Below are 144,179 nucleotides of genomic sequence, written 5' to 3' on the forward strand. Positions count from 1 at the left end.
TCTGGTGCAGCCCTGGGCACCGTTCATCACTTTCGGTGTGATGTCTGAAAGTTCGTGGAGACGATCACTCAATCTGAACGAAACGTAGCCCGGATATTAACAATACAAAATGGTACAACAATAAAGAAAAAAAAAATCGTTCCCCACCTGCAGCGTAGCTGCGCAAAGTGTGTTTTTTTTCACAAGATATTATTTCATTTCTACGGAATCGTATAAAACTCGTATAATAATCGTAGAAATCACTATTAAAATTAAAACTTGGGCGCGTTTCATCAATCATCATTCAAAAAACACTTCTTAAAATCTTAGCAAAATCGCCCACCATTTATTTTACGAAGTGATGTATGAAAGACTTATTTTTTACTTTTTAGTACACTTTTTAACTTAATATAAGCGTGGTTTTTAAAAAGCATTTTATATGTTTTTTTTTCAATTACACCTTTAGAGTTGGCGCAGTGGTAGTAGCGCTGCTGCCTCGCAATAAGGAAACAACTGGCGACAGTTATCGTGGCGCCGGTTAATCGGATGCTTTTCTGTGTACAATATTCGGGGATTTAATTTCCTGTGCCAAAGGCTAATATTATTGTCGGGCAGTGCGTTGTACCAGTTAAGGCTTGGGACTTCAAACCCTGAGGTTGTGGGTTCAAAGCCCACTAATGACACCACTCTGTGACTGTGAGCAAATCACTTCACCCTTGAGCTCTGCCCAGTAATCTGCCCAACTCTACTGGTTACTGGTGCTACCCGTGTGACCCCTTCAATCACTTTTGCTGCATCCTTCATTTGCATAAAGCACTGAAAACATATGTATATGTATAACCGACTTGTGTTTTCTTTGTTGAAGTTTATTAACAATCTTTCCACGTATAGGGTGGTCCAGATCTAATAATGCAATTTTCATTACGCTATAACTTATTAAGTTTATTACATAGAGAATTCACAGCACCTGCCCTGCACATAGAGATTTCACTTAAAATTCTTTTTGTTGCCGATAGATGGCAGCACCTGCCCTGCATTTTAAAATGGCCGGGAGACGGTTGTCAGTCGAACAGTTGCATAATTAGATCTGGACCACCATGGAAAGATTATTAATACACTTCAACAAATAAAACACAAGTCGGTTATTTTTCTTAATTTCAGTCATGTCGACATGTCGTTTCTTATCTATTGACCTAGATGTCCATTCTACCAAATGTCAGCTTTTTAATCAAATGGAAAATAGTGTTTTTGTTGACGAGATGTGTGAATAAATGAGCAAGTCAACTTTGCATTTTATATACTGATCATGTCACGCATGCGCGTCACAGAGTCACCGTCCCAGGTATGTTGTTCACCCAGGGACTCAGAGCAGGGACGTGCGGTCAGGGGATTTATGTTATCATTATTAGTTTTTTTTACTTTTGCCTCACGTCCACTGGTTTGTGCTATGAATTTGTTTTCTGTATGGTTCCAATAATTTTGATAATTTTTATAGTCAAAATTGTGGAATGGCGCATTTCCTGTTCAAATACAGAGGAGAAACACGAAGTGTGGCAGCGACGATCCTCACCTCCTCTCGGACTGCGCTCCCTCACACACTGACAGGGTTGATGTGTGTAATTGTTGTGTGCCTGTTGCTGTCTCTCTGTATGTCGCTAATATAATGTTTGCAGACACGTTTATTATACACCCTGCCTTTACACAGTTGGCTAATATCTTTAATGAATTTGTGTGACAATATTTAGTGACTAAATTTTAGGTCTTGCTGATCGGACATAAACCGCAGTGAAAAGCACAAGGTGAGTTGAGGCAGATAACAACAACAACAACATTTATTTATATAGCACAGTTTCATACAAAAAGTAGCTCAAAGTGCTTTACATAATGAAGAGAAGAAAAATAAAAGACAAAATAAATTAAAATAAGACAACATTAGTTAACATAGAAAAGGAGTAAGGTCCGATGGCCAGGGTGGACGGAAAAAAAAAAAAAAAACTCCAGAAGGCTGGAGAAAAAAATAAAATCTGTAGGGGTTCAGAGGCCACGGACCACCCAGTCCCCTTTGGGCATTCTACCTAACATAAGTGAAATAGTCCTCTTTGTAGTTCGGGTTTTTCACGGAGTCACTTGATGCCGATGGTCATACAGACTTCTGGCTTTTAATCCATCCATCATTGTTGGAACATCATGGTGCTTTGGGTAGATGGTGGTGGCGCACGCCACCACCAACAGGACACCGGAAAAGGAAACAGAAGAGAGAGTAGGGGTTAGTACAGATTTTGAATGAATAGTTATTATAATGAATTGGATATACAGAGTATCAGGAATAAATTACAGTGAAGTTATGAGAAGGCCATGTTAAAATGTGTTTTCAGTAGTTTTTTAAAGTGCTCCACTGTATTAGATAGTACCTTGCCGCCCTGAAGGGGGCGCTTGTGAGCCCAACAGGTGCTCGGTGCTGCTGTTCTTCTACGCAGAGGCGTCAATAAGTTAGCGATATCAGAAAGTCATGGGGATGCACAAACCAGTGTTTTTCTTCGTGCCGGTCCCAATCGCCCGGATAATGGGGAGAGTTACGTCAGGAAGGGCATCCAGTGTAAAATTTTGCCAAATCAACATGCGGACAACAATACAAATTTCCATACCGGATCGGTTGAGCCACCCGGTTTAACAACGACTGCCACCTGTACTGTTAGTCAACAGGGTGCTGGCGGAAATTGGGCTACTGTTGGCCAAAGAAGAAGAAAAGGGGGGAGACGTGTCCGGAGGCAGAAGGAGAGGACAAAGGGAAAGAGTGGAATTGAGGGTAGGAATTTGAATGTTGGCAGTACGACTGGTAAGGGGAGAGAGTTAGCAGATATGATGGAGAGAAGGAAGGTTGATATATTGTGCATGCAAGAATCTAAATGGTAGGGGAGTAAGGCAAGGTGGATCAGAGGGGGATTCAAATTGTTCTATCATGGTGTGGATGGGAGGAGAAATGGAGTAGGAGTTATTCTGAAGGAACAGTATGTCAAGAGTGTTTTGGAGGTGAAAAGAGTGTCAGGCAGAGTAATGATTATGAAGCTGGAAATTGGAGGTGTGATGATGAATGTTGTTAGTGCATATGCACCGCAAGTTGGGTGTGCAATGGGTGAGAAAGAAGATGTTTGGAGGGAGTTGGATGAAGTGATGAACAGTGTACCCAAGGGACAGAAAGTGGTGATTGGAGCAGATTTCAATGGACATGTTGGTGAAGGAAACAGAGGAGATGAGGAGGTGATGGGTAGGTATGGTGTCAAGGAGAGGAATGAAGAAGGTCAGAGGATAGTGGATTTTTCCAAAAGGATGGACATGGCTGTGGTGAATACGTATTTTAAGAAGAGGGAGGAACATAGGGTTACATACAAGAGTGGAGTGAAGATGCACATGGGCAGATTACATCCTATGCAGAACAGTTGATCTGAAAGAGATTGAAGACTGCAAAGTGGTGGCAGGGGAAAGTGTAGTTAGACAGCACAGGATGATGGTCTGTAGGATGATGTTGGAAATCAAGAAGAGGAGGAGAGTGAGGGCAGAGCCAAGGATCAAATGGTGGAAGTTGAAAAAGGAAGACTGCAGCAGATGTAGTAAGGGTGACAGCAAGAAGGGTGCCAGGGTGCTTGGTGTGACAACTGGACAGAGGAAGGAGAAAAAGGAAACATGATGGTGGAATGGGGAAGTACAGGAGAGTATACAGAGAAAGAGGATGGCAAAGAAGAAGTGGGATAGTCAGAGAGATGCAGAAAGTAGACAAGAGTACAAGGAGATAAGGCACAAGGTGAAGAGAGAGGTGGCGAAGGCTAAAGAAAAGACGTATGATGAGTTGTATGAGAGATTGGACACTAAGGGAGAAAAGGACCTGTGGGCTAGACAGTGGGACCGAGCTGGGAAAGACATGCAGCAGGTTAGGGTGATAAAGGATAAAGATGGAAACGTACTCACAAGCAAGGAGAGTGTGTTGAGCAGATGGAAAGAGTACTTTGAGAGGCTGATGAATGAAGAGAATGAGAGAGAGAAGAGGTTGGATGATGTGGAGATAGAGAACCAGGAAGTGCAACGGATTAGCAAGGAGGAAGTAAGGACAGCTATGAAGAGGATGAAAAATGGAAAAGCCGTTGGTCCAGATGACATACCTGTGGAAGCATGGAGTTGTTTAGGAGAGATGGCAGTGGAGTTTTTAACCAGATTGTTTAATGGAATCTTAGAAAGTGAGAGGATGCCTGAGGAGTGGAGATATTGGTGCCGATATTTAAGAATAAGGGGGATGTGCAGGACTAGTAACTACAGGGGGATAAAATTGAAGAGCCACAGCATGAAGTTATGGGAAAGAGCAATGGAATCTCGGTTAAGAAGTGAGGTGATGATTAGTGAGCAGCAGTATGGTTTCATGCCAAGAAAGAGCACCACAGATGTGATGTGTGCCCTGAGGATGTTGATGGAGAAGTTTAGAGAAGGCCAGGAGGAGTTGCATTGCGTCTTTGTGGACCTGGAGAAAGCATATCACAGGGTGCCTTGAGAGGAATTGTGGTATTGTATGAGGAGATCGGGAGTGAGAGAGAAGAATGTAAGAGTTGTACAGGATATGTACCAGGGAAGTGTGACAGTGGTGAGGTCTGCGATAGAAGCGACGGAGGTGGGATTACATCAGGGATCGGCTCTGACCCCTTTCTTATTTGCAATGGTGATGGACAGGGTGACAGACGAGATTAGACAGGAGTCCCCGTGGACTATGATGTTTGCTGATGACATTGTGATCTGTAGCGATAGTAGGGAGCAGGTTGAGGAGACCCTGGAGAGGTGGAGATATGCTCTAGAGAGGAGATGAATGAAGGTCAGTAGGAACAAGACAGAATACGTGTGTGTGTGAATGAGAGGGAGGTCAGTGGAATGATGAGGATGCAGGGAGTAGAGTTGGCGAAGGTGGATGAGTTTGAATACTTGGGATCAACAGTACAGAGTAATGGGGATTGTGGAAGAGAAGTGAAGAAGAGAGTGCTGGCAGGGTGGAATGGGTGGAGAAGATTGTCAGGAGTGATTTGTGACAGATGGGTATCAGCAAGCGTGAAAGGGAAAGTCTGCAGGATGGTGGTGAGACCAGCTATGTTCTATGAGTTGGAGATTGTCTCCTGCTTTCTGGTCAGTGCCACCGAGCTGGAGGTGGCAGAGTTCAAGATGCTAAGATTTGCACTGGGTGTGACAAGGATGGATAGAATTAGAATGAGTACATTAGAGGGTCAGCTCAGGTGGGACGGTTTGGGAGACAAAGTCAGAGAGGTGAGATTACGTTGGTTTTGGACATGTGCAGAGGAGAGATGATGGTATATTGGGAGAAGGATGCTAAGGATAGAGCTGTCAGGGAAGAGGAAAAGAGGAAGGCCTAAGAGAAAGGTTTTTGGATGTGGTGAAAGAGGGACATGCAGGTGATGGGTGGTAACAGAGCAAGATGCAGAGGACAGAAAGATATGGAAGAAGATGATCCGCTGTGACAACCCCTAACGGGAGCAGCCGAAAGAAGATCAGAAAGTTAAGTGCACTTCAGCCATCAGTTTATTTGTATTTTTTGTTTCGGCTGACTGCCAAAATGGAAGATTAGGATTTTTAAAACTAAAGGAAAGTAAGGAGAACTTTTAAAAGAAAGTGACAAGAGATTTTCGTGGAGAAGGACAGGCACATGGATTTCATTTACAAATAAAGGTAAGATAATAAACGGTTTTCAATTTTATGAAGAAAATGGGATCAGACGAAGATAAAAACAATCCAATATTTACAAACTAAATTTTGACCTTAAATAAAATATTTTGTTTTTCTTGTTATCCTTTGCTTGAACAGTCTGTATTAAAATTGATTAAAGCATCATAATCAAAAGCTTTTAAAACCTAAATACTTCAAAAATGAAATTTTTTTTTGTACACCACTCTATACTTTCATTTGTATTGAATGAGTATGAATTGTGGAATTGCAGCAGCAAATTAAAAACACATGGAGGGTGAGAAGCAAATGCGCCCGGGACTAAAGGACACATCCTATTATGACAGGCCGGGACTAAAGGACATGTCATATTATAACAGGCTCAGAGAGTTAAACCTGCTTAGCTTCGAGCAGAGGAGATTGTATGGGGGTCTAATCCAGGTCTTTTAACATTCTCAAAGTAGACCTAGCCAAGTCTTTCAACTAAATGGCAACTCACATACACAATTACACCAGTAGAAATTAAGGGAAATTGCATTTAATACTGAAAGAGAAATAGAACTTAGTTACTCAAAAAGTTATGGGAATGTGGAATAAAAATAATACTCAAGACATGTAATTGAACCAGAAACTTCAACAAGCTTTAATACGTATCTGGATGAGATATCAGGACTGCTTAGCTTTTATATAAATGAGTACACCTTGTCAAATTTATTTTCTTTAGCCAACTTGTTCAATTTCAGATGCCCGGAAAGAACCAATCCATCACTCATTTTAGAAACAATAAGTTATAAATAAGATGTAGGAACTATAAAATGAGTAGGTTAATGAAAAAAAAGGCTGTCAGCCGAGTGCAAGAGGAGCTTATGGTTCTTATTCAGGACCGTCGATCATTAGGCCTACCCAAGAGGTGAGAGAAAAAGACAAATAATTAGGATGGAAAATGTAAAGAGTAATTGAATTTTAATCAAGAAAAAACCCAAACAAGGCATTTGTAGAAAACCTTTATTTTTTTTTTAAGTTTGTTTTAAATTACAACTTGAAATGGTAGTTTAATCCCTGTATGTGCCATTCTTATACATATATGACCATTTACACTATAATACAAGGGTGAGAAATGATATGAACAGGATACTCCTCATGCCAGTGACACTGCACATCAACACTGACTGAAAGAACTTTTACAAATGAAAAACGACGTAAGGCAACACTCAAGAAGCCTGACCCTTTAATAGGCCCTCGGACCCAGGCACATGGCGGAGTGAGAGTAGATTGGGTGTTTGATAATTGAGTAAAAGGAGAGCCTGCGAAAGCAGCCTAGACTATTAGTACAAAAAGCACTCTGCTTCCATAATACAGGTTAACGTCAACACAAAATCAGTATTCACGGCTGCAAGCTGCTATACATTAAATATAGTAACAAAAGTCTGCCTTGTCAAGTCCGCCCAGTGTGTTAACCTTTATTCAAATGAGGGCCACATTCTTTCCAAAAAGGGCTGGGAATCATTTATGGCCCATGCAAGCTGTTTTAAGTCAACTGTGTACCCCCATCACTTATTGGAAACATTGCCAGACCTTGCATGGCTGTCTAAATAATTGGGAAACCACTGGAGCAATGTCACACTAGTGAGCGAGTGGGCAGCAAGGACATCAGACAGAGCTGGAGTTAATGGTACAGACACCGGTAGGCATAGATAAGCACTGCATATGCACTCCAGGCTGTCATTCTGATGTTAATGGACAGGGGAACAACACTCTCAAAATTAGAAATGTGTTGGCACAAATGGAAATTTTGCTTATTAAAAAAAGTGACAAAAGCTGCAAGGTTGTGTTGACATCGACATAAAAAAAAAATCTGTTGAAAATCATGCAAGTTTTGAAATCTGAGGACTTTTGCTGTATATTATCAGTGTATACTGCAGGTATGTACACATACACTTGTATGCCGATTTACATTAATTTACAATGGCAGGTATAAAAGTGCATGCTAAGAGGTGTGTCTGCATATGTACAGTATGTGGTGCTCCAGACATAATTATTTCTATATTCATTTTCTAACAATATTTGAAATTCATCGGTATCAAGTATACTGCTTTTCCAAAGGTATTACACCCTCAGATTAGTTTGCCCCTAAAGTTCCAAACACAAGGTGACACTTTTTTTTTTTTTATATAAAGAGTCACCCAAAAAGTTCAGCACAGGACCCTGAGTAAATCTGCAAAGAAAAGAATTTAATGAATACAAGATAAAAAAAAAACAAAAAAACTGTAGGGTATGATGTTTGCATGTAGGGTATGTGGTCTTCTGGGTCCTGCTTAGCACAGTATGACAACAGGCTACATAAAGCATCTGCGATGCTCCTTACTATCACACAGTGACATTCTAAGATTTCAGCTTCCTGCCAACAAGGATGAGAATCCAACAAATGACTGGGGACAATCAGCAGGTTCCATAACACTGTCAGCATCAATCAGTGATGCCCTAATTATCGAGTTCCCTTCTCCACTCCTCCCTTATTTTCCAGTACAGTATCTGCACTACTTAGGGGGCCTGAACCCTTTTTCTGAAATGCAGTACAATGAGAGATACCGAAAAAGGACAAGAGGGAGCAAATAACTGCCTTGGCACCATTTTTAGATACTTTAAAGCTGTATCGCAATACAAAATCACAGGTTACAGACTTTTCCCAACTTTAAAACACTGTCTTATTTCCATAATACCCACAGAGGAAGAAAAAGAAAAAAAAGTATTCTTGAACATGTCCGCAAAGGAATAAGGAATCATTAGGAAAAAGCTAGACACTCCAGTATACCCGATCGAAAGGAGCTTCACCCCACCCTGCCGCTTGCTTCATATAACAAAGAACCCACAAATTTTTACTCTCCCTAATCTAAAGACAAGCCGAAGAAACATCTAAAAAAAAAAATAAATAAAAATGATTACAGCCCTGCACAGGAAAATATTATCTGAAGAAGTCTTTAAAAAGAATTGAAACCATTTATTCCTCAAATGGATCCCTTCTTGCATCTTTTGTGCACAGTGGTGTCAAACTAAGATGGGCACGGTAACATTTTATTTTGGCGAAACATGAAGTACAATGTCACAGCTTGAAGAACCAAGCAGAATACATAAAGCCACTTCACCTTTTGAAAGACGAAGGCTGTTCTGGCTGTAAGCTCTCCTAGTCCACCCCGACAGGGTGCATGACCATTTTCTTTGGTTTTGTTTCAATTATTCACTTCATCCCTGATGACAAAATTTTCACTGTTACAGAAAGCCAAAAACATTTTCTGCTCCTGTAGTCAAAGGTGCAGCCATTAAAAAAAATGTTCCATGCCTTAATTTCCACTGCATACTCATTCTTAGCATAAACAAGAAAGGCCTCTAAAGGATCGAGATTACGAAACCTTGGTATAAAACTGAGACACAGTATATCTGGGGGAGAAAATTACTGATGCCAAGTAACATACACAAAGATCCTTCTTCATTGTGCTATGCACCAGCACTGCCTCTTGACAACAGCGGTCACCTAGTTATTGCATACAATATCCTGAGAGGGCCACACCAGTCCAGCTTTCTAATACTGGTGTGCAAAGAAAAAAAAATTTCATTAACCCAGAAAGCACACACTTTGACAAGACAAAATGACTATGGGTGCAGATTGAGCTCTGTGCCAGCAAAGCAACTAAGACACACCCAACAATAAACAGTAGCGAGCAGTGTGTCTAAATAGCACCATTTGAGGTGATCCAAAAACGAAGCAGTGAGATGCAGTAGAGCAATCAAAGTAGGGCAATGCATTTGAAGTGGATAAACCTATCCATCACAGCTTTGAATGAACTCATTGTAAATATTACATTTGATTCATCTCTACCAAGTTAGTTTGCAAAAACAATGGAGTAGATGCCCAATAAGGCTGTGTTCTTAGACCATACTGTGATCTCTCCAAGACAGACACAAAAACCGCCAAGTATATTAACTTTAAATTAACAAGTAGGATGGCAGTGATTTTTTTATGCTTTGTTAAATGTTTCTCTGCATTTTGTTAAAGCTATGATGTGTGACATTGAAACAAAAGACCATCTTGGCCCTATACCCCCAGATACAAAGGTAGCAGCAGAACTGAAAATAGTGTTTCTGGATTTCAGAATTTGAGGATACAATCCATGCAGTTCATCTGTCAGATTTTGGTTTCAGCAGGTTGTTGATTTTTTTTTTTGAAGACAATTGTCAGGAGAGCTTCAGAGAAAAGGGAAAAAGAAAAGCATAAAATGGTGGTGCTCTTCTGTGTTGCAGGCAACCTCTAAAGGAATTACCACTTGTCTCATTTTCAATTTGAAGTTTTCCCAGAAGCAGAACGATGCTTAATCGTGATTATACCTCCGCTTACCCCCAAACATGAAAACTTCTTCAAGCATTAATAGTTTAAAAAAAAAAAAAAAGTACAACAAAAATGCTTTGTTAAATACAGTGAGAGAGACTATCGGTATTTACACAACACAATGGAACACATTCGCCATCACACCTCTGGGAATTAGTGTGGTCGACTGCTTGACTCTGATGGCTGTCGTTTTCGGGGTGTGCTGTATCCATTTAGGCAGCCATTCTGTCTTTTTGTCAGTCCTCCATTTAAAATGTCCTGGATGTGCTGCACAATCAAGTTGATGGCAACTGATTGAAAGATTGAGGGGAAAAAAAGAGAGAAAACACATTCAATTTTATTTATTCCTATAACATGCAATATTTACAATTATATTACTCCATTTACTATGTAACAGGCTTATTAATAATAATAATTCTTTGGATTTATATAGCGCTTTTCTCACTACTCAAGGCGCTTAGCAATTGCAGGTTAAGGGCCTTGCTCAAGGGCCCAACAGAGCAGAGTCCCTATTGGCATTTTACAGGATTCGAACCGGCAACCATCCGTTTGCCAGTGCAGATCCCTAGCCTCAGAGCTGCCACCACTCCACCTTTATCCCTATATTGTAGGGATAAATGAACTGGACCTAGAGCATGTCCTAGCAGCACTGGATCCAAACCAGAAACAATTCCTTGACTGGGTGCCAGTCCATTGCAGGGCCCTTATATCCAATGCAGAACAATTCAATGCACTCAAGTTTGGAATGTGGGGCGACAAACCCACACAAACCTTGGGAGAAGTTTCAAACTCCATACTATGGCAGTGGTGAGACCCTGGATCCATGATGCAGCAGCAGCATTAATCATTGTGTTACTCTGTTGCATCATTAATACTATAACACAATGACACAAGGAAAATGAAACAAATTATTCCATGCAGCTAAATATAATGTTGAGCACAAATACAAGGCCATATACAAGTTCAAATCCTTGAATCTTGGATACAGTGTAATCAATGTGTCAAGCATATATATGGAGACAGTTGTGATGCCCTACACTCCTCCTTGCTTACTCAGGTACGCTAATGCCATCACTCCTTGGCATCAAAACTCTTATCCACATTGTTTTCACGTGTAGCTCCTAACTTGAAGAATGACTTCACTGGAAATTGAAACTCCCTCAATGTGCTTAAGCATTTGAAGAATCTCCTGTCTGGTGAATTTCTGTATAACTGAAATCTGCTTTGTTAGGTTATGTAATCTAGGAATCGTAATTCACTTGTATTTTATTCCGAGCTCTATACTTATGTTGATCAATTTTGAAACCTCATCCTGTAATACTTGTTCCTAAACAGAGGTTTACTCTATTATATTGACCTTTTTTTAAGTAGCTTTATCTAAAAGCATCTGCTCATCAAATACATGTAAAATGTAAAGCATTTAAGTTTACAGCCAGCCAATCAGCACAAAGTCTCTCTCTATAAGCTTTACATATCCGGAAGACGGGTTACATACAAGAGTGGAGTGAAGATGCATACAGGTAGATTACATCCTATGCAGAACAGTTGATCTGAAGGAGATTGAAGACTGCAAAGTGATGGCAGGGGAAAGTGTAGTTAAGCAGCATAGGATGGTGGTCTGTAGGATGACGTTGGAGATCAAGAAGAGGAAGAGAGTGAGGGCAGAGCCAAGGATCAAATGGTGGAAGTTGAAAAATGAAGACTGCAAGGTTGAGTTTAGGGAGGAGGGGAGACAGGCACTGGGTGGCAGTGAAGAATTACCAGACAGCTGGGAAACTACAGCGGATGTAGTAAGGGTGACAGCAAGAAGGGTGCTTGGCGTGGCATCTGGAAACAGGAAGGAGGAAAAGGAAACCTGGTGGTGGAATGAGGAAATACAGAAAAGTATACAGAGGAAGAGGATGGCACCTGGAAACAGGAAGGAGGAAAAGGAAACCTGGTGGTGGAATGAGGAAATACAGAAAAGTATACAGAGGAAGAGGATGGCACAGTAAGAAGTGGGATAGTCAGAGAGATGTAGAAAGTAGACAAGAGTACAAGGAGATACGGTGCAAGGTGAAGAGAGAGGTGGCGAAGGCTAAAGAAAAGGCGTATGGTGAGTTGTATGAGAGATTGGACACTAAGGGAGAAAAGGACCTGTGGGCTAGACAGTGGGACCGAGCTGGGAAAGACATGCAGCAGGTTAGGGTGATAAAGGATAAAGATGGAAACGTACTCACAAGCGAGGAGAGTGTGTTGAGCAGATGGAAAGAGTACTTTGAGAGGCTGATGAATGAAGAGAACAAGAGAGAAAAGAGGTTGGATGATGTGGAGATAGTGAATCAGGAAGTGCAACAGATTAGCAAGGAGGAAGTAAGGACAGCTACCCTGTATGAAGAGGATAAAGAATGGAAAAGCCGTTGGTCCAGATGACATACCTATGGAAGCATGGTGGTGTTTAGGAGAGATGGCAGTGGAGTTTTTAACCAGATTGTTTAATGGAATCTTGGAAAGTGAGAGGATGCATGAGGAGTGGAGAAGAAGTGTACTGGTGCCGATATTTAAGAATAAGGGGGATGTGTAGGACTGTAGTAACTACAGGGGGATAAAATTGATGAGCCACAGCATGAAGTTATGGGAAAGAGTAGTGGAAGCTAGGTTAAGAAGTGAGGTGATGATTAGTGAGCAGCAGTATCGTTTCATGCCAAGAGCGAGCACCACAGATGCAATGTTTGCTCTGAGGATGTTGATGGAGAAGTTTAGAGAAGGCCAGAAAGGAGTTGCACTGCGTCTTTGTGGACCTGGAGAAAGCATATGACAGGGTGCCTCAAGAGGAGCTGTGGTATTGTATGAGGAAGTTGTGAGTGGCAGGTAAGTATGTAAGAATTACTACAATATGTACGAGTGAAGTGTAAGAGTGACAGTGGTGAGGTCTGCGGTAGGAGTGATGCATTCAAGTTGGAGGTGGGATTACATCAGAGATCGGCTCTGAGCCCTTTCTTATTTGCAATGGTGATGGACAGGTTGACAGACAAGATTAGACAGGAGTCCCCGTGGACTATGATGTTTGCTGATGACACTGATCTGTAGCGATAGCAGGGAGCAGGTTGAGGAGACCCTGGAGAGGTGGAGATATGCTCTAGAGAGGAGAGGAATGAAGGTCAGTAGGAACAAGACAGAATACATGTGTGTAAATGAGAGGGAGGTCAGTGGAATGGTGAGGATGCAGGGAGTAGAGTTGGCGAAGGTGGATGAGTTTAAATACTTGGGATCAACAGTACAGAGTAATTGGGATTGTGGAAGAGAGGTGAAGAAGAGAGTGCAGGCAGGGTGGAATGGGTGGAGAAGAGTGTCAGGAGTAATTTGTGACAGACGGGTATCAGCAAGAGTGAAAAGGAAGGTCTATAAGACAGTAGTGAGACCAGCTATGTTATATGGGTTGGAGACGGTGACACTGACCAGAAAGCAGGAGACTGAGCTGGAGGAGGCAGAGTTAAAGATGTTGAGATTTGCACTGGGTGTGACAAGGATGGATAGGATTAGAAATTAGTACATTAGAGGGTCAGCTCAAGTTGGACGGTTGGAAGACAAAGTCAGAGAGGTGAGATTACGTTGGTTTGGACATGTGCAGAGAAGAAATGTTAGGTATATTGGGAGAAGGATGCTAAGGATAGAGCTGCCAGGGAAGAGGAAAAGAGGAAGGCCTAAGACAGGGGTGTCAAACTCCAGGCATGTTGGGTCGCAGTGGCTGCAGGTTTTCATTCTAACCCTTTTCCTAATCAGTGACCCATTTTCACTCCTAATTAACTCCTTTTCCCTTCATTTTAATAGCCCTGTTTATAAGGATTCAGTGCTCTGAATTGATTCTTTTCTTCATTAAATGACAGCCAAACAGAAATGAGACTGAAATGAGCTGACAGATGACCAACTAAATTGGGGCTTCAAACTCCATTGCAATTTCATTACAACCAATCTTTTAATGAGAAACCAATTCTTGCTGTTAATTAAAGTCGTTATTTAATTCCGTGCCTTGTTGCTGCTCTCATTCTGCCACAGCAGACATTTCCAAAACTGCTGATTTTTCTGTTTTTACTAAGAACACCATCACAATTTTTTGGTGACCTGAGAGATCAGTCTTAGTAAGGCCTTCACCTTTCTTTATTTTCAGATATTGTGTGATGGGTACAGGTGAGCAGCTTGTTTTGTGTCTCACTATTATTTGGCTGCTAATTAACGAAAAAAAAACAAAGGGGCCTGAGTCAAGTTAATTAAAATTAAAGCAAAAGATGTTAATTAGCAGCAAAAACTGGTCACTAATTAAGAAGATGGTTAGAATGAAAACCTGCAGCCACTGGGGCCCTCCAGAACCGGAGTTTGACACCCGTGACTTAAGCAATGGTTTATGGATGTGGTAAGAGAGGACATGCAGGTGATGGGTGTAACAGAGCAAGATGCAGAGAACAGAAAGATATGGAAGAAGATGATCCGCTGTGGCAACCTCTAACGGGAGCAGCCAAAAGAAGAAGAAGAAAGAAGAAGATTGTTTTTCATGTTCTGCAACAAATTCTCCTTGGATTGAGATCTGGACTATGACTTGGCCACTGCAGGATATTCACTTTGTTGTTGTCAAGCTATTCATCCATAGGTCTGGCTTTATTCTTATGGTGATTGTCTTGATGAAAAACACATCTCTTTTTAAGTCACAAAATTCATACATACTGCATCAGGGTCTTTTTCATGATTTTCCCATATTTTGTTACATTCATTTTCCCCTCACATGCCTTCAAAGGTCTGCTGCAGTGAAGCATCTCCACAGCATGACTTTGCCACCACATTTCGCCTTGGGGATGGTAAGTTTCAGATAATGTACGTTGTGCAATCATGGCATTTGGTTTGATGGCCAAAAAGGTCAAATTTGGTCTCTTCAGACCACATATCATTCTTCCAGCTGACTTCAGATTCTCCCATGTGCCTTCTGGAAAACTCTAGCCAAGATGTCCTGTGGTTACTTTTTTCTCTATCATTCTTCGATGTAACATTGCAACTGTTGAAACACCTGGGTACAGATGATGTCTGCAATCTTTCCTATGTAAGCCACTGGTAGCTTGTAACTCATTCAGAGTTGTTAGAGGTCTCTTGGTGACCTCCCTCACTAGTCATCTCACAGTCACTCAGCTTCTGTAGAATGCCTTCCTTAAGTACATTTAGAGCTGTGCCATACTCTATTTTTTATATAATTTATTTAACTGGACTAAAAGTAATATTTAGTGACTTGGGTATATTTTTTCATTCCCTGACTTGTGCTTCTCATAGAGTTGCTTGGTGTGTTCTTTTGTCTTCATTGTGTAGTTTAGCCCACCATGCTGACCCACCACAAATTGGCTCTTCCACATGAAGGTGTATTTATACTACAATCAACTGATACACCAAGCAGGTGAACTCCATTGAACAAGTTACTGTATGTGTCTTCTAAAACGAATTATCTGCACCAGGGGTGTCAAAAGGCAGTGACTAATTATGCAGTCAGCTGTTTTGTGTTTTATATTTGTAATTAATGCTGACAACTTTTCAGAAATCTGTTTACATTTAGACATTAAAGAAGTATTTTTCAGTTGATCAGTATCAAAAAAGCCAAATTAAACCATCTGTGGTTCAATGATGTACAGCTATAAAATGTGAAAACTTCTAAGGGGGTGAATACTTTTTGAGGGCACTGCAAGGACTGCATTTGTATGTGCAATGCTTTACAATTCAGAGAGAAGCTGCATACTAACCTGTCTTTTTTTCCTCTTTCTTCATCATGTAAAGCACTTTGAGCTACATTATTTGTATGAAAATGTTCTATGTTGTTGTTATAATAAATTATTATTAATTTAAGAAAGAAATATACCCTGCATTTCCCTGGTAGACTGCTCAAATGCAAAGCACATCAGTTTAGAGAAAAGCACTATTACATGAGAGAGACTGATTTGATGAGCAGTGGTCTAACACTGGGAGTTACACTACAGAAAAAGTTGCACACTTAATAAATTCTCAGAAATTCTAATGCACAATACTCAAGGTCAAAGAGTAAGTCTCACTTTAAGAGAAAAGGGTACTCCATGTAAATGTGCCACTCAAAATGAAGGTCCTATCATTCTCAAGGAACATGTCTTGATGCTTAAATAAAATAAACTTGGTTACATTTCCCGAATGTCAAATGTTAAGTGACTTCAAAGGTGGTGAAGTTTGCTTACAAGCAGAGAGACAGATGTGGCCCACAGGGTGACTTGAGGAACAGCATTTCTCTGCAAAAGGGAGACTCACATGGAGCAACACTTAATAGGTAAACTCTTTTTTTTTCCCCCAAAAAGGTTTTAAACATTTCTTATGTATCTATAATTTTTTGTTTAATTAAAATAAAATATTTTAGATATTTGTGAATTTATAGCTATTGCAGTTACTGTAACTCAAACATGTCATAAATTAAATAAGAGCTCAACACAACGTTTAAGAAACTGATTCACTGACCCTCTCAAGCAGGAAATTGATAAACTGTCCATGTAAAACTTAAGTATGAGCGATATGAATGAAAAAAGTAACAAGATTCAAACAGAAAGTGAATGTGTTTACAAGAACACCAACTACAGTACAGAATCTCAACAATCTGCTGCTTTAGCATTTTGTGGAAAGAAGGGACTTGGTTGCAGTAGGCACCCTTCAAACCAATCACAACAGGTAGCACTGCTATGTTATGGATCCAGTGTCCTGGGTTTGAAACCTAAGCCCGGTTGCTTCCACATAGAGTTTACACATTTTTCTTGTGTCTCCAGTTTTTTTGTGTTAGGTTGTCTGCCAATTCTAAATGGCATGTGAGCTTATGTGTTCCAAGTAATAAACTGGCACCAGACCTGGACAGTTTTCTGCTTTGCACCCAGTTCTCCTAGTACAATCTCTGGCACACAAAATCCTAAACTGAATTACTGGGAATGTTATGTTACAAAGTGCAGGAGTGTTTTTTTTTCCCAGTTTTGTATTTAGAATTCAAAGCACACTTCGCCACCTAACACATTTAAGGCAATCAGAGGCAGGCATTTACGAGTTAAACCTTGCCTAAATTTCACTTGTGTTTATTTGCTCAAAAATTGACAAGCACAGATCTAATACTGTTGTTCCCAATCTAAACCTTTAGCTGTTTCCAGCACTGCTGGCATCTTTTTGTGTGAAATTTTGGGGCATTTTTCAAATGCTGAATCTGATAATGTTTCACTTTGCTAATCAGTCCCCATACTGATCAAGAGGTATTTCATACAATTGAAAGCAGGTATACCAAACTCACAGTGAGTTGTTATAGACACCAAAATCTTAGATTACGCCTTTTAGTGACACGTGACTGACAGCTAGTGATCCTTCTCTATGGTTTCATGAGCAATTTGTAATTTTAAAGTTGCCAGAATTGTTTCATGGATGTATTTAAAGAAAAGCTTCCATTATGTTTTACTTATAATTTTGCTCATATTTTATAATTGATTTCTTAAAATATTTGATTCAGGAATAATAGAAATTACAAGGTAAACTCTGCAGAAAACAGACAGATTTAACCATAATCTACCCATTTCTGGAAAATGTTATGAACCAATAAACTGTTTCAGGATGTCAGCTATTAATAATAATACACAAATATTTTATAGAATGGTGTCCGCTAAAAAACACCACTCACTGATAATTGTTAAAATTGTATTTGGCATGAATTTACTTTAAACACAATATGCACACACATTCTACCAATCTAAGAATGCTGCCAGATAATGGAGTTTTTTAATCCATTAATTTGAAAGCAATTTTTCTCAATTATCAATGCATATTGTTGGATTAATATGCACACAAATATAATGGCAGTGGGCCTGCCCACAACCTTTATAAAATAGTCTTCTTTGTCACCTTCATTTCTAAATTTATCACTGAAGGCAGCATTAAACGTCAAGGATCCTTGAGCAAATAAACATGTAATTTTGCTTAGATAAATAAATCCTATAATAATAAGCTTCTTCCATACTCAAGAGTAAAGCATTGTAGGAGCTTGAATTTAGATTTAATTTTATAATGCACAGATGCCTACAATCTCAATAACACACTGCCTCTCCAACTGAAAGTCTTTGGCAGAGCAATCTATGTAAATCAAGCAAATTAATTTCACTTATAATAAACGCCTACTCTAGACTAGCATTAGATCTTCACAGACTCCAGCATTATATAATTTAAACGCAATGCACATTTCTCTTTTCCACAAACATGTTCTCATATGAGATAATATTGTTTGCTGTAATCCACACAAAAGGAATGGCAAAACAAATCAGACGATAAGTACTGAATTTCAACTGTCTTACAGTAACAATACAGCTCTGCCAACTTGTAATGATGATTTTATACAAGAAATTAATTAATTAAATTTTAATGCTTTAATGACATTGAACCAAAAATTAATATTACTAAATTGTGTAAGACTATATGAATAACCATAATCAAAAATCGGGATTAATAAAGTATCTATCTATCTATCTATCTATCTATCTATCTATCTATCTATCTATCTATCTAAAAGAGTATACGAGGTGAGACACAAAAATAACCGGATTGGTAAAAAAAAAAAAAAATTTACTGATGAATTACAGCATTCTAAACATTGTCACCTTCTATATAGTCCCCCTCCCGACCCGATCTCTACACCGCTCCAGACGTATCTTACATTGAAACAATGCTGGAAGTCATCTTGATTGAGGTTTTTCAACAGGCTTGCCGTTTCTGTCTTCACTTCATCCATTGAAGAAAAATGTGTTCCCTTCAGGTCACTTGATTTTTGGGAACAAGTAAAAATCACACGGAGCTAAATCGGGCAAACTGGGAGGATGATTGAGGACAGGAATGTTTTTGTCAGTAAAAAACTGCTTTACGGAAAAAGCATTGTTTGCGAGATTGTTGTCTTGGTGAAGCACCCATATTCAAAACCCACCCCCCCCCCACCCCCCCCCCCCCCCTCTACCTGGGTGTTGAACGTCTTCCACATTTTCTTGTCCTTCCTAGGAACGTCTGTGCCACTCAAAAACTTGTGCGCAAAACAAACTGTTATCACCGTACACTATTTTTATCATTTTGCTTCAGTTTCCGTGGCCATTTTTTTCAACTTCGCAAGAAATTTGATGTTGATTCGCTGTTCGATTTTTTCACCCGACATTATAGCGGGAACTTGTGTAGCGATTGTTGTGCAAATACTGACTAGGATATATACAGGATATACCCAGCCTGTTGGCGGTTTGAGGGGATATAGTTCTATGATTCATGTTCGGCCGACCCCCAGACGGTTTTCCAGGAAAGCCCCAAGCCCATTCTGGTTATTTTTGTGTCTCACCACATACAGATGAGCCCATTAAACCTTTGGGCTCCACCTCCTCAACTTGTCAATACCGAAAAGGAGCATTGGTGGTTATCCTATAACTGAATTCTTACCAAGGTTATCTGCTCCACGAGGGATGATCACATCTGCGTACTTCTTTGTCTGGAATGAGAAGAGTGAGGTACTGGAATGAATAAATTAAAACATCTCCTACTAGCACGTATTCAGCAGCAATAACAGCAGTCTGTATTTTTGTTCTCATCCACCAAAATTTCTTGATTTAAAAAGTTTCTTACTGGATGAAAAGATAGGTTTGTTAGTATCCTACATTTTAATTATAACTGTGAAATAAGTTTCACTGTATTAAATACTTGTCAACTTACCACAAGTTTTAAACAATTACTTCTATGAGGTCCACTATGGCAATATATGTTAACATTGCCTTAACAAAACAAAAAAAAAAAAACATTCAGAGTGGATGGAAATCTTGAAACAACACAGGGAGGCAAAAAAAGTTCATGAAAAATGTACTGTGTATGGCACATTGAGAACAAGTACATAAAGTAGCCTACATTTGACATATGGTAAAAGAAACAAATCACAAAATTAGCAATGCTTGTAATGGACATAAGAAAGCCAAAAACTCCATTCTGGTTAGACACTAAACTCTTGAAAAATATACTTCGGTTTATAAATAACAGTATATACTTCTTTACGAGCATGCAGCAGAAGGGAGAGAAACCCAAAAAGTTTATAAAATTATTGTGAAGCCTTCAGGTCCTTGACAGAGGGACTGAGGCCAGTGGCACAGTAAGGGAAGACAGACACAGAGGTGCAATTTGAAAACAAGGTGAAATTCATCATGCAATAAATAGACAAAAGCTGTCCCAAAAAGTACACTTTCTGAAAATGTGAAAAAAAGCTGTTAAAAATGCACAATAACTCAAAATAAATAAACAATCGTGAAAATTCCACCCACCCAAATTTTTGTCCTATCTGGTCACATCACCTGTCAGCACATTTAATCACTAACAATCTTTCTTTTAATCCTGGTTTAGGTTGTGTTTTGCAATCCTTCACATTAAGGCTCAGTGGTTAGAGAAGCTTTCTGTCACAACAGAATTCCAGCCACTCTGCCCCAGCAAAAACCTGCTCACATTCATAGGTAATCCTTAATATCCAATTAGCTCAGCTTTTTACTCTCTCCCCCATCTTCATTCTGACAGACTTTTATAAAGTTCTCCCACCATCAGCTATTCACATACAACACAAGTGAGCCAAACTGCATGCACGTGCTCACCCGCTCTCGAGATGGTGCAAGTTTGCGCTCACATACACCTCCCGACTCCTGTTCACTGCTTCCTATGCCCGATGAAATGCAGCTCCTCAGCTGCCAACAAATCCTCAAAAAATGTGCAGGTCTTAAAACTTTACAGCACCTCCCTGTCTTATCGCTTGCAAACCAGCAACAACAAGCAAGCAACTCTGAAAGCAATGGACAGACGGTGGCCAAAACAACTCCCGGGGGCCCTTCAAGAAGAGGCACTCACAACACTGACCAAAATCCTCCAAAGATGCATTATCCTGTGGCCACTGACGTTGTCCTAAACCCCTTCATGTGCACCTGAAAGAATGTAGGTACATACCATTTCTCTAATATTTATTTCTAATACTGAGGACTAACAGGGCACATTTAATTATATTTAGCAGGACATCTCTGGGAGAATCTATACCAGGGGTGGCAAACTCCAGTCCTGGAGGGCCGCAGTGGCTGCAGGTTTTCATTCTAACCCTTGTCCTAATTCAGTGACCAGTTGTCACTGCTAATTAACTTCTTTTTCCCTTCATTTTAATAGCCCTGTTTTTAAGGATTCAGTCCTCTGAATTATTTTCTTCATTAAATGACAGCCAAACAGAAATCAAATGTGAAACAAGTCAACAGCTGACCAGCTAAATTGGGGCTTCAAACTCCAACTAAAATCACTCCAACCAGTTTCTTAATGAGAAGCCAATTCTTGCTGTTTATTAAACTCGTTATTTAATTCTATGGCTTGTTGCTGCTCTCATTCTGACACAGCACACATTTCCATAACTGTTGATTTTCTGTTTTTTCTAAGAACATTGTCAAAATGTTTTGGGGACCTGAGAGATCAACCTTACTGAGACCTTCACCTTTCTTTATTTTCAGATATTGTGTGATGGGCATAGGTGAGCTGGTCATGTGGCACCTTGTTTTGTGTCTCATTATTGTTTGGCAGCTAATTAAAGAAAATTGGCTGAATCAAGTTAATTAAAATTAAGGCAAAAGAAGTTAATTAGCAGCCAAAACTAATGAAGAAGATGGTCAGAATGAAAACCTGAAGCCACTGCAGCACTCCAGGAGTGGAGTTTGCCACCCCTGTACTATACTGTCCTGCAGAAAGCTGGTAAGGGTACATATAAAACCAAACTGTTGTGAAGGGAGATGCATCTTCACATTTATTCACTCCTGACTTCTTTAGACTGACTCCAACCATCATAATTATGTCCAGTTTGGGATTCAAATGTGGCTTCAAAAGGAGCAGTGTTAAGTAGGCTAATTACACACTAGCATGTCCGTGAATGTTAGGCATTAGTGGCGAAAAACACACTATAAAACAGAGGAATTACAAATATCACCTTCAGGAACATAAAGCAAAAAGAACACTAAGTGAAGGCACCAATGATGCGTGGCAGACTCAAAGTCACATTCATAACACTTTCAGATGATGAGTAGAATAAATTTTACTCAGCTTTGTTTTCCTGTTAACCAAAATTATAACCCACAGCATTCCCTAAATGTATGAATCAAAGTTTAAGTTGCAACATAGTGAACACAACTTGGCCAGGACCATTAAATAAACTATAAGCAAGCGGACATGGATGGTGTTTCACTCTGCATTCTGACATATCCGTATATGACATGGCCCCCATTTTCACAAATATTTTCAGCCTTTCACTGTTGCTGTCTGTCATATCTGATAGGGCTGGAATCTTTCAATTCAATTTAATTTTTTGTGGTCTCAAAATGATTTAATATTGATTCCAATAGATATGTTAAGCTAACCAGGCAAAAAATAGTGATCCTGGCTAAATCTTACCTAATAGCTTGTAACTCATCTGGGAGACCGAACAATAGCAGCAAGTATTTTTTTTTTTCACTTTTGTTGGACAACCTTGTTCCTTGAATAAAGAAGGTAATGATTTAAAAACTATTGTGTGTTCACTCAGGTTCGATTTCTCAAATGACAAATTTTGTCAAAAGGTCTGTGGCCATCCATTTATGGAAAATTAGCAAAAACAGGATATTAAGAAGGGGTAAATACTTTTTCACAGCACTATGAAATTGCAGATAACCATAAATAACTCAATGCACAAAAACAATCTGTCCTTTTCTTACAAAAAAAAAGTCATTTTAAATAATGTGTTTATTTTAAAAAATATAAAGTGCTAACATCAAACATTAATCCATCCAAAATAATAAAATACACTACTAAAATTGAGTGATTTTAAATAAACATCTAAAGTAGATAACCTTAATGGCCCTATAATAAAAGTACAATAACAGGTGCAAAGCAAATTGATCCAAAAAGATATAGTAATACTAAAGTTTGATTCAAATTCTAAAGCAACAGAATATTCTTTTTACTTAATTTGTGGTAATTTGTGTTGATTTAAAAAAAAAAAAAAAACAAACAATAATGTGGAGTGAGCATGTTTTCTTCTTGTGCTGTTGCATGAAGACAAAAGATGAGCAAGGCAATCGCTGACAAATTACAACCAAGGCTTTACTGGTTTTCTGAAAATGTGTGGTGGATCTACAACATAATGATGAGGAAGGGTCTAGCTGTAGCTACTAACAAAAATGCTCCGCCTGATTACCTATTGAAATTTTAGGGGGAAAGATCACCTCCTCACATAACTGTCATGGGCCGTCAAGATGGGTTTTTTTTTTCCGTTTTTTTTTAAACATATAATGTTTGGAGCTTTACATGTTCTGCAAAACATCTTTTTTTGCATTTGCATGTAGACTGTTCAAAGTTCATTCAAAGATATATGAAGTATGCATTCTTTTAATGGCATTCAGCATCAACCTTTGTAATAAGCAGCATCGTTGTTAAGACACAAATCATAGCGTCAATTTAGCAGATGTAGTCTTTTCACATGAGACCACGTAAAGGCTCACAATTCATATAAAAGTGAACATGCCAGTGGGCCTTCAAGTGTTTTGGATACTGAGGGCAAATACAGGAAAAAACCTGGAAGAACAAAAAAGATTAACAAAACTGTTGACAATGTCTGAGGGAGTCCCATAAACTAACAATTGTTTAATCAATTCAGTTATGACATCTATCCAGCTTTTAGTTTAGAACATTATCTTTGTAGCCTCAATGTGCACCAGAGAAGTATGACCTTCTCCACATTACCTTTGATGTCACTTTGTATGTATAAGTCAGCTCAAAAGCACATGCATATAACAAATTCAGCTTTAAAATGAACCAGTGGCAACACTGACATAGACATATTCTGCAGGGGCATAAATAAAAGAACAAAATGTCCACAGGGCATAACATTCATGTGTGCTCAGAGACTTGCTTGAAAGCTATTTTTTCCTAGTTACTTCGCCAAAGAGTTTGTTATCACAGTTTAATTATATATTTTTCCCAAAAGTGACCTAACTTCCTAATATCTCGCATTTAAATGTGACAATGCACATATGGAGTTCTCCCTTGGTAAAATGTCAATATCATTAAACTGAGCAAAAAAAAAAAGTCAAACATCCTCATCGACTACCATAAATGCGAAAACAAAGCACTGAGTCGGTATCTCCCAAGTAGTGGGAGGAGTGTTACTTTTAAAAGTAACAGTTACATTGCTCATTACTTACTAAAAAAATAATAAAATATGTTATACAGTTACTTAGGATAAAATGTAACACAAACAATTTATTACTTTTTCTTCTTTTGGATGAAAAACTGCCAATTTCCCATTGGGATTAATAAAGTATCTATCTATCTATCTATCTATCTATCTAATTTGACTGGCTGGCATTTTTTATTAAATTCTAAGCCAGCATATGAACCTTCAAAAAACTGATTAGAAATATGTTTCTAGACTTCTCTAGCGCCTTCAACACCATCCAACCTCTGCTCCTTAGGGACAAGCTGACAGAGATGTACTGGAGTAGATTCATACCTAGTGGCATGGATCATGGACTATCTTACAAACAGACCTCAGTATGTGCGTCTCGGGAACTGCAGGTCTGACATTGTGGTCAGCAACAAAGGAGCGCCGCAGGGGACTGTACTTTCTCCGGTCCTCTTCAGCCTATATAAATCGGACTTCCAATGCAACTTGGAGTCCTGCTACGTGCAAAAGTTCGCTGACGACACTACTATCGTGGGCTGCATCAGGAGTGAGCAGGAGGAGGAGTATAGGAACCTAATCAAGGACTTTGTTAAATGGTAAAACTCAAACCACCTACACCTGAACACCAGCAAAACCAAGGAGCTGGTGGTGGATTTTAGGAGGCCCAGGCCCCTCTTGGACCCCGTGATTATCAGAGGTGACTGTGTGCAGAGGGTACAGTCCTATAAATACCTGGGAGTGCAGCTGGATGATAAATTGGACTGGACTGCCAATACTGATTCTCTGTGCAAGAGAGGACAGAGCCGGCTATACTTCCTTAGAAGACTGTTGTCCTTCAACATCTGCAATAAGATGCTGCAGATGTTCTATCAGACGGTTTGTGGCGAGCGCCCTCTTCTACGCGGTGGTGTGCTGGGGAGGGCAGCATTAAGAAGAAGGACGCCTCACGCCTGGACAAACTGATGAGGAAAGCAGGCTCTATTGTAGGCATGGAGCTATTGTCTGTTTTTACCTGCATTTTTATTACTCTTTAATTTAATATTGTTTTTTGTATCAGTGTGCTGCTGCTGGAGTATGTGAATTTCCCCTTGGGATTAATAAAGTATCTATCTAGAAACACAGCAAAACTGGATAATTTTTTCTTGTGTTTGATAATAACATTTAGTCCTTCTGGTGCTGTACAGTAAATCACATATATCCCCTTTTTAACATCACCAACCTGAACCTATGATTTGAGAGTATGGATACTGGCCACTGCGTCACCCAATTGTACTGTTTCCACATATCTATAGCAAATAGTTGAATGAAAACTAAACTGTCAGTTTACTAAAATGTTTGTTACCAGACTGCATGCAGCACACTCTTCTGCTTGGCTATGCCAATGAGCCCTTCAAAGGGCTGGTTTACCGGTACATTTGCTTCTTGCTTTACACCCAGTGCTGTTGGGATAACAACACAGCCAAAAGTATTTTTACTTCAGTAGGATATGTACTGTATTAGGTTACTCATTACTTGAAAAATAATCAGATTACTTATGCTGCTTTTAACATATTACCCTACTGGTCCAAAGGTTGTGCTGCAGAGTTTAGCACTGTATGTTTAGCTCATCAACACACAAATTTACCAATTTATGTATACTGAGGCAAATGATTTCAGCCAGGAAAAAGAATAATGCAATCAACCAAGTATTTGCCTCAGGAGATTGATCTTTGTGGATGTAGTCATTGTTTTCTACCCATGGCTGCTTGGAAGCATGTGTGAATCGAACATGCAAGGGACAGGCACAGACTACAAGATCCTTAACTTTAACCTGGTTAAGGTTTTATGTGGCCAAATAACCAGGTCATTCATAAAGAAATCTGTGTGTGTTAACCTGGTTTCTCAGAGACCAATATCTCAGTTTCTCTAACCAGCATAAGGATTTATAGTAATATGAAAAAGTTTGGGAACCCCTCTCAGTCTGCATAATAATTGACTCTCCTTTCAACAAAAAAAGATAACAGTGGTATGTCTTTCATTTCCTAGGAACATCTGAGTACTGGGGTGTTTTCCGAACAAAGATTTTTAGTGAAGCAGTATTTAGTTGTATGAAATTAAATCAAATGTGAAAAACTGGCTGTGTACAAATGTGGGCCCACTTGTAATTTTGCTGATTTGAATGCATGTAACTCCTTAATGCTGATTACTTACAACACCAAATTGGTTGGATTAGCTCGTTAATACTTGAACTTCACAGACAGGTGTGTCCAATCATGAGATATAAAGGTATTTAAGGTGGTCAATTGCAAGTTGTGCTTCCTTCCCTTTGACTCTCCTCTGAAGAGTGACAGCATGGGATCCTCAAAGCAACTCTCAAAAGATCTGAAAACAAAGCTTGTTCAGTCTCATGTTTTAGGGGAAGGCTACAAAAAGCCATCTCAGAGGTTTAAACTGTCAGTTTCAACTATAAGGAATGGAATCAGGAAATGGACAGCAACAGGCACAGATGCTGTTAAACCCAGGAGGTCTGGCAGGCCAAGAAAAATACAGGAGCGGCATATGTGCAGGATTGTGAGAATGGCTATAGACAACCCACAGATCACTTCCAAAGATTTGCAAGAACATCTTGCTGAAGATGTACATCGTTCTACAATTCAGTGCAATTTGTACAAAGAACATCTGTATGGCAGGGTGATGAGAAAGAAGCTCTTTCTGCACTCACGCCACAAACAGAGTCGCTTGTTGTATGCAAATGCTCATTTAGACAAGCTAAATTCATTTTGGAACAAAGTGCTTTGGACTGATGAGACAAAAATTGAGTTATTTGGTCATAACAAAAAGCACTTTGCATGGCGGAAGAAGAACACCACATTCCAAGAAAAACAACTGCTACATACTGTCAAATTTGGGTGGAGGTTCCATCATGCTGTGGGGCTGTGTGGCTAGTTCAGGGACTGGGGCCCTTGTTAACGTCGAGGGTCAGATGAATTCTACCCAGCATCAACAAATTCTTCAGGATAATGTTCAAGCATCAGTCACAAAGTTGAAGTTACGCAGGGATTGTATTTTCCAAGAAGTCAATGACCCAAAACACAGTTGGAAATCTACAAAGGCATGCATGCAGAGGGAGAAGTGCAATGTTCTGGAATGGCCGTCACAGTCCCCTGATTTGAATATCATCGAAAATCTATGGGATGATTTGAAGCAGGCAGTCCATGCTCAGCAGCCATCAAATTTAACTGAACTGGAGAGATTTTGTATGAAGAACGGTCAAGAATGCCTCCATCCAGAATCAGACACTCATCAGAGGCTATAGGAGGTGTCTAGAGGCTGTTAGATTTGCAAAAGGAGGCTCAACTAAGTATTGATGTCATATCTCTGTTGGGGTGCCCAAATTTATACACCTGTCTAATTTTGTTATGATGCATATTGCATATTTTCTGTTAATCCAATAAACTTAATGTCACTGCTGAAATACTACTGTTTCCATAAGGCATGTCATATATTAAAAGGAAGTTGCTACTTTGAAAGCTCAGACAATGATAAACAAAAATCCAAAGAATTAAAAGGGGATCCCAAACTTTTTCATATGACTGTACATGTTATTTTAGAAGCTGGCTTTCTGTGAATAGCTGGGTTATTAAACTGCATGTAAACGCATTTTGTGAGCCAATTTAAAAAATAACACATATTTGAATCATAGCATGCTGTATACTAGTAATGTAATTTTTTTAAATACCTTACATCATGTGGCTTAAATTGATTTCATAGAGAGCTATTTCCAACTCAAATAATGCAAAGATTTCTGTGCTGCTATAGAGATGTGGGAGGTCTGTGACTAATTATTGTTCAAATTTCTCAAACATAAAAGTCATACACGAAGGAGATTGAAAATTTGTGCTGAAGACTCTCCGATGTTGTCTTTAATTAGTTGCGTTAGTGAATTAAAGAAGTGGATGGATGAGAACTACTTGTCTTTAAACACTGATAAAACAGAGATGTTACTTATTGGAGGGAATGATGCTGATTGTAACAATATTTAGTCTTCATTTAACTCAGTTACTGAATCGGTCCACAATCTCGGAGTTATCTTTGACTCTAGCATATCATTTAAAGTGCACATTACAAAATTGTCTAAAGCAGGTTTCTTCTATCTTAAAAACTTTGGGAAACCAAGGTGTTTTCTAAATAAGCGGGATTCTCAGAAATTAAATAATGCATTTCTTTCTAGTAGGATTGACTACTGCAATGCGGTGTTCACGGAATGTTCAAACTGTTCTTTATATAGCTTCCAGTTAATGCTGCTGCAAAAATTATTGCAAGAACAAGAAAATATGAACAGATAACTCCAGCTCTTAAATCCTTATACTGGCTCCCGGTTAAGTTTAGGGCAGATTTCAAAATCCTCCTTTTAACATGTAAAGCATTAAATGGCCAAGGTCCAGCTTACTTGTCTGTAATTATCATGACTTACAAACCTGAGCGCACATTAAGATCTCAAGATGCCGGTCTGCTTATGATTCCAAGGATTAATAAAATAACAGTGGGATGTCGATCTTTTAGTTACAGGGCCCCTAAACTGTGGAATGGTCTGCCTGCTACTATTAGAGATGCCCCTTTGGTCTCAGCTTTTAAATCCCGGCTGAAGACTCACTACTTCAGTTTAGCATATCCTGACGAGAGCTGCTGATTAACTGTACATACTGCATCTCTGTTGTTAGTCATTAGCACTAAAACATAAGTAACATGATAGTTAGAATTGGATTCTAACCTTCACCTATTCTGTTTCTCTTCTCGGTACTCAAATGAGGCACTTGGTGCCATGGCCCACCTGCCAAGTTGTTTTACCTGCCTAAGTTAAAGGCATCCCTGATGGAGGATCGCAAGAATCGTGGGAAAGAGGGGTCCTTTCATCGGATTGGCTGGCCCAGCACTGTTTCAGCCGTGGAATGGCCAAATGGGAGAGGCAGCTTGATGGATGAGGTCTCCAGGACTCTAAACATATCCAAATCTTATTATGTGATATCATCTACTATTAAATTTTGCTCTGTACTTCTAAAATTTTTATTTTTATACTGTATTGAGGATTTGTTCTGTTCTGTGTATTGTATTGTATTGTATTGACCCCCTTCTTTTGACACCCACTGCACGCCCAACCTACCTGGAAAGGGGTCTCTCTTTGAACTGCCTTTCCCAAGGTTTCTTCAAATTTTACACTACAAGGTTTTTTTTTTGGGAGTTTTTCCTTGTCTTCTTAGAGAGTCAAGGCTGGGGGGCTGTCAAGAGGCAGGGCCTGTTAAAGCCCATTGCAGCACTTCCTGTGTGATTTTGGGCTATACAAAAAATAAATTGTATTGTATTGTATAAAATGGAAAGCACCTATTGTCCGCAAAATAGCCATTTCTTTATCTGCATGAAATGATTCTGCTTCTAGTGGACTGATATCTTTCTTAAAACAGCCAGTAAATCTCTTGTTTACACAAAATGCCAAGCACCCATTGTTGCTGTTCTTATTTAAATAGCACTTGGCAAATCATCTAAATTCTCTACCTTAAAGCAATCAGTAGAGGTCAGCAGCGTATGAAAAATACTAGACTTTTTTTTTTTTTTTTTTTAAGTTGTGGTCACATAAAATGCCAAGCACCTAATTATCATTGTCATTTAAAAAAATGTGAATTTCCATAATTGTTTACATCGAAGCAGAGAGGTGCTCTGTGCAACTTCACCTACCGATACATTTATTGTATCACAATTACCTTGACATCAGTTACTTCAACTTGTACATTTTCCCTCTCTTATGTGTCCAATAATCAACCCTGAGGGCCAAACAGATGCTCTGTAGAAGATACAAAAACTGCAGAAGAGTGTCATGCACAGGTGAGAACTAGACATCATGACAACATCTTGTGCTGTACCAAATCCTCTTGCTGCCTAAAGTTGTGTTATGTAAGGCAAATGACCATTATAACAGTAGATGAAAAAAAATTGCAAGCAAGGAGAAACACTTAGTTTAAATAAAAATGAGTGGAACAGGAAGCTCCCCAAGCATGACTTTGTAAGCTATTATGCATATAGTGAACAAACATCGACTTTGTATTTAGATTATATCAACAACAACATTAACACTATAATTACCAGAGTCTACGAAAAAACTCGTAGATCCGGCCCACCTTAAAACCGTTCTCACCTCTCTTTTGTCTTCTAAATGTGCCGATTAAGACGAGCAGCAAAAAGCCGGCTATTCCATCCCCCACCATTGCAAAACGTTCATTAAGTTTTCCCAGTTCATGCCTTGTTTGATTATCTGGGAGTAACTGAACTGGAGTTTTAGAGTGGAAATAATAGATCGTTATTTGGAACACACGCATTTCATGTGTGTTCCATTTCTACAGTAATCTGTGTAAACACATTGTTAAAACAGAAACTTTTTCATATTTTAGTAATAAATGTTACAAAATGTAGGCATATACTATAGAATGTGTGAAGCCTGACAGCCAAACATCAAATAAGCACTTTCACAAAAGGTTCAAGGATGTAACAACACCTTCCGTGGCATAATGCTGAGATTTACTGACTCAGAGCGCGGCAGCCCTGCTGCGCCATAGAGACCCGAGTTCGATTCCCCACTGGGGAGGAAGTGTTTTTTTTTTTTATTTGTAGCCTCAAATGGACATAAAATGTATAAACTGGTAAGCACTGTAAATCATTAAGTTTAAAATGTCGATCGTGGTTATTTCTGTTGATTAATTCATGCGTTTTTACTTAGAGTCAGAACAGGAGCTTATTCAGCTTCTGATCTGACTCTAAGTAACAGCGCCAGTATAAATCACACCCAATCTGACGCTGTTCATTTTCAAATAATATTATATTACTTTTCTGATTGGTACTATTCGCGTCATAAAATGATTTCTTCAAAACTTCACATATATTTGTTTTGAGATAATGAAGAGAGCTGCAAATTACAGGTGCTTGTTCAGTGTAATAGGAACCATAGCACAGAGAGGTGTGTACACTGCAACAAGCACACATGTCATAAATGTAGGAAGGGCGCTCCTTGGGTGAGCTATAGCGCGTCTTTATGTGAAAACAGCAGTGTCCGATGGGGAGTGTCTGATGATTGCATATAGTGCTGAAGTTACTGCTCTTTACTATGCTTTCCTCTGCATGTCCTGGAGTACAAAAGAAACAGCATACAGCAACATGTGGGGACTGGCAAGATTGGGGGGGGGGGGGGGGGGGGGGGGGGGGGGGGGGGGGGAACACACGGTCATATGTATCGTGATACACTGCAGAGCTATAGTGCATCTTTATGTGAAAACAGCAGTGTCAGATGGGGAAGGGAAGGATCCTGAACGTGACTGTGAGAATGAAAAGTGAATAAAAAAAAAACAAAGTTAACCTTTACAAATATCATAAAATTACACCGGCTGTTACAGACTGAAATCAAATGTATCTTTTATTCTAAAATAGTAAAAATAAGAGTAGTTCACTTCTCAAAAGAGAGTCGTGCAGGATCGAACTCGTGACCTTTTGATTCCCAGTCAGCAACTGATACTGTTGCGCCACGGGGCTGTCGTAGTAACTGAGTGTCAATGTTGCACACTAAGGCGGCTTTTTTTTTCTGCAGTTATATTTTTGAATAAAAGCGCACTTGTTCTGTTATATTTGTAGCTTTCGTGAAAGTGTTTCTTTGATATTTGGACTTCACGCTTCATACATTATATAGTTTATGCCTACATTTTGTCATTTACTACTAGAATATGAAAAACGTTTCTGTTTTAAAAATGTGTTTACACAGATTACTGCAGAAACGGAACACACATGAAATGTGTGTGTTCCAAATAACTATCTATTATTTCCACTCTAAAACTCCACTTCACTCCCAGATAATCAATCAAGGCATGAGCTGGGAGAAGTTCGTGCACGTTCTAAGTCGGTGGGGGGATGGAATAGTCAGCTGTTTGCAGCTTGTCTTTATCTGCACATTTAGAAGACAAAAGACGATGGCAGAGAGGTGCGAACGGATTTAAGAAGCGATTTAAGATGGGACGGATCTACGAGTTTTTTCGTAGGCTCTGGTAATTCTCCCTTTTCCTGTCCTTAACACTAGTAGTTTTTCACAAAATTCAAGGTTCCCTGAATGCACTTGAATGTTACACCACATGTAGATGTTCTAACATTTTTTTTTATCCATTTATCAATTTCTTAGAACAACTAACATATTTTGCTGATCGGTTGTGATTGGCGATTATTTTATGTGCTTTTAAAATATAACATTTCTGCAAAATTGCAAGCATTTTATTCAGAAATTAAGTAGTTTTGTTCCTTGCACAATGCTCCTTCATAACAATAGTATAAGTGTACTCCTAAATTACATTTGCCAAAAACGTACATAGCAACAAGTCTTATTATTAACATTAAGAATTACCATTACCAGTTTCAAATCTGTTGTTGACAAAAGCAATCATCAAGTTTTAAATTTTGGGCCAGCGTTTTTACAGAAGCTCTGTTCTCTCTGTTTCTGAATTTATTATAATTACTTGTCTTGATTAAGATTAGAACTGGTTTGTCACTGATAGTAGCCATAAGAAATCGGATAAATGGATTTTAAATTTACTGACGATCTGCACTTAACGCAAAACCTCCAGGTGGAGGGTTCATCTTGACTGTCTTTCAAATGGGCTGCTAACTTGCAAGGGAAAAAAGGACCGGGAGGATACCCTAAGCGTGCAACACCTGTGAATGTAAGGGAAATGTAAGAGAAATGTAAGAAAATAAAAGCAGGGTGTGTTGCAAACGCCTATGCAGCTCAGTTTCACTGCACCACAAGAGCTGTTTGTGCGAAGACATCCCCCTGCAAAATGGGGATTCGGCAGCAGAGATGATTTTCTCTGTCACTTAACGATGACTCATTCTGACCCTGTAGTTATAATATGTGGTGACTTCAAACATGTGACTTTGGATGAAACAATGGCAACTTCCTTCAGTTTGTGTCATGCTCCATATGAGGATAAAATAAGCTAAACCTGCTCTATTTAAATGTTAAAGATACCTTTAAGTGCAAACTACTGGCACCTTTGGGCAGATATAACCACAACCTGATTCATCTTATTCCCAGCTACAAGCCTGTTATTAGACGGCAACCTATTATCATCAGAATGGTACAAAAGTGGAGCCTGGAGCTGAAACAGCTCTGAATAACTACTTCCAAATGAAACCCTGGGAAATGATGTGCTAGTTACATGGGGAAGATACCGAGGGACTCTCAGTCACTGTATCAACGGACCATAGTGATACAGACTTTTTAAACTTTTATTGAATTTATTTAAAGCACGTACCATTCAATAAAATCAAGTCAAACTTAACAAAACTAAATTTAATTCAACCCCCACCCATGAGAAAGAGAGGAAGGCCAACAACCAGAGTAAAACTTTTGAGAGTAGTATAGAGGGAAAGGAGTCTTTCTCCCCAATACAAGTGCTTATTCACAAATATTATTGATTAGATCCTACCAGGTTTTGATCAAATCCACTAAGAGAGAATTTGATTTTTTTCAATTTCAAATAGTATATAACATTAGTTACCCATTGACTTAACAGAGTTGGGTTGAAATTATTCTAGTTGAGCAAGATTAAGTCTACGATCTAATAGTAGAAATAAAGGCAAATACAGCTTGTTTATCCTTCACCACTTTAACTCCACCTGGGAGTACACCAAATACAGCTATTAATAGATTAGGAGTGATTGTAACACCAAGGCTGTCTGATAGGCATTTAAAGATTTTTGTCCAAAATTATGTTAATTTGGCCAAATTTACATTTGTATAGACACTACAGCACCAAACAACAAGCTATGCATTACTAAAGAGCTAAAAAGTCTCCTAAAAGAAAGCATTCAAATCTGATGACAAAAAGGCTCTGAAAGACAGACAGCAAATGCAAAAGAAAAAGCTGAGTGAAGCTTATAAAGCTAAAATGGTAAACAAACCTACACAGATTAACATTGAAGATGTTTGGAATGGACAGGGCATAATTACTGGACTTGAGCAATCCACACCACAGGTGCTAGAAGGTTAACGGAGACAGAGCTAATGCCCTGAACCAATTTTTTAATAGATTTTCCCTCCCACTGTCACTTTCTTCCAATGACCAGTTTATCCACTCTCCAGTACATCAACAACTCCTACCACTTCATCTACAATGCCTAATGACAAGCACACCTCCAATCATCAGTGTGGGCTGTCCACCATAGAAGACCAAGTGAAGAGACAACTGAGGAAGCTACACAGAGGAAAAGCCACCGGATCAGATTAGAGTCAGTCCTGGAGTTCTTAAGACCTTTGCTGAAAATCTTTCTAGTATTCCTGGTCACTTACTGAGTATGTCCCTGATGATCCAGAAAGTAGAAAAGATCCTGCATTCTACCTGTTCCAAAGAAGGCAGGTGTCTCTTCAGCTAATGACTACAGACCAGTGTCACATCTCAAATCACGAAGACCTTTAAGAGGCTGGTTCTGGACTATATACGTCTTCTTGTGGTAGATCACCTAGACCCACTATAGTTCGCCCATGAAGTAATAACTACAAAGTTTTTGGTGAAAAACTCTTTGACTTAAATGTGGTATGTGCAGGTGAGTTGTCATTGTGTAAAATTCAGTTTTGGGTGTACTACTGTACATCTCTCAACATCAGTCTCTTGAAAGTTCATCATAGTGCCTTGCAGAACAAGAAAAAAAAATGCCCAAGTCATATGTACGACTACTATAAAATAAATGGCACAAAAATGCACACAGGCGGCACGGTGGCGCAGTGGGTAGCGCTGCTGCCTCGCAGTTGGAAGACCTGGGGACCTGGGTTCGCTTCCCGGGTCCTCCCTGCGTGGAGTTTGCATGTTCTCCCCGTGTCTGCGTGGGTTTCATCCGGGCGCTCCGGTTTCCTCCCACAGTCCAAAGACATGCAGGTTAGGTGGATTGGCAATTCTAAATTGGCCCTAGTGTGTCCTGCGGTGGGTTCGCACCCTGCCCGGGATTGGTTCTTGCCTTGTGCCCTGTGTTGGCTGGGATTGGCTCCAGCAGACCCCCGTGACCCTGTGTTCGGATTCAGCGGGTTGGAAAATGGATGGATGAAAATGCACACAATCAACAACAGGACAATGCCATTCATTCTGTGGATTAATTAACCAGACTGTAGGCATATGATACCTAGTGACATATTCAATAACTTCACCCTACTCCTGTGCTATTGGCCCAATTTTTGGGTTCCCCTTGTATATAAAAAAAAGCTATTTCAAGGAAAGCAAAGGCAATAAGCACAATAATGGGATTTCCCCAGTAGCAGGTTGGGGCAGCTATACTCACTGGCAAGCAGAACTCTTCAAAAGCTGGCTTGACAAAGGTAATGTACTGAGCCAAGACTTGTTCCAGATCCCTGCCCCGTTCAGTGATGTCTCTCAGAACTTGAAAGAAGGGTAAACACAGATTAAAAATAATATCAATACCAAAAATACAAAAATAAAATATAATAAATCAAGAACAAATTTATTAAAAACACAAACTCACTGTGAATGGAAATCATGCTTATTTAAATCTTTTCTGGTTTCTTCAGTTTATTTTGCTTCTGTGATAAACCTTATGTTCCGATTTTTGATTTATTGCTAAAGCATCAGGCCATGAGTTAAAGGTGTTTGAGTAATTTGTGCATTCCTATTTAACTACTGTGAGCTTAAATATATTAACTTTGTGTGACCAATCACAGTTGAGACATCAGGGCAAAAACCTAAATACTTTTAAAAAATTGTGTCACATTTGTAATTTGTGCTTTAGGCCTTTACTGCTTTGTCAGAATAATTTAGCATGTTGTTCTCATTTCAGCTGAGTAATATAAAAGTAACTTCATGAGCCAACATTTTTCTTTAGACACTTAAGGATTTTGAATGTTTGAAGAGTTCATCTATATCTGAAAGTGAAAAAGTGTCTGTTAATTTAAAGATCCTTGCTCAATTTCAAGTTTTAACAACTGACAAATTCAAAATCTTTAGTTTTCATTTAGTTGAACCAGGCATAAATAACTGCATAATAGTATCTCAAAAAATGTTATATAGCGCTTTTCATCCTGAATGTCTTGATCTTTAGCGGGTGAATGCAAGGTAGAATTTCGTTGAAAATTCTATTTAAAGGGGCAATCTTTAACCATATCTCTACCTCCCAATAAATCTGTGCCATGATTTCCAAGTACCTCTTCTTGAAAGTCGGGTGTCTGCATCAGTGTCAACAAAGAGTTTCATCTGAAAGAGGTCGCGAATTTCCTGTGAGTAGAACATCAAGATGCCCTCAAACAAAACTACGTCTGCAGGATACACAGTCACAGACTCTTCTTTCCTGCAGGGTGGCAGAGGAGAGAACAGTATCAGTTGGTGAATTCTACATGCTAAGAACATCAACTCAAGACTGTTGTCTCACTTATATACCATACCTAATATGTCCTCAACATATAACTGTATATGAAACATTGGAGACTTAGCTTTCATGGAATTATTGTTCTAGTCCCCTGACATTCTCTGAAAAAACAAGGAGTGCCTTTTGTATGTAAATGGAACAAACTGCATGCAGTATGGCCACAATGATTAAAAATTGAAACCCACAACATTATAGTGTGTCCTTTTCACATCTCATTAAACACGTAACATAGCAAATTTAAAGATTTTCAATTACTACAGCATCCACCATTTACAAAAAATTACCAAATCTAACTAGTTGCTTCTCCAAGTACAGCATATCAAATAGTTTTAGGAACTTCTTAAAGTGTTCTTCACCTCCTAACAATTTGCTGGTCGAAGTCAATGATTCCCCACCTCTGCTCCTAAAAACCTGGATTTTGTTCTGAACAACAGCAGACTACCTGACTATCATTATCAATAGTCTTCCAAACACAGGCTTTTAAAATTAATCGCTGACCACATTCATGGCATGCTTATACCCAACCGAAAACAGCAAGTCTCGTGACAGTTCCTCGTAAAATACGGTTTGGCACAAAAAATGACAAAGACGATAGAAGGAAAACAAAACCATTATATGAATCCAAAAGAAAACATGAATCCATGATTCTTTGGGGAGATATTTTTAAAAATAAGCATTGTTTTGTGTTTTAAGAATAGTCACTTAACAAATCTAAATAAACTGGATTATAAAAAAGAGCTACCCTCCAAACAAGCCAAACAATAAATTGATTTGTAATTTTAAGAAACAGTAGATAATTCTGTGATAGAGTACCAAATTGACAAGGCACTAAAAAAGAATGTATTGTGAAAACTGAAAAGTGTAGCAACCATTTAAAACAAAGTAAAAACTTTTTAGATGTCACAGGCTGGGGATCTTTAGCACAACCTCCAGCATACAAACACCCGAAACTATCCCAACCACAGTTTGCTATATTTGAACATGCTATTAAATTGCCCTTAAATATGAATGAGTGAATCCTGCTTAGCTCCTCGAATATTTGACCTGCTCTTGTTTCTATGTCAGACGTTTTTTTTTTTCCTTTCTTATTTAAGCAAATGAAGCTCGTCATTATGAAAAGGGAACAAACTTAAATACAGAACCTACACCTGCTCATCCCGCACAGGAGCACACAATCATGAACAAATCAAACTCTTCATGATACTTTTTCATATAAAAATTTAATAAAAATCCACAGATGTCAAAGAGCAGTCTGTTTCAATGAAGCAGCATCATTGCCAAAAAAATAAGTCTGTAATAAACAGAACATTCAAAGATGCACAGTCAATACATAGTCTAATCCTAAAGATATGGCAGGACACAAGTAACCACTTATATACTTAAAGCCACAATCACCTGAAAGCGTCATTGAAGAAAATACAGAATATTTTAGGCCATAAAAAGGAGAATCAAAATTAAAACACTTACACCAAATGACAAAACATAGCACAGAATAATGTTGGGCATGTAGTGTACCACTATAATTCACACTAATATGATACACCAGCAGACTGCTGCATTAGGAATTAGTTGCCGACTCACCAAGATTTCACACTTGACTGTTCAGCAAAATATCAATAACAAACGTATTGTCTAATCTGATGAGGACATCACAGTACTGACAAGGCAGCATAGAAACTGTGAAACATCTAACATGGTAACGTTGCAGTAACCACGAAGCAATGAATGTCACCAATACCAAAGTAGCCACTATAGACTTTACATATACAACTTCATATTCTGTGTTACAAATCTATGACAAACCACGTTAATTAAAAAACCCAGAGGTCAAACCACAAAGAGCAGATGCAGGATGAGTAAGCAGATATTTGTGGATTTTATTGTTGCAATACAAAAACAGTGTACTGATGACATCATGGAGTGTTTGGTAAAAAATACTCAAAAGGAAAAAAGTGAGAGGATATCTGCTTAAACTAAATTGATTTATCAAATGAACATACACGACCATAGCAAAACCTGCAGGATTACAGGGTTCTAAAAATGACACACACATCCTATTTTCATCTTAAGAGTCTGGCTTAAGATCAAAAAGCGGCATCAAAGTAGACTACCAAAATTCAGAAGTTGTTTGTTTGTGTTTTATTTATTTATTTAAACATTTTAACAGTACATGGCATGATTAACTACCCATCAACAACAAATCTGGTAAATGTCACACTTTTGCACTGCGTTCTGTACACTGCAATGCATTGCTGTGCATCGGAAATTGCACTTAAGGGCTGTATCAGTAATTCAGGATTGCATTATCTTTATTAACTAGAATACAGGCAATAATAATTTTAATGTGGTGATTACTAATGGTTATATTACAAATAGTATAAATCAACAGTACAGTAAGCTTACGTAGAAAGAGAAAAGTAAATCAGATTTGGACCTGGAATGAGTGACAAAGTCATAGACTGGTATCTGCACCGTCTTCCCCTCCATTATTTCCCGAAGCGTCTTCAGGATTAGTTCATTATCAAATGCACCTACGTAAGGAAACAAAAAAAAAGCTAGATTAATGAAATCTGATAATAACAATAATAGCAAATTTGCTTAAGAGGAAGAAAACAATTGAAAAGAAGATAATGAAATTACTTGGCAGGGAACCTTAAAAACGTAAACCTTTCATTAGTAAAGCTTTAATGCAGTGATCAAGTCAATATTCTTTGTATTAGCTTTCCAAAATACATTGATTAGTACAATACTTAAAAAAAAAAAAAAAAAAAACTAATAATGAACAGGTTGCAGCTTTGACAATTTCCCTGTTAGACATCTGTAACCAACAAATTAAGAAGTAATGGTAGTAGTCTATGATACTTGGATTTATTTTGTGATGGTACACGCCGTTATGTTGGTGATGGACAGATTGACAGAGGAGATTACACAGGTGTCCTATGGATTATGATGTTTGCAGATGGCATTGTGATCTGTAACAAGAGTAGGAAGCAGGTTGAGGAAACCCTTGAGAGGAGAAGATATGCTCAAGAGAGTGGAGGGATGAAGGTCAGTAGGAGCAAGGCAGAATACATGTGTGTAAATGAGAGGGAGGTCAGAGGAATGGTGAGTATGCAGGGAGTAGAGTTGGCAAAGGTGGATGAGTTTAAATACTTGGAATCAACAGTACAGAGCAACGGGGAGTGTGGAAGAAAGGCGAAGAAGAAAGTGCAGGCAGGGTGGACTGGGTGGAGTAGAGTGTCAGGAGTGATTTGTGACATGTGGCTACCAGCAACAGTGAAAGGGAAGGTCTACAAGATGGTAGTGAGACCAGCTATGTTATGTAGTCTGGAAACGGTGACACTGACAAAAAGACAGGAGACAGAGCTGGAGGTGGCAGTAGTAGATTTGTAGTGGGTTTTACAAGATTAGAAGCAAATACATTAGGGAGTCACCTCAGGCAGGACAGTTTGGAGACCAAGCCAGAGAGGTGAGATTGCATTGGTCTAGACATGTTCAAAGAAGAGATGCTAAGTATATTGGGAGAAGGATGCTAAGGATTGAGATGCCAGGGAAGAGGAAAAGTGGAAGGTCAAAGAGGAGGTTTACGGATGTGGTGAGAGAGGACATGCAGGTGTTGGGTATGACAGAGCAAGATGCAAAGAACAGAAAGATATGGAAACAGATGATCCGTTGTGACGACCCCTAATGGGAACAGCCGAAATAAAGAAGAACAAGGTGAATACAATCAGTCCTGGAACATCTTGTAATTTACTCTGTTGTTTCCACTTTTCCTAAGGAATTATACTATGTCAAAACCTGGGTCATTGCAGGATTCTGGACTTGAGTTTGTCCAAAAATGTACTAGACCCAGTAATTTACAGTACCAGCAGGTCTACGCATCTATAAGGATCTCACATTTTCATAGCAGAAAAAACCCATTTAAGGTCACACAGGGATTCTGTTGTGTTGACCGAATTACCAGCCAGACAGTGCAGCCACCTGCCTACGTAGACTTTCTTTTGTAGACAGGAGGGGGCGCTGCAGCTCTCCAAACCCAACACAAACAGACACAGGTTAACACTAGAGTCCCTGAAGCCTACGAAAAAAGTCATAATACTCTTTATCAGCGTCTTTGTTTTGCAAATGTGTTGATCAGCACAAGCAACCTGCTATCCCATCTACCACCAACTCAGCTGAAATCAGTCGCAAAGTTCTCCCAGCTCAAGTCTGTTTATCTGGGTAAGAGTTGCCTTGAACTGTATAGGGTAAAAAATATATTGATATTTGGAATATATACATTTAATTTGAGTTCCATGTCTACAACAATCTTGGTAAATTGTAGGATGACAGGAAATGTGAGGCAAGAAATGTTGAACACATAACTAAAACAGAAACTTTTTTTCATTTTCTACTAATAATTGGCAAAATGCTGACCGGATGTGTATAATGTGTAAAAACTGAAGTCCAAATATCAAATAAACACTTTCAAAAAAGGTATAACAAAACAAGTGCGCTTTTATTCAAGAATATAACCCAAGAAAAAGAAATGATTCAATTTACATGTTGCTGTCAATGAGTCAATGAACACCATGATAAAGAGACTTCAGATGGGAGACGTTTGCGACAGACTTCAGCTGCATCAATGGGAGATGAGATAGCAGACTGCTTGTGCCAATTGACACATTTGCAAAACAAAGATGCTGATGAAGAGGTGAGAAGGAATTTAAGGTGGCTCAGCATTACGACTTTTTCGTAGGCTTCAGGGATTCTAATGTTAAAAGGAAGAGTCTTTTTTTTTATTTTGGGAAAACTCAAGCACAATACAGCACACTGTCTTTTCCTCTCTGTCTCCCACTGCCTCCTCTTCTCTTGCGAAATTCGTCATTCTCCTCCTCCCGATTCAGGCTCCCAATCTTCCATACACGTGGTCTGTCAGCACTTCCGGGTGAGGCAGAAACTCCATGATGTAGGGACTCCCCAATCCTGCGGCACCCCCTGGCGGCCCACTCTGGACCCATCAGGGATGTCCTCTGTGACTACAACACCTGTCATGTCCTGCGGGCACCCACGTGGGAATCTGAGCCTGGACTCACTGCCATCTAGCGTCCTGGGGTAGATAAAGCCCTGTATAAGCCGTATCCCCCGTCCTTCTATCACGAGGGCATTCTAGCAAGATAAGGACGCCAGCCGTCCTTCACACTTTCTTTTAACTTATTCTTTCTGTTTCATAAACTATTAACTGTACAGTATGAAAGCTACACTGAAAAGCAAACATATTGGGAAAATTAAGTAACCTGGAATATTTTTGTTATATGGTAGAAGTATTAAACTTTTCACCTAGAAAATTTATTAAAGACTAATGCACAAAATGTCAGCTTTAAATTCTGGACAATGTTTTACCTATCACAAACAATATTGCAAAAAATGACTATGTAAAACATATCAGGATGACACACCTGCAGGCAGTGTAAAAATGTAAAACAGTTTTTAATTTCTCAAGGCTAAGCACCTTCAGTGAAACAAGTCAAGTCATGGTCTTAACAAAACTATGTTTCTTTATAATTTTAGTCAGCTTTTAATCAATTAATCTTTTTTTAGTTGAACAAATTTGCGTATTATAATGATATCAGCAGATTAGGTCTGTAAAGGCATATGTCAACAGGAATTTTAATCGAGTTAATGACAAATGCAGAAATGGGAAGCTGATGTCTAATACTTTGCACAAGGATGCAACAGAATTGAGTAGAACACTCGCAACATATAAATAACAACCACACGTTCTCAGATGGACTTAGACTTTTGTGAGATGTTTTCCTCAAAAGATAATTTTGAGAGAAAAAAAATTTGTATATAAAACACCTGTCTTAGCTTGTAAAGCAGAGGGTTTACAGCCATCTTCGCTGCATATGTTAGATTCTTGTGATGGTAGCCAGTCTCCAATGTAAATACTTAAAGATCTGCTGCTTTATATCAAAGTTTTTTGCATTAAGTAAATCCTAATTTTGAATAAGAAATTTAGGAACTTTTATTCCTAGGACTATAAGCATTTTGGGTTCTAGTAGTTGTAGGGATCCTGTTGATTCTACATTAATATTATGTACCATTAAAGGTAATTATTCTTAATTATTTGTAGAATGCATGTTTTCATATTTGTTCTTATCCGGTTACTGTCATATAGAGTTATCTTGGCTTATTTTCTTGTATCTTTGTAACAGTGACCTATATTTTGTATTTTATTGCTGCAAAATGTCCCATGGGATAATAAAGTTTACATAACCTAATTTTAAAGAAGGAACCTGTGCTGTAAAAATAAAAAATTATAATAGATTATTTATATATATATATATATATATATATATATATAATATAATTACAATATAGGATGCAATGAGTTTATGGGGGCCCTACTAATGCCCAAATCAGACAAAGCTGAGGTTCAAACATGGTTCTGAACAGCTGCAGTATGTCATTGCTGAACTGTCAATGCCAATTTTGCTCTGGCCAATAGCCATGTGCCCTTTTAGTGGCAAAAACTAGAGAGTCACCTATTCCCACAGTTCTACGCCTGTCTGTCTTTCCTGGTTGAAGCAGTTTTTGCCATCAAAGAGATGGCTTCAGTATATCAAAAGATCAGAATTCCTTCCCAACCTGCTTCATAACTGATGACTAAAGCAATAAGACACAGGAGAACACATGTTGGTTGAAAGCACTTTAGTGTATTTAGGAAAGTCATCAGGGTTTAAAAATTAACACAGCACATGAGAGCTCACAAATATGACTTCAAATAAAATTCAGCTCAAATCTTCACACCAGTATCAATGGTTAATTGTTTTATGCAAATTTATTAACCTGCTTTTGACTTTCTACATCAAATGCACTTTAAGGCTGTCCATAAATATCCATACAACTATTCAAAAACAACATCAAGTAGAGCCAGTATACTATAAGGCACAGGAGTCAAACTCCAGGCCTGGAGGGCCGCAGTGGCTGCAGGTTTTCATTCTAACAGTTGACCAGTTTTCACTGCTAATTAACTCCTTTTCCCTTCATTTTACTAGCCCTATTTTTAAGGATTCAGTCCTCTCAATTGATTGTTTTCTTCATTAAATGGCAGCCAAACAGAAATGAGACATGAAACGAGCCAACAGATGACCAGCTAAATTGGGGCTTCAAACGCCAACCAATTTCACTCCAACCAGTTGCTTAATGAGAAGCCAATTCTGGCTGTTAATTAAGCCTGTTGTTTAATTCCATGGCTTGCTGCTGCTCTCATTCAACCACAGCAGACATTTCCCAAACTGTTTTCTGTTTCTGATTACTGACCTGAGAGCTCAACCTTACCAAGACTATCACCTTTCTTTATGTTCAGATAATGTGCTTAGCTTGTCTCCTGTTTGTTCATTTTGTGTCAAATTATTGTTAAGCTGCTAATTAAGGAAAAAGAAAGAACTAAAGGGTCTTAGCTGAGTTAATTAAAACTAAGGCAAAAGTTAATTAGCAGCAAAACAGGTCACTAATTAAGAAGGTGGTTAGAATGAAAACCTGCAACCATTGCGGCCCTCCAGGACAGGAGTTCAACACCCCTGCTATAAGGGTTTGTAAATTACACCCACCATCACCATGAATTAAAATACAGAAATTAACAGCTTTCACTTATCTCTAGTTCACTCACTCACTCACAGATGTTGATCCTTATTCATTGTCACTTTATATTTCAAAAACTGAACTTTTGATTTTAAAATTAAACATACATTTTATGTAAAGACAGAATTTTTATGTAAAAACACATTTATTCAGAAATATATAGCTAAAAACATGAAAGTAAATAATTAGAAATGTGTAAGAGATTTGTGTGTTAAATTAAAGTTACACATGATTTTTACACATGCAGTGTGACAGGTAGATTAAAACACAAACTTTACAAATTACTAGTTACAAATGAGTACACATTGGCACACATTAATTTAAACAGACAGGAAACAAAGTGGTTCAAAAAGATTAATATAAATGGACCATGAGAATATCTGTCAATTAATTATTGAATCACAGCTACCTGACAAAAGAGGAAAGAAAGCCTCTCACTTGTGCACCACCCTGGATATCCAGTTGAACAAATCAGCAAGTAACTAAACATTTGTTTACAGTGGCAAATAAACTGACTGGATGATAAATGCCAGACAGCACTTGGACACAATACAATCATTTACAGAAAAGAATAGCACTACGGCCCCTTTACATAACATAAAGAGAATCACAAATCAAGCTCTCACTTTATCCGAAAGTAACAGGTCTGCCCAAACAAACATAACAGACAGGAGCTGCATTACCGTCAACAACTTAGGGAAAGACTTGAACAGTCCTGCTATAAACAATAAATGATAAGTCTCAAGGGTGTATTTCTAATCACAAGGGCAGATAAAAACCTGAAAACAAGGACAGCGGACATACTGCCGACAGGCCAAAAGCTTTTCTGTGCCAGTGACGGCCTTCTGAGCCTAGCAAAAACTTCTTTACTTCCTGCATGCCAAAACGTAAAAATAAAGATCACATGCCAGACATCTGAAGAAAAACAAGCGTCATTTAGAATACAAGTCTGAGGTAATGTTGCTTGAAATGCCACAAGTTTGTGTCCAGCTACAAGTCAGAACTGGTGTCTAGTGGTGCACTCACTAATAAGACAAAAGAAGAGTAATACCACAAGAAACTGAATAAATTCTGTCATTAAAACAGGAAAACCACACTTAATCCACTCTCACAAGACAATCTACCAAGAAAGCTACAAGCTTTTAGCACTAGGTGTTGCTTGCCCTTATGTCTGCTCTGCTTGTTGTTATTTATCGTAATTAGGATATGATTAATGGAGCAGAAAAAGTGAATAGAAAAATGACAAAAGAGAGGTGAGGGCTATGGCAAAAAATACCTTTATATTTATTATAAAATTAAATCTCACACTATTGTGATATTTGCAATGCAATATATGAGAGAAGAGAAATAAAATGCTAGATAATTAAATGAAGAGATCAATTAGAGGGAAAATGACTATGAAACAAGAACAAAAATCTGCAGCCTCAGGGATATACCAGGACTAAATTTGGGGAACACTGTTCTAGAGCCACTCCAATGTTTTCTTGACATTGCTCTCCTCCTGAATGGGAGCAAAAACAACTAGGCCAAAACTCATTTATTGTAGAATGCCTATACTTGACTATTTTTTTCTTTCTTCAGTTTTGACAAATTTTACTATCCATGCTGAAAAGAAGTGCATCTCTGTGAACATGATTTAAAGGAAGTGTCAAATTTAGTTTCCATCATAGGCTTTGTAGTGAAGCCATAGAGCTCTATTTTAGTTGTTCATTAGTGTGCTGACTAGCAAACTCCAGGGGAGTTTATAGTTGAAACATTACCTTTTAATTCAACAAACCCCAAAACCCACCTTTTTCTCCCCCAATGTCTAAAATAAATGGAATTTAACCAGCATTGTTGAAGTAGCTCTCTTCTAGTGCCCACACCCTGTGTTATCTATAAGGCCAGGTTTATACTTCACACGACGCGATGTGTGCTCCAGCGGACGCTACGTCTACGCAAGCGTCGTATTGTTTATACTTGTGTGTATACTTTACATAAATCTGGAAGATTCCACCCGGTGACAGTGCAAGATATTATCACAGTGAGAACAAGTTCAGCTTCGCTGTGTTGTGAATTGCCCTGAAATGCCCATTAAATTCCTGGAGGGACATCTTGCCACAATATCTCTGAAAAGGATGGATGTTTATTGATTAAATCCATGAATCCAGGGATGTGTCCATCCCAGCTAGCATCAGGCACGAGGCAGAAACAATCCCTGGACAGGGCATCAGCTCATCGCAAGGTGAATACAAGTACTCGCATACACTAGCGTCATTTTAACATCAGCAAATCTCCATATCTTTGGAAGAAAATCGGAGCACACTGTGGAAACCCACCAGGAAAACATGCAAACTCCAGGCAAGGAACACCAGCGCACGTGACTATCTGTGAGACAAAAGCGCTACCACTCTGCCACAGTGCCATCCCCCTTTTTGTGTAATTATTAACAGTATTCATTATTTAAACGAAGTTAATGATTTATCTGTAAAATGTAATATACATACTTTAATGCATTTCACCATGAAAGTGATATCAAGTATAAATCTAAGGATTCTAAATATGCAGAGAGTTGGGAGTACCATAAATTTAATGTGTACTATGTGGTGATCTATTACTGCTTGCTGCTGCTGCTGTCAGGTCAGGAGGGAAACCCCAGAAGCACGTAGCAATCAAAAATTGGTCGGTTTTAATATGACATTTATGACAGTCTACTTTAATGATAAAGTAAACTAAGAGGTTTAAAGTGGACATTTCGAGATTAAAGCCAAAATCTCCACCTTAATCACAAAATACACCTTTTCGCTATGTTCTTAATTTTTGTCTCTATGGCTCAAATATGCTGCCGTACATTCTGATGTGTTGTGAAAAAAAAAAAAAAAAAAGATGATAGAAGATGGTACAGTACAATCCCTCTTAACCGGCCATCTCGTGACTGGACCCATGGCCGGTTGCCGTTTAATCCGACGCATACCTATTTTCATGTAGAAAAATGTTCTCTTTGCCAGTCATTTTCCGTGTTTTTCCCAACACCAAGTTCCCCACAAATTTTCGCCACGGAATCACCATTATCCAACCGATTTAGCGCCTTAAGACGCGTATCCATTAAAGCTACAATTCGTTTACGTTTTGTACTCATCGTAAAGGGAAACAGTTTGGTAAAAAATCAGAAAATTCTCCGCCCCCACTTCTCCACTTTAAATTCTAAGAATGTTTGCTTCAGTCATACAAAAGTCGCATTCGTTTATTCGTTCCATGTACTCCGACATACTCTTTTTAACTCCAAGCCGTTGTTTTATTACCCCCTCCACCTGTACTTGTCTTACAATTTAAACGCAGCCTGGGTGCATTCAACAATGATCTGGCATTCCACCCTACTCCTAGAACGAATAAAAGAACTCGGCTATACTCGTTGCAAGCTAGCTAAATTGATTCGTGGAAAATTCATAAGGGAATATGCAAATGGAAATCACTCTGAGCGTAGGAATGTGACGATGTGAGTTCGCTCCACGCTCCCATCGTCCTTCCGGGAGCCGTGAACCCGACACCGTCGTTCTAATGAAGCCAGAGGATAGTGCAAAAGTGCCAAAGTGCTTTTACTACTCAAAAATCAAAACCGTGTTCAAACAAAAAGTGAAGTGCGTCATAGTTTCAATAAATAATCCATTAAAACAGGTGAAAGGTGGAGGTTAAAATCCAATAGAAAAAAAAATCTTAAAAACAACAAGGTTAAAACAATGGCTAGAAGCAGTCTCTTAAAATCCAAAGCATGGTGCCTTCTTCTTTTTACCTGACGGCTCCCCTGCTTCTTCCATCGGGCTTCACAACAGGGGAGTCGTCCTACCTGCAGGTGCACCTGCTTTCCACACTGGTCCGGTAGCCCTCTGATCCCTGGCTATGTCGGGCTTCATCCAGACCGAGACTTGGGTTCTTTCCCCAGAGGCCAGGGAACTCATGCTGGGGCTAAACCAGCCCAAAGCCTCCACGACTGCTGCTGCTTTTCGACGGCCAGTCGTCTTCGATACCGGTCACTCCAGCTCTGTGATCGCTCAGCTGGAGCGACCGTTTTCTTCTGCCCCACCGAGTGTCGACCAAACACTCCTTTGCAGGGGCTCACCTCCCAGCTGCCTGCCTTTGCTCCATCAAGCCTGCTCTCGCTCACTCGCTCTCGTACTGGCTATCCTCTCCCTGCTGCCTTCTTCCCTGCAACCTCCTTCTCTTTCTTTTCTTTTTTTTTCCTCCCTACTAGCCGCCTCGCACTTCTATCTCAGCTGTGGCAATCAGCAGCTCCCGGGAACAATTACGGATGCGGACGACGCCTTACCTGTGCACTTAAGTGAAGTTCGCCCGCATCAAAAATTTCATGGGAACCGATCTGCCACACACACCACGCCCCCCCCCGCTAAGCCGCGAGTGCGGCGATTATTTAAAAAAGTGGCCCTGTTAACTTGAGCTGTGGACCCGCTACACCACAAGGAGTTCCCTCACCTTCCAGGAAAGAAGGAAGTGCATACATAGAATATAAAGAAGAACTCGGGTTAAAAAAAAAATAAATAAAATAAAAAAAATTTAACAGGCTGGTTAATCCGTCGGCTAGTTCACACGAGGCCAGCTAAGAGGGATTGTACTGTATGCGAGACTTTTAAAATGTATCATGTTATTATGTTGGGTAATATACGACGCTTGAATATAAAAGCAACACAAATGCATTTGTATGTTGGCATTTTGCTTCACTGCATTGAACCATTCATCAAACATTGAAGCATGAACCTATAGGATCCTCAAAGCGTCTTTCTGTTACATGTAGATAGTAAATAGAGACTCTGATGTCACATTCCGATTTTTACCACACTGCGCTGCCCAACTTTTTGCTGGTACTGCAACTCGCACACATGTCATGTTAATTTCTGAGAACGTGCTCAGAGGATGTGTCAAATGAATGCTGGGAACGTTTGGCAGCCATGATGCGTGCACGTATGCATTCTGAGCATGATGTACCTAAGGGTGAATTTGTTAATTTAAAAAACAGCAAGCACAAATCTTATTTAAGAAAGAATGTACTCAACCTACTTAACCAATAAATATTTCTGCTAAATTTCAGAACAGTAGGACTGATTAAAGAAATTAATTGTGAAATGAAAAAGAGAAAATACCAGCAGGATATTCTTCAGAACCCTATTACCTCCTGCTGTCATGTCAACACTATATTCTAGTTTTAATGTGTATTTAATTGTTTAAAAGTTATTCAACGTCTACATTTTCTCTGATATGGAATGTAATTGTGTTTTCTAGAGCATGTTAACCTCAATAAAATTAATTATACTAAATTAAAAAAAAAGGTGTGAATGACAGAATTTTAAAAAAGACCTTTAAGTTTACTGTTTTAATTGTTATGCATCATCTCTTACCTGGGTGGTCAAAATTGTACTGGCCCTTGAGTGCTTTGGTCTTCTGCTCCGCAGTCAAAACACGGTAAAAGCTGTCCTGGCTTAGGATGGCTACCTGCCGTTGGTGATGGTCAATCTCATTCTGCCCAAGCAGTTCCATGATCTTTCCACAAACAGATGACTGGAGAATTGGGGAGAAGAAAAAAATAAATAAATTTGAAGTACTAAACTATTTCAGTCAGAATTATTGAAGATTTTTTTTTATTATTTATAAGTATACAGTGCTATGAAAAAATATTTGCCACTTTCTTGTCTCCTCTCCTACTGCAATATTTTCACATTTTCAACAATATTCTAAAATTACAATGACACACAAGAGAAAACCAGGGAGTCACCTGGGAGTGTCTAGGAATTTCCCAAGAGGACTTCAAAAACGTTAGAGGACAACGTGGCATAGTGTGCACAACCATGGTAAGCAGTATGAAGGTGAATAATTCTGATGTGAAGGAAATGTATATATGACCCCTGTGGGGCAGAACACATATTTAGATTTCTGAGACATGTTAATATTTCACTTTCTTCATTTAAATTATGATGTACCATATACAACTTTTGCTTGAGCTAACTTGTTGTAAATTATGAAGCATAGAGATTAAGGATTTGAGTTTTTCTCAATAAAGGGTTCACTCTTAAAGCAATATCTTAAAAAGTCATCAGTGAAGAGAAAAGGCTATTATTAATCAATTTGTTACAATCAACAAGCAAAATGAATAACTTGCACAGGACTAGTTCCCATCAACCATAAACAAATAGAGCTTATGTGATCGCAACAAAGGAACAGAGAGAGAGAGAGAGAAGAATTTCATTCGGAATTGCAAACTCCTAGCGGAAAGAGGTCAGACAACCACTCTGTCTAGGGGAGGTGACAACAAGTAAATACCGTAAGTACAGCATATCAAATAAGCCGGATGTGTCAGTTTGAAGGAATAAAAGTTTTCTGGTTAAATAATGAGTCAGACAAGTGAACAATGTACTTTCACTGACAAGAAGAAGAATACAAAACTCATTCAGTTGATATTAATTTATGCAGTCTGTTATAAGAAACAAATTAGGTCACATTAGCTGTTTCTCGGGAAGTGCTGTCTGGAGTAAAGTGACGAACAGAGACAGAGCTTAATGAGCAAGCTAGCTATTTGACCTGTTTTTCTTTCTGACAGTGTCCTAATCTGCTTACTGGAGCAGGAAGCGTAATATTTCATAGGGTTGCAATCGCCCAGCACTTAAGTCAGAGAAAATAAAGGAAAAATACATTACTAGAGTCAACAAATCATAAAGTCCTTTTCTCAAAGATGAAAATATCCTAGTAAGTAAGGGAAAGAATATGCCCTGTGGTTTAAAGTCTTTAATGTGCAAAATAACTAGAAATCTCTTAGCATACAGCAGTCATCTCTGAATGGGATTTTCCCTCAAAAGAACTATTTATTGCAAAACTTATGAAGGCATGTGTTCTACAAAAGGTGAGCAGTAAGCAAAGTACAAAGTTCTGCCTTTCCGGAATACTGAGCAAAATCTGTTTAGGCAACTAAGAGACTTGCTAAAGCATTGTGTGCCATTTCCAATAATTAACTGAATCACAGAAAAAAAAAAAAACATTAGCAGAAATCAAACCATGGTCCCAAGGGTTGCAAGGCAGTAACTCAAGAAGAACTGTGTTAGCACCAGGCTACCCTCAATATAAATGACCAATACAAGAATTAATTAAATTGACCTTTTGAATCGTAAAATGATAGCCAAGTAGAGAACTGCAAAAGGTCACCTGTCCATTTAAATGCAAAACCTGCTTTACCAGTTGGAATATGGCAAGGAGGCAGAAAGCCTTTTGTTAAATAATACTGGCTGGTAAAGATGTATTTTATGGAAGATCTGCATACAGATGTTTGGCTCCCTTAGACTGCAGCCAAGTTTATGCCACTTTTAGTGTGTGTGTGTGTGTGTGTGTGTGTTTCTTTTTAAATCTGCTACAGTTGTCTGATTATTTAAATTAGCTCCAGATACACAGTTTCAGTTTCCATGTCCCCTGGTAGTATAGCACTTACGTAGAACACAACATGCATAACTTCACCACTTTAAATTATCAATACATCCATCCACCTATCCATTTTCCAAACCCACTTTATCCTAAAAGGGTCACAAGGAACTTGGGGCCTACCCTAAACAAAACAACTTTATGCGGGCAGGCAGAGTTTGAAGGCACACAATTAACTTTTTTTTCTGTGGGCACTAATACAACCCTTGATGCAGTTATCTAACTTTCTCTCATATTCAGTTTTCCAGCCCCTAAACAAAATGTTTCATAAATGTCACCAGTCATGTTTTGTATCCCATAACCACAACACATTAGTATTTACTTTTGCATAATCTCTTATATATCTATATATCAACATGTAGCTTGGTAAATTGCTTCCACTAGATGTAAAAACAGCACTTCTTACAAAACCCCATCAGGCATCTTGCTTTATAGGACCATTACTGTTACACATACAGAGTACTGCGAGATTCTTACTTGCATGCACTTATCAACAAGCAACACATTTCCATTCTCTGGCACCATGATTACTGAATATAACTATGAAAGAATATCCATCCATCCATCCATTTTCCAACCCGCTGAATCCAAACACAGGGTCACGGGGGTCTGCTGGAGCCAATCCCAGCCAACACAGGGCACAAGGCAGGAAACAATCCTGGGCAGGGTGCCAACCCACCGCAGGACACACACAAACACACCCACTAGGGCCAATTTAGAATTGCCAATCCACCTAACCTGCATGTCTTTGGAATGTGGGAGGAAACCGGAGCACCCGGAGGAAACATGAAAGAATATTTTGAACAAAATTAAATACATGCACAAATAAATACATGAATGATCAAATAAATCAAAATGATATGTAAGCTGCAATAGATGCACACATGATGCCTTCACATTGATCCTATGCATATAGTACTGGCCCACCTAGACAACAGGCAAGGGAATTATGTGCAAATACTTTTTATTGAGTATAGTTCAGCATTTAACACAATATCCCCACAATAATCTCCTCTAAGCTCATCACAAAACTCACAGACCTGCCTCTGAACACTTCAATGTGCAACTAAGTTTATAACTTCTTGACACGCAGACTCCTGTCTGTGAGTGGGTGGCCACACTTTAGCATTCTTCATCCTTAACACAGTGGCTCCATGGGGCTGTGCTCGGAGCCCTCTATACTGCATGGCTGCACAAGACACTATCTACCATCACTGTCAAGTTTGCTGATGACACAGTTGCAGTGGGACTGATCTCAACGAACAGGTTAACCTGGATGAAGTGGAGAGCCGGTCACACTGGTTTCATGACAAAAGATGTCACCTGAATGACAGCAAGACAAAGGAACTTAAATGTGGATTTAAGAAAATAACAGAGGCACTACTACTCCCTCCAAATTAACAGCATTCAGGTGGAGAGGGTGGACAGTTTCAGGTACCTCATTGAAGAAGGTTATGTAACATCTTTACCATCTTAGATGCGTTAGGAACTTTACGCTGTCCCCCCAGATACTGAAGAACTTAAACACATCCACCATCCAAACTATCTAAACATGAAGTTCTACTGTCGGCAGTGCTGGGCGGTATACCGGTTCACACCAAAAAACGTTTTTTATTTTTTTTATGATATGGATTTTTCTTATACCGCAACACCAGTTTAAATTGCCTAAACGACGTTCGGAACGTGGCGCAGCGGGAAACTGTTCAAGTGGGGACCTTTTTCACTGCTACACCGCTAAACACAGATTTGTTGCACTAGGGCTCTTTTTCACTGCTACACCACCAAATAGTGGGTGGTAGCATACAGTGGTGTGAAAAACTATTTGCCCCCTTCCTGATTTCTTATTCTTTTGCATGTTTGTCACACAAAATGTTTCTGATCATCAAACACATTTAACCATTAGTCAAATATAACACAAGTAAACACAAAATGCAGTTTTTAAATGGTGGTTTTTATTATTTAGGGAGAAAAAAAATCCAAACCTACATGGCCCTGTGTGAAAAAGTAATTGCCCCCTTGTTAAAAAATAACCTAACTGTGGTGTATCACACCTGAGTTCAATTTCCGTAGCCACCCCCAGGCCTGATTACTGCCACACCTGTTTCAATCAAGAAATCACTTAAATAGGAGCTGCCTGACACAGAGAAGTAGACCAAAAGCACCTCAAAAGCTAGACATCATGCCAAGATCCAAAGAAATTCAGGAACAAATGAGAACAGAAGTAATTGAGATCTATCAGTCTGGTAAAGGTTATAAAGCCATTTCTAAAGCTTTGGGACTCCAGCGAACCACAGTGAGAGCCATTATCCACAAATGGCAAAAACATGGAACAGTGGTGAACCTTCCCAGGAGTGGCCGGCCGACCAAAATTACCCCAAGAGCGCAGAGACGACTCATCCGAGAGGTCACAAAAGACCCCAGGACAACGTCTAAAGAACTGCAGGCCTCACTTGCCTCAATTAAGGTCAGTGTTCACGACTCCACCATAAGAAAGAGACTGGGCAAAAACGGCCTGCATGGCAGATGTCCAAGATGCAAACCACTGTTAAGCAAAAAGAACATTAGGGCTCGTCTCAATTTTGCTAAGAAACATCTTAATGATTGCCAAGACTTTTGGGAAAATACCTTGTGGACTGATGAGACAAAAATTGAACTTTTTGGAAGGCAAATGTCCCGTTACATCTGGCGTAAAAGGAACACAGCATTTCAGAAAAAGAACATCATACCAACAGTAAAATATGGTGGTGGTAGTGTGATGGTCTGGGGTTGTTTTGCTGCTTCAGGACCTGGAAGGCTTGCTGTGATAGATGGAACCATGAATTCTACTGTCTACCAAAAAATCCTGAAGGAGAATGTCCGGCCATCTGTTCGTCAATTCAAGCTGAAGCGATCTTGGGTGCTGCAACAGGACAATGACCCAAAACACACCAGCAAATCCACCTCTGAATGGCTGAAGAAAAACAAAATGAAGACTTTGGAGTGGCCTAGTCAAAGTCCTGACCTGAATCCAATTGAGATGCTATGGCATGACCTTAAAAAGGCGGTTCATGCTAGAAAACCCTCAAATAAAGCTGAATTACAACAATTTTGCAAAGATGAGTGGGCCAAAATTCCTCCAGAGCGCTGTAAAAGACTCATTGCAAGTTATCGCAAACGCTTGATTGCAGTTATTGCTGCTAAGGGTGGCCCAACCGGTTATTAGGTTCAGGGGGCAATTACTTTTTCACACAGGGCCATGTAGGTTTGGATTTTTTTTTCTCCCTAAATAATAAAAACCACCATTTACAAACTGCATTTTGTGTTTACTTGTGTTATATTTGACTAATGGTTAAATGTGTTTGATGATCAGAAACATTTTGTGTGACAAACATTCAAAAGAATAAGAAATCAGGAAGGGGGCAAATAGTTTTTCACACCACTGTAGGTATGCCGCACGGTGAAAATGGACAGAGAGCCGAAAAAAATGAGTCACGTCTGTCGCCTGGAGATGCTTTAGTTTTAAAAGATCAGATGTGTAAACACTTTCTATACTACTGGATAATACTGCAAGCCAAGTTGTACTTGTTTTATTTGTTTTCAATACAGTGTAATGTACCTGGGTACTGTGTAATATTGTGACGACATGTTGACTTTATTCTCGTACTTTGTCATTAAAGTAGAACATCGTAAACTAAACTTCATCGTAAAATTAATATTTAATTTACTAGATTTTCTCAAACCCCGTCATAAGTTATATAGCACATTAAATGCTTTGTGTTAAGTGTTCCCCGAGCTTCTTAAACTGACTTCCTCTGCACTAAGAGGAGGCACCTGCACCGTCAGCGATTGCCGCACAGAATCCATTCACATGATATTCATGCTCTCTGAACATTTAGAATGCCAAGATAAATACTTGATATAAATTCTAAATTTTCAGAGAGCAGGAATATCATACAGTGAATAGATTCTATATGGTGATCGCTATCTCCTCTTAGTGCGGAGGAAGTCAGTTTAAGAAGCGTACTGATTAAAAACTGGGTCGGGGAACACAACACAAAGCATTTAATGTGCTACATTAACTTATGACGGGGTTTGAGAAAATCTAGTAAATTAAACAATGATTTTAGGATGAAGTTTAGTTTACGACATTTTACTTTAATTATAAAGTAAACTATGAGAATAGAGTGGAAATGTCGACTTTATTCTCGACGTATAGTTTTTTTTTTTCTTCCCTGTGCCCGTATTTTTTTTTCTTCAGTGTGGCCCTAATACGATTCCGTAGGGCTATACCACAAATACAATTATAAATGCAAGTTGCAGTTGTATTATTTATGTATATAGCTTAGATTGAAGCAAGTTCCATATTAATGCAGTTTGCCTAAATGATAGTTCAGTTGGTAAAGATGTCATCACCAAGATTGCACTTGTTTTATTTTATTTTTATTTGGTGAATACTGTGTAATGCACCTGGGCTTTTGAAGCCTTGAAGTAATAGTGCAACTATCAGTAATAATACAATTATTTATTTTATTGTTATTATTTATTAGTTTAATTATTATGCAGTTTAATGATGGTAAAGTTGTTTAAAAAGTCACTTTAACGTGTCAGTGGACAGAGATTGTTAACATTAACAGAAAGTGTAGTTGTTTTACAAAAAATATTTATTTATTCCTTTTCTAAGACATGTTCAGTGCAATACAACTTTTGACAAGCACTTCTGGATATTTTCCTAAGTCTAAATACCTCTTTGGATGGTTGAAAATATGTTGTCAAAATTATAATTTAAGTTTTTGCAAAATTTGTTAAATAAAAAGGTTCTATATTTTGACTGCATCTGTCATGCAATGTGATTTCCTTCTCTTCATTAGTGCCACCCCCTTGAAAAGTATCACTTTATGGGGCAATGCAAACCTGTATTAATACTTGTGTGCACATTAAAATGTTTTTTTTGTACAATGTACAATGCTCTTGACAGTGGAATAAGTTATTCTTAGCCAGTAATTGCAGTGGAAAATGTGTTTAACATCCACTCATGCATGGGAAAAAAATACCGTCAAATACCGTGAAACTGGGATAATTTAGAAAAATACCGTGATATAGAATTTTGGTCATACCGCCCACCCCTAACTGTCGGATTTGGAAACCGTAAGCAGCAAGACCAGAAGGGTAAACTCTTCACCGGGTGTGCACACTCTAGAACTTCCAGGACATCTATTCAAAGTGATGTTGTATTAGAGCAAAGAAAATCATTAGCAATACCAGCCAATAATGGCCTCTTCTCTGTACTGCAGTCCACTGTCTGAAGACAAGTTCATAAAGAATGAAGAGGACCTTCTTTCCACTGTCTATTTGCATCCCAAGTTAGAACAGTGCCTAGAACTACATGATGCCCTATTTCACATTACTGCTACTACTGTATCCTATTAATGTTTATTAAGTTGTGTATTTATTGTCTTTATAGTCTCCTTCCCCAAACAGTGTGTTGGAGTTGGCAAATAAGCATTTCACTACATATAAAATTTGAATGAAATAATTTAATGTGTCAATGAAATATGTTTTTTGTTCATTTCTTTGTATGTTTATTTAATTATTTCTTCATTACCATATATACCTGTGTGTAAGTTCTCCCACGTAAAAGTTGGGGCTTGATTTTACCTTATAATTTCCGGTATATTATAACGCCGGTCATATAAGTCGAAATGTGGAAAACTCAAGCTATTGATCCAAGAGATTATGATATGACTAGACAAAGAGCCCGTTTCGACAACGTAAGATGAAACGGGCACGAGTGGAATAGTATAATATATAATAAGTATAAGCACCACAAACCTGATATAGGTGTATTGAATGAATGCGTAATTAGGCCTCGAGCTGTAGTCGAAATCGCCTTTCAGGCCTCTAGAGCTTTAATCGAAGTCGCCTTTCTCTTTGAAATTTCGCAGCCGTAGTCGCCTTTCTCTTTGAATTTTCGTGGCCGTAAATTCGCTGCCTGCCGCGATGTCGACCTTGTAAGGTTTTTCGGGCAGCTGCGCAGAAAGTGACTGCGCATTCGGCTTCGGACATGCGCAGAAGGCGACTGTGCATTTGGCTTCGGACAGACGTGAGTGAGTGAGTGAGTGAGGAGACTGGCGAATTACGTATTAAGATAATGCCCACCTGAGAGAGTAACCAAGGAGCACACTGCCTTTTTTTCTATGTATTGTGCCTACGTGACCACACGGTAATACCCGAACTATTCCGAAGCGATGTTTGCACTGTTTTGTGTTTTTTGTATCTCACACCTTCATACACCTTTATCATAAGAGCATCCCTCATCTACAATGGAGCATTAGATCACAAGAAAATATGAAGCTGGTTTTAAATTAAAAGTCGAAGTGGTAATTGGTAACTGCACTGCTGCAACAAAATTCGAAGTGTCAGTGTCACTGATGTGAGATTGGAGGAAGCAGGAAGATGTAAAAAAAAAAAAAACATTTTAAGTGTCATATTTTTGAACAGGCGTTTAAGTCGGGGTCTGGTTTTTTTTTGGGTTTCCAGACCCGACTTATATTAAAGTATATACAGTCATTTTTTTTCAGTGACACTACACACAACATGAAATGCACCTTTAAATGAAAACTGTTATTTTCATCTGTCAAAGTTAACAGGACATGGTCTAGTAAGTAATTGTTGTTTGACTGGTGAATCATGGGTAAAGGGGACATGCCCAGTCACAACTTTGCATGTGGCTATGAACCACGGGATTCCAAAGGTAAGCAAAGGGAATGGTCAAAGTGCATTGTGCACATCTTTGATGGATGGGAGTGCAAGAAAAAGTTAGCCAGGATTATTTTGAGAAGCAGCTGCTTTAATTCAAGAACACCTGAATTCAAAAATCTCTCTGGAGTCTGCTTCTAAAGTGGCTGCCTATAAATGTAGCACTTGATGGTCAAAAACTTATGAACACACTACTAATCATTCACCAATCAAAAAGCAGTACTTGCTACATCCCACCCTCTTAACACTGACAAGTGAAATTGACAGTATTTCTTGTTGTGTGTGGTGTCACTGAAATTTTATTTATTTAAATATACAAAGAAAACAAAAAATTATAGTTTCTGACACATTTAATTATTTATGCTCACACAGCATGTGGATTTATTTGTACAATGTCACATTTCATAGTTTGCTCCCGATCTCTCTCTCTCACATTTAATTTATTTGCGTATATATTGTATTTATTTTTGTCCAGAATATTCTTCCATATATATTACCTCAAAACATCTACTCTCTTTACCTGAAATAACTATTTTATACTTTAAAACTGCTGTATTCATTACCAGAAAAATCTCAGAACATATTATTATACTCAAGTAATTGACATGATTCTTGATAACATTTAGTAGATTTTCACATATGAAAGTAGCTCAAAGTAATTTAAAACAATAACGGCAACAGAGTGTTACAAAAGGAAGTAAAAACTAAAGAACAGTTATTTATAACGGGAATGCAACTACTCCAAAATCGCCAGATGTACAAGTTCATGAACTCTTTAGACTGTGTTGCAAAAAGACACTTAAATGGGCCCAATCTTTGAAGTGTATGATGATGGTTAAAACCTAAAGAAGTTTTTACCACTACAGCCACGCAGATTAGCCTGGTCAGTCAGTCAGAAGGATGGAACAAACAGAAAAAAAAATCTATTTCACCTACTTCCAACATTGCTTAAACACTAAAAAAATGACCTTGCCCCAAACAGACTTTTTGAACACACACGTCTTTGAAATGCATATACAATTAGGAACTTTACTTTGTTATAAAATGATAGATACCCAAAATGTCATTTCAAGCTTTAACATTCATTTATGGCCAAACCCAAAACAGATTTAGGATGACAGTGTGTTGAGAAAGAAACAACAACAAAAAAGGAGCACCTTTCAAAGCACACTGACTGTTTATGGCTGTTTATTTCACTTGTGCCTTTAATGATTTGATGCAATGTTGCAATGGTGTTTTGTGGAATTGTTGGGTTTTTCCTATTACTTCCTGCTAAGACCTCATTAGAAAATGGCATATAACTGCACAGGAAAAGCAGGCCCAGAAAACTGATAGATAATAGTTGACCAAAGAATGGTTGTGCTTCATCCTTGTTGCCATACAACTGATGCCCAAACAAGATATAAGTAAGAAGATATAAGTACATTCATTTCTATAAACAAACAACTGCAGAAATGAATACTGCAGGATTGTCAGATTTCCCGTTTGCTTGCACAAGACAGGTGTATAATTTACTATTTCACTCATGTATATCTGTTGTAGGTATTATATGGGGAGGGCAACTCTTTTCTCCTATATGTGCATCACGTAGTTGCATTGATTTACTGAACTTGTAGGCCATCGCTTAAAAGTCTTTTATGAGACTATGGATTACTCTCATGTTCAGTTTCTAAGACCCACTGCCATTACCACAGTAGGTGGACCTCTAAGAAAAAATCTAGATTTAATCTGTAATGTTTAGGTTTCTCTGTCATGCATTTGATATTGGTAGCCTGCTGCTGCTACTCTTGTCAACAAAACTGTATTCTTTTAGCTATAAAATTCCCACACAAATACTTTTGTAATTAAACCATAGTACATAGCCCACATCCCTCTTGGCTGTGAAATGCTGATGGGAAATCTCATCAGTTTTTTGTAACTGCAGCTGTGATCAAGGACAGAACCAATTACCCATGCTGCAGACCGGATTTCTGCAGGAAACACTGCATCTACATAGACGTCATGCTGCGCAAGCAGACTTAAACCTGATATTGGAAAATACACATTTATCAGTTTCCTATATCCAAATGAGGCAGCTCACCAGATGGTATGGTGACACAGCAACAAAGAGACCAGGGTTTACAACCCTGCATGAAATCTGAAAGTTCTCGCCATGCCTGTCCACATGTGTTTCCTCCCATACTCCAAAGACATGCAGGTTAGATGGGCTGGCAATGCTAAACTGACCTGTGTGTGTGTTCACGCTTGGATTGTTCCTGCTGGGATAAGTTACAGCTTCTCCACAACCCTGCTCAGGATAAAGCTGGTTTAGAAAATGGATGGAGCAACTCACCACAGCTCTGGGCCACCCTATTGTTTAGTGAATCTTATTTTAAAAAATGAAAAACACACAACAGTCAGCAGTGATTCTGAGCAGACATAACATAAGCCACTCTTTCTACAGCACAGCAGCCTTTTTTTTTTCTTTTCAAATGAGTCATAAGCTTTGTACTCCGTTACCCACTGCCCACCCATTTTTTCAGTTACTTCCAACAACATTTGAACAGCAGATACTACAGCACACTGGGAAAAATACATGCTGGCCTAACCCCTATCACTGCATAGATGCCCACTTGATACAAGGCTTTCACAGATTTGTTTCTGTGGCCTTTTGGAATTTAAAAAATTTATTACACAGTCGAAACTGTCCAAGGGAGCACAGAAAAAGCTTGCTTGATGGCAAACAGGAGTTGCTCACATCATGGCTGTACGGTAAATCTCAGCAGTAGAAACAATAATGAGGTTTTAAAGTTGTATCTTTTCCTGGCAATTTCGATTAATGGAATTTCCGAAAAGGGCACCACAATGGCACAAGTAGTTACACTGAAAGCTGCCACTTGAGAGTTTAAGTATTAGTTGTGTTCCCAGCTAGGGAGTCATCTACTTGAAGTTTAAATATTCATATGTGTGTGGATTTCATCCCCCAGTCCAAAGAAATGCTGTTAGATTAATTAGCATGTTCTAAAGTGACTGAGGAGTATCATCTTGTTGATTCCTGCCTTGGGTCTGGAGGAAGACATCCTATAACTGCTCTGAAAAAGCAAGTTCAGAAACCAGGTTAATAACACCTCACCAAAGAAGACTTCTGCTCCATCTTACTTTTCAAACAAACAGGTGACATTTACTGGTTATCTTGTTACACAAACAAGGTTAAAAAAGTAAGAACAAGTTAACTTTTTTTCACATGGTACAAAGCTCTTTGAGACAGGTGTGGCAACACAACAATAGAAAATATTATATTCCATGATGCTACTATCTTGAATGTAAAAATGAGGTCACAGATGTTCAACAAAAATGACAGAACAGGAAACCAAGATCAAAAAGAAATATAAAAAAAAAAAAGTTGTTGAGCACTGCTACATCTTCCTTTCATGGCCATTTCTTCTATTTCCACCACTGCTGTACCAAGAGGCCTGCACTTCCTGAACACGGCTTGTTCAAATGTTGGCAAATATTGTAAACCGGGTGGTTAAACCAATGATAACTAAAGTGCAATTAAGGCTAACCAAAAAAGATGGACTGTACCTTGTTGCCATGTGTCATTGACCTCCTGACACAGCATACTGAATAATAAGCTATTATACATCAAGCACAAACACACAACTATTGAAATCTGTAGTTTTATCAGCATACCAAACATAGCATTTTCAAACATCATTAATCCGGTATTGATTATGGGCATGGATCCCAACCCAAAAGATCAGGAACTAACCCCAGACAAGCACTATTTCATCTCAGGGAATTCAAACACACATACACCCAAACTGGGGCCAATTCAGAGTGCCCAATTAACACAACCTGCATGATTTTGGGAATGCAGTAGCAAATCCCAGTAGCAGTAGCAAGTACCAAGAAAATGTTGTGTCATACAGACAACATGAAGAGAACTTGAACAATTTCACATGGACAATGTTTGTTAATCGTCTTCGGACTTAAGATTCTAAATAAAACAATGAGGCAGCAGCTATGACCACTGGGTCATCAACTTTTTTTTTTTTTTTAATTCCATTATTGTTTTACTTCATTTTCTAATCTCAAATCTTTTTTTAAACGATGTTTCATCTTAAGTTCTTATGCACTGATAACACTGGGCCCACTGCCTTCATCTTCCTGTAACTTTGTTTTTGAAATGGGATTAAATCATATCAGAATCTAGGAAAGTATTGATGTTACATTAAACAAAATTTACAGGGTGTCTCCTGACTAACATAGGTAACACCTGGTAATTTTTCCAGAATTTTTTGAGTCCAAAGTGTATGGGCAATTGGTTGATTTGACATGGAATGACCCATATATAGTTTTTGTCTTTTGCAAATTTTTCATTCTTTGTTTCCATCCTAAACATAGGCTGAATACACTATAATGGTAATCGCCGAGTTTTCAATCAGTAAGTTATCAAAAATGTCACATGACAATGTCCTACCTCATGTTGCTGAACACAGAATGTGATTATCCATTGCCAAAAGAGTACCTGGTACTTAAGAATAACAGTTACTTCCCTACAGAAGACAGGAAACTCAAATGTCTGGTGAAGACAGTCGACTGTCCGAATATTCGCCACTGAAGATCCTGCACTCTCACGATTATACTCCTGATGGATCAGATGCATCACTCACATTAGACCAGTGCCCTATTAGAGGCTATGCTGGGTGCATGACTGATGAAAAATGGATGTGAGTGATTTCATGCATCCAAACAACTGTAGCTACCTACAACCACATGCTCATTCAGGAAGTGGTCCCCTGAGGTAGAGCAGGCTCAGAGGGACTGCTTTGGAACTACGGACTGGGAAATCCTGCAGGGGTCACATAGTGAAAACATTGAGGAGGTTGTTGACTGCACTACTGACTACATCAACCTCTGTATGGACATTGTAGTTCCAGTGAGAACAGTATGCTGCTATGCTAACAACAAACCATGGATTACAAGTGATATCAAGGGCCTTTTGAACCAGAAGAAAAGGGCTTTTAAAGGCGGTGATCAACATGAGCTCAAGCGCGTGCATAAGGAACTTTGAGTCCAGCTCAGGGAGGCAAAGGAACAGTACAGGAGAAAGCTGGAGCAGAAGCTGCAGAATAACAGCATGAAGGAAGTGTGGGATGGGATGAAGATCATCACTGGCTGCAGCCCGAAGAGGGGTGCCACCATCGAGAGAGACGTGGAGAGAGCAAACCAGATGAACAACTTCTTTAACAGGTTTGACCACCCTAACCCACTCTCACCTCGGAGTACTGCACCCTCCACCCATCCTTCTGCTAATACTAACACAGGAGAGAGTTTCCCCCCACCCACAATTACAGCAGCCCAGGTAAGCAGAGAGCTGAGGAGACTTCGTGCCAGCAAAGTAGTGGGTCCAGATGGAATATAGCCACGACTGCTGAAGGCCTGTGAGTTGGAGCAGGGGAGTCCTCTACAGCACCTCTTCAACCTGAGCCTGGAACAGGGGAGAGTCCCCGGGCTTTGGAAAACATCCTGCATCACCCCCGTCCCAAAGGTATCACGTCCTAGTGACTTGAATGACTTCCGGCCTGTCGCCCTGACGTCACATGTGATGAAGACCATGGAGCGTCTGCTGCTTCACCTCCTGAGGCCACAGGTCCGCCATGCCCTTGAACCTCTGCAGTTCGCATACCAGGAGAAGGTGGGAGCGGAGGATGCCATCATCTCTATATGCTACACCAATCCCTCTCCCACTTGGACAGAGACAGTGGTGCTGTAAGAATTATGTTTCTGGACTTCTCTAGCGCCTTCAACACCATCCAACCTCTGCTTCCTTAGGGACAAGCTGACAGAGATGGAAGTAGATTCATACCTGGTGGCATGGATTGTGAACTATCTTACAGACAGACCTCAGTATGTGCGTCTCGGGAACTGCAGGTCTGACATTGTGGTCAGCAACACAGGAGCGCTGCAGGAGACTGTACTTTCTCCGGTCCTGTTCAGACTATATACATTGGACTTCCAATACAACTCGGAGTCCTGCCACGTGCAAAGGTTCACTGACGACACTGCTATCATGGGCTGCATCAGGAGTGGTCAGGAGGAGGAGTATAGGAACCTAATCAAGAACTTTGTTAAATGGTGCAACTCAAACCACCTACACCTGAACACCAGCAAAACCATGGAGCTGGTGGTGGATTTTAGGAGGCCCAGGCCCCTCATGAACCCCGTGATCATCAGAGATGACTGTGTGCAGAGGGTGCAGACCTATAAATACCTGGGAGTGCAGCTGGACGATAAACTGGACTGGACTGCCAATACTGATGATCTGTGCAAGAGAGGACAGAGCCGACTATACTTCCTTAGAAGGCTGGCGTCTTTCAACATCTGCAGTAAGATACTGCAGATGTTCTATCAGACGGTTGTGGCAAGCGCCCTCTTCTATGCGGTGGTGTGCTGGGGAGGCAGTATAAAGAAGAGGGACGCCTCACGACTGGACAAACTGGTGAGGAAGGCAGGCTCTATTGCAGGCATGGAGCTGGACAGTTTGACATCCATGGCAGAGTGACGGGTGCTGAGCAGGATCCTATCAATTATGGAGAATCCACTGCATCCACTGAACAGGATCATCTCCAGACAGAGCAGCAGCTTCAACCACAGACTGCTGTCACTGTACTGCTCCACTGACAGACTGAGGAGATCGTTCCTCCCCCACACTATGCGACTCTTCAATTCCACCTGGGGGGGTACACGTTAACATTATACAAAGTTATTGTCTGTTATACCTGCATTTTTATCACTCTTTAATTTGTTTTTTTATCAATATGCTGCAGGAGTATGTGAATTTCCCCTTGGGATTAATAAAGTATCTACCTATCTATTTAAACAATCCTGCATAGTCTTTACATTGTTCACCTAGAGACAATATTTGTTGGGTGCCATTACAGTGTGTCATTGCACTGCTTAGTGCATCTACAACGGTCAGTGGCTAAGCAGTACTATCTTGATCTCAAAGACAATGATGCTGACACTCTGCACTTCAATTGAAGCAGAAATGAAATGGGTCACATTCCTGCTTCTGCAATACCAAGATGTTAACATTTCATCATAACTAGCATTATATTTAATGATAAATCAAGCAGCTGTTGTTCATGTGTTGCGCTTTTGGTGACCTTTTTTTATTAATCCAATACCCAAGTTAGTGATGAAGAACTTGATGATTATCACAACTGACAAATGTTGAATTAAACCCATATTTAGAATGGAAAAGAAAAATATAAGATTCACATAAGAAAAGTAAGATTTGTTTTTTGAGAAAGATGGGACCAAGTAGGCTACACGAAAATTTTAAAAATGCCTGGACATCCCCATAGTGCATTATGCTAGTCTGAAAATTAGACCCAAAATGATTTATTCACATTTGAGAGGTCTGCTGGTCAAACCCTGATGCATTTTCGTGTTTGTTTATAACATTTTGAAAAGCACTGCATGAGAATCTAAACATGGAAAAAAAATTAGGCTGTATCAGTTAGAACTATGCTTTCTGAAAGCCTAAAAACATAGCAAAGCCAAAGACACACAATACTTTTTTTTTCCTCATTTTTGAAGGTGTACTCTTACCAAGTGGTGTCATCTGAACCAAACGTTTCACTATGTACTGTATCTATAAAGGTACTAAAATGCAAAATTTGAGCTTGCTAGGTGGTTTAGTTCTTGAGATATGGTCTTGTGAAACTGATGAAAAAATAAAGCCGTATCAAATTTGACACTCTTCTCCCCTGACAAAATTGGCTATATCTTGGAAAGTATTGATTTTACATCAATGTAATTTTACAGGGTGTCTCCTGAAAAACATAGGTACACCAGTATTTTTTTCAGAATTTTTTGAGACCAAAGAGAGTGAGGTTTCTGTAAAATCGGTTGATTTGATATGGAATGATCCATATCCAAAGGTAGTCCTGTAAAAGAAAATTGACAGCTAACAAAATGAGCCATGGGAGGCAAGGACTCAAGAACTGTATTATGGTACTAATTAAAATCCATACGTATGTCTAAATAAATTTCTAAATGCAACATACAATAAAGAACAAAACGGGAAAATGGTATTCAGCGTTTCTTGGCTCTGGTCTGTTTAAATATTTTGTAAATAATGTTATCTAAGGGGAGTAAAGTAAACCAAAACAAAAATTGACCTAAATTATGCCTTAGAGGATATGGAAGAAAAGGAGGACACTAGCAGATGTGAAATGAATATATATTTTAATAACTTATAATTTAAGACATTAACAATGGTGAACTCAGTGATATAGATTTCCCTAACCCTAACCCTAACCTAGACTAGCACTGTTCAATAAAGTTCATCGGAAGACAAATGTCACTGCACTTGACTGGCAGCAACTCTCTCCAAAAATGTTAGACAGTAAATATTTTAGAAGAATAGGACAGTAGTTAAGCAATGGGGAAAACAATGGACTTCTATCAGAATAAGGGACTCTGCCCAATGTAAAGGCAAAATCTATAACATGCAATTTATTAAATAATATATATAATAGCAGCATTTCTTCCCACAGTCCAAAGACAAGGAGGTCAGGTGAACTGGTGATACTAAATTGGACTTAGTGTGTGCTTGAGTGAGTGAGTGTGTGTGTTCAACCTGCAATGAGCTAGTGCCCTGGCCAGGGATTGTTCCAGCCTTACACTCGATGCTTGCTGGGATAGGCCCTGGCTTCTCTGCAACCCTGCATGGGTAAGTGGGTTTGAAGATGGATGGATAGATGGATGATGGCAGCATTTCAGTATATGGTATATATGATTCAATACAATATTGATTGTTTCTATAATTCATTTGTACACTATAGTACACTATACACATTAAAAATATATACTGTATATATTTTCTCAACAGCAATTCATATCAAAGTACTGCATCACACTATTTCCATACTATTTAAATATGTGCATGTACTTTTCCTGTCTTCATAAAATAACAGCCTTTTATTTCAATTTCTTCCCTTGAAAAAGATTAATAATTTTCCTTCTTTTTAAACTTTATAAGTGTGATTTTTAAAATAAAATTGCACTCTTCTCCTTATCCCAAAATGAAATCCAAGCCCTTATTTACTTGACAATGTGTATGTATGTTTCTGAAATGCAGATTGGCAACAATTGTTTAAAAAGAGAAACCACTATGCAGTCTTATGTATATGTGTGTTAACATGAATACAAGTAAGTGTGCGTGTGTGTGAGAAAGAGAGATAGATTTAGGACATGTGGGCTGAAAAACACATTCTGGCAGCAATTGTTCTAACATTTCTACTTTATGAGATAGAAATGTACAAAACTAAAACACTAGCAATGCATTGCATAGAATTTTAGCCATCACAGATATTTCTAGGACTGTAGCTGACAGCAACAAACAGCAAGCTGCTAACTTTTTTTTTTTTTTTAAAGAATGTTAATCTTCTTGCAAAAATATGGGTGTGTGTTAAACATGAGCTAGACTATTGATTATTAAAGATATACCCTTCACTCCTAACCCTCCACCACTGGAAAACTGTCCCCAAACGACCACTGAAATCTAAAACATTTTGGAACCAGCCCAACATCAGTTATTTCAGCAGCATTAAGGAGGAAGCAGTATTTTATTTATTTTGTGGCAGATGCATTTGTTCACCCCACCCAGCCAGATTTAAAAAAAACCCACTTGTTAAAGAGGAAATGATCCTTCATCTTGTGTAACCTACACATGAAAAAGCCCCTGCCGTAGTCCATCAGCTAAATAGACACGACTAATAACTAGCCTAAGAAAAGTTGCTAGGCACCAACAGTGTGCATCAATTCTCAAGATCAGTAAACCAGGAGCATTCTCTTGCTTTTACTCAAGTTTAACATGGGGCACTATGGTACACATGCGTAATATACATAGAATGATTAACTTCACAATGGGAACATCATTAAACATAACCTATCTTAGCAACAGATATATAAACAATTTCAAATGTTCATTATTACTTAGGAAAATCAAAAAGTCTTACAAGATTTTCCCAGAACAATTCTTACCTGTTATATCCAAATGAAAAATAACAAAAATTGCATTTAGAAATGTGAATTTGTTATAATTCTCTACAATTTGACATTATACCATCTGCACAAAGTGATTAATATGAAAATCACTTTGGTTTTCTGAAAATTGAAGGTTTGAAATTGAAATCTGAAAAAAAGGTTTTACAATGCAAATATTAAGTTACTAATTAGGTCTTGACAAAAACCTAGTGCATTTTTTTTAATTATTGAAAAAGGTGACACTTGCAGGAAATCTAGGCCCACAAAACTGAGCAAAGGCCTGGATTTGGAAGGAAAAAAAAAAAAAAAAAAGCAGCCCAGGACTATAAATCACAAATGGAAACAAGAAACACCAACCTAATTTTGAAATCCAAGGATGAAACCGCAGAAAGCCAAACTAAGAGGTTAAAACAACCAACAAAGACATCCAAGAGTCAAACAAAATAAGCAAGTAAGTGAATGCCTCATCATTACCAGTCTGAAGGCATTTAAAAAGTCCTACTGGTACTCAGATGGCCCACACAGCACGAGCATCAAGAGGACCTGTTTCCTTTGAGATCCTCATACAAAACACAAGAAATATAACCAGACTTGAAATTCAGCACAGGATTGGAGCTCTCTCTCACAAATTTAGTAATTCCTGCAAATTCTAATTTTTCTTGTGCAAATCTCCAAAACATGTATTTGCTGATCAATCTTTCTTATTAAATTTTAATTTATATTTCATAGTTATGCCTTATTTATTACTTTGGTTTTTTTTTTATATTGTTTCAGGAGCGGACATATTGTAAATGCATATTTTAGTCTCCCGGGCTACCAGCTTTGCAAACTTCATAGCCCAGGTATGCTTTCTGGTAGTCCAGCTTTATATAAAGGGTGCAAAGTTACCTGCAACTTTTTACAGCAACATTTATTTGAAAGCTTTTTGTACACAAATGTATGCAATTAACTTTTGGCATTATTGCCCTCACTACCCCATTTGCTTTATAGCTAACTTTACTGTTTCTCTTGCTTGCTTTGTAGACTTGCTGCACAATTTCTCTATATTGCTTATTAGTCTTGAATGTCTTGAAGTGTTGGTGGTAGTCTATGACACAATAATCATTTTTTTTTTTTAAATTGTGACAGTACCACAGCCACAACAGCTGGTCTTGGCCTTGACTTCATATTACATGATTCTATAATTAATTGTGTGACTAGTCTTAGCTGTATTCCAGTTTCATCAAGTAAGTGCAAACGTGGGTTTTCACAAATCTACAGTAATTGTTACTCCAATGAGAGCCTCATTATTGACAAGCACTGCCTCCGCACTTCTCTTCATACGACTGGTGGGCCCTTAACTCATACGCTTCGATCCTGGGGATGCATGGTGGTTACGAGCACGATGATCTGTCATTGACACGCAAACAAAGAATGAATTAGAAAGACTGCATTTGATGAAAACATGCAAAAAGTTTGGAATTTTCTTTACAACTCAGTCAAATTAAGCGCTGATTGCTTTGAGGGGATAATGTAACTTTTCTGTAGAATGTACAGCTCGCTATTACCCTGCAGATAATATTCTTCAATTTCAGAAACTTTGTAATTTTAAACTATCAAGCACAATATTAAGCAGTACAATACGCTAACACAGGTGGTGTTAAGGTAACGCCGCTGCTTAACAATAAGGATATTCCGGGTTAGCATCCAGGGTCCATTCTGCATAAAGTTTGCAAAACATTTTTAGCAGTGAGTAAAGTGCTATATAAATACAAAGAAGTATAATTACACTTGATGATTTGTCCATTTCAAATTTTAAATGTTATGTTTTTTTATCAAATAAACAAAACATGTAGCGCTAGGACTCTTGGCCTCTCTATACCTTCCCAGTACCTCAAACTTGATCCAAACAATGTTTTTTGTGGTGATTTAAAACAAACCTCTGGTCCCTCAGCGTGCAGTAGACATTGCATTCATGTGTGTTAGTCACGGTTATCACTTGTTATGTGTATGTGCACTGACAGCTTTAATAGTATTGATAGCCCACATTTATTTTATTAAATGCACTTTGTGATGTTCCTGGGCAATATATGACCAAAATATTCATTTCATTTCAAAAGGGAAATAAATGTTATTGCTAATAATGTGTATTATTTTGTTTATGTGTACTTTGAGATGTGCCTAGGTCAGATATGACCAAAATGTTTATTTTTTTATTTCAAAAGTGAAAAAAGGTATTGCTACTACCTCAGTGTCTGTTCAGATATATCTTTTTTAGCATTTCTTTATGAACTTTTTGATGTGCCGGTGTTAGATGTGATCAAATTTAAAAGAGAATCTATGAATAAACATCATTTGTTTTTCGATACACTTATTTGTGTTGGTTTAAAATTTGCTATTACCTGCTACTTATTGGCCGCTGAAAATGTCTGACCCAGCTAAATTTCTTGGTTTAAAAATCTGACCCAACTGAATTTGTAATTGAATAGCCTTGATTTAAAGGTACAGTATATGCTGCCGGGGTTATCAACACATAGCTAGAAAAAATTCTGTGCAGCGAAAACTCATCATATGTTGTTGTGCCTGTCGTCATTTTTGTTGTGGTCCCCTCACAATCCGTGTTGACACATTAAGTATGAAAAGTCTTTACATGGCGGTTATGGTAGTTTGGCACGCTATAAACAGCGGTCTTTAAAAGTGACACCAAAGATCCAAAACATCTGGTAGTCCATCTGGCTGAAGCTTATAGCTTGGCTGTACAAAATTAAAAACTGACAGTTCCAGGCATCAAGACTATTGATTTGTCCACCCCTTATTGCTTACATCCCCCTCTTACGTTAATTTTAAGGGGTGGAGGATGTCCACCCACTTCAAAAATTAACAAAAAGCTAAAGCTGAACAAGCCAAAAACAACATAGAAGACAAAAAGAAAGTTACAAAATGATAAATATGAACATAATAAAGGTAACAAAGAAATCAAAAACATTTTTTAATAAAAAAAAAAAAAATCATTAAAACAGAGTAAACCAAAAGTAGGAAGAGAAACTATAGCCAGGGAGGAAGCCCTAGTAAAACTATCAAGCAGAAGGAAATACAAGTGACTATAGCAGAAATCTCAGCTTACTAAATTTTAAAACAAGTATTCATGATGCTTTTGTATCTAAGGGGATTCTCCATTCACAGATTTCACTAATATATATATACACTGTTCACCAGATATCTTCAATGGCTTCCTTTAGAAATTAAAATTTATGCTGCACAAGATACTAAGAATTCCAAAACCTAAAGTTCAGTTTTGCACTGTTTATATCTCTGAAGACAACAACATAGCAATTTATTTGGCTTTGATAATACGCACAAAGAGATTTGTTTTCCCAAATTACTACCACCTTACCCTCCAGCTTTTACCTGACATCTGATAAAGCATTAGTCACAGAATTGCTATAAAAAAAGCGTGGAATAAGAAATGTTCTGGCTTGCATCAATTCTTGAAATGATCAACTAGTGTATTTTGTAAAAAACTGGTTCATCAGTGCATTTTATGATCTTGTGTTAAGCAAACGTCACAATACACGACTTCTGGTCACGGTGTATATAAGATTTGCCAACCTTAGTTGCCAATCGCACTGCCAAACCATGCCAGTTTAAACAACCAAGTATCACTGAGCATGTCTAATCTACCAACTGACTGCTGACCTTCTAAACAGAACTGTGCCTACCCCTTTTAGTGAAATAAACTTTACTTTATTGAGATGCCAGTCTTCTAACACTAAATGCTACACTTGTGCCAGATTGTTTTCATTCTTGACTCTCTTAAACAAGGATATCTTAAAAACATTTTATTTCTCTCTTTCAATATGTAGGGTGAAGTGTTCAGTCATTGAACACACACTTATAGAGTATCATGTTAACCCTTCGCAAGACTACTGTAGTAACTTAAGTCGTACACCACCTTTATCACCAGGTTGTCCAAGTCAGCTTCAACTGAACTGTAGAGCTCCTGGATCACAGTTCTAGAAGAATATATTTACTGTCTTGAGAACAATGAAGAACAAAGACTTGAAACATTCCTTAAAATACATCTTTGAGTGAGTGTGTATGTGTGTGCATACAGTAGAAACCAGATGTTTATATTCACTTAGGGTGAATTCTTTAAAACTCTCTTTATAAACCCTAGTGGAAGGCGAATCAAAACATTTTGCTCAAGTTAAACAATTGAAGGTAATGCTACCGCATTTTAACAAAGTGTATGTATACTTGTGACCTACTGGAATTATGATATAGCCAATAAAAAGTGAAATACTCTTCTTGTCTGTGAACATTGTTGGAAAAAATTACTTTGCCCTGCAGAAAGTATAGGTCTTAAACAATATGTCCAAGTATAGTTTTTTAGTATAATATCTGTTGAGGGGTTATTAAGTGAGTTTTAAAGAATTCACCCTAAGTGTAGGTAAATTTCTGACTTTTATCTTTGAATACACATACTAGTAATAATTAAGGCATCTTGTTTTTCTCAAGGGAATGGGAAACAGTAGTACTGATGTAGTACATATAGGAACAGAGAAAGTTATAGAATACTAATGACATACTTATGAACTGGTGTGATCATTTTTTGTATGTATACCCATATTTACTTCAGAATCAATAAAGAAAAAATAGAAATACTGTACAAAGGAAAACAAAAAAGCAAAACAAGACTCAAAACCTTTTTTGGGCCAAGTTTGACCATAATACATGGGTCACACAAGCTACCAGATGCCCTCCAGTAAACACCATCCGGGAGTGGGTCCCAGTATCCTGTTCTGAGTCAAGTGGGTATGTGTATCTACTTAAGGACTATGATGAGAATGGGGTGTTTTGGCTTAGACTATCACAATGTAAAACTTTAGCTGAACCTTGGAGACTAGAGGAACAATGTAGATCTGGCCATGATCACGAGCCGTGAACCAGCTGTTTGGACTTGCAGAGTTATTTAAAGCCTCATGTGAATTTGACACCCCTGTACTATATACGTTTGGTCTGTGGATTTAGCGTTTACAACCATGTACTCCATCGTATCTTATGGAAAGGTTAGTCTTTTATTTGTGTCAACATATTGCAGTAGTTTTAATAAAAGTAAGTGTCGGTCGTTCTAAAACTGTTCACCTGTGACATGCCCGTGCACTGTGTCATCCCCAGGAGCCCGGGAATGAAATGCGGGATTCCCGAATTCCCAGGAATGGATAAACTCATCCGGAAATGGATTCCCTAATTACTAATTACAACTAGCTATTCAACGACCTTACACCCTGTGGTCAGAAACTGTTTCTGAAACTACTGGTGAATGTATGAATATTCCTGTATGGTGTGCCAGGTGCAGGATGGCGGAGGTCTTCGATAAAATAATTTCCAGAACATCAGAAAGAATTTCCTTTCTAAATTTGTAAGCTCACAACACATCAAGGCAGCATAGAAAGAATATGTCTGGCACCCAGTTGTCTTCTATTCATGACATACAACATTCGCTTACTTAGTTAGACAAATAGGATTATTGAACACCTCAGTCATCCTGCACAGACACTTTTCTCACTTATTCCTTCTAGAAAATGGCACAGAACCATTTGAAACATTCAGATAAAGATTTGTAAGATATCTGAACAGTGAATTCATAAGAATTCATATATGGTAACATAAACCGTGTATATAAATTTATATACTAGTAATACTTGCATATTCATATTGTACACACAGCATGTGACTGGATATGTATGTTGCATAAAATATATATGGTTTATTTGCTTCCTGTTTTTTGTCAACTGCTCTGAGGAGACATGCAAGTGTGAATTTCATCGTACTTTGTACTCATGACAATAAATGACAACTTTTACATGGAAATTTCTGAGGTTGCAAAAATCAACTTGCGGAGATGAAAAAAAATCTCAAGAGCTCGAAATGAGTCTGCGATAACGATTTTAGGACACAACCAGCAACTATACATATTTCAGGAAGTAGCACCAACTGAAACAGAATAATATTATTTAATATCATGCATATACAACTCACTTTATGATTACCTGTTCTGTAAGGTATAATAGCTGAACCTGCTCAAACATTATTGAATTCTTTGTAACCGTGCAAATCAAACTTATCAAGCTTATTTTTCAAAACATTTACTGCACAATCTTCATTTATCACTTCCACGTGATTCATCAGCTCATTTCAAAATCAACAGTTGTACAAATGAGCGCTCCCCTAAACATCAAGAGCTAAAGCTAAATAGTACATAAAAAAGTCAATTACCTATTAGCTTCTTAGAAAATTTCAAAAAGTCATTAGGTCATCTTGAAACAGAGCAGAGGTAACAGTCATCTTCAAGAAAGAAGCACCTCTACATTTCTCAATCAAAAAAAACAAGAGACTCTGAGATCAAAGTTTTAAACAATGAAGTTAACTGCAAGAATTGCTGTTCTAAAATAATAATTCTTTACATTTAAATAGAGCTTTTCTTCCTACTCAAAGCACTTCAGTGAGTGGAGAGCCACTTCAACCACCACTAATGTGAAGCATCCACCTGGGATAATGCGATGGTAGCAATTTATGCATCAGTGCGCTCACCACATATTAGTTGTTAGGTAGTGAAGGGGTAAGAAAGATAAGACCAGGGATGATTAGGTGGCCTGAATGACTAGGCTGTGGTAGGCAATTCAGCCTGGACATCAGGATAAACCCTACTCTTTATGAAAGATGCCCAGGGATTTTTTAATGACCAGAAAGAGTCAAGACCGCAGCTCATCTGAAGAACAATGCCATTTTTATAGCACAGTGTTCCTATTGCTGCCCTGGGGCTTTGGGATAGACATTCAGACCACGGGGCAAGCACCCACTACTGGAGTCATCAACACCTCTTCCAGCAGCATCCCAAACTTTTTCCTAGACGGTCTCCCATCCAAGTACTAGCCAGGCCCAAACATGCTTAGCTTCAGGTGGATGACCTGTTCTGAAGTACATGTGGTATGGCTGTAACTGAGCCTACAATAACAGAAGAGAACCAAAACAATCTTGACTCACTAAGATTATGAAGCGCAGCTAAAGATGCACATTTACACTAAAATTGAAGGTTAAACTGTATAATAAAACTAAATAGGATGGTAGCTGAAATGAAGAGTAGTGATGAAAACTTCTCAAAACACAAAGTAACTTTTCAACAGATATGTATGGTAATAGGTTGGATTAACTTAAAATTACAGGAAGATTCCAGGGTTCTCTATTTGACAGAAAAATTAGGTTTAAATTCTCTTTTACTTTTTTTGTTTCAATAAAATAGGACCCAATAAGACCCAAGCTCGTTTAAAGGATACAAATACTCCAGGGGTTAGAAAGCAGCTTTACAAATGAAAACGAAATTTAGAGGCTAGGACTCCATTACACATCACATTACCTACCATCTTTTGCATGGCGTAAAACTGGGAACTTTTAAAAACACACTAGCGACACACATCCTTCTGGATAGTTATGGTTCTCAAAACCCACAACTTCATTACATGAACTGACGAGGTAGCGATGAAGCTACCACTCAATATACTATTGTGAAATGATGTGATGGGTCACAAACACAGGGTAATCTCCTTGTAAAATACACCAGCAGTGGAAAGCCAGAATGTCCATATGACAGATAAAACTACTCCTTTTCTGCAAAAGAAAAAAAAAAACAGGTTCCCAGAGACAAGTGCATTGTGAAGTCATTTTAGTAGACAAACTAAAGGAGGTAAAGTATAAAGACAATGCATACTACAGGCAGGCAGTTTTTTTTTAAATCTAGAATTCAAAGTAAATGTCATGCAGTAATACACTTGCCAATAATGTAAACTTACTCATGGTGATAATGAGCATGGGTGTGCCCAGGAATTAAATGTCACCAAGTCTGGGGTAGGCTTCACCCACTGCTAATAAGATTGGATCAAAATGATGCACCTATAGAAAAGGGATGGATAGACTGACAGGTCAGACCAGAAAAAAAAAGCGCCTAATCTATATGAGATCATCCATTCTTTATCTACAAAGGGTTTTTACCTCACTTAGATAATAACTGGCATTAGATGGCATGGAAACACTGTACGTTAAAAATATGATAAATGGTTTTCTTCTTAAATATTACAGTACTGGGACTTGGGCTTTTTTTTTTTTTTTTACTTGTTGGTCTGAGTAATCCCTTAAAAACAGATTTTTCTGGAAACCCTCTGTTCATTAAAAAAAAGCAAAATAAGAAAATTAAGCATTCAGGACAAATTAAATGAATGTTTCCTTAAAACAAAAAGCTTTTTTCAATCCTAACAAAATGTGGATTGAAAAAGAAAAAAAGTTTGAATTACATAGTAACTTTTACCAAAAGCCCAGCACTGCAAAGACTTCCTTCATCCTATGTGACAGTGTCGATTTTCAACTTTCTTGAATGGTAAACTTCAAAATAAAGTTCAGGGAAAAATAAAGGGCATCAGAGTAAGCATGAAAATACACACAACAAGACAGAACTTGCTTTACTGCAAGTTCACAGTTCACACCTCATTTCCCCAGTTAAAGTATTCTGAGATAAAGGACACCTTGCTAAACAGCCAAGTTAAATCTAAGCAGAAAATAATCCAAGCCATTTGCCAGACATTAGCCATGTTTAGAGACAAAATGCTGATGCATTTCTCAGCACAGTATGGGATTGCAAGCATAATTATTACTTTTGACAGCATGACCTTTTAAATTCTCTAAACCTTTAATCCATCTTCCACTTATTTTCACATCTTTAAATCCCACAATTATTCCATGTTCATTTTTTCAGATAAGCGCAAACAGCCTAAATGTTAAATATTAACCCGACTTTCAGGTATGAGAGTTATTCTAGTACATTTGTTTATATTAGATAACCGCAGATAAACAAGTTAGGTGTAATGACTCGCATTCCACTTAATCCTATCCTTGCAATCAACTATTTAGAGAAGACTTTTTTAATTACAAAGAATAATAACATTCATTACTCAATTTGATAAACAAAGTAAATCATAAAAAGGCGGGGGGGGGGGGGGGTGTAGCATCCAGCTTGCAATTTGTAATTTTAAATTTGAGTATTTACAATACAAAAGAAAATAACCTCATTTCTAGTCAGAAATCTTGTACAGTACACTATCTCAATTTCCAAAACATAATAAATAATAAAATGCCTCCATTTAGAAGAAGTTATAAGTCCAATGAACATAAACTACAATAAATAGACCGATTAACAGACAAATCAAACACTTAGCCTAAAGGAACCACTTATCCACACTGTCTAGAGAAGTGATCTTTCACCCTTGACCGCACTGTCTGCAACATAAGAAATCTGGGAAAAGTGAAAACACCACTCAAGTCTATCAAGCTTGTTATGTTTAGCTAATAGCCAAGATGTCAACATCTCATTCAGTTACTTCCTAAAAGTGTTAAACTCGGTGCTTCAACTACATGTCTCCATAGATTCTTCCAGATTCCCATAACACTGCCGACTTTTTTAATAAAAGCACTTTTTCTACTATCCTCTGGCAACATCTGAGAATTGTCCTCATTTGTCAGCTCATCTCGGTCATAACTATCGACGGTGTTGGTTCAGCAGACTCTCATGTGGGAAGGAGGAGTCTGTAGGGGACTGGCATCGTCACAAAGCAGGTTTAGAGAATGGATGGAAGGACAATGGTACCAATGTTGAGTGAAATTTCTTGCTTTTATCTCTTCTGTCCATTGATCATTGTCCCAAACTGTGCAGCCATTGATGTTGGAGCTTCCTACAAACTGAAAAACTAGCACTTATGATTTAGTGAATAGCAGGGGTTCCCACCTTCCACATGCTCTCCAATGATGCCCATTTTGCATAGTGTCTTTCTGATTGTAGAGTAATGAACACTGACCATTGCGGAGGTAGAAAAAAAGCCTTCAGCTCTTTAGATAAAAAAAAAAAAAACCTTTGATACTTCCTGGATGACTATATGCTGCAATGCTGGAAGAACTCTTGCACTCCAGCCATTCCTATTAAAATTCACTACTGATTCAAACATTTTTCATTTGGAGAGGACAGTTCTCAGTTGTTCAATTCCCATAGCCTTAGAAATGCCCTTGCATACCTTTTCAGAATAACAGATACACAACTTGTTTTATTCACTTGACATTTTTCAGGAATTTACTTTGACTGATGAGTTATTTGCTTGCTAAATCTTACCATCGGAGTCAAGCTGCCTGAGATTCAAAGGATGAAATAAGTGAGGGTTGGCTGTAACCAATCAAATGACTATCCCTTTGATTGCAATGATTTAATTAGTGAACAATTAGTCCCCCCCCCCCCCCCCCCCCCCCCAACTTGGTTCATTCAAAAATTACATTAGTAAAAGGTGTTAATTGTTCTCTTAGGAGTCCTTTATCTAATACTAGACAAAGAGCCCGTTTCGACAACGTAAGATGAAACGGGCACGAGTGGAATAGTAATAAGTATAAGCACCACAAACCTGATATAGGTGTATTGAATGAATGCGTAATTAGGCCTCGAGCTGTAGTCGAAATCGCCTTTCAGGCCTCTAGAGCTTTAATCGAAGTCGCCTTTCTCTTTGAATTTTTGCGGCCGTAAATCCGCCACCTGCCGCGATGTTGGGGTTGGATGTCGGTCGAAGTTGCCTTTCTCTTTGAATTTTCGCAGCCGTAAATCTGCCGCCTGCCGCGATGTCGGTCTTGTAAGGTTTTTCGGGCAGCTGTGCAGAAGGCGACTGCACATTCGGCTTCGGTCATGCGCAGAAGGCGACGTGCGCAGAAGGCGACTGCGCATTCGGCTTCGGACGGACGTGAGTGAGTGAGTGAGGAGACTGGCAAATTATGTATTAAGATTAGATTTTGTTTGAAGATCTGAAAATATTCTGGCTCAAAAACTTGCAAGAATAGAAGAAAATCAGGAAAGGGGTAAATACTTTTTAATGGTACTGTACTATTCATTTTATCAAAGAGTGCAAACTTAACAGAATTTCTCAAAATAGTCAAAAGTGGTGTCACGCACGAGTGCTTGGGAGAAGCTTGAAAGGCTCAAATAATGGTATTTCTCAGCCGAACCGGGGGCTGGCACTGTCATCTGACCATCTCTCCTTTTGTCCCTCTGCAGACCAGCAGAAGAACCACCCAAACAGTGACATCTCCATCAACTATCCCTCTGACGACGTCACTTCCGTCCATGCCTGATGACCACTTCCCACACAGATCCCACCTACCAAAGACGTCACTTCCTCCTTCCAACCTCTCTGGACCATCCAGTTCCTGTCTCTGCCATATAAAAGTCTCTATTTAACCCCTATTTTTGAACTTGATTGTAACCATGTGTTTTCTTTTTGCTGTAACTTCGGTATACGGGGTGCCCATCCCCAAACCTTTTTTTTTTTTTATCTCCAGCTCTCCTTTTTACATTGGTCATGTTCAAATAATTTTAAACAAGTGGGTGCACAAACCATTTTGTCTTGTTGGAAGTGCCCCTTTTTAACTAAAAAAAAACTCCATTTTAGTTAGTTTAGGCAGTTGTGAAGTTACATTCATGCATAAAGCAAAATTATATTCTCCTATATGCAAATAAGCAAGGGCACCAATAATTAATACAGTATTTTTGACTACTGTTGTATATCATGTTATGAACATCTGGAAAGCCAAGTTCCATCCATCCATCCATCCATTGTCTCCCGCTTATCCGAGGTCGGGTCGCGGGGGCAGCAGCTTGAGCAGAGATGCCCAGACTTCCCTCTCCCCGGCCACTTCTTCTAGCTCTTCCGGGAGAATCCCAAGGCGTTCCCAGGCCAGTCGAGAGACATAGTCCCCTCCAGCGTGTCCTGGGTCTTCCCCGGGGCCTCCTCCCGGTTGGACGTGCCCGGAACACCTCACCAGGGAGGCGTCCAGGAGGCATCCTGATCAGATGCCCGAGCCACCTCATCTGACTCCTCTCGATGCGGAGGAGCAGCGGCTCTACTCTGAGCCCCTCCCGGATGACTGAGCTTCTCACCCTATCTTTAAGGGAAAGCCCAGACACCCTGCGGAGGAAAACTCATTTCAGCCGCTTGTATTCGCGATCTCGTTCTTTCGGTCACTACCCATAGTTCATGACCATAGGTGAGGGTAGGAACATAGATTGACTGGTAAATTGAGAGCTTCGCCTTGCGGCTCAGCTCCTTTTTCACCACGACAGACCGATGCAGCGCCCGCATTACTGCGGATGCCGCACCGATCCGCCTGTCGATCTCACGCTCCATTCTTCCCTCACTCGTGAACCAGATCCCGAGATACTTGAACTCCTCCACTTGAAGCAGGATCTCGCTACCAACCCTGAGAGGGCACTCCACCCTTTTCCGGCTGAGGACCATGGTCTCGGATTTGGAGGTGCTGATTCTCATCCCAGCCGCTTCACACTCGGCTGCGAACCGATCCAGAGAGAGCTGAAGATCACGGCCTGATGAAGCAAACAGGACAACATCATCTGCAAAAAGCAGTGACCCAATCCTGAGCCCACCAAACCGGACCCCCTCAACGCCCCTGGCTGCGCCTAGAAATTCTGTCCATAAAAGTTATGAACAGAATCGGTGACAAAGGGCAGCCCTGGCGGAGTCCAACTCTCACTGGAAACGGGTTCGACTTACTGCCGGCAATGCGGACCAAGCTCTGGCACCGATCGTACAGGGACCGAACAGCCCTTATCAGGGGGGCCGGTACCCCCATACTCTCGGAGTACCCCCCACAGGATTCCCCGAGGGACACGGTCGAATGCCTTTTCCAAGTCCACAAAACACATGTAGACTGGTTGGGCAAACTCCCATGCACCCTCCAGGACCCTGCTAAGGGTATAGAGCTGGTCCACTGTTCCGCGACCAGGACGAAAACCACACTGTTCCTCCTGAATCCGAGGCTCGACTATCCGACGGACCCTCCTCTCCAGGACCCCTGAATAAACTTTTCCAGGGAGGCTGAGGAGTGTGATCCCTCTGTAGTTGGAACACACCCTCCGGTCCCCCTTCTTAAAGAGGGGGACCACCACCCCAGTCTGCCAATCCAGAGGCACTGTCCCTGATGTCCATGCGATGTTGCAGAGGCGTGTCAACCAAGACAGTCCTACAACATCCAGAGCCTTGAGGAACTCCGGGCGTATCTCATCCACCCCCGGGGCCCTGCCACCAAGGAGTTTTTTGACCACCTCGGTGACCTCAGTCCCAGAGATGGGGGAGCCCACCTCTGAGTCCCCAGGCTCTGCTTCCTCATTGGAAGGCATGTTAATGGGATTGAGGAGGTCTTCGAAGTACTCCCCCCACCGACCCACAACGTCCCGAGTCGAGGTCAGCAGCGCACCATCCCCACCATATACAGTGTTGACACTGCACTGCTTCCCCTTCCTGAGACGCCGGATGGTGGACCAGAATCTCCTCGAAGCCGTCCGAAAGTCGTTCTCCATGGCCTCCCCAAACTCCTCCCACGCCCGAGTTTTTGCCTCAGCAACCACCAAAGCCGCATTCCGCTTGGCCTGCCGGTACCTATCAGCTGCCTCCAGGGTCCCACAGGACAAAAGGGTCCTGTAGGACTCCTTCTTCAGCTTGACGGCATCCTTCACCACCGGTGTCCACCAACGGGTTCGGGGATTGCCGCCACGACAGGCACCGACCACCTTACGGCCACAGCTCCGGTCAGCCGCCTCAACAATAGAGGCACGGAACATGGCCCATTCGGACTCGATGTCCCCCACCTCCCTCGGGACATGGTCGAAGTTCTGCCGGAGGTGGGAGTTGAAGCTACTTCTGACAGGGGGCTCTGCCAGACGTTCCCAGCAGACCCTCACAACACGTTTGGGCCTACCACGCCTGACCGGCATCCTCCCCCACCATCGAAGCCAACTCACCACCAGGTGGTGATCAGTTGACAGCTCCGCCCCTCTCTTCACCCGAGTGTCCAAGACATGTGGCCGCAAGTCAGACGACACGACCACAAAGTCGATCATCGAACTCAGGCCTAGGGTGTCCTGGTGCCAAGTGCACATATGAACACCCCTATGCTTGAACATGGTGTTCGTTATGGACAATCCGTGACGAGCACAGAAGTCCAATAACAAAACACCGCTCGGGTTTAGATCGGGGGGGCCATTCCTCCCAATCACGCCCTTCCAGGTCTCACTGTCATTGCCCACGTGAGCATTGAAGTCTCCCAGCAGAATGAGGGAGTCCCCAGAAGGTATGCCCTCTAGCACCCCCTCCAGGGACTCCAAAAAGGGTGGGTACTCCGAACTGCTGTTCGGTGCATACGCACAAACAACAGTTAGGACCCGTCCCCCCACCCGAAGGCGAAGGGAGGCTACCCTCTCGTCCACCGGGGTAAACCCCAATGTACAGGCTCCAAGTCGGGGGGCAATAAGTATACCCACACCCGCTCGGCGCCTCTCACCGGGGGCAACTCCAGAGTGGTACAGAGTCCAGCCCCTCTCAAGGAGATTGGTTCCAGAGTCCAAGCTGTGCGTCGAGGTGAGTCCGACTATATCTAGCCGGAACCTCTCAACTTCGCACACTAGCTCAGGCTCCTTCCCCTTCAGAGAGGTGACATTCCACGTCCCAAGAGCCAGCTTCTGTAGCCGAGGATCGGACCGCCAAGGTCCCCGCCTTCGGCCACCACCCAACTCACACTGCACCCGACCTCCTTGGCCCCTCCCATAGGTGGTGAGCCCATGGGAAGGGGGACCCACGTTGCCTCTTCGGGCTGTGCCCGGCCGAGCCCCATGGGTGCAGGCCCGGCCACCAGGCGCTCGCCATCGAGCCCCACCTCCAGGCCTGGCTCCAGAGTGGGGCCCCGGTGACCCGCGTCCGGGCAAGGGAAAACGGCGTCCAAAGTTTTCATTCATCATAGAAGGTTTGAACCGCTCTTTGTCTCATCCCTCACCTAGGACCAGTTTGCCTTGGGTGGCCCTACCAGGGGCATAAAGCCCCGGACAACAGAGCTCCTAGGATCATTGGGACACGCAAACCCCTCCACCACGATAAGGTGGCGGTTAAAGGAGGGGGAAAAAGGAAAGCCAAGTTTAAATAAGTAAACGAAAAAGCAAAAGCCAGCTCTTTTAACTCCACCTTAAGCATTTTAGTTTTTGCACTACCAAATAAACGTCTAAAAGTGAATTACATTTTCTGATTCACTGCGACTGCTCAACCTATTTTTGTCTAGTCAAATCCTAAGCAAACCCACTGCTTTCACCTTCACAAAGACAGATATTTTCTACAGATAACGGCCATCTCATATCAGCTGCTTTTAACAATTCATCATCTTTTAGTTGACTGGAACATTTTTGCTACAATTACTGCATATTTTGGTAGACAGTAATATATAAAAAAATAATACTGATGTATTTGTTATCGAGTAGGATTCCTCTGATTTTGGAGTTTGTGTGGTTCCTTTGCACAAATGCAGGGCTTCTTCTACAAAGTTTTTCTAGAATTTGTAAACTGGCATGGTGCAAAAAAGAAATCTGCATAAGTTTCAATGTCTTTTGTGATTAACTGGTGCCTCCCTCCATATTTCATCCTACTTTGTAACGGATGCTGACAGTACAGGTGCTAGCAGTTTCTGAAAATGAAATTATGTTTTATAGGCAGTCCCCGGATTACGTACAAGACAGGGACTGTAGGTCTGTTCTTAAGTTGAATTTGTATGTACCCTGTAAGTCGGAACAGGTATATTATTTTAATAAATGTTATTGTTGACCAACTGTAACCAAGTTCTCTGCCAATGAATGATGAATTTCACCTCTCCCTGACCTTTTTATTACTTCTACTTTACTTTCCATGGTGATTGTTTTTCTCTTCTTTACTGTATCACCAGCACTTGCATCAGATTTGTGTTTCAGAGACATTGTTGAAGGGTGAAGACAAAAGGTTAAGATGAGCTCTTCTGCACAGCACTCTACACGCTATTATAGCAGGAAGGCACCCCTTGTCAGCACATCTGGTGTACTGACGAGAGATAACTTCCTACTAGGTATATAACAGTACAAGCAGTACTACTGAGAATGAATGGGGGCGGTGAGGGGCGGTTCACCACCCGTCCACCACACAGTCACCTCCACTTGCAATACAGTATGCTGCATGCAGCGTCCACCCACCGAGAACGAACAGGGTGCAGTCAAAGACGGGTAGTGAATCACCCACCACTGCCCTAATTCGATAGGCAGCCACCCGAGGCACACTACAATGCTGCCCAACACCGCCCCATTCATCCTCAATGGCCTCCATTCAGTCACAACCGGGTCACTGCTTGCAGCATCACCAGCCACCCACCGAGAATGAACTTTGGCAGCCGTGCGAGGAACACTGCAAGGCTGTGTGGTGGGCGGGCGGTGAAACACCCCATCAAGCCTCTGTCCTGCACACGAGCAGTAGCTGTGGCCCCAGTGACTATGGACCCTGGGACACCGATTGCCACGCACCCAGCCACCCACTGAGAATGAATGGGAGCCGGAGCCACTCAAGGGACACTACACTGCATGAGCAGCGAAATCGCCTCCATCCAGCCACCGCTTGCAGCGTCCCCATTGCCGAAGATGACGGAGTGGCAGTTACTGAGGAGCCTGCATCACGTCCCCCCAGACAGATGAAGGAGCAGCTGCGGCCCCATTCGTAAGTCGTAAGTCAGATGTCCATAACTTGCGGACCACCTGTATATATGTAGAACTTATTTATTGATATTAAGATACATACGCTCACTGAGCGAACTATTAGGAACCTATAGTCTCCCCCCTCTTCTGCTCCTCCTTCTTCTTCGGCCAACTGTAGTCCAATTTCCGGCAGCACCCTGTTGACTTAACAGTACTGGTGGCGGTCGTTGTTAACCCGGGGCTCGACCGATCTGGTATGGAAATTTGTATTGTCGTCCGCATATTTGATTTGGCAATATATTACACCGGATGCCCTTCCTGACGTAACCCTCCCCATTTATCCGGGCTTGGGACCAGCACAAAGAAACACCACTGCATCTAATGCTTTGAATTGCACTTGGCAATGTCAGGCTTGGATGCAGCTGCTCGGCCATGGAGACCCATTCCATGAAGCTCTCTACGCTGCACTGTTCTTGAGCTTTTGGAGGTCTGTAGCTATTGACTCTACAGAAAGTTGGAGACTTCTGCACACCTCAGCATGTACTGCCTCCACTCTGTGATTTTACGTGGCCTACCACTTCATGGCTGAGTTGCTATTGTGCCCAATTGCTTCCACTTTGTTACAATACCACTAACATTTGACCGTGGAATATTTAGTAGGAAGGAAATTTCACAAACGGACTTTTTGCACGGGCGGCACGGTGGCGCAATGGGTAGTGCTGCTGACTTGCAGTAAGGGGACCTGGGTTCGCTTCCCGGGTCCTCCCTGCATGGAGTTTGCATGTTCTCCCCGTGTCTGCGTGGGTTTCCTCCGGGTGCTCCGGTTTCCTCCTACAGTCCAAAGACATGCAGGTTAGGTGCAGTGGCGATTCTAAATTGTCCCTGGTGTGTGTGTATGAGAGTGTGTGCCCTGCGGTGGGCTGGCGCCCTGCCCGGGGTTTGTCTCCTGCCTTGTGCCCTGTGTTGGCTGGGATTGGCTCCAGCAGACACCACCACCCCCCCAAGTGATCCTGTAGTTAGGATATAGCGGGTTGGATAATGGGTGGATGGATGGATGGATGGACTTATTGCACAGGTGGCATCCTATTATGGTACCACGATTGAATTCACTGAGCTCCTGAGAGCGACCTATTCTTTCACAAATGTTTGTAGAAGCAGTCTACATGTCTAGGTGCTTGACTTTATACACCTGTGGCCATAGAAGTGAACACCTGAATTGAATGATTTGTAGGGGTGTCGCAATGCTTCTGGCAATATAGTGATGTACTATACTAAGAAAATTATAACATTATATAACAGACCAGCTCACTAGTTAATGAGCCTGCTTGAATCAGTTTTAGGGTTGTGGAGAGGTGGAGTCAACCATCACTGATGGCCAAGTCCATTCGGATATTCGGAATTCCTTAGAATTCCAAGAGCAAAACTTAAAAGAAGTGGTGAGGCGGCCTTCTGCTGTTATGCACCTAAAATCTGGAATAGCCTGCCAGTAGGAATTCGCCAGGCTAATACAGTGGAGCACTTTAAAAAACTACTGAAAACACATTACTTTAACATGGCCTTCTCATAACTTCACTGTAATTTAATCCTGACACTCTGTATATCCAATTCATTATAATAACTATTCATTCAAAATTGTACTAACCCCTACTCTCTCTTCTGTTTCCTTTTCCGGTGTCCTATTGGTGGTGGCTTGTGCCACCACCATCTACCCAAAGCACCATGATGTTCCAACAATGATGGATGGATTAAAAGCCAGAAGTCTGTATGACCATCAGCATCAAGTGACTCCGTGAGAACCCTAACTACAAAGAGGACTATTTCATTTATGTTAGGTAGAATGCCCAAAGGGGACTGGGCGGTCTCGTGGCCTGGAACCCCTACAGATTTTATTTTTTTCTCCAGCCTTCTGGAGTTTTTTTTTTTTTTCTGTCCACCCTGGCCATCGGACCTTACTCCTTTTTATGTTAACTAAGGTTGTCTTATTTTAATTTCTTATTTGTCTTTTATTCTTCTTTTCTTCATTATGTAAAGCACTTTGAGCTACTTTTTGTATGAAAATGTGCTATATAAATAAATGTTGTTGTTGTTGTAATGATTTAAGTTTGCAATTTAGGAAGCTCAAAACATTAAAAAAAAATGACTCCAAGCATTGTTAACAGAAACAGAAAACTGACTCATAACTCTAATCGGAAACAGTAGCTCCTTACTTCCTTGTGACATGTAGTTGCTCAAAAACTGTTAAATTTATAACTACTTGAATCACTGAATGTTTCTTAAAGGTGCAGAGACATACGGAATCACAGTATAGGAAACCAAAACATGATTAAAAAAAAACAAAAAAAAAAACACAGCACTGTGGCTCAGATAGATTATCTCGACTCTCAGGTGTCAATACTAAAAAATAAAGCTCTGCTCCATCCTTTTGTTGACAATAAGGAGAAAATACTTTCAAAGACAATCTTTTTTTTTTGTTAAGTAGATAAATACCACTTTTCAAACCTTACATCAAAGTACAGAAATACAATCACCCATGAAATACAAGCTGCTTTTTCTTTATAACAAAAGAAACTCTGTAAAACATTGGGCATTCAGTATGCCTGCAGAAACTAAGTGAGATTTCTTCACACAAATCATCCAGTATCTGGTGTCAGGCAATGCTCTTTAACAATTTACAAAACAGGTCATTTGTTTCAGAAGGCTGTTTAAAAATCTCAAGCAACACTGCTTTTATCCCGACCCAAACACTACCACTTTAAAGCCTGCTGTAAATAAACTTGGTAATCCATTAAATTCTTTCACTATCCACATTCTTTGTCACCCTTCAAATCAACAGCTATTCTTTTTAGTATTACTAGATAGATACTTTATTAATCCCAAGGGGAAATTCACATTCTCCAGCAGCAGCATACTGATACAAAAAACAATATTAAATTAAAGAATTGATAATAATGCAGGTAAAAACAGACAATAACTTTTTATAATGTTAACGTTTACCCCCCCCCCCCCGGGTGGAATTGAAGAGTCGCATAGTTTGGGGGAGGAACAATCTCCTCAGTCTGTCAGTGGAGCAGGACAGTGACAGCAGTCTGTCGCTGAAGCTGCTCTTCTGTCTGGAGATGATCCTGTTTAGTGGATGCAGTGGATTCTCCATAATTGATAGGAGCCTGCTTAGCGCCCGTCGCTCTGCCACAGATGTTAAACTGTCCAGCTCCATGCCAACAATAGAGCCTGCCTTCCTCACCAGTTTGTCCAGGCGTGAGGTGTCTTTCTTCTTAATGCTGCCTCCCCAGCACACCACCGCATAGAAGAGGGCGCGCACCACAACCGTCTGATAGAACATCTGCAGCATCTTATTGCAGATGTTGAAGGATGCCAGCCTTCTAAGGAAGTATAACCGGCTCTGTCCTTTCTTACACAGAGCATCAGCATTGGCAGTCCAGTCTAATTTATCATCCGGCTGCACTCCCAGGTATTTATAGGTCTGTACCATCTGCACACAATCATCTCTGATGATCACGGGGTCCATGAGGGGTCTGGGCCTCCTAAAATCCACCACCAGCTCCTTGGATTTGCTGGTGTTCAGGTGTAGGTGTGGTTTGAGTCTAGTGACCAAATTTAATTGCGGTTTCTGCTGCATGTCCCTGTGGCTAATCCTAATCAGCACACTGGAAAACTAACAAATAATTTTCCTTTTTAGATAGATAGTAAACGTTAGAGTGGGAGGTCTATAAGAGATTTTGGTCATTCAACAAAAGGGTGACAATACAGAATGTATTACAATGAAGAAAAACAAATACTTCAATCATACCAACATGGCCTTTCTTATCATTATACACGTTGCTGTACTACTTCTATAAAATTTAAATTATATAAGTTGCTACAAACTAAGAAAAAAAAGAATCTAGCTCTGAGTAGGTCAAACACAGTTTACTATTTACTATACTAAACTGTTTAAAAACATTAATGAAAACTGACAAGATTAATACTTGCGCAATACATACAAATATTTTGACATTTCAAAGCTGTTAACAGTATCATACAAAATAAGGCTATGATTCATTGACAAATGTGCTACACAGCTTCAGGCTTAGAATGTAATATTAGAGTAACAGAGTGGCATGTTCAGAACAATTTCCTTAATTGTTAAATTTATCTTCCAGGTCAAGGCTTAATAAAATAATTTCAGGTTATTGCCTTTTACGGGCACAGCATATCTTGTTTTCCAGGGCCTGAATTTGATTTGCAGCCGAGAGGCGGAATTCTCCCCCAGTTTAAAAACAAACTGCATGGTGTACTGGCTTATAAATAATGTAATCATCATGGACTACTTTTACCTTAACATGTGAATGTACTAAATTTATTTACTGACTTTTTTAGTGCTTTAACTCAACTAAATGCTGCTTAAAATATGTAATCTAAAAACAGCATTCTTTGTGAATGTTACATGAATTAGTGAATATCAACATTATTTAAAATTAACCACACTCTTGTAAAAATTATTTAAAGCTGTTTTAACATTTCTTAAATCCAGATTGTCATAAAAAGCACTTTGACAAATTTATTGTTATATTTATGTTTGCAACATTAACTGGTTAACATGACTTACAAAAACAGTAAAATTATTTTTTAAATATTACAAACTCCTGATTCTTTAATTCTCCAAATCTCTCCCACTGTTTTAAGATCTGTCCTACCATAAAGGCTCTCTTTGTGATATCAAACTTGTCAAAAGAAGATGAATTCGTTATGGCAGAATTCCTGTAAGACTTTGTTTTGAATGTTATCTCTTATAGCTGATCACACTCGTTTAACATTTATATCTTTGTACCATTTACTACCATTTCTTTATGTGTTATATGTGCTTTCACAACATTCACCACATTGTGGTTGTTGTACTAATGAACGTTACTGTAGCTTCAAACTGCGTGTTTGTGGAAGCATTTTTAACAATGAAATATGCTGCTGTTGAAGAATTAAGTAAAATTATGCACTTTTGTTAACATAATGCATGGCATACTGTATGTAAATAAATTTTTTATACATTTTTCTAAATATTATATATGCTGCACAATTAAAATTTCAAAAAAAGAATGGTATTCATCCATTCATAAACATGCTAGGCATGTCAAATGATTTAAACATTTTTCTTATGATTGTCACTTTTTTCACATATTGTTAGGTTGCAGCCTTACACTAAAATCATTTAAATTCATGTTTTCCCTACATCATGCAACAAAGCAAAGACAGGATCTTAGACATTTTTTGCAGATATATTAAAAAATGAAATATCACATTGACACCAGTATTCAGACCCTTTACTCATTACTTTGGAAGCGATTGCAGCCTGGAGTCTTCTTGGGTTTGACATGACAAGCTTCACACACCTAGATTTAGAGATTGTCTGCCATTCTTCTCTGCAAATCCTCTCTAGCTCTGTCAGGCTGGATTGTAACAGTCAGTGGACAGCTATTTTCAGGTCTCTCCAGAGCTGTGATTAGGTTCAAGTCCAGCTTATGGCTGGGCCACGGAAGAACATTCCCAGAGTTATCCCTAAGCTATTCTACTATTGTCTTTGCTTCGCGCTTAGGGTCTCGGTTCCGTTGAAAGGCAGACATTTTGGCCCAGTCTAAGATCCAGCACACTCTAGTGCAGGTTTCATTAAGGATATCTCTGTACTTTCATCTGTTCAGCGTTCCTTCAACCCTGTCCACTCTCCCTGCCACTGAAAAAGCATAACCGCTCAATGCTGTCACAACAACATACTACTTGTTGGAATGATACTGCACAGGTGATGAGCCATGCCTGGTTTCCTCTAGACGTTTTCTCCATGATTGCTCAGTTTGGCCAGGAGCAAGCTCTAGAAAGAGGAGGCATGGTTGTTCTAACTGTGCTCTTGGGAGTTTTCAATGCTGCAAGAATTTTATGCAGCCTTCCACAGATCTGTGCTTGGACACAATCTTGTACAGGGTGGGCCATAAGTTTCCATACATTGAAAAATAATGGTATTCACGTGCGTCAATGGTTAAATCAGCAATTTCCAGATGCTTGGATTGGTTGCTGTGGTCCTGTGGAGTGGCCTCCCAGATCCCACCCCACTAGATTTTTATCTTTACGGCCATTTGAAGGCCATGGCGTGTCAGGAAAAGATACACAACATAAATCATCTTAGGGAATGTGTCACCAACGCCATTGCAAGCATAACTCCAGCTGTGCTAATACGTGTTCATCAGCAGTGGCGGACACGTTTTGAAATGTGTTTTCAAGACAATGGCAGTCATGTAGAGCATATTATATAAATAAAAATGGTTTATCATAAACAAAAATGTTTATTTTCCTATGTATGGAAACTTAAGGCCCACCCTATATTTAAGCTCTGCAGGCCTTGACCACATAGTTTGGATTGTGCTCAACCATGGGTTCTTCTATAATCAGGTATGTGCCTTTACAAATGATGAGCAACAAATTGAATTGACTACAGGTGAGCTCCAAACAAGGTGTAGAAACATCTCAACAATGATCAAAAGAATGGGATGCACCTGAACTACATTTCAAGCGTCATAGCAAAGGGTCTGAATACTTGTGTCAGTGATATTTCAGCTTTTATTTATTTTTTATAAATATACAAAAAGTCCCAAAACCATGTTTTTGCATTAGGCTGCAATATAACAAAGTCCGAAAAAGTGAAAGCGTTTGAATATGCTCTGAATCCACTGTGTGTGTATGTGTGTCGCATTCAAAAGCATGACACTACAAATTTAAAAAAGATTGCAACTCATAACTGATTGGTCATATCAATGTAGTCTCAAAGAAAGCAAGAATCATGTATTTTGTGTATGCACAAATTCCAAAATGGGTTAAATGTTACACAAAAAAAACAAAAGCTTTCGGATTTCCCCCACTTTATTTAATTAAATTTTAAAATAATGAGCACAGTACCATGCTGAAATTCAAACCTTGTTTTCTTTTTACAACTTCTGAATTTGCACTGACAACAAATTGCAATGATGTGGTTGACTTGACAGAATGCAAATTATTTTGGCAAATCTATATTATATATATATATATATATATATATATATATATATATATAAGTCAACGAATATGTGTATGTATTTATGTATGTATGTTCCATCATCACTTCGAACAGCTGGACCGATTTTCATGAAACTTGGTACACGTTTCTCATTGGTCAACTAAAAATACTGTAGAGTGAAATCAACCCTAACCCACACCCTCCTGGATAGGTTGGGGGTTGATCTTGCGGTCTTCTATGCATGTTACCATCCAGTTGACACTCGGAATGACCACCAGAGGGTGAACTGGAGTTGACTGCCAGCATTTTTTTTTATATATTTTTATTTTATTAATTTTCATTGTAATCATTCCATACAAACAGATCAATTTATAACCCAACAAAATTGCAGACAAATCAAACCCCACCCCTGAGAAGGAGAGCTTAGCTAAAGGAAAATTGCTTAAGGCTTTTTAATAAGGCAACATTAAACAAAAGAAAGGGAGAAGTAAATATATATGTAAATAAGAGATGGAGAAGGGAGTTAAATGCGGTAATAGTTATTTCTCTTATTCTAAAATAATATTGATTAAATCCTGCCAGGTTTTGAAAAAATTTTGTACAGATCCTCTAACTGAGAATTTGATTTTTTCCAATTTCAAATAATATAAAACATCGGTTTCCCACTGACTTATAAGAGGAGAATTAGGATTCTTCCAATTTAAAATAAGTCTGCGTGCCAAAAGTGTAGTGAATGCAATCACCGTTTGCTTGTCCTTCTCCAATTCAAGTCCATCTGGAAGAACACCGAACACAGCTGTTAATGGGTTAGGAGGGATTGTGACCCCAAGGCTGTCTGAAAGGCATTTAAAAATTTTTGTCCAAAATGATGTTAGTTTGGTGCAGGCCCAGAACATGTGACCCAGTGAGGCAGGAGCTTGGTTGCAGCGTTCGCAGGTTGGATCTTGCCCTGGAAACATTTTGGACAGTTTTAAGCGAGACAGATGAGCTCAATATATAATTTTTAGTTGAATAATTCTATGCTTTGCACATATAGAACTCGAGTGAATTCTCTGCTTTGCTACCTTCCACTCCTTTTCTGATATATTGATTAAGAGATCTGCTTCCCAATGTCCTCTTGGATCTTTGAAAGGTAGGGACTGCCAGCATTTTTTATGTTTGAGCACCACCGTGCCCCTGATGCTTTTGAAATTAAATAGAGTTGGCCGGTTCTGAGCGTCAGCTGGATGATAACATACACACAAGACCGCAAGACAAGCACATTAGTGAGTCTTCATTGTTTGTTAATTTATTTTTAAAGTTGTGGGGTTTTTTAATTATATTTTTCTCAAACAATTAAAAAAAAAAAAAAAAAAAAAAAAACTATTTTCCTGGGTATTTCAGCTAGTCATCTCTAAAAATGAAAAAAAAAAAAAAATTGCACTAAAACAATACATTTGATATTTTTGAAGTTTTCACAAATTCATGGTGTGCTGCTCTTTGACCACTTCTACGTAGTTACAATGCCTTCTTACTTTTAGAAACAAACGTATATTAGCCTTGGAGCAGTGCACTACACCATGTATAAACAAGGTTTCAAAAGCAAAAAAGCCAACCATCTCAACAAACGAGGCTGCCAAAACTATTTATATTTTTTTCTAAGGAAATTTCTTAGTATCACAGCTGCATAATTCAATTTGCCAATACACACAGTTTGTCAATGAATCATAGAGCTTTACATATCTTTGTTATAGTGAATGCCTACCCTGACACACGTCTGTTTACAGTTGTTTTTTTTTTTTTTTTTTCTTAAACCAGTGATAGCAGCTACCCTTACGAATATACAAAAAAGCAGGAAATTAAACCACTAAATGGAGAAAGTATTTTTCACAAATAATTCATACACTTATGTTAACCACACATACATTCTTCAAACCTAAGCATTATTATCAATGATAATCACAATAACTCATCTCTTCCATAAAAAACATTCTGAAGAATAATATGGAATGGCTATTCTAGGTTTAAAAATTAACATCAAGCAAGTTAAATCATTTACTGGACTGCAAGCATGTAGGCTCTCTCTCTCACTCTTTGAGCAAGTGACACTGCACAGCAATTACTGCTTTGCCTTAATAGCAAATGTAACTCCGTGACTGGTATATAGCAAACAGTAAACACTTTACACTATCATTAGATAATTACACATAGATCACATCAACATGAGACACTCATAGCAAGCTCGTGTCCTTAATTCAACTTTTTAAGATATGCCATAATTGCCTGTTAACTGACAAACCTCGAAAGGATTAGGAAATGTAAAACGGAAGCAGAAAAATAAAAATAAAAAGCAAAAACTACCAAGGCCTACATGTATAGCTCACTGTCTGTTTCATTTTGTGAAAAATCTTACTACGTACAAAAACAATGTTTCAATGTAGATGGCCAGTATTTTTCAAATGTAAACACAAAAGTAAAACATTGCTGAACACTCTGGAAAACTTATGCAGGTGGAAATTGATGAACATTTCTCTAAGAACACTTATGTAATGAGGTGTCAAGCTCGGCATCTGGCAGGCTGCTGACTTTTGATCCTGCCAAGCTTGTAGCCAAGGGATAATTCTGTATTCTAAACAAATTATTTCTTCAGTCTGGCTTTCTGATGCCAGCAAGGGAGAGAGTTTCCCCCCACCCACAATTACAGCAGCCCAGGTAAGCAGAGAGCTGAGAAGACTTCGTGCCAGCAAAGCAGTAGGTCCAGATGGAGTATCGCCACGACTGCTGAAGGCCTGTGCGTTGGAGTTGGGGAGTCCGCCACAGCGTATCTTCAACCTGAGCCTGGAACAGGGAAGAGTCCCAAGGCTCTGAAAAACATCTTGCATCACCCCAGTCCCAAAGATATCACGTCCTAATGAGCTGAATGACTTCCGGCCTGTCGCTCTGACGTCACATGTGATGAAGACCATGGATCGGCTGCTGCTTCACCACCTGAGGCCAGAGGTCCGCCACGCCCTCGACCCTCTGCAGTTTGCATACCAGGAGAAGGTGGGAGCGAAGGATGCCATCGTCTACATGCTACACCGATCCCTCTCCCACTTGGACAGAGGCAGTGGTGCTGTAAGAATTATGTTTCTGGACTTCTCTAGCACCTTCAACACCATCCAACCTCTGCTTCTTAGGGACAAGCTGACAGAGATGGGAGTAGATTCATACCTGGTGGCATGGATCGTGAACTGTCTTACAGACTGACCTCAGTATGTGTGTCTCGGGAACTGCAGGTCTGACATTGTGGTCAGCAACACAGGAGTGCCGCAGGGGACTGTACTTTTTCCGGTCCTGTTCAGCCTATATACATTGGACTTCCAATGCAACTCGGAGTCCTGTCACATGCAAAAGTTTGCTGACGACACTGCTATCGTGGGCTGCATCAGGAGTGGGCAGGAGGAGGAGTATAGGAACCTAATCAAGGACTTTGTTAAATGGTGCGACTCAAACCACCTACAACTGAACACCAGCAAAACCAAGGAGCTGGTGGTGGATTTTAGGAGGCCCAGGCTCCTCATGGACCCCGTGATCATCAGAGATGACTGTGTGCAGAGGGTGCAGACCTATAAATACCTGGGAGTGCAGCTGGATGATAAATTGGACTGGACTGCCAATACTGATGTTCTGTGCAAGAGGACAGAGCCAACTATACTTCCTTAGAAGGCTGGCGTCCTTCAACATCTGCAATAAGATGCTGCAGATGTTCTATCAGACAGCTGTGGCAGGCACCTTTTTCTATGCGGTGGTGTGCTGAGGAGGCAGCATAAAGAAGAGGGACGCCTCACGCCTGGACAAACTGGTGAGGAAGGCAGGCTCTATTGTAGGCACAGAGCTGGACAGTTTGACATCTGTTGCAGAGCAACGGGTGCTGAGCAGGCTCCTGTCAATCATGGAGAATCCACTGCATCCACTGAACAGGATCATCTCCAGACAGAGGAGCAGCTTCAGCGACAGACTGCTGTCACCATCCTGCTCCACTGACAGACTGAGGAGATCATTCCTCCCCCACACTATACGACTCTTCAATTCTACTTGTGGGGGTAAACATTAACATTATACAAAGTTACTAGTAGTCTGTTATACCTGCATTTTTATCACTCTTTAATTTAATATTGTTTTTTTATCAGTATGCTGCTGCAGGAGTATGTGAATTTCCCCTTGGGATTAATAAAGTATCTATCCATCTATCTATCTTCAGTTCCTATGTCTCTGAAGAAAGGCAACAGGGTGTTACAGTTTCCCTGAACTCAATAGGTGGGTTTGAAAAGAACAATACAAATTCTAGCAAAAACCAAGCCCTCTTACTATATTCTAGATATCATTTAACTAAGATTTTTAAAAATATTTTTAACATATTTGACTTGACCACTTAATTTAGACTCTTGTTTCAATACATGCAGGTTAAAGAACATTTAGCTTTATGAAATGTAATTGCAATGCAAAGAAATGCCCTTGTACTTTACCCTTAAAGCTCCTATGAATAGACAGATCTTTCCTTATTATTCCAAAATTATTCTAGAAATTCAACCAGTTCATGAAGTACAGAGAATGCATGGATTTCTGGACAGATAAATATTTTATTTGTCCCAAGAGGAAAATTTAGCCTCTTACAGAAGCTCAAGAAATATTATAAAAACTACAAAAATGAAGAAAACTTGGCCAAAGGTAACTTAGATAACATTTAATTTGCCAAAAGATAACACATTCCACACTCAATACTCAAAATAGCCCATTTCAAAAAGCTCACAAGAGACAGACAAAAAAAACCTTTGAAAAGAAATTTCTTTTTCTTTACCACATGCATAAATTAGAAATATAGAAGGAACTAGCACAATTAAGAAGAGACTTTAATCCAATTCACTTTATGTACAGCACTCATTACTGATATTGGGCAATAGTACAAAATTTTTAAATGTAGTTTTTAATTTAAGAGAAGCATACAATAATTTAAATCACATTGGAAACATGCATTTACAACCACTGTGATGCACAAATGGATAGTTTTCCCCCTTTCCTTTAACAGACTTCATTATATACCTTAAACTCAATGAGGTAAATACTGCAATAAGTAAGTTTAAAAAATGAATGAGACCATAAACAGTTAAATAAATCAGCTTAATGTTAAATGTCAGTTAACTAGACTCGGTTTTTCCAAAAAAATAAATAACTACAATATTTCTGTACTCTGATGCATTGGTGAAACTGTATATATTAACTGATTCTGGGTATCCCTGCTGGTTAGGTTACTCAGCAATTCCAGATTGCTCTGGTGCAAGTGTGCATATGAGTCGATCTTACTACCATCAGATTTCTGTTGTTTCTGGCACAACATCAAAGTTGTTGTTCCAGGTCATTCACCTTTAGCTAATCAGCTATAAAAGTTACAGATCGGCCCTTGTGCTTTGCAGGTTTTACGATTGGCAGATCCACATATTGGGGGGGGTAGTTTGTCATCAATAATTAGGTTTTATAGCCTATTGCAGAAAACCACAGACAACGCTGATACAGCGCTACTTAAATAGACTGCAAATCCAAATAACTCGGGGAGTACTGTATCATTGTGCATCTTCAGCAGTTGCAGGGCTGTTGAATGAAAGAAGATGAGGGTGCTAGTTTTAAAAGTGAGCCAAAGAATCCAACAGGATAACAATCAATGGTGTCTTTTTGTTGCAATGCTTCACTGCACAACAGGATTACAATTACATCCAGAGAAAACTGTAATCCAATGGATATATGTTCTTGTACTGAGCCTGCTTATTTGTGTGATTTTTTTGTCTGAGTTAGAAAACATCTTCATCTAGGGAGTGCAACCAACTTCTACAAATCTTCACCTACATCAGCATCACAGCACAACAAAACTTTACATACCTTTCAGGAGGCTGTTCACAGGGGATTTCATTTTATAACTACTCCACCATGGTCTGCACCTGAAAAACTGGACTATGCTGTGTTTATTGTTCTGTGCTTAGTGTATTGTTAAGATTTCTTGTGTATCTGTAATATTAATTATTTTTGTCATTTACTGACAAAAATATAATAAATTTCTGTTCAAGTTAAATTTTGCAAAAAGTTACAGTTCACTAAAGAACTATTTAACTGCACACTTGCCTTTGATACTCCACGAATCTGCATCTCGGCAGTCAGTCTCACACTGGTGATTTGCTAGCGCAGTGATCATATTGTCCTGCATTTCTTGCAACTTTTTACATCTTATTTAGTGCAACACACTTAGAAAACTACAGTAATTTTGAGCCCAAAAAGTATTCACGGATTTTCACATTCGCAAGTGCTAACTGTGGAACCATAAAGCATGTACTTGGTGTTTGAAAGCTCAAAATTTAACATTTAATTATACAGTCGACCCTTGATATACGACCGGTCTGACATGCGAACAACTTGCTTTACGACCAAAATTTTTGTTTTGAATTACGACCAACATTTTGCGTTAGGACCCGAATGCGGTCACGTGAATCCACTTGTGCGATTGTAAACAAACAGCCGAGAGCATTTGTAAGCATCAGTCGGAGCCCAGATACATGTGTTTGTGGACGTAATTTCGGTCAGTGCAGTGATTTATATAATTTACTTCGATAATTGCTAAGGAAGGAAGCGAAGGTAACGAAGGTAAAGAAGGAGATCACAATCGAAACGAAGAAGGAAATTGTGTGGAAATATGAGAGTGGCGTTCGTGTGACCGATCTCGCTAATATGTACAGCATGTCGAAAGCCACTATCTCGACAATTTTACAAAGAAAAGATTTGTAAAAGGAAATTCCTTCCAAACAATAACCACCTTCCATTTCATTCTCCTCCTCCTTCCTTCCTGAAAGCCAAAGATGTTAACTTAAATGGTGAGTACAGTATGAAATTGTTGTTTCTGGTAGGCTAGGCACCTTTTATAACTTTTTGGTTAGTACATTACAAAAATTATTGGTGTTTTTGGTAAATTATGCACATTATACAACCCTTTTTTATTAAAAAAAAGTTACCGGTAAGTAAGTGTTGCTATGGGAGGTTCGGAACACATTATGGGCATTTCCATTATTTCTAATGGGAAAAATAGTCTTGACTTACAACCAACTTGAGTTACAACCAGCCCTCACGAACGAATTGAGTTCGTAAGTCAAGGGTCCACTGTATACCAAATAACAAAAAAAGATCTCCTTAAGAATTTAAATAACAGTTTGAAGTTTTTCCTATTCCTGTTTAGGGGATTTTTCACTCACTTTTGTGAATAAGAAAGGAAATGGTCTTTTTTCCTGTAAGCACTTCCTGGTTTGTGATGTCACAGGCTGAGTTTAAATCTAACTGGTGGAATTTGAATTATTTTCCTGGAACCAACAACTTCGATGTTCTTCTAAGACCAACAGAAACACAAAGATAACAGATCAACTGGATGGCATTGGGCACCCTGTGACCCGGAATTGGATTAAGAGAGTTTGGGAATGTTGTTACCCCACTCAGTTCTTTCTGAGCAGAGATGCGGGTTATTTGCAGATTTCCTTCTCAACAATGCTGTCGTTTACATTTTTATACTTTTAATGTGTCAACCCATTAATTCCAAACTCTGAATAATATTAACTTTATACAAATGTCAATTCTCAATTCTAGCACTTAGTTATCAATATTTTACAAGATTTCAGTTGTTTATAATGACAAATGTAGAAATAACACTTTAATAACTTACTTATTTTTTGCATTAAGGTAGCATATACTATAGAAAACACTGAAATGATGAAACAGTTTATATGAAAGAGCAATATCTATCTCAGGAACATTTCAACTCATGTCAATTGTTTTCTGTCTCCTTTTTATTATCATGACTGTACCTTTGCATGAGGAAAGAATGATTGGTCCTTTCTCAATTGCGAGGAAAACAATTTGAAAATTCTAAGGCATTTCAACTATGTGCAGCTAACAGGGAAACGTGTAACTTTACACTTCCTCAAAGTGTGGAGTGAGACTGCAAATTAGTTAGCATGCAGTGCAGCTTTGTTTGGCACACCACTGGGAAGTACTTCCCTCATTCATCATGAACAAGTAATTATGGACCTTACACAGGTTTAGTCATTCAACTGGCAAAAAAGCATTGCAGCCCAACCTTAAAAATGCAGTACACTTAACAAGAGCCTAAAGTGTCAAAGTTCAGAATGACCAAAGCCTAAAAACCATCTACTCCACTGACTCTCACCAACTGTGATACATCAGCTCCACTCCACCCAGCACAGCTGCCAGAAAGCAACCAAGGGATTTTTTCTGAATTTATAACACTACAGTAAATGCTGTGAACCCCCACCGTTTCCTAAACCTGTTGTGGGGTCATGGCATGAGCAAATATGAAACAAACCTGAAGAATCAATAACACTATAGTAAACACTGAGCAACATTAACAATTTAGAAATAAACCTGAAAAACACAGATATGTATACAGTACATTATACAGACACATTCTAAACAATTTTGCGCATGAAAAACGAGTCATTTTAATGTATAACAATTAACTATTTAACTTACAACACACAAACATTGATAAGCCTACTTCTTGCATCTACACATTTGTTTCACACTTTATGAATGAAACCATAAATTATATTTATTTAAAAAAAAAAATGTTTCAGTCTTGTCTGTCAGTAAAATCCTAAATACCTATCAAGGACTGATGGGTCTTCAACTTTTCAATAAAGAGCTTAAATGGTTAGAAAAGTAGATTTATAGGCCTTCGACTGAAATCTGTGCCTAGGCTTGGCAATGTCTAAATTCTGTTTTCAGTACAAGAAGCCAAAAGACTTAAAACACTGAAATGCAGCCCCAATACCACTTTTTAACTGTTGCACACCAAAATCTTTTCTGCGTTTTCTAATTTTCTTTTCTTTAATTTTATCTGGAATGGCTTTCCCACTGTCTATCTATTCCTATATTATACCATTCCCTAACCAAAAAGAATTTGTCAAAATGAACAGTTTGTTTTTAGAGATCTGTCTGAATAAAAAGCAAAAAGATTAAAAAAATGTTCATCTGCATCCAAATCTGCCTGCATAACACCATAAAAGGGTGGAAAAAAAAATCACAAGGTGCTGCCTTCATCTCTTCTACTTACTCTGTGTGACTCAGAGTGAATCACCAAACCTGTCACCATTCGTGTCATAGAAGAAAGCCGAGTGCTGCAATATGATGATCGTGACTGCCAAGTAGTTTAGGAGACATCCTCAGAGTGTCAAAAGGACAGAAAACAATCAAGGTAATACAATATCCAAGTTCATGTGCAAAAATAATGCACTACATTATGCTGCAATATTTGATTACTTTTTAGAATTTTATACATTTTTACATGCTATAGTTATTCATCATTTTAAAAGCACATTTGTGGGCAAATTAGTATTAACCATGTAAATAAAAAATACAAACTAAAATCCATACTTAACATCATGCTTAGCATTACTGCCTGGATCAGCAGCTGGTTAAAGGTTGTCAGCACAAGGTTTACTTTACTCTGGTAAAAAGGAATTCATGTAACCAATCTTTTACATTAATACATAAATTTAATTATGGAGGACGTCATATTTTATATATATATATATATATATATATATATATACACACACACAGTGGTGTGAAAAACTATTTGCCCCCTTCCTGATTTCTTATTCTTTTGCATGTTTGTCACACAAAATGTTTCTGATCATCAAACACATTTAACCATTAGTCAAATATAACACAAGTAAACACAAAATGCAGTTTGTAAATGGTGGTTTTTATTATTTAGGGAGAAAAAAAAATCCAAACCTATATGGCCCTGTGTGAAAAAGTAATTGCCCCCCTGAACCTAATAACTGGTTGGGCCACCCTTAGCAGCAATAACTGCAATCAAGCGTTTGCGATAACTTGCAATGAGTCTTTACAGTGCTCTGGAGGAATTTTAGCCCACTCATCTTTGCAAAATTGTTGTAATTCAGCTTTATTTGAGGGTTTTCTAGCATGAACCGCCTTTTTAAGGTCATGCCATAGCATCTCAATTGGATTCAGGTCAGGACTTTGACTAGGCCACTCCAAAGTCTTCATTTTGTTTTTCTTCAGCCATTCAGAGGTGGATTTGCTGGTGTGTTTTGGGTCATTGTCCTGTTGCAGCACCCAAGATCGCTTCAGCTTGAGTTGACGAACAGATGGCCGGACATTCTCCTTCAGGATTTTTGGTAGACAGTAGAATTCATGGTTCCATCTATCACAGCAAGCCTTCCAGGTCCTGAAGCAGCAAAACAACCCCAGACCATCACACTACCACCACCATATTTTACTGTTGGTATGATGTTCTTTTTCTGAAATGCTGTGTTCCTTTTACGCCAGATGTAACGGGACATTTGCCTTCCAAAAAGTTCAACTTTTGACTCATCAGTCCACAAGGTATTTTCCCAAAAGTCTTGGCAATCATTGAGATGTTTCTTAGCAAAAATTGAGACGAGCCCTAATGTTCTTTTTGCTTAACAGTGGTTTGCGTCTTGGAAATCTGCCATGCAGGCCGTCTTTTGCCCAGTCTCTTTCTATGGTGGAGTCGTGAACACTGACCTTAATTGAGGCAAGTGAGGCCTGCAGTTCTTTAGACGTTGTCCTGGGGTCTTTTGTGACCTCTCGGATGAGTCATCTCTGCGCTCTTGGGGTAATTTTGGTCGGCCGGCCACTCCTGGGAAGGTTCAACCACTGTTCCATGTTTTTGCCATTTGTGGATAATGGCTCTCACTGTGGTTCGCTGGAGTCCCAAAGCTTTAGAAATGGCTTTTATAACCTTTACCAGACTGATAGATCTCAAGTTACTTCTGTTCTCATTTGTTCCTGAATTTCTGTGGATCTTGGCATGATGTCTAGTTTTGAGGTGCTTTTGGTCTACTTCTCTGTGTCAGGCAGCTCCTATTTAAGTGATTTCTTGATTGAAACAGGTGTGGCAGTAATCAGGCCTGGGGGTGCTACGGAAATTGAACTCAGGTGTGATACACCACAGTTAGGTTATTTTTTAACAAGGGGGCAATTACTTTTTCACACAGGGCCATGTAGGTTTGGATTTTTTTTTCTCCCTGAATAATAAACACCATCATTTAAAAACTGCATTTTGTGTTTACTTGTGTTATATTTGACTAATGGTTAAATGTGTTTGATGATCAGAAACATTTTGTGTGACAAACATGCAAAAGAATAAGAAATCAGGAAGGGGGGCAAATAGTTTTTCACACCACTGTAATATATATATATATATATATATATATATATATATATAAAATAGCTTTATTCCTGAGCTTTCAACCCCTATCAGGGGTCTTCATCAGAGGATAATGCTTAGACTTACAAGAATCAAAGGCAATATATAGCAACACATTCAGTGATGGGGGGGGGCGCGGGGTAATGGGTGGAGGTGACTAAGTCAGTATGATCAAGGGGGGGGGGGGGGTGTATAGTTTAATTATTGTGTACATGTCCTTTTTAAGTTGGCATATGCTGGATTTATGTCCAAGTGTCTGTTGATGGCGTTTTCATCTGATAGCCAAGACTCGGCCAACTCTCTGGCACTTTTTGTACTGGCCTTAAATTTTACTTTACGTTGTCCCAGTTGAATGTGTGTCCTGTCGATTTAGTATGTGCATATATCAAAGATAGTGCGTCCTTTCTTCTGACGGTGTTGCGATGTTCCTGTACACGTGTTGAGATTCTTTTTGACGTTTGTCCTATGTATACAGCTGAGCAAGAATTGCTTGGAATACTATAAACTGCGTTTCGTGTTTCGGTTGTCGATTTCTTGTTTTTAGCATTAAACAGGACCATGCGCAGATTGTTCGTGGGTTTATGTGCTATTCTGATGACGTCCTCCATAATTAAGTATTTATTAAATTAAATAAATAAATATATATATGCTAAGGATTTTCTCTCTCTGATGCAAAAACTCACAAACTAGTGGGCCATGAAACTTGAACTTTGTCTTATTCAGTACCTTGCGCAGTGATACATGTAATATGAACCCTTGAAATAGATGTGCAAGCTACCTCAGTCACATAACTGGCTTCAGATCCTTCACATGGCAAGTATCTTTGTGACAATGCACCATATCTGACAGGGAAAAGAAACAGCCATGCATGTATTCAACATGACTCAAAGGAAAATGACATCAGCGACATCTGCTGACAGTTAGACTCATTGCACAGGTCAATCAGACGCATGTCAACTACACACAGTGACACCATGAAAAACAACATGATCTTCAACCTTAGCTGGGCAACAATCCAAAAGCAGGAACCATTTCACTGATGACATACATGAAATGATGAGACAGCAGAACACAGGATATACTAAAGAGAGAAGTATGCAGAGCTATTGAGTCACAGTACAGACTGCAGAACAAGACGAACAGCACTACCATATACTCAGCATCAAGTGTGACATACTCAATACAAGCAGTGATGAAGAACAACAAAAAACCTTTTATTGCTTCCTTTTGACTTGCTAGAACAAACTATTTACGTGTACACGATATAAACAGCAGCAAGCGTCACTAGCATAATAGAAGGTACAGGATGTAGAATGGAAGAACAGCAGCAACAAAGAGATGCATAACAACAAACAAGCAGTACTTCAAACATTTCATGAGCACTACTTTGCAGCATACAAACAAAAGTCATACACAACCAAAAAGCTGGAGGTACGGGCTACCTCTATCACATAAATAGGCCTCAGATCCTTTGGAAATCACACACTACGAGTACAAAACACAGACATACACACTGTAAGGAAATCAAAAAAGTGACAGTACCCTCATTGGTGTTACCCGAGGTGCTGTGTTTCTGTGTTTCATAAGAGGCACATGAAACCCCTTTCTTCAAAGACTGGAGGTCTGAGTGTTTCCTAGTAATACTTAATTTAGGTTATTAGCTGATCCTGAAACAAAAAGCACATACTCTCAAAGGAAGGGCCACACCAAAATTCAAGCTTTATTCCCCTTTAAAAATGCATATTCTTTTAGTAACTGTATTCCTGTTCAGTTCTCTCAGTTCTATTTCAGTGCAACCAGGGAATCACATGATTGTGCAAATGCAGATTTCCCTTGCACTTGGATTTATTACCTAACTAAAGTTGAAAGGCAAATATTCTGTTAAAAGCCCATATGACACAACTGCAGAAAGCATTCCAACATTCATTCCCTGAAACAATTTTATTCAGTAGCTGGTAAGCAGATCCCTTCCTAGTAGCAAACAGGTAGGTGGAAGTTAGGAGCAACCCACAAACAAGAGACACACTGAACAGTGATCCCAAAAGCATGCTGAAGCTAGAAAAAGGCTGAACCAGCACATATCTGCAAAATGAAGGAAAAAATATATAACGCAAACATTCTTAAACTGACAAGAAAAAAGCTAAAAATGTGTCATTTTGGCTGATAAACCTTCATCAGATATATCTACTCAACAAACAGATTCACATGTCCTAAATTTAACAGTTTTTCACCCCCCAAAGTGGAATTAAAATTTTAATTTTTAAAAAATCTCTCAGCATGCTTGTAGTTATAATATGGAAGGGCACCACAGGTCCAACAGAAAAGGAAATGGGAAACCAGAAACACCAACAGCAGCACCTCAACTCTGAACAGCACCAAAAAATGACTGGGTTTTTTTTTTGGCTATAAATGGAATAAAAAAAAATGTTTTACCCTTTAACAAAGTGAACATTTTGTGAAGTAGTTATCTTATCTACTGCCAAGATATTCTACATCAAACACTGAATGTCTACAAAACACAAATTTATTTAGCAGAAGACGACTGCCTCAGAACATTGCCTTCTCCTCAAAAAAAAAAAAAAAAATCAGCACATTACCACTGTTAAAGAATACTGTGCACCAAATTGTTTGTTGTTGAGATAGATTAAATATTCCGAACTGTTTAAGAGAAAGGAAATACCACTATTTACAAGAACTATAATTCTACAACAAGAACCGTAATTCAATTTCGAAATATACTAGAAACTAATACAGAACTGAATCCTATTACAAATGGCTATAATTGAACAAAATATCTGATACATGCAAGTCTATGTCATATGCAAACTGCCTTACTTACATGTACACCAAGCTCCCAGAACAGGGACTTCGTGACACACAATACAAATGAGATTTTCAACGTCCTAACTAGTAGACAACATCAGTAACTCCACAATGCACTCCCATATGGTGGTGTGTAGATCCCCCTGATATGATCACGTGGGCAGAGGCAGCAGTACCACCTGCATCAATACATTTGATAATGACAACATCATAGACCTGATAACAAATACTCAAAAAACAGCACGTCATATAACAACATAATAGGCCTGATTAAAAATAATCACCAATCAGCACAATCATACTTCAGTGTAACTAAAGAACATGGCGAGTGTACAAATGTAGATTCCTATAGCTTACAGAGAACAGAATTGCTTTCTGACACACCCACACCACAATAACAACAACAATCTGTCCCTTAAAGTCGGAAAAATGAAAAACCAGGTCACACACTTATGGAATGAGTAGGAAGGCAACACTCCTATTTGTATTGGTGCATATGCTCTAGAGTGGGTCAGCAGCTTTAAGTTCCTTGAAGGCATAATAAATGACTAACTTAACATGGACACCACACATCAGCTACAGTCAAGAAGTGTCACAAACTGTCTTAAGTGAAATCTCATTCTATGCTCAACAACTGTTAAGGGTGCACGGTGGAGTCGATTTGGAATATTCACGCCCCAGAGCCACAAAGCATTATAAAGGAATCAGCTTTGAACATTACTGGCGGACAACTCCATTCTGTCCAAGACATACTGTACCGTATAACAGATGCTGCTTTATAAAGTCATACAATATTACTGCAGACCTCAGCCTCCCTATACGGTCTCTTTTCAGAAATAATAACACCGGCATTACACTGGATTTGGGAACACTTTTAAGCCTCAGGTCAAAAGGCCACTCAGCAGCTGCTCATACAGACAACTGCTTGAATGGTTCTGGTTTTTATACAGTATATTTATAAGGTCTAATGTTACACTTAATACAGTACATAGTGCTATAGTCATTGTCTATTGGATTTACAGTAATGTCACTATTGGAAACGCAAGAATCTCATTTACAAAGTACAGCAAAACAGGATACACAGGTTTTTTTTAGACAATATATATTTACAGATGTAACCATATTTGTTATGTTTTTCGATTATTAAATTTCATCCCTGTTAAAGCAATCTAAAAAACACACTCCTACAAGCTACATCTGTCATTACTTTTTGTTCAGCACAGACAATATTTTCTAAGAGAAACAAAAGGCACAAAAATAAAACCATATCCATCTTCTGATGTAATGCCCTGTTGCCCACAACATGCTAGTCCCCTACTTGAAAAGAGTAGACAGAAATAGTAGTAATTTGCTTTAGACTCAAACATTTTGAGCAATTTAGCTGTCAATATCTTCAAAACGTTTTATCCATTAGACAAAATGCTTCCCCCAAAAGTAGAAACCAAAAACGGAAATGAGCCAACTCACAGACAACCACAATGTCAATTTACTCTGAATCTCCACACTTGTCTGAGTATTTAAATCTAGACCACAGAATCATTACTTTAATCTAGCATACCCCAATTACAGCTACTGATTAGATTGTTCATATTGCAACTCTGTTAAGTCATTTGCTCAAAAATGAAAGTATGCTAATCAATACAGCATGTACTGTTAACTGATCCCACTGCATTCTGCTTTTCCTTGTGGTATACTGCCGTGAAACCTGGAACCAGTGCTAAAGCGCTAAACTACTATTCCTGTTCATGATCAGTGACAAGACATTAGGAACCATGGATTGCAACAATTAATGGATTAAATCTGCTTCAGCACGTGCATGAACACAGTATAGTTGAAGAACTACAGTTGTTTCTGTTATACCCTACTGTTAACTCAAGTGCATTAAGCTTGAAAACTGTGCTATATACATAAAATGTATTATTTATTATGTTTATTTTCTCTGTTGTCAACTGGCCACATCTCAGTTACAAAATTTTATTGATATTAATCATTGAGATTCATTCGGTTTTATTGTGTATTCAATACATTGTGCTTTTATGAAAATGGTGAATGGTTGAACAATTGACTATGAGTGCACAATAGTTGTAGATATGTAAGTGCTGTGGGCCTGTAATCAGTTAAGAGTGCTATGCAAAAATTAACCACATCTACAAAAAGAAACTAGCTTTGCCGAGGCTCTTAACACCTTTGCACTTTTTGTTTTTACCCCATGTCACGTTCACAGATCAAATCTGTTGCATAGCACATGTTTCACAAAGAACAGAATAAAAGGCTCTGCCAAACACAACAGGACTCCTTCCAAATGCTTACACCACACTGTGGTCAGGACTTGTTTGGAATATGCTATGCAAATTTCCACATAATGCTGTGGTTCAAATGTGAATCCTAAAAAACATTAATAAGCCTTCTTCAGCACTTAAAAAAGAAACAATGTAATATTTAGTACATGGCACCACACTTTCCTTGGTAATCGTTTCAGAAATGGACAATTCAATAGGCTGAAGCAACAAGAAGACACTGCAGTCTGACGGAAACTAAATCTGCTGAGATTGCTAAAGATTTATTAATGAAAATGCCTAAATTTGCTATTTTAGAAACCTACCCGAAAGTTCATAAACTGGACATCTGATCATGTAACTGTTTCTCTTTTACAAGAAGGAATATACCATCAATTGTGAAAACATGACACTGCTATTAAAAACAATTGTAAATGGAACAGAATCTACAGATGAACAATCATTTTTTAAAAGCGTTGTATGAATGGAGCCTTAGAACCCTTCAGAGGTGTGCAATAAATAAATTAGATAATCTATATTATGTCCTGCATAGTTTACACACTGGTGCCTATACAACTTGTTGCAGATCATTTTTTTTTTTCTTTTGTTAAATACCATTACATGCACTTGTTGCCTTTATGGCAAATGCCACAAGATAAAAACCCAAGGCAAACTTAAAAGAAAACAAAGTCTGTCTATCCTTCAGAGACAAAGCAATTCGTACAAAATAATATTCTATTATGCAAACAAAGAACTATGGCACTGCTAATAACTACTTTCAAGTACACACTGCAGAGGAAAGCAAATTGTTAAATCACTCAACTAAAGCTCTTGCAACCAAAGTTTACTCATGAATTCTACAGTGGTAAGGTTACATCATTGTTCGGATAGGTTTTTTGAAAATAGGTACTGTCTGAAAATACATAAATACATACACACGGACAAATTTGTTTCTACCCATACAGCTTCACTGAAAAACATGTTTTGGATGCCAATGAAAAGCAATAGTCCCCTGTATACCTGTATGTTATCGAGCAAAGCAGGTGTGAAAAAATCTAAAATTGTGGGGACAAATTAGTTGTCACCTCTAGAAAAGTTCCTAAATAATTCAATTTGAGTGATTTTTCCAACTAGCTGTTTTCTTTAATTAGTATCACAAGTGTCTCCAATCGTGCACTCAGTCATTCGGTCAACTTAAATGGATATAAGTTGTCACCAATTTGCAGTGTCACACACTGAATATTGACCAGAGAAAGCCAAGGAGAGAGTTGTCTGAGGAGATCAGAAAGAAAATGATAGTCTTCTAGCCTTTGCCTTTAACATGCTTGTCTATCTCCAAGCAACATAATGTTCCTGTGACAACAGTTGCAAATATTAAGCAGTTTAAGGTCCATGGGACTGTAGTCAACCACTCTGGACATGCCTGCAAGAGGAACATTGACCCCAGAATGTGCAGAAGGACAAAAAGCCAAAGATAACTTCCTAAGAGATACAAGCTGAACTCCAAGGTCCAGGTCCATCAGTGTCTGATTGCACCATCTGTCACTTTTTGAGGGACATGACGCTCAATGGAAGAAAACCCAGTAGGACTCCGCTGTTGAAAGTAAACCATAAAAAAGCTAGAATGGAACTTGCTAAAATGCATACTGACAAGCCACAATGCTTCTGGAGACATACCAGCTCTCTATCCACATATGAAAAAAATGAAGCCCTCAAAGAAAAGAACACCATACCTAATGTGAAACATGCAGAAAGCTCAGTTGTGTTTTGGGGCTGCTTTGCTGTTTCTGCCACAGGGTGCCTTGGGTCTGCGCAGAGAACAATAAAATCTTAAAAATGTCAAGACATTCTGGATCGAACTCCCCAGTGTCAGAAAGCTCCGTCTCAATTGTAGGTCATGGATCCTCCAACAGGATTATGACCCAAAACACGTGGCTAAAAGAACCCAAGAATGGCTAAGAACAAAAACAGTAGTAGACTAGCATTTCTGTATTAATGCAAACCCACAAATGACATGTTCACGCTCTGCTTTGTATGGGCAGCAAAACTCATATTCCTGTCTCACCGTGTGTGGTACAGTCCCAACACACTCACTCTGTACTCCCAAATCGCCCAAGGCAGTCCTATGTACAGATGAGTAATCCCTGCCCTCAATTACAGCTATGCATACCTGTTCAACTTGGCATTGGTATTTGTACAAAATTATACAATAAAAATGACTAGTATTAATGGACTCCATTTAAATATGAGAATCAAGTGGATATACAGTATGAGCTAGCTAGATAGCGAGGACGTTATTTGTTAATGTCCCAAGAAGGAACTTGACTTTTGGAAGTTACAGGACAACTTATATTTTAAATGAAATAAACATGCCCAGGTATAAAATTTGTTGATGTCATTTAACACACTTAAAGTAAAAAATTTCAAATTTTGCTTTTTACAGCGCAAGAGACTTCTACAGCAAAGTCAATTTAACTGTAGAGAAGTTTTTAAAACTTACTATGCCGTCTCCTCTTAAACATTAAAAGAATGTACACGTCTAAAATGTGGCACTTCAAATATTTATTTTTTTAAGCTTTTTGGGGATTTCCAGAGCCTGTGGTTCTAGCTTAGACACAGTGTGTGGTTCTAGCTTAGTCAGAGTGTGTGGCATAGTGTTTAACTTCCTCCACATTAACTCCAGTGTGGCCCAGGTTATGAATTCTATGTAAATACGATTAAACCCAAGTCTGTCGGGGTGACATGTAATCATCCACTTTACAGCATTAAGGCCAAATAACTTTCAGGACAGTATTCCTTCTTCCAACTACTGAACGAAATAGCATTTTGCACAAAATCATGAATATTTCTGTGTTCTGCCACTTTATGGGAACTCCATGGTAACTAATCATGAGTGGGTCCAAAAACACAATGGCCAACAAAAAGCCATAAAGGCAGTTTTAGAACAAATTCAAACTGAACAACTGCTCAAATCGAGCGATAGTGATGACAATGTGACGCTGACACCAAACCGCTGTGATATGCCTGGTAATTTCAGTTGTGTGCAGATTGAAAGCGGTGCAACAGTAGTTGCATGACAAACATTTCAAAATGATTGTGATCAAGTGTGATAGATAGATAGATAGATAGATAGATAGATAGATAGATAGATAGATAGATAGATAGATAGATAGATAGATAGATAGATAGATAGATAGATAGATAGATAGATAGATAGATAGATAGATAGATAGATAGATAGATAGATAGATACTTTATTAATCCCCAAGGGGAAATTCACATACTCCAGCAGCCAGCATACTGAGAAAAACAATATTAATTAAGTATGTATAATGTTAACGTTTACCCCCAAACCCCCCCCACCGGGTGGAATAGAAGAGTCACATAGTGTGAAGGAGGAACGATCTCCTCAGTCTGTCAGTGGAGCAGGACATTGACAACAGTCTGTCGCTGAAGCTGCTCCTCTGTCTGGAGATGATACTGTTTAGTGCAGGGGTGGGCAGATTCAGTCCTGGAGGGCCGCAGTGGTTGCAGGTTTTTGTTCCAACCCAGTTGCTTAATTAAAAACCAATCCTTGTCAATTATTTAATTTCATGGCTTGCTAGTGCTTTAACTCTGCCATGTCAGGTCATTCTCATATCCTAGATTTATTTTCCTTTCTAAGGATATCATCCAAATGATTTGAAGTCTAAAACAGATGAGTAATTCTCAGTGCTTCACTTTTTTCTCTTCACTTTCCTTCCAAGTATTTAATTAAACCAAATAGTGCATGATAAATACACACAGGTGTAAATGAAAACAAGCTAAATGGAGAAATGCTGGTCTCTTTTGTCATTTGCATGGTATTGCTAATTAGGAGCAATTAAAAACCAAGAATACAGCTGTTTAAGACTAAAATAAGCAATAAGGGTTCAAAATCTTAACGAGCGAGACAACTAAAGTGAAGCTGAAGTGTTACTTGAGCAATAAGGGCTTCTTATTAAGCAACTGGGTTGGAGCAAAAACCTGCAGCCACTGCGGCCCTCCAGGACTGAATCTGCCCACCCCTGGTTTAGTGGATGCAGTGGATTCTCCATTATTCACAGGAGCCTGCTCAGTGCCCGTCATTCTGCCACGGATGTCAAACTGTCCAGCTCCATGCCTACAATAGAGCCTGCCTTCCTCACCAGTTTGTCCAGGCGTGAGGAGTCCCTCTTCTTTATGCTGCCTCCCCAGCACTCCACCACGTAGAAGAGGGTGCTCGCCACAACCGTCTGATAGAACATCTGCAGCATCTTATTGCAGATGTTGAAGGATGCCAGCCTTCTAAGGAAGTATAATCGGCTCTATCCTCTCTTGCACAGAGCATCAGTATTGGCAGTCCAGTCCAATTTACCATCCAGCTGCACTCCCAAGGTATTTATAGGTTTGTACCCTCTGCACACAGTCACCTCTGATAATCATGGGGTCCAGGAGGGGCCTGGGCCTCCTAAAATCCACCACCAGCTCTTTGGTTTGGTCTTTATTATTAAATCCTGTAAAATATTGTACTGGAGTCGACCAAAAAAAATATAAAACAAATAATAACAAAAAAAGAAAACAGTATTGCTAATGACCTCAGACATCCAGGATAGCCGTTTTTCTCACTCCTCCATCTGGTAATTACACCAGTAGATTCAGGGACAGTTGCTACCCACAAGTCATAAGGTTGCTGAACAGTCAGTCATAAATATTCAAAAGTATATTGTAGCACAACAACGTGTACAAATGCTTGCAAATTTAGGTTGCATACAATTGTATACTGTATGTTGCATGCCAAGTACATAATTTTGCATTTTATTTAACTGTTCTGAGTAGACATGCAAATGTGAATTTCAATGTACTATGTACACATGTCAGAAACCTTGCTGATTTAACTTGTATGCTTAACAGAGCATACTATTTGCATATTGTGCATTCAACATAAGTCTGCTTCTTTATGTACAGTAGCTTACATATTCTGAGTCCTTGTTACAATTGGTTAGTTGTTCTCAAATGTCTGACTGGACAATAGAATTTAAAGAGGACAGTTGAATTTCTGTGTACTGGAGAGAAGGGATGTCAGCTTCAAGTAGAAACCAATGAAAAAATATATTCCATTATATGCAATATTATTTTTTAAAATATGCTCTCATTAAGTTGATCTTCTATATTAGTAGCTGATAATTCGTTAAACTTTATCACAGCTGGTTTACACCATTTCTTTAAAGTACATTATTGCTTTAAGTGTGTAATAGTACAGACTCCATCTGGCTATTAGCATAAAGACTACATTATTTTATTTTGCAGTATATGATACTATTTATTTTTTTCTTACATTTGACTGGCATATGGGTCTCACCCCAAAAGATGCTCAGGATTAAAATGAGTTAAAGAGAGATTTGGAAGGCAATTGGCTGACCTGAGTAAATCCAGAAAATGGCCACTAAACTTATGAGCCCTGACCCAATGCAACTTATAAGACTAGAACTTGATACATCATTTAGTCCATCCATCCATTTTCCAACCCGCTGAATCCGAACACAGGGTCACGGGGGTCTGCTGGAGCCAATCCCAGCCAACACAGGGCACAAGGCATGAACCAATCCTGGGCAGGGTGCCAACCCACCGCAGCACATCATTTAGTTTTTTTTTTTTTTGTTTTTTTTTACATTTTGAGCTTGAGCAAGTTATGAGACTTTGTACAAAGTCACAAAGTGAAACAGAAGCTCAACCTTAACCAGCAACATTATGTTTATACTACAATACCTTAATCACTAAACTACAGTGCCTGATATGGAACTATTCTGCAGACAGACACCATATGTCTGATATTCAAGTCTGCTATCGTGAAGTAACTTCACTTTCCTCTTCTATAACTCAGCTAGCTGGATACCTGAGAATCCAATATGGTGAAGTGAAGAACTGGGGTTCGGTCCCGACTAGTGAAGAGGCAATAGACAGAGATAATTAGGGACACCCTTTGGAATCATCCGGTTAGGTAGTTAATGCCAGATCTTTCCAAAGTTCTGCCTTCATTGTAATTGTGTATTTACCTGGAATTAGTTTTATTTTTTTCCAGTATGATTTCATCAGTTATATAGAACAATATCTATCTCATCGATTTTTAAACAATTACACATGTGCAATTGCATCCACAAATTACTATACATAAATTTCTACATGTTTGGGCATCATAAGGTATTAAAGGCAGTCTTCTCACAGCACCCAACATCTACACCAAGAGTTCCCAAAGTGGTCAATATCGACCCCCTGGGGTCGATTTGAACTTTCTAGGGGTCGATAGTTTCAATAAAAAAATTTGGGGGTCGATGACAGAAAAAATAGACCCCCTTACTACTGCTTATTTGTTTGTTACTTCAAAATATCTATGATTCCAATAGGTACCTAATTAAGAAGTAAAATAATTTAAAAAAAAACACTTTTTTGATAAAAACACATTACATACCAAACTTGCGAGCGAAAAGGTAAAATGTTTCATTAAAAGAGTCGCACGTAAGAATGCATGAAAATACATTTAGCACAAACATGTCTGAGCATTGTCTTATCGAATGTATCAAAGCAAGTGCGGACATGAAAAAACGTTGCAAGTCACTTCATTTTTATATTTAATATAGTGATTTCAATACAGTATTTGTACTTATTTTGAATTTACATATTTATTTCATAAATGTCAAAAATGTAAAAAAACTCTGCTCGTATTTTTTTGCTTTAATTTTCGTTAGTGCAGGTTTCAATATTAAATGTTGCACACGATAATGCCATATTCATTAGTCCTTTTATCTTTTTCAATCATTAATTATAAGTGATTAAAATGAAAAGTTTGATATCTAGTGAAATATTTAATATTGAGTACTGTACAAATTTACTAATTTGAGTAAGTAAAGTAAATGACTAGGGGGTTGACGGTTTTAAAAGTTTTTGGTAAAGGGGTCTGCGGCTGAAAAAAGTTTGGGAACTCTTGATCTACACCCACATCTGTGATCTCATTCTCTCCACCTCCATTACAAAGCACCTCCCATGTTTTTAACCTGTTTATCAATGCTTTTAAGAGACAATCCACCAATAAATTATATATTTTTTATACAAATTCCTACCCCATATAGTTTTTAGTGATGGCCAAGAAAATTACTCTCATTTTTCATGTAGAATAGTGGGGAAAAAAAAAATTGTGGATATAATACAAGCCATTGTTGACCAATGCTGTCAAAAGGCAAATGTGGAAAAAATCTCACATTACATCACACAATCCACACCTCAGTTATCCAGTCATATGCTAAAAAACATGCAAAATACACACTTTCTGCTAAAATTTGGTTTAATAGATACTGTGTAAAAATCAGAACACATCATTAACAGGTGGCATGTTTTCAAGCATACAGACAGACAGACAGACAGACAGACAGACAGACAGACAGACAGACAGACAGATAGATAGATAGATAGATAGATAAACCATTTTTTTTTACCATACTATTTTTATTTGTTAAGCGCTTAAAAACACAGCATTACAACTGACCGAAGCGCTGTACAGTTAAAACAAGCAAGACTAAAAGCAAAATATTAAAAACAAACATTAAGAGAGAATTAAAACAGACACTAAAAAACAGGTCAGGGGACCCAATAAAAGAGAGAAATAGCAAAAAGCAAGTGGAAATAAGACAGGTTAAGAATTAAAAGCCAATGTGAAGAAGTGAGTTTTTAGGTTTGATTTGAATGTGGCGACTGAAGCGGCTTGCCTAACCACTAAAGGTAAGGAGTTCAAGAGCCTAGGTGCACAGACAGAAAAAGCCCTTTCACCACGAGCTTTAAAATGTGCCTTGGGAACGGTTAGGAGCAGCTGATCTGCGGATCTAAGAACATGAGGGGGATTGTGACGATGGAGCAAGACACTCAAGTAGGCAGGGACTAGACCATTTAGTGCCTTATAGGTTAAGAGGAGTATCTTAAAATCAATTCTGAAGCTAACCGGCAGCCAGTGTAGGGTTTTTAAAATCGGTGTAATGTGTTGGCTTCTGCTGCTTCCAGTTAAAAGCCTTGCAGACGCATTTTGAACCAATTGGAGTCTCGAAAGAGTGGCTTTACTAATACCATATAGGCAGGAATTAGAATAGTCGAGCCGGGACGTAATGAATGCATGGATTACTGATTCCAGGAGGTGGTAAGGCAGAATTGGTTTGAGTTTGGCAATTCGCCTGAGATGGAAAAAGCAGGATTTTACTGTGCTGTTGACTTGAGCATCCATTTTCAGGACCATATCCATTTTGATTCCAAGATTGGAAACAGACGAAGTTACTGGAATGGGAAGAAAGTCAAGGCCAAGGGGTAGGGTCTGTTTGCGGTCAGGACTAAAAACAATGACCTCGATTTTTGAATCGTTCAGGTGAAGGAAGTTTACAGCCAGCCAGTCCTTAATGTCAGATAAGCAGTTGAGAAGAGGTTTAGTGGAGTCAGTTGACTTGAGGGAGAAATAAATTTGGCAGTCATCAGCATATAGGTGATACGAGATTGCATGTTTTCTAAAAATTGCACCTAAAGGCAGGATGTAAATTGAAAAAAGTAGTGGCCCCAAAATGGAACCCTGGGGGACACCACATGGGAGTGGGACTGATTCAGATGAAAAATCGTCTAGCATGACTCTAAGAGTCCTGTTGCAGAAATATGACCTGAACCAGTCGAGGGCTAAGCCAGATACACCAGCCCAGGATTCGAGTCGGGAGATCATAATGTCGTGGTCGATTGTGTCGAAGGCAGCAGATAAATCGAGAAGAACCATAATCACGTAGAGTCCTGAGTCCAATGCCAAAAGGACATCATTTAGGACACGTAAATGCGCGGTTTCTGTGCTGTGTTGGGGCCTAAAGCCTGACTGAAAAAGGTCCATTACCTGATGGTCCTGTAGGTGGTGAATTAATTGCTCATAAACTACTTTTTCGAGTAATTTTGACAGGAAAGGTAGTTTGGAAATTGGACGAAGATTGGAGAAGACGGCAGGGTCAAGATCAGGTTTTTTCACGATTGGATGTACAACTGCGTGTTTGAAAGCACAAGGAACTGTAGCCGAAGATAGACTACTAGTTATGATCTTTAAGACATCATATCGAATAGATAGATGGATAGATACAACAACAACAACATTTATTTATATAGCACATTTTCATACAAAAAGTAGCTCAAAGTGCTTTACATAATGAAGAAAAGAAGAATAAAAGACAAATAAGAAATTAAAATAAGACAACCTTAGTTAACATAAAAAGGAGTAAGGTCCGATGGCCAGGGTGGACGGACAGACAGACAGACAGACAGACAGACAGACAGACAGATAGATAGATACTTTATTAATCCCAAGGGGAAATTCACATACTCCAGCAGCAGCATACTGATAAAGAAACAATATTAAAGACTGATAACAATGCAGGTATACAGACAGACAATAACTTTGAATAATGTTAATGCTCCTGTGTCTGGAGATGATACTGTTTAGTGGATGCAGTGGATTCTCCATTATCGTCGTTCTGATAACCGAGGTGTGGATTGTGTGGTGTAACTTAAGTTTTTCCACATCATTTGCCATTAGACAGCATTGGTCAGCAATGGCTTGTATCATATCCTCAACTTTTTTATTTATTCTTCATTCAGCATGAAAACATGATATTAAAAATATTTCTCGACTGCTAAAACAAACTACATGGGGTAAGTAACATTAAAAAAAAAATCACATTTGGGTGAAATATTTCTTTAACTAAGTACATCAAATTATCTTTGAACCATTGCCATGGCTGATTAGAAAATCAATACATCTCTATCCCCTGTGTGGTGCAGCTCACCTACCTAATCTACCCTTACAAAATATACATAGGGAAGTGGCTAACAGAGGTGGGATTGCAATCCCTACCCAATGAGGAGGAGGAGGTTTGGAGCATGCATTGAATACAGTGCTTAGAAAATGGTAAAAAATCAAGTTGTAGGTTATTTTGGCATTTAGTTGACCACATCACATATCTAAATGCGCACCCCAAGATGGCATCCCAATATCACTATTAGGACTATCACAGAGAATAATGAGTAGAATGGTATCATTTGTGAATCTCTTACCAGGAATTTTTAATCTCAACAGACTACAGCTGATGGGCGGGCTAACTAATCTTTCTCATTCCATCCATCGATCCATTTTCCTAACCTGTTTATCCAGGGAAGTATCACAGGGAAACTACAGTCCATCTCAGCAAGCATATAGCGCAACAAACCCTGGACATCATGCCAATTCATCACAGGGAAAAACACATCCACACACCAATTCACCTAATCGTCATGTCTTTGGACTGTGAGAAGAAACTGGAGCACCCAGAGGAAACCCACACAACCACACTGAAAACATGCAAACTCCACACAGGGAAGACCTGGGACATTAACCCCAGCCTCCTTGTTACAAGACACACCAATGTACCACTGTACTACCTATAATATTTTTAGACATATTTAATCCAAATCAGGGTTACTAGGAACCAAAACCTATGCTGGAAGAATGCAGTAAACATTCCTGGACAGAACGCCAGTCCATCACAAGTCACACACATTTATAATTGCCAAATAAGCCAACAAAAACATATTTGGGGAAGGTGGAAGGAAAAAAAAAGTACCTGGACAAGCATCCACGCGAAGAACACACTCCGCACAAATGCCGCCCCCTTTCTGATTCCATTTCTTTATCACTTTTCTCAGTTATCTGCCTTCTTCGACCACGTCTCACTTAAATCATTTCTAACGTATCCCACACAAACCTCACCCTTGAAAATCCGCCATGTCGTTTTAAGGCAGCATAATGTTATGTACTGAAATCGTATTTGTTTCGTAACTGGCACTGCGATGACGTATACTATACTTGGCACTATATAAGCGCGACTTCAGGCTGACAGGTGCTTCATTCCGCATCATCATCACCGTTATTTCCGTTCCCATTCTACGAGTGAAATCGGCTTCCTTCGGCCAACCTCGGCAAATGTCGCCACTTGCATCGCCTACGCTCACGGGGCCTTTTCCATCCATTTGGCATGTTAATCGACCAGTAATCCGGCTCTGTCCTCGGGTATTACTTTGGCTGAAATTACCTGGACAACGTTGACTCTGGACACTGGGATCAGTGTAGTTGGAGGGGTTCTTTATTTAATCTTAAGTATTAATACCCAGCCCCCACCGTCCGATTCCTAGCACACCATCCCCGACTCCAACCGCATGGCTTTTCAATCTTGTGCGCACACACACACGCGGCGAGGGGAAGTCAGATTTTTAAAATCATACGTGCACGGGGGTGGAAATCCTCACACTAAACAAAATGAAAAGCATCACCCGATAATAAACCCACGCGAAGGGACGGCTAAAACAAAGAAACGAAATCTTCAAATGGCCCCAATGACTACATTCATTAACTCCACGTACACAAAAGATTTTTTTTTAAAGACGAAAAATGAACCGAGGCCAAAGCTGGGATTTCGGGACTTACTTCTTAAGCGACAAAGCCTGAGGATCCACGTCCTTAACACATGTCGAGCGGATATTACAGGAAGACAGTGACGATCAACAAAAAAACAAACATAAATATCGATGGATGGGCGCCCGGCCGGCAAACCCATTCCTCCAATGTATGAAGATGTCACCTTGTAGGACCATTCAGGAAAGAAAAATTACTATGGTGTGAAGATGTAAAAGGCTAGATTATAAATGTCGCAGGGCCACCATTTTGAGTTTAAATGATAAAAACGAACAACTACGTGAATTAATCGACACTAACATAAGCCGCCGTTCGGTGAGGGTTCTAGCGGCACGCCGTAACGTGTGCGCGTGCCACCTTCCCGCCACGCGCTCCACTCCTTTGCCCCCCACTTTTTCGTGAAGCGGGGCGACCCCCGGCTCGAATTCATCTCACTCACCTTTCCGCTGGCGGTACCCCCGGCCACTCCGATAAGGAACGGCTGTCGGGGGGCATGCTCCTGGTCGTCCAACCGCCTCTCGCTATCGCCTGCCATGCTGTGTCCCGCGCTCCTCGCCTGGCTTCGCCTCGCCGCCCGAAACACTGTCTTCTTTGCACTCTGGCTTGTATGCGCGTGCTTGTGCGCGCGCTCCCGTTTCTCCTGTTTCGCCCCCTCCTCCTCACGTAAAGCCGTGAGGAGCCACTGCAGCGACACGCTAACCTACAAAAAAAAAAAAAAAAAGACAGTGTCGCGTCAGCTAAGGGGGGTCCCCACTCCCCAGAAGTGCGCAGCTTAAAATCAGGGTGTGCTTTAACCTACCTTAATAGAAACGGGAAAGTATACAAAAATAACTCGTATTTGTCGTCTTTCAGTTTTAAAATGATATTCCTGAAATCAGAGCCGCAGCGACCCGTTGAAACCTCCAAGCTTGCCAGCCCCTCCGGCTCTGATGTTGTTCCTCTTCCTCGCCAACAGGAGGGAGTGCAGTGCCACAGCTGATGCGCGGTGGGCTCCTCTTGAGGATGGAGGACAGATTCCAGGAAAAGTGACGGAGTGTTGAGCTTTCACCAATCTCAGAAGACATAAATATTACTATAGTAATCTGTTTCGCTACGTTGCCTTCCTATAGCAATAGTTCCAATTCTCGATGCACGCCTACAGAGTAGTCAGTAGTTCAGCACTTTCATATATGAAGACCCTTGTGTGGTCCTCTGCTCCTTCTCAACCACTCAGGTCTGGTGATGAATGGCTTCTGGTGATACCACCTCGGCATGATATCAAATATCAGTCCAGACTCTTTTCATGTCTATCTGGTAGCCAGTGGAACGAGGTGCCCACCTTCATTCGAACTTCTGTTTCCATCCTTGTGTTTAAGAAGTGTTTGAATCTTTGTTTGGTAAACTTCTGTCTGCTACTGGCCTTTAGGTGCTGTAACCTAGAAACTGTAACCAACTTGTTATTGTCTTCAGAGCTCTTCACTTGTGATGATCAATTTTTTCACCTTGTTATGTTCTTGACCGGTTCTCCAGACTGATGTTTACTGAATTATGCTGACCTCTTTTGTAAATTGCCTTGGATAAAACCATCTGCTAGTCAAACACATGTAAAAGTAACATAAATGTAAAGTTGTATATAATATTATCTGAATTACATCACCTCTTCTCTATAGCTGAGGTTTTTCTCTCCTAAAGTGACAGCCTGGATTTTTCCTGCTATTAGGACTTCTTGTTGAAGTCATTATCTCGCTATCTGAAACCACATCTCCTGGTGTGGGTCAACCCAGACTTCCCTGCCCCCAGATCACACATTCCAGCTCTTCCTGGAGAATCCCCAAGCCAGCCAAGAGATACCGTGGAGTAGTAATATCAGACAGAAACTATTAAATGGATAATTGATGACCTTAAACCCCACCCCAAATTATAATTTATGAAACATGATGTGTGAAAATATGATTTATGAAAATACGAATTCTGAAAAATAATTTATGAAATTAAGTTTTAGTAACTGCGGTGGGTTGGCACCCTGCCCAGGATTGTTTCCTGCCTTGTGCCCTGTGTTGGCTGGGATTGGCTCCAGCAGACCCCCGCGACCCTGTGTTCGGATTCAGCGGGTTGGAAAATGGATGGATGGAAGTTTTAGTAATATCAGATAGAAATTGTCAAATGGATGATTGATGACCTTAAACCTCACCCCAAATTATGATTGATGAATTATGATGTGTGAAAACTTGATTTTTGAAAATATGAATTATGAAACATGATGTATGAAATTTAGTCCCATCCCAAAAATATGACTTATGAAATTTATACCCTCACCCCCAAATTATGAATTGTGACACTTATGCCCCCATCCTGACACATTACTGCATTTTCAAAACTCCAGATTCAAAACTAATAATAGAAGCCTCATTTAAAAAATAAATTTCTCTTGCTTGTAAAACATAGCCAAGCAATTGTGTACCTTTACATTCTTTACGACCTTTGTATATTTTGATATGAACGATGGGCACCGCTCAAATTATTTTAATAAGTGCTTAAAGGTACACACTTGCAAGGCTACATATTACAAGCAAGAGAAGTGTATTTTTTAAATGAGGCTCCTATTATTAGTTTTGAATCTGGTGTTTTTAAAATGCAGTAATGTGTCAGGATGGGGGCATAAGTGTCATAATTCATAATTTGGGGGTGAGGGTATACATTTCATAATTTATAATTTGGGTGGGAGGAAATTTCATAATTTATATTTTTGGGATGGGACTGAATTCCATACACCATATATCATGATTTATATTTTCATAAATCATTTTTCATTCATATTTCATAAATCAAAATTTGGGGTGGGGTTTAAGGTCATCAATTATCCATTTGGCAGTTTCTGTCTGATATTACTAGGGTATACATTTCATAATTTATAATTTGGGTGGGAGGAAATTTCATAATTTATATTTTTGGGATGGGACTGAATTCCATACACCATATATCATGATTTATATTTTCATAAATCATTTTTCATTCATATTTCATAAATCAAAATTTGGGGTGGGGTTTAAGGTCATCAATTATCCATTTGGCAGTTTCTGTCTGATAATACTACTACATTTAAACCTTCAATTTCTGCAAACTTTATTGTGTTATAGACAGTGACAGCCATTCATTTTTGGGGTTATGAAGCTTGAACTGTTTTGGAGGTCTGGGTTACCACTTGTTCACTGGGGTTGTTCCACAACAGATCACAATTTTTTTTTAAATGTAACCACTACATCTCAGTCATCTCCTACCAATGAAGATATTTTTACCTTTTAATTTTTACTGTATTTTAATTGTAGACACATAAAATTGTTATTATTTATTTTATACATTTAGTGTATTTTAAGGTTTTATAAGATTTTTTGTGTAAATAAAAAGTTACTAAAATGATATCCTTTACAATGACTGCAAGCAATGAAATATACCGTACTTTCATTTTTTTGGTTGCTGTTCACCAAGCATAAATAATTTTACTAAAAATTTTAATTTCTGTCATAAATGTTAATTGTGTTTTAAATTATTTACATTTATTATATTATATTTACAGGATGGGCAAAAGTAGGTTTACAATTGTTAGCACATGAGGCTGGCAATTTGAGTACTTAGGAGATTACGCTATGCCATTGTGACATTTTTTGCATTAATAAAGCTAATAAAACTATTGAGATAATAAAGTTATTGTAATAATCATAACCCATGTTAACAACTGTTAACCTAACTTTGCCCACCCCTTTTAAAATGAAGCACCCTTAATTTAAATGCTTTTTTCATTTACAGATAGCCTACATGAAACTTAATAGCTTTTTTAATTTGTACTTTAACTATTATTTTGCATTGAATTACACTGTATTATTAATATTATTATTTTTTATAAACCCCTTCTCATACATTAGACAGCCAAAATTTTTAAATAAAGTGGAATAAAGTTGCTTCTGGGGCCCTGAAACTTCAGTTTCATTCATAATAGATCCACCCCTGGTTGTTGATTTAATTTTAAGTGGATAAATTTGTCATTTTTGCCCATCAACAGCCCATAATGACAAAATGAAAAATAGTTTTCAGAATCAGTTTGCTAATTTATTAAAGATCAAAAACAGACATCTCTCCTTTGTAGAAGTATTTAAAACTTAATTCAGTACTTTGTAGAAGTCCCTTTGGCATGAACTCCGACTTCAAATCTTCTTGGTAAGTCTCTGTAAGCTTTGCACACCTGGATTTGAGCAGTTTATCTCGTTGTTCCTTGCAGATCCTCTCAATCTCTGTTACATTGGATGGGAAGCATCTGTAAACTGTCATCTTCAGGTCTCTCTACAGATGTTCTATGGGATTTAAAGTCTGGGCTCTGGCTGGACCTCTCAATGACACTCACTGATCTGTCCTGAAGCCACTGCAGTATTCTCTTGGCTGTATGCTTCAGGTCATTGTCATGATGAAAGGTGATTCATAGCTCTACTGTGAGGTGGCGTGCACTCTGGAGCAGGTTTTCTTCAAAGACTTCTCTGTGTTTGGTAGCATCCATTCTTCCTTCAATTCTGACCAGTTTCCCTGTGCCTACATCCCCATAATATGATGCTGCCACCACCATGCTTCACAGTAGCAATTAGTATTAGGGCATGCCTGGCCTTCACCAGACAAAGTGCTTGAATTTCTGCCCAAAGAGTTTTAATTTTTGTCTAATTTGATCAGACGATCTTTCTCATCATGCTCTCAGAATCATTTAAACTGTCATTTAGGGTTAGGGTTAGGGTTAGGGTCATATACTGTACCTTTTACTCCAGGGTGGTTTCTGCCTAGCCACTGTATCATAAACACCTGATTGATGGAGTGCCGCTGAGACGGTTGCCCTTCTGACAGGTTCTCCCATCTCAGCTCAGCACTTCTGAAGGTCTATTAAAGTGACCATTGAGTTCTTGGACACCTTTCTGACTAAGGCTCTTTTTATGCAGTTACTCAGTTTAGTTGGATGGCCAACTCTACAAAGAGTCCTGGTGGTTCCAAACTTCTTCCATTTCCCAATTATTAAGATCACTGTACTCCTGTGAACAACTCAACACTTTAGAAATGGTTTTAGCCCCTTCTCCTGATCCGTGCTTCACCACAATTTCATTACAGAGGTTTACAGAGAGCTTCTTGAACTTCATAACTTGATTTTTGTCTTGACATGCAGTGTAAATTGTGTTACCTTTTACACACAGATACACATGTGCCTTTCTAGATGATGTTTAATGAATTCCATTTGTCACAAGAGGACCCCAATCAAGCTGTAGACACCTCTAAAGGAGAATTAAAGCAGGCTTGAGGCAACTGAGCACAATTTTGAGTGCCACAGCAAAGGGTCTGAAGATTTCCAGATGTTAGACAGAACTTAATTTGTCCCCCGGAGGAATTTGTTTTTTTACAGAAGTTTTTTAAATAAATAAACACATAAATAGGCTGATTAATAAGAAAATAAATCAATATGCACACACCTTGGTCTGGACACACTCTGGAATGTCTACAAAGCAAGAAAAGTCAGAAGAAAGAAAAGAAAACTTCGAACTTGGCTGTCACAGTCCCAGTGAGGCATTATGTAGGCATATTAGTGTTGGTATAAAGGAGCCCCCTTCACGTTTCCTGACACACATTTGCTGAATAATTTGTTGCCTGAAATTCCTCAGTGTTGGTGTGTCACAGAGAGGATGTGCAGCGTTGTTCATAATGGCACAGTTTTATTTTAATTCTCTCCTTCGCTACGACCTCTAGGGGGTCCAGTGTGTGTCTTATAACTGAGCTTGCCCTTTTAATTAGCTTGTTGATTCTATTCCGAGACCAGTCCAACTTATCATTAATGTGGACCCCCAAAGTGTTTTTAGGAGTGAACCATCTCTGCATCCACTTCTTGAATAGTGACCAAACCTAAAGTCTCTTTGGTGTGGAGAAAGTCAATAAGCAGTTCCTTGGTTTGACTGATGTTAAGTTGCAGACAATTCTTAAAGTCCTCTGATCTCTCCTCTGTCTCATCCCCTTTATCAATATACCCCATAAGTGAAGAATCATCTGAGAATTTCTGCAAGTGACATGAGCTGCTGTTATATTTGTAGCCTGAGGTGTGCAAAGTGGAGAGTGAAGGACATACACCTGGTCCTTGTGCTGCTCCAATGTTGCTCACACCCATATCAGAAGCACAGTCCTTGAGTCTTACAAAGTGTGGTCAGACCTGACAGATAGTCCATTTTTCAAGACACCACAGGCTCATCCACCTACACACTTCTGAGTTTACCTCTCCACAGGGATGGCAGGATGGTATTGAAGATGCTGGAGAAATCAAAAAACATAATCTTTACACTGCTGCCAGCTTTGTCCAGGTGAGAATAAGCCCATTTGAGCAGAGAGATAATTGTATCCTCCACTCCAATCATTGTCCAATAGTCAAACTGCAGTGGGTGGTGGTGGTCTACCACAAGTAGTCCCAAACCAATCTCTGAAAGGTCTTCATGATGTGAGACATAAGTGCCACTGGTTGGTAGTCATTAGTTGAAGAAGCCCTTACTTTCTTTGGTACAGGAAAAATACAGGATGTTTTTTCCACATCTGTGGCACTTTCTAAAGCCTTAGGGACAAACTGAACAGGTGATAGAGAACACCACAAATTTGGTCATCACAGCCTTTAAGAACTCAAGGATTGACTCCACCTGGCTCCGCAGCTTATCCTTTGTGTAGCTTCCTCAGTTGTCTCCTTACTTGGTCCTCAGATATGGACAGTCTACACTGATGATCAGAGGTGGACTTGTCACTATAATTCCAGTTGTTGTTGATGGTGAGGGGATGAAGGTGGAAGTGGGAGGGAAAATCTATTAAAAATGAATTCAGGGCATTAGCTTTGCCCAAATCCCCTTCTAACACATAACAACATAACACTGTATTGTTCAAGTCAAGTAATGATGCCCAGTCTGTTCCAGCCATCTTTCATATTATTCTGAGTGACTTCATTTTCTATTTTATCTTTGTAAGATTCCGTTCCTTCACTCAGCTTTTTCTTTAACACTCACTGTGTGTCTTTCAGAGCCTCTTTGTCAGCTGATTTAAATGCTCTCTTTTTCTCATTCAGGAGACTTTTTAGCTCCTTAGTAATCCAGGGCTTGTTGTTTGGAAGGCAACGCAAGGTCTTTGTGGGTTCCACTGTTTTCACACAGACACATTTGAGTCACATATCATTTTCCAGTGTTTCATTTGGAAGCAGTCACTCAGAGCCATTTCAGCCTCTAGGCTCCACTGTCTTGCTATTCTGGTGGCAACCGGTTGCCACCTAATAACAGGCTTGTAGCTGGGAATAGGATGAATCAGGTTGTGGTCAAATTTGCCTAAAAGAGAGCACGTAAAGGCAACTTTAACATTTGAATACAGAGGGTCTAGTTTGTTATTTCCTCAAACAGAACAAGTCACAAACTGACAGAAAAGTGTCATCATTTGCTCCAAAGTCACATGGTTGAAGTCACCACATAATCATATATAACTGCAGGTTCAAAGTGAGTTATCATTAAAGTCTTAGTAACAGAATGATTTATTTCCATCGCTAGGTCTCCATTTGTGGAGGGAGGAATAGACAGATAGATAGATAGATAGATAGATACTTTATTAATCCCAAGAATATAAACATTAACAAGGATAACGTAATTTATCTCCCTGGGCAAATAACATGGATTAATTCCAATAGCCAGAATGTCAATGTTTGAATTTTAAGATGTATTTTTAACTATAATATGCTTCCCTTAACACCATTTCTCATTCACGTAGATGACCAGTCCCCCACCTGTCTTTTTTCCACACGCATTGGCAGGGCTGGATAAAGACTTTTAGAGGCCCTAAGCACTTAAAAAAATTTGTTTCTCCCCCCACCCAATCTCTATTACTACTATTTTATTATTATGTTTAGTATTGTACAGTATATATACAGTTTAAAGATGGTAAAATTTGCACTGGGCATGACGAGGATGGATACGATTAGAAATGAAAACATTAGGCAGGGGTCCCCAATCACGGTCCTGGAGGGCCACAGTGGCTTCAGGTTTTTGCTCCAACCCAGTTGCTGAATAAGAAGCCCTTATTGCTCAAGTAACACTTCTGCTTCACTTTAGTTGTCTCGCTCGTTAATATTTCAAACCCTTATTGCTTTTTTAAATCTTAAACAGCTGTATTCATTCAGTTTTTAATGGCTCCTAATTAGCAATAACATGCGAATGACAAAAGAGACCAGCATTTCTCCATTTGGCTTGTTACCATTTACACCAGTGTGTATTTATCATGAATTATTTGATTTAATTAAATACTTGGAAGGAAAGTGAAGAGAAAAAAGTGAAAGACTGATAATTGCTCGTCCATTTTAGCCTTCAAATCATTTGGATGATATCCTTAGGATCAGATCTAGGATCTGAGAATGACCTGACATAGCAGAGTTAAAGCACTGACAAGCCATGAAACTAAATTATTGGCAGAATTGCTTTCTAATTAAGCAACTGGATTAGAACAAAAACCTGCAGCCACTGCGGCCCTTCAGGACTGTGATTGAGGACCCCTGCATTAGAGGGTCAGCTCAAGTTGGACGGTTGGGAGACAAAGTCAGAGAGGCGAGATTGCGTTGGTTTGGACATGTGCAGAAGGAGAGATGGGGGGTATATTGGGAGAAAGATGCTAAGGATAGAGCTACTAGGCAAGAGGAGAAGAGGAAGGTCTAAGAGAAGATTTATGGATGTGGTTAGAGAGGACATGCAGGTGATGGGTGTAACAGAGCAAGATGACGAGGACAGGAAGAGATGGAAGAAGATGATCCGCTGTAGCAACCCCTAACGGGAGCAGCCAAAAGAAGGTAATAATATTGTATATATACAGCCCGGCCAAAATCACAGATTTTATGTAATAAAAAATGAAACCACAACTTATTCCACTTTTGTTGCAAAATTGCAATCTATACAAAGAATGTGAAAACAAATTAGAAATTGTTAAGTGATTCAAAAAAAAATCATACAAAACATGGTTGCATTAGTGTGCAGACTCCCTAAACCAATACTTACAGTAGTTGAAGAACCTTTACATTTTTTTCCTGCACTTAGTCTTTTTGTATGACTGCTAATCTACTCATCCTCTATCAATTTGGTAAATCTGGACTTGGAGATTTTTGCCCACTCCTCCTTGCAAAAAATGTCCTGATCTGTCAAAGTACGAGGCCATCTCCTGTGCACAGCTCTCTTCAGGTCATCGGGTGACCACAGGTCTGGACTCTGTCTGGGCCGTTCCAGAACATTGATCCTCCTTTGATGAAGCCATTGCTTTGTTGATTTTGATGTATGCTTTGGGTCGTTGTCATGCTGAAAGGTGAAGTTCCTCTTCATCTTCCGCTTCCTTGAAGGTTTTGTGCCAAAGTAGACTGATACTTGGAGCTGTTCATGATTCCATCCACCTTGTCTAAAGCCCCAGTTCTAGCTGAAGAAAAGCAGCCCCAAAGATGAATGCTGCCTCCACCATGCTTCACTGTGGTTATGGTGTTCTTTTGGTGATGTGCTGTTTAATTTTTGTGCCAAACATACAGTACCTTTTGGAATTATGGCCAAATAGTTCAACATTGGTCTCATCAGACCATAATACATTTTTCTGTATGATTGTGGGAGACAGGGTATACCTATTTGCAAAGTTTAGCTGGGCTTGGATGTTTTTTTTTTTTTTGTGAGAAAAAGCTTTTGTCTTGCTACCCTACCCCACAACCCAGACATATGAAGAATAAAACTGATGGTTGTCACATGTAGGAAGCCACCAGCACTTGCCAGGAAATCCCGCAGCTCCTTTAATGTTGCTGTAGGTCTCTTTGTGGCCCCCCGGACTAGTATTGTCCTTGTCTTCTCATCAATCTTGGAGGAAGGTCCTGATCTCAGTCTGCTCCACTGACAGACTGAGAATATCGTTCCTCCCTCACACTATGCGACTCTTCAATTCCACCCGGGTTAAACGTTAACATTATACCGTTATTGTCTGTTTTACCTGCATTGTTATCACTCTTTAATTTAATATTGTTTCTTTATCAGTATGCTGCTGCTGGAGTATGTGAATTTCCCCTTAGGGATTAATAAAGTATCTATCTATCTATCTATCTATCTATCTATCTATCTATCTATCTATCTATCTATCTATCTATCTATCTATCTATCTATCTATCTATCTATCTATCTGAACTGCAGTCTTGACAAGCCCTGCACCTGGGTTTGTGTGCATTGCAGTTCATCTGCACATTGAAAATCCATTTATCTGATTTATAGTGGCTACTATCAGTGACAAGACTGAAGCCAGACCAATTCTAATTTTAAATAAGGCTAGTAACTATTAAATAAAATCTGAAAAAGAAAGAAAAACAGTGAGAAATATGGACCTTCTGTAAAAAGCCTACTGTTTGCACTGAGCCCAAGTTGTTGCTCTGGGAATGAGAGATTTTTATTTTTTATTTATAATAAATTTGCAAATTCTTAAAACATATTTTCAGTATTGGTTATTAAGTGTGCTGTATATTGATGGATGAAAACATCAAATTTATCCATTAAAATTGTGGACCCTCCATAATGTTTGAGACACATTTTTTCTTTGAATTAGCCCTCTCTTCCACAGTTTAAAATTACAAATCAAACAATTGAGGCCTGATTAAAGTGCACATTGCAGACTTTCATTAAGGGTTTTTGCATACATTTCAGGCATATCATGTTGAAATGACAACACTTTTTCTACACAGTTCCCCCATTTTAGGGCACCATAGTATTTGGGACATTTGGCGTCACAGGTCTTTGTGATTCCTCAGATGGGTTTCATCTCCATATATATAAAAATCCAACGTCTGTCTGTCTGTCTGCCTGTATGTCTGCCCGCTTTTCACGAGAGAACTACTTAACGAATTTAGATCTGTTTTTTTTCTATAGTTTGCCAGAACATTTTGTGACTTCTCTCATTGCGCTATGTATCATAATTCACTTGCGGTACCGATTTATTTGTGCAAATCCGAGAGATGCAAAGGGCTGAGGGAAGGGGGCTGAGGCCATCCTCACTCATGCGCCAGCCTCAGGCGTTCCTTACCTCAGCTTAGTTTGCGAACTAGAGAATTACTTAACAAATTTAGATTGGGTTTTTTTCTATAATTTGCTTGAACATTCCAGTTGTTTTTGCAACTTCTCTCATCGCAATAAGAATCATGGTTCGCTTGCAGGAGGGATATATTCATGCTAATCTGAGAGAATGTCTGCAGGCCGAGGCGAGGGGGAAGTGTGACATCAGGAGTGGGGAGCTGGGCAGGGCCCTCCTCGCTGTCCTGTTTCACTACTATGCAGGAGGAGCCGTGCGGGTTGGCTAGTGCTCCATAAGATACTTCAGCTTGCTTTGACCTTTTGGGGTCTATAGTGGCCATTGTTCAACATCAGGACAAGAGCTGTGCCAATGAAAGTAAAAGAAGCCATTATGAGGCTGAAAAACAAGAATAAAACCATTTGAGACCTCAGTCAAATCTTAAGATAACCGAAATCAACTGCCTGGAATACTATTAAGAAGAAAGAATGCACTGGTGAGCTCAGTAATAACAAAGGGACTGGTAGGACAAGGAAGACCTCCACTGCTGATGACAGGAGAATACTCACTATGGTCAAGAAAAAGACCCCAAACGTCTGTGTGAAAGATCAGAAAGAGTCTTCAGGAGGCAGATGTGGATGTGTTAGAGACAACTATCTGCAGAGGACTTTGTGAACAGAAATAGAGAGGCCACACTGCAAGATGCAAACCACTAGTTAGCCACAGACACGAGATGGCCAAATTACAGTTTTCTGAAAAAGGACTTGAAAGGGCCTCCAAAATTCTGGAAAAAGGTCTTGTGGACAGAGAAAGCAAAGATAGATAGATAGATAGATAGATAGATAGATAGATAGATAGATAGATAGATAGATAGATAGATAGATAGATAGATAGATAGATAGATAGATAGATAGATAGATAGATAGATAGATACTTTATTAATCCCAAGGGTAAATTCACATACTCCAGCAGCAGCATACTGGTAAAAACAATATTAAATTAAAGAGTGATAAAAATAAAAGGTACAACAGACAGTAACTTTGTATAATGTTAACATTTAAACCCCCACCCTGAGTGGAAAGTCACATAGTGTGGGGGAGGAATGATCTCCTCAGTCTGTCAGTAGAGCAGGATGGTGACAGCAGTCTGTCACTGAAGCTGCTCTTCTGTCTGGAGATGATCCTGTTCAGTGGATGCAGTGGATTCTACATGATTGATAGGAGTCTGCTCAGCACCCGTCACTCCGCCACAGATGTCCAACTGTCCAGCTCCATGCCTACAATAGAGCCTGCCTTCCTCACCAGTATGTCCAGGCGTGAGGCGTCCCTCCTCTTTATGCTGCCTCCCCAGCACACCACCGCGTAGAAGAGGTCGCTCACCACAACCGTCTGATAGAACATCTGCAGCATCTTATTGCAGAAGTTGAAGGACGCCAGCCTTCTACGGAAGTATAGTCGGCTCTGTCCTCTCTTGCACTGAGCATCAGTATTGGCAGTCCAGTCCAATTTATCATCCAGCTGCACTCCCAGGTATTTATAGGTCTGCACCCTCTGCACACAGTCACCTCTGATGATCACGGGGTCCGTGAGGGGCATGAACCTGCATCCAAGTGATGGTGAGAGCAAAGAGTGGAGACGAAAAGGAACTGCCCAAAATTCAAAGCAGACCACCTCATCTGTTAAATATGGCTGGGGGGGGTGTTATGGCGTGGGCATGTATGGCTGCCACAGGTCTCTGCACATTTCTGTCCATTGATAACAGCAGCAGCACAATGAATTTCTGCCTTCAGACTTAGTGGACGGCACTTTATCCTACAACAAGATAATGATCAAAACATACTGCTGAGGCAACACAGGAGTTTATCTTAACTAAAAAATGGAAAATTCTTAAATGACTAAGCCTGTCACCTGATCTAACAGAACTTGTTCACTCTTAAATACAAAAGAAGCATAATAAGGAGAAGCAGGGTCCGTAAAATATAGAACTGATTTTCTAGGTTTTTAAATGGCAGACCGATGATAAAGTCTGGGTGAACAGAATTTTTTTTTTAAAACATCAGTTAAACTGGAAAAAAAAATCTGCAGGGGTTCCAGACCATAAGACCACCTGCCTAACATAAATGTACTTGAGTGTTTTTTTTTTATTTTTGTATTTTGTTTAAACTTCATCTTAGAGGTTTCAATAATTTGGGTTAGCTGCTTTCATTCAAACATCACAGGCAGCCACAAAGAACTTTGATGAAGTGGTGGTGGTGTGGAATGCCACTACAGAAGAACAGGAGAAGAAAACATAGAAAAGTTAAGAGATAATACAGATTGTAGATTTGCTGAAGAGATGGATAATTTTATGCATATCTAGGTTATTAAGAGTAGAGCTAAACTGAAGCTATGAAAAAGCAAAATTACAAAATTGTGATTTTAGGAGCTTCGTAGAATGTTTCATACTGTTAGTCTGGCATATCTCGGCTGGTAAAGTATTGCAGATTTTTGGTGCATAACAGCAAATGACCACCTCACAGCTACTTTTAAGCTTGGCTCTTGGAATTATAAGGGGGCTGTTATTAAGACATCTACGTTTTTGACTTAGAATGTAAGGGGACAGGGCCCAGTGGCATAGATAGCTTGCTGAAGGCCCCTGTGCAGTGCCCTGAGGTTGGTCCCTCCTGTCTAGCATAACTGTTAGTAATTTATTTGCAACTAGATCCCAGGGGCCGGCTGGGAAGTGATGTCCGCGACCGCAACATTATCAGATCACACGCTGGTGACAAACAAAATGGAATTTGTAATAACTTTTTTAATAGCTTTATTACAGCAGCTGTAAGTTAGCAAAAATAAAGTCAATTGTGGGAATGGAATGTGGGAGGTGTAGGTAATAGTAGTCGTACATAAATATAAGTAGGATGTAGACCCGCTTACTTTTCCATGAAGGAAGATGATTAAAATGTAACATAAGCTAGAAAGTAGAAACTGTTCTGTGCTTTAAAATGAAGCAATTTCAATTTGCAACAAATTAAAATGACAACACCGGCTGACAGGATACTCCTACACGATCGACCTGATTTACACAAGTTCTGAGAAAATAGACATCAAAAAATGAGGTGTCAATGGTTCCAAGAAAATTGCCTTGTTGGTGGAAAATTGCTTTGTCATATGTATTGCTTTAGTAGTTTCTCCATTTTTAACAGTTGTCACACATGTAAGAGTAGGAGGCAACTAAAGGGCCTGAGTATTTGTAATACCACAACAGACCAGGGGGTGGCGAGGTTCACTGACTGTCTTTCTTAGTTCCTTGCAGACCGTTCTCGGGAAATCCCGCCAGGTTACGGCGCCCTCGAAGACGCCACTTCCAGGCCAGATAAAATCACTTCAGTTTTTTCCTGAAATGATGACATCACTTCTGGTCCCGATGACATCACTTCAGGTTCTGGGCCCAAATGATGACGTCATTTCAGGTCCTGACGACATCACTTCTGGTTCCAGCCCCAATGATGACGGCACTTCCTATATGGGCCTTTAAAGCTGCCATCTTGCTTACATCTAGTCAGTTCTGTCTTGGACTCAAACCAGTGAACATTTACAACCTATTTTGCAGCCGTGGAATAATACAAAGGCGGCTGTCCCAAATTTTTATGATTTTGGTGCCTCATCATTATCACACAGTTTTAGCAGGCAGCACCTGATCTGAAGCTGTTGTATCGCTACTTCTAGACTCAGTAGTTGCAACCATTTTATTCATTGCACTGTCTGTGTAACCTGCTTGTGACCGTTGCGACGATTCACCAGTATCAGCATTCTCAGTTACTACCGCTGGTCCTTGCTCAGTTTTGAGAATGGTAGAAATCTTGGTAAGCTTAGCGTATTTTAATTCCTGTTGCAGGAGTGCCTTACGTTTAGCAGCACCATTCTTATAATGCTTGCCAGATCCGCTGCTACTGGCCGACATGAGAGCATAAAAAGCGTCAAATTGTTCAAATATTTAGTGTTTGCCAAATAACGGGGACCATAACTTAACAACAGAATTACTATGATTTACGAGTTCGACGTTCGAAAACTGTTGTCTCAAATTAAAGTACAAATATAACAATTAATTATGATAATAATGTACGGTATATTTACAGTATTCATGTGACTAGGGAATCCATTCCCGGACAGGTTTATCCATTCCCGGGAATTTGGGAATCCCATATGTCATTCCCGGTAATCCCGGGCTCCCAGGGATGACACAGTGCACGGGCATCTTACATGTGAATGGTTTTAGAATGACCGACACTTATCCTCTTTAATAAAATCCCTGTGTGCGTCCAGGTGTCCGTGTGTGTGTGTCTTCTGGTGAAGTGTGCATGCGCGGGGCACAGTGTGATGCACAATATTACTGTCAGAGAAAGTTACAGGCGTTTTATGGAAATACAAACCAGTATTACTGCAAGAAGAAATTAAAGGTACGCAATACAGTGACTCATATTACAGCCACATTCAAGCCAGTATTACTGTCGGAGGAGATTAAAGGCATATTACTGACGCGCGCCTGTATTACCGCCAGAGAAAATTAAAGGTATATTACGGACGTTCAAGCCATCGGACGTACAAGACGGTATTACTGTCACAGAAAATTAAAGACACACAATACACGGCGGCAGCCCACAAAGAACGGTCAGCTCAGCAACTAAACATCAACAAAAGAAAGGCTGAAAGACAAAGAAAAATACGACCAACAAACAGAATGAGGTCAAAGTCCCTTGCCATTTAATATAGACTGTTCCTACTAATGTTTATGCACTACTGTTCTAACGCCCGTTATTGTAACGGGCTAAATGACTAGTTTTTAATAAAACTACTGCAATATGTTGACACCAATAAAAGACTAACCTTATCTACAAGCAGTTCATGCTGTCATATAAGTACATGTATCTAGTTAGTTGCGGTAATAAGAGCGTAGAAAGCACAATGTGTCTAGCGTGCAGTCGTCCAGGCGAGAGCGCACCCTCGTGCAGAGTACACCAGCCGCTGAGAAAGCACGCTCTGTCTCCACTGAAGTAGGCGGCACAGTCATCAGATACTGATAGACTTGTTCTAAACAACCGCCATTTCACACCGCCATTTCAGCTTTTACTCATGCATCCAGTTTCCTGTCATCATTCTGTGATGGCAAGTTTCTTGGCACAGATAATGCGGATGCAACAGACTGACTCATTGCAATTTCAAGTTGCTGTTCAAAGCTGTTGCCTGATGAAGTGCAAGCTGCAGCAATGGCGCCACCTTAATTATTTTCAACTATAAATCTGTTATTTCTTGATCGATTTTTACACTTTTACATGCTATATATACGAGCTTGGCCGTTCCTGTTTACCCGGGAATTCCAGCGGTTTAATTCCCAGGAATGCGGGAATGAAAAATGTCCAGGAATCCCGGGCTCCCAATTACCCTACATGTGACATCCTTCAAAACGTCTTCCGTTCATGTCCGCTATGGCATGCCAAATGTCGCCAAATTTGGGAATAAAGACGGACTAGGACGTGTTGTGCCTCCGATTAGGCTCCAAACTCCCGAAGTCTAAATTCGTGTAAACTGTAGGCCTGCAGAATACGTAATATCATCATGGATTGGATTGGACTTACCTGGTGATGGCGCAAGCATGTCACTGAAATGTGAATTATTAACGCAATGAACTGTGCAAGTGATTTAAGTTACTAAAAATAAAAAAAAAAAATCTGTACAGCCCCGAGTGGGCCCCCCAGGCTCGTAGGCCCTTGTGCTTTGAGCAATCTGCACAATCCATTGCTACGCCATAGGGACAGGCACTCTAAGATATAGGAATGAACAAGGCTTTATACACCATTAGTAGTGTTTCAACATGAAATCTAAAATACATGGTGTGGCAAGCGGCTGGGGGATGCCCAGAAGGACCAGAGGAGGGTTTACGTCTCCTCCAGACCATGAGTGGGCGACTGACCTGGTGGCTTTGGGGACCACGGGAACTGAGCTTAGAAGCTCAACCCTATAGGGGCCCGTGGTCACCGCCAGGGGGCGCCCCAATGCCTGAGGAGCCCTGGTCCTCAGCACTTCTGCCACACCTGGAAGTGCTGGGGGAAAGAAGACCAGGGACACCCGGGGTGCTTCCGGGTGCGCAGCCGGTATTTCCGCTACACTGGGGAGTGCTGGCAGAAGCTAATCGGGAGGCACCTGGAGCACGTCCGGGTGTGTATAAAAGGGGCCACCTCCCTCCATTCGATGGCTGGAGTCAGGTGGAAGAAGGACGGAGCTCGGAGGAGAGGAGGCGGTGAAAAAAAGGCATTGAGGAAAGAGGCCCGGACTTTGGGGTGATTGGTGCTGCGGCACTGGGTTGTGTGTGTCATATTTGTAAATAGTCCTGTAAATAAACGTGTGTTTGATGATAAAATCATGTCTACCTCTTTGTGTCCAGTCTGTTTCCCACAATGGGTAACCAATGCAACAATGCTAAGAGCAGTGGTTCTCAATCTGTGGGGCGGGCAACCCCTAGGAGGGTGCGAAGTAATAAAAAGGGGGGGGCGCGAAGTTGTGAAAAAAAGAAAACAAGAATCAAAAATATGAAAAATACATCTATTGAAACCGAAACAAATGAACTTAAACTACATTCTGATACTAGAAAAATAAACATAGAGTTAGATAAATGTCGATAAAAGTTAAGTAGGTATAATAAAATATCCATCCATCCATTTTCCAACCCGCTGAATCCGAACACAGGGGTCTGCTGGAGCCAATCCCAGCCAACATAGACCACAAGGCAGGAACCAATCCTGGGCAGGGTGCCAACCCACCGCAGGACTATACATCCATCCATCCATCCATTATCCAACCCGTTGAATCCGAACACAGGGTCACGGGGGTCTGCTGGAGCCAATCCCAACCAACACAGGGCACAAGGCAGGAACCAATCCCGGGCAGGGTGCCAACCCACCGCAGGACACACACAAACACACCCACACACCAAGCACACACTAGGGCCAATTTAGAATCGCCAATCCACCTAACCTGCATGTCTTTGGACTGTGGGAGGAAACCCACGCACACACGGGGAGAACATGCAAACTCAACGCAGAGAGGACCCGGGAAGCGAACCTGGGTCTCCTAACTGCGAGGCAGCAGCACTACCACTGCGCCACCGTACCGCCCTCTATGATATACAGTAATCCCTCCTCCATCGCGGGGGTTGCGTTCCAGAGTCACCCGCGAAATAAGAAAATCCGCGAAGTAGAAACCATATGTTTATATGGTTATTTTTATATTGTCATGCTTGGGTCACAGATTTGCGCAGAAACACAGGAGGTTGTAGAGAGACAGGAACGTTATTCAAACACTGCAAACAAACATTTGTCTCTTTTTCAAAAGTTTAAACTGTGCTTCATGACAAGACAGAGATGACAGTTCCATCTCACAATTAAAAGAATGCAAACATATCTTCCTCTTCAAAGGAGTGCGCATCAGGAGCAGATCATGTCACAGAGATAGAGAAAAGCAAACAAATCAATAGGGCTGTTTGTCTTTTAAGTATGCGAAGCACCGCGGCACAAAGCTGTTGAAGGCGGCAGCTCACACCCCCTCCGTCAGGAGCAGAGAGAGAGAGAGAGAGAGAGAGAGAAAAACAAACAATCAAAAATCAATACGTGCCCTTCGAGCTTTTAAGTATGCGAAGCAATGTGCAGCATGTCATTTCAGGAAGCAGCTGCACAGAAGATAGCAACATGAAGATAATCTTTCAGCATTTTTAGACGAGCGTCCGTATCGTCTAGGTGTGCGAACAGCCCCTCTGCTCAATCCCCCTACATCAGGATCAGAGAAAGTCAGCGCAAGAGAGAGAGAAAAGTAAGCTGGGTAGCTTCTCAGCCATCTGCCAATAGCGTCCCTTGTATGAAATCAACTGGGCAAACCAACTGAGGAAGCATGTACCAGAAATTAAAAGACCCATTGTCCGCAGAAATCCGCGAACCAGCAAAAAATCCGCGATATATATTTAAATATGCTTACATATAAAATCCGCGATGGAGTGAAGCCACGAAAGGCGAAGCGCGATATAGCGAGGGATTACTGTATCATTAATTAAAAAAGAACAAATTGGTATTAGTGGGCTCCTTTCAAAAAAAACAATAGGGGGGGGCGTGATTAAAACTGTTATGAAAACTCGGGTCACAAATACTTAAAGGTTGAGAAACGCTGGCTAAGAGTGATGTGCCCATATTTTCTGTTTCTGGTTAAGATTCTTCCTGCTACTGTGGCTTTCTGAACTAACTGTAACCGACTGATGTCTTTCTTGGGTAGACCAGTTAGGAGTGCATTACGGTGATCTAGCTGACAAAAAAACAATTCATGAATTAATTTCTCAGCATCTTGTAGTGTTATAAGAGGTCTAACTTTTGCAATATTCCTTAAATATAAAAATGCAGTCATAGTACCATGGTTAATATGTGATTTAAAGGTTAGGTCTGGGTCCAGTGATTATACCTACTGTATATTCTTTACTTCTGCCTTGACTTTGAATGCTAAGGGATCAAGTTTACTTCTAATGCCCTTACTATCTCCATTTCTATTAACAGCTAAGATTTCAGTTTTTTCCTTACTTTGCTTGAGGAAATTAATACTCATCCATTCCAACACACAAGACAGACTTTGGATCAGAGAGTTGAGAGTGTCAGGTTCATCTGCTGCTATAGATAAGTAAAGCTGTGTGTCATTTGCATAGTTGTGGTAGTTCACCTTGTGTTTTAAACTGGATTTAAAGCCAGCTCGGAATGCAGCTTGATCCTAATTTCCTCCCACACCCTGAAGGCATGCAGGTTACACTAACTGTGTGTTTATGTGAGAGCGACCATGTATAACATGGACAATGACTTCACTCTGAGTTTCTCTCAGGCTCAGTTAGGAGTGTTCAGTGTGTACAGACTCTTACTTAGATTTTCATATATAATAGAGCAGGGGTTCTTAACAGGGGGTATCCATACCCCTTGGGGGTATGGGAACCAAATGCTTGGGGGTATGGGACTCGATCTCTGGGTACTGGTATTTATTTTATTTAATGTATTAATTTATACTTGGGTCGTATGTGAATGGAAAGCGATAGAATCTTCGAGAGGCAATGAGGGCAATGAATGTTCTGATTCCCATCACAACTACGTATCTCTGTGAAACAGGATTCTCTGCATTATTAAATCTGAAATCAAAGTGGAGAAATCGACTTGATGTGTCAGATGACATGAGAGTAGCTTTGTCCGTAACTGTACCCCGATTCCATGCTTTAATTGCACAAAAACAACAGCAAATATCTCACTAGATTAGTGAAAGTCTGTGATATGTGGTCGAGATATTGAAAAAGGGTGGCGCAGTGGGTAGTGCTGCTGCCTCGCAGTTTGGGGACCTGGGTTCGCTTCCCGGGTCCTCCCTGCATGAAGTTTGCATGTTCTCCCCGTGTCTGCTTCGGTTTCCTCCCACAGTCCAAAGACATGCAGGTTAGGTGGATTGGCGATTCTAAATTGGCCCTAGTGTGTGTTAGTGTGTGTCCTGCGGTGTGTTGGCACCCTGCCCAGGATTGGTTCGTGCCCTGTGTTGGCTGGGATTGGCTCCTGTGACCCTGTGTTTGGATTCAGTGGGTTGGAAAATGGATGGATGGATATTGAAAAAACTTGCACATGTAAGTTTGTTTTCTTCTTTTGTGTAATACACAACTGTAAGAAGTAAAATTATTGGTTTATAATCTGAAACAGGTGAATCAAAGTTATATTGTAAAATAGTTGTAGCTGTTTGTATATTTGTCATTTGTCATTTTTTAATTTTGCTTTTTGTAAATAAATATGATAAAGTTATCAATGCTTATGATTTTATTTCATGTTCTCTTCCTAGCTATCCATATCTAAAGTACAGTAAATTCAAGCTATTGACGTATTTGGAAATCATACTGGCAACTAATACAGTATAAGGAATGGTGATGATTATATCGACAGTCAAGTAAAAAGGGTATGGGACCATATTGGACAATTGGGGGTCTGGAGTCATCAAAAGGTTAAGAACCCCTGTAATAGAGCAACAGGAAAGTACCTATTAATGCAGAATTTACAGTGCATACCTAAGCAAAGGCATTGTAAAGGACAGCCGGGTTCCATGCCTGGCAGGGACGCCTCTGCTGCATCTGTTCCGGGGGAGCCACCATGGGCAGCTCAATACCTCCCCCAGGACGCTTGGTGGCAGCCTCCCTGGCGGATGATGATTTCCCAGCCTGGCGCATGGCTCCATGGGACATGGAGTCCTCCACAGCCTGGTTGGGGGCTTGGATGGCCGCCAGGGCGAGCTGCATGGAGTCAGCAGCCTGGCTGGTCATATCTTCTGCCCCACCCGGAAGGGCAATTAGGACCAGGTGGCCAAGCACCTGGAACGCTTCTGGGTGGGTTATAAAAAGGCCAGCCACCACCACTCGAGAGAGCCAGAGTCAGGAGGAGGAGGACTAAGCCTGAGGAGGAGTGGTGGAGCCAGAAGAAGGGTAATTGTGAGTGTTTTGGGACTGTGTTGGGCCTGTGGGACACGGGGAAGGCGTGCCCCATGGCTGAAGAAGAAATAAAAGACTGTTTATTAAGTACGTGCCTCTGTGTCAGTCTGTGCCGGGTCGGGCGCTTTATAGCGCTTATATTACAGCATATAATGAATAAATATGAAATGATAATATCTTAGTTTATAGTGTAAACAAAGTCATACTAACACAAGTTCTGGCTAACGAAGGGAATAAGTCTTGTGCACGGTGCTGCCTTGGAGGGCGTTGCCCCCTGACAAAGCCTAAATTGTAATAATCACTTCTGTAGAATAAATAAAAGAACAAGATTTCATTCCCCCTATGCCCCCATCACTCTCCAAACTTCTTTTTCTCCTGTTCTATTTCCAACAGAACATGTTACAAAATGTTTAGGCATGGCATCGAAAAGGGCTTTCAAGCCTATTTAGTTTATTATGGTTTAATTAGATCAATAACTAGCCTGAATGTCCTTGGGGGCTTTCCACAGGAGCCATACCAGGCACATTGTGCTGGGAGGAGACTCTGAGAGAAAGCAGAACGTGCAGGAGAGGTTATGACTGCACTGGCATGAGAGCACCTAAGAATTTCTCAGGAAGATCTGAAGATAGGAACATCTGGATTGACCCGCTCAACCTGTTAACGCTGTCACCTTCACCTGGACAAGCACCTGGAAAGTGATTTATTAACCAGGAAAAGAAGAAAGTCTAATACAATTCCACCTCATTTTTGTAGCAGTATTTGTATTTTGTAAACAAGAAAGGTATTCTTGAAGGGTCTCAGCTACACAGACGTAATTCAAAGGAATGCTGAAGTATGCAAAAAATAAAGTGCAGGTACTAATCAACAGCAATCAAGAAAAAATGTAAAGAATTACAAATAAACGCCTAAGAAAAATACTCACCCCCTTTTTCATGTTCTACAACATTTCCTTAGGCTCTTTTTCCTTAGGTGACTGCATTACTTTATCATGAGAAATTAAACCCTTTACATTTTCTATAACTCTGTGATGGCCAGTTCAATTTTCTACACAGTGATCTGCTGGTCACAAATACAAAAGCAGGTCAGGTCACTGGCAGAAATTCGCAGATGATTCTGCTCTTATGGGGTGTGGTGATAAGGGGTCTGAGACAGCACAGAGGAGTCAGGGGAGAACTTTGACAATTGTTTGCATCTTAACCTCAGCAAAACCAAGGAACTGCTTATCAACTTTCGCCACACCAAAGATCATCTATGTATTTGTAACAGGTGTCTGGTCACACTTACAGGTAATCTAACTTTGACACCATTTAAATATCCAACTACGCCACCCAGTTTTATTAAGAGACTGGGAACTCCTGAAATTTACTGAAAATAGCACACAGGTTTCTTTAAATTGGGCGATGAGTAAACACACAATGAAAGAGACAACAGTAATTTCAGAAAAAAAAACACAGTAAGTTCAATTACACAAGACAATATAAGGTACATTAAAAAGATAAACGAACATAACAAAATCTAAACATATCAGGAACTAATTTCCTTTTTTAAAAAGGAAAACACACAGTCCACACTCTAAAAGTCTGTTAAAAACAAGAATTGGAGGATACAACCTTTAGTGATGCAGAGTCCAGTTTGCGCACTGTGTTACCCCAACACTTAATTGTTCAACTGTCCACGGATGCACTCTGTTCCCCAGACACTCGCTTCCCAACAGAAGTTTTGTCAAAACATTGAATCCCTGTCAGCGTCTCTTCGTTGTTCCTTTTTCTTCCACTCTGAGCTCCTTGTGTTGCTGTGACCTAGGCACGCGTCATTTCTCATCTGTCAGCTTTGCTTGGTCCTTTCATGCGGCTTCCCTCTCTCGCTGGACACACAACCGGCGTCTCCTTGTGGAGCTGTCTCTTCCTCCCTGGAAGTGTTGCCGTTCTTGTGCCTCACGTCGTGCCAGCCAGGTACCCTTGTCTGCCTACGAGCCCCTGTGCTCTGTCCGAGTGTCTTGGCAGCGTTCTCAGTGGACTGTCCTCCTGCCTTCTGCTGCCCAGGAGTTTAAATCTCTTTCAGTCCCTGCTGTTGTCAGTCCTGGACAATCAGTTTAATCAATGGCACATCTAAATTTCCTGGGTTTAACAATTAATGAAAACACAAGTTAACAAAATGTATTGTTACCAACCATTAATGAGTACAGATCTGCTGATTAGCAAACCAATATTGTCAAACATGTTAATTTCAGGTAAATACAGACATCCTTCAAGGAAGCAGCAGTTCTTTTATCACAACTTGGTATTTGTATGTATACTCAACCAGCCAGACTCAAAAGCGGTGACTCCTTTGCAAGACAGCAAATACCTACACAGACAACCCTGACACAATCAGTAACTGGATTATCCAGGAAATTGAAAAACAAGGTCCCCTTCTGACATATTCCCAGTCATCATTCAGGGAGTAGATAAAGAGGTGGTGTACTCCTACAAGTATCTGGGGGTCCACATC

The 144,179-nt window shown here is 39.6% G+C and overlaps 1 protein-coding gene across 1 annotated transcript; it reads right to left on the minus strand.

Annotated features, from left to right (window-relative positions):
* Window positions 1–6,679: 6,679 nt before the first annotated feature.
* Window positions 6,680–121,340, minus strand: uck2a (uridine-cytidine kinase 2a). The gene is made up of 8 exons (XM_028810877.2): window positions 120,904–121,340; window positions 120,544–120,804; window positions 49,751–49,910; window positions 39,172–39,268; window positions 36,517–36,659; window positions 35,640–35,737; window positions 19,532–19,580; window positions 6,680–10,359 (listed from the first exon to the last, which is right to left on the minus strand). The coding sequence occupies exons 2-8, from the start codon at window positions 120,637–120,639 to the stop codon at window positions 10,223–10,225; spliced, it is 780 nt and encodes a 259-aa protein (XP_028666710.1). The 5' UTR covers window positions 120,640–120,804; window positions 120,904–121,340; the 3' UTR covers window positions 6,680–10,222.
* Between the last annotated feature and the right edge of the window lie 22,839 nt (window positions 121,341–144,179).

Source organism: Erpetoichthys calabaricus, chromosome 10 (genome assembly GCF_900747795.2).
Source record: "Erpetoichthys calabaricus chromosome 10, fErpCal1.3, whole genome shotgun sequence".
Taxonomy (NCBI): Eukaryota; Metazoa; Chordata; class Cladistia; order Polypteriformes; family Polypteridae; genus Erpetoichthys; species Erpetoichthys calabaricus.

Excerpts from the sequence above, each read along its gene's own strand:
- uck2a (XM_028810877.2), bottom strand. The coding sequence starts at position 120,639 with ATGGCAGGCGATAGCGAGAGGCGGTTGGACGACCAGGAGCATGCCCCC. Across the intron at positions 36,660-39,171 it reads GACTTTGTCACTCATTCCAG|GAAAGAAGAGTCTGTGACTG; the intron begins GTCCAAATCTGA and ends GCCACCCTGCAG. Across the intron at positions 19,581-35,639 it reads TTGAAGAGTTCTGCTTGCCA|ACAAAGAAGTACGCAGATGT; the intron begins GTGAGTATAGCT and ends TTCTCATTCCAG.